The sequence below is a fragment of the Enoplosus armatus genome, chromosome 13, assembly GCF_043641665.1.
Source record: "Enoplosus armatus isolate fEnoArm2 chromosome 13, fEnoArm2.hap1, whole genome shotgun sequence".
Taxonomy (NCBI): domain Eukaryota; kingdom Metazoa; phylum Chordata; class Actinopteri; order Centrarchiformes; family Enoplosidae; genus Enoplosus; species Enoplosus armatus.
In genome coordinates, this window is record NC_092192.1 from 10,720,721 (window position 1) to 10,848,768 (window position 128,048).

A 128,048-nucleotide genomic window follows, 5' to 3' on the forward strand; every position below is an offset into this window, starting at 1 on the left:
TAGTTTTCACTATAGCTTGTTACCATCAGTCAGAGTAGGCGATTTGGATAACACCGCAGTTTTGACATCTAAATTAGAGAAAAATAACTGAATGCAGCCCATATGCTGTATACTATCTAAAGCACTAAAGGGTAGAGAACAATATGATTAAACTTGAACCTCAGCACACACGTTGCTTTAACTGTGTGGTTTTGTGAACTCTTTGTTCAGACAACATGACTACTCTGCCACGTGCCGCCACTTGTCGTCTCACAGACAAATCATCAGTAACTGAGGTTAAACCAACACTTAAACTGTAACAGCAACAAGGAGAACAAAAGATGAGAGAAAGTGCACAGATAGCCGGAGACAGACAGGGCCTCGAGGATAACCATCTCTGTCTAATCATCACCAGCTCTGTTTAAATTCTGGCTGTAGCCCAAACGGGGGAACACTTTCATTAACCCTACAGTCAATCCACCGTGAAAACAAACACATTAGCCTGCCACTCTATGACTCACTGCCCTTTCACATCGGCCTCAAATGTTAGCGCTGCCGAGCTTTTTCCTGTCCACCATGCCTCGCCCTTCCCCGGTTTTTGCTGCCACCACTTTGCTATCTCACATTCAACTTTTAACCCTCAGTGCTGGAAGCTGAATGAGACTTATTGTTTCCACACACGTTTTTGTGCATATTTGTTAGGATAACAAGGCCTCAGTCCCGCTGTTTGCTCATATCTCACACATAGTGAGTGATTTTAAAAGAAATTACTTAAGTTACTGAGTCCTACAGTAATCCTTTCTCCAACACAAAATAATGAGGCAAATAGGCCTACTTGCTCTTTGTGGAAACGTAAATCAACCAGATACGATGCCTCCTTATTAATCAAACCTGAGCAATATCTAAATGTGATCGCAGACAATCACAACTACATAATTGATAAGTATTTTAGGATATGTAAGACCTTCTTCTTTAATCTTGTGTGATTATCCTGATCTACGGTCAGGTTTTTCTGGATGTTCGGCCACATTGAGGGGATTGAGGGGAGTTGCCTACCAGTTAAACCTTCCTTTTAGGCTGCATGCAAATCTCTTTCTCTATACACCGGAATTATCCAACACTAAAGGCATCAATATACTTAAAACAAAGTGCTTGTCAGATCGTTTAACAGCGTCTGAAACCAACTTTTCCGAGAGCAAAAGAGGGAGGGCTGCGTGCAACAATTTAACCGTCTTTATATGGCAGTTGGCAAGGTGTGCAGAGGTGTGACGGTAGTCGAGGTTCGGACTTCTCTCTCAAGCTCTCTTTTTTTATTCTTCACACAACTACTTCCATCACGTGTGAAGTGCAACACCACGAATGCCATTGAGCAGAGACTGATCGAAAGTGTGCGCCCTTATCCTCAGTCGCACGATTAGAGCGTTGAGACTATGTAGAAATGCAAAAGACACAGAGTTCTTGGAGAGAAATCAGGGAGGCAGTGGGATGCAGCCAGGAAGAGGCCTTTCATCCCCGCTTATTGTATTGGCATGAAAACTTCTGCCTTTAGACATGGTCAAAGAACACATCATGCGACCTAGCTTGTTTCAAGCAAACTTAATCCCAACCATGGCCCTAATCTTGACCATGACTATCAATAAAGCATGAGTTTGGTGGGAGTGGTGCATGGTTGGGTAAACGTTTGGGAGACATTTCAAAATCCACTATCCATGTGCCACCTTCAGTTTGCAGGATATTGTGACCTTTTTTTAAACTCTGAAAACAACAAAACATTTTCTCTTAAGCAAATCTTCCCAGTATTTCCACAAAACAATCGGCAAACTTTTCCCAGCTTTAAAACGACCCCATGCACAGGTCCTAAGGGCTGATTTTAATTCAGTGATAGGCTCGGTCAAAGTCATACACAAACACGCTAGCTAAATAGTCTAATCTATTGAAAAGAAAAGTCCTATCTGGAGACTAATAATTTACACAAGAGGATGTAGGCCAACATTATTCTAGCATGTTAATCTGAAAATATAAAACTTGCTGATTAAGAGGTCACTATGTTATCATAGAAAACATACATGTGTAATCACACAGTCTATGTGCTATCAGGCCTCTGTCTTATGTCATGACAGCCGTGCTTTCACATGATTCAGAGCTGATAACTGACCACGTCAGCTCTCTCATATAGCAAAACATTGGCTGCATTTGCAATTAGGTATGTATGTGATTATCTTTGGGTAAATATTGTAATATGGCCATTGATACCATGTGATCTACACTTGCAGGCTCACCCACAGATTTGATAAGAGGTTGACCTTATAGTGGAGCTGTTCCTGGGTATTTATTTATTTATTTTTTACATCACACAAGTGCAATAAAGCTGACTTCCTATTCTATAGTCCCATAACTATATGTTATATGATGATGGCTGTGGTGGAAGCCGGTGTGTGCAGGATCTCTATTCTGTGGATCTTTGTCAGACAACACGTTTAATGGGGAACAGTATGAAAACAGTGGGTACTATGTGAATTGTCTCAGTGTTCTTGTATGAAGGAGACTAAAGTTGGCTAATGCTGTAATTCTGGCAGAGGTATGCCAATGCTGCACTGCCTTAAATGGGAAACAGAGACCTAGACCTGTTCTTTACTACAACATGACTCTGATTAAGACCAGATTGGTGGTTGGTTCTGAGCCACAGCCAATTCCTACTCAGGCACAAGACTGTTAACGTTGTGGTATGAATGCATTTGTGTTAATCTCTCCCTCCTTTCAGCCAGTTATATCTGCTTTAGTGGAGATCCAGATGAGCTCCTATCATTGCCAAATGATTAGATCGGGTATTGGTAATGGTGGGGTTCTTTTACAGATGTCTGGTATAAAGAAATTAATATCAAAGACACAAGAATTCATAGAGGATTGACAATATTCCACCATATGGACGTTGAAGGATGCATTTTTTCCTGCCCTGTTATCTCAAGATCACGAGTTGTTTTCTGATTATAATTAGTTAAGAAAACAAAACTCTAGTTAGAAATATTGTTATGTCACAAAGTAATATTATCATTTCATACTTTTGGTTCAAGGGATGGTAATGTAGGTCGGTACACCACTTTGGTCTAGACTGCAATATCTCAACAACCTTGTTATAACTAGAAAATTTACTTATGATCTCAAGATAACAGGACTGAAAAAATTATTGCAACCATGTCCGCTCTCAACCTCCGTACTACCAATTTATCTTTCTCACATTCTTGCTTATAGATTATTCAACAGCACTAGGACAAATCAATCTTTTTTAAACTCTCACTGACATGTCTTCTGTCTGATGACCAGACTCTCACCTCACTTTTATCATCACCTTTCTCTTTCAAGGTGAGGTGTTTTCAAAGCTCTTCACATCTCATCTGCAGTCCTGGTTACATCAGTTAAAGTTTGTGTCATCAGGTGGTGTGAGGAGAACCATCTGCAGCTCAATGTCAGTATCACTCAGGCTGCAACATGTTGTTGTGTTTATATTGTGTAATATAAGTGTTTATATTATTTTGTCTTTAGGCTTAGCTTGTAGTTTTTTAGGAACATTAAAGTATTGTCTCTTCTCTTCCTTCAGTGCCTTGAGGTTTCCCCTCCATGTTAAGGAAGTGATGTGTCTCTGCTACCATCTCATGGCCAAAAAGAAAATTATATATTCTTAGTAGAACAGCAAAACTTAAAGTGCTCGTCATTTTTATGGAAGAACAATCAGCAATGTAAATGCAAACCATCAAACTATATGATGCAAACTATACAACAATACAGGTAGACCATAATATATATTCAGTATCCCACGACACCAAGGGTCTATTTCAAACTAAATTTAAATAAGTAGAACAGAACAATCAACAATAAACACAGAAAATGGAGTAAGTAAAGTAAATAAGTAAAATACGGAGTGCATGGTTTGTATAGAAAAATATCATCAAAATATATAAACAAAGCTATGATCTCATGGATTGTATTTGAAATTTGAAGTCTATTAACAAATATATCAAATTCCAGTGCAGCTTTAAAGATTTTTTTATTTGTGAAACAAACTTTGCAATAATATGACGAAAAAATACATTTGATTTGCTTGCATTTCTAAGTTAAAGATGAAGTTAATCATCAAATTTATCAAAAAAGGAAGCATTTAATTTAGCCCAAAAAGCGATTACCTCCGCGTACTGATAGCTTCTGTTCCTTTATACTATCCGTAGTTTACGTCATCAAAACAAGCCGACCTGAGCAGCATGGAAGAAATCCCTCACTGAAGAATTTTTGACCTTCTAAAATTAGTCAATTAATTTCGGTGAGTTGGTTGTTTACATCCTACCTTCAGTGTTTGTATGTGTTAATGTCACATAACGGCGGCGTAATTTGAAATTCCTGCTTTTGAATTAACGCGGTTGTGACGTTAAAACTAACGTTAGTTGCAGCAAGGCTAAGTTAACCATGTAGCCCCTATTTGTCTTCACGTCATCCTCCTTTTATAATCTGAATTTGCGTAGATAAAGGTATTGAAACTATCAATGTCAAAGTCTCAGTTTTACATTGATATATGGTTTGTGTTAATCAGCGCAAAGTTTAATTTTTTAAGGTTTTTCTTTGGTAAGCACACACTGGAGCTATGCTAACTGTGCGACTGTTAACTTATCTTGCACTATTTATTCAACGATATTGCAATAAATTAAAGTGTGATAGAGGCCAGTTGATGATGATATCATGACATTTGGTTTACAAAAAGCAACTAAGCCTTCAGCTGATAATCATGTGTCAGATAATGGCTGGGAACAAATGTTAATTTTTCTTGGTCCTCCCCACTACAGGGTTGAATAGAACTTTCCAGGATGTCGGTCAAGCATGCATCAGTCCATGCGAAATGGATCATCGGCAGAGTAATAGGGACCAAGATGTTCAAAACTGCCAAAGTGAGAGTCACAAGGCTGGTGCTGGACCCTTACCTGCTCAAGGTGATCATTTTAACACTGATCAATCATTGCTGATGCATACAGGAACGACAGGTGGCATGGATGTTACATAGCCTACTTTCCAAACAAGAGAATACCAAGAATAATGTTAAACTGGTTAATCATTATTCATGTCTACCTGTTATTTTACTCTGTCTCATGAAAACATACATTGTTGATCATGATCTTGCTGAAATATTGCGAATAGCAAAGAACATTAATTTGAGGAATGATTTTGCATTAATTCACTACCTACCTACTAATTTTCAGATATATTATTGATTGCGATACAATGACTATTAATTAAATGTCTTTTCTTCCCCATAGTACTACAACAAGAGGAAGACCTACTTTGCCCATGATGCTTTGCAACAGTGCACTGTGGGAGATATTGTCCTTCTCAAGGCTCTGCCCGAGGCCAGGTCCAAACATGTGAAGCATGAACTGTCTGAGATAGTGTATAAAGTCGGTCGGGTGGTCGACCCACTGACAGGAAAGAGGGTAGCAGGAACTGAGTTTGTGGAGCCTCTGACTGACCTTCCACTTAGCCTGGAAGAGGACACAACGTTATCGGAAAAACTGCAGGAGCTCAACATCTCTGCCGCCTCCAGTGGAGCCGATTCCCCACCAACACAAACTCCCACTTCATGATTGAAAACTGCAGTATTTATGCAGTAATGTGTGCTTAAATGTCACTCTGCAATTATGTTTCAGGTGTTCATGTAAATATAAATATATTAACTAGTAATCAATATATATCAGGTAATGTGGAAATACATTTTTTTTGCTACCTGCTATGGTAGTTTTGAATTCAAGACACATTTCTGAAGAATTTACAATAAAATGACAATGAGAACGCATGGTGTCATTCCCAACATGTATCTGTTTACTGTCAGACCAAATTTCTTATTATATCATTGTAGTTCGTATAGGGTGCATAGCAAAAACATTTTAATCAAGTCATAGGTCATAGGTGCATTCTTAACCTGACATTGCTATAGTGAATATATTTTCAGTAAGTCTGCTCTAATTTACTAACACTGTAAACACAGGGTGTTCTTTTTCATACATTTGATCGGTCATATGGTTCATCCATTCATTGAAATGTGCGTGTGTGTCTGATAATGCACCAACAGGGCACTGAATGAAAATGTTACAGTATTTGGGTCAATCTTTTTATTTTGAGGCCTGTGTGAGTTATATTTAGAACAAAATAAGTTATATTTAGAAGTCGAAAGAAAATTCACAAAGTTAACAACGGAGCTATGTTATAGTCAGATGCTATTGTTTAAAGGCTAAAAACCCTCGAGGAATTAATCAAAACAACGAGTGATGTCAACTCTGTTGATCAAGAGCAGGTGGAAAATCAAAGTTATGGTTGTGCTCAATTAACTGCTACAACTTCAACCACTCCGTGTACATTATCACCAGGTCCCCTACATATATAATAAACCACACAACGTTAACTGATCCCGGTACATAAAGTAAACATGGGGTTACGTTATTGTAGGTAACGTCAGCCCCACCGGGAACAGCCCGGACTGAGGCTGCAGCCGTGTCAAACAACCTCCAACTGTCAACAGCTTTCAGGGGAAAGATGGCGACACGAGTCCTTCAAAGAGTGGGCAAAGGCCTCAAACAGACGCAAAATGGGCTTCAGGCAAACGGACATGTCACGGTTGTCGTAAGGTTGGAGTTTCGCTAATTTAATTTGCCAATGCAGATGTAGAAACTGTACTTAAGATTTGTTTAGCCTCAGCAGAGTTGACGCCAATGACAAAGTCCAGTAATGCTAGGTGGCTAAGCTAACGCTAACGTAGGCACGTTGGCTACGTTTAGATCTGTAACGTAATTAGCTAGCTTTAGCCCTCTAGCTATAAACTTGCTAACTTTCTGCTAATGCTAAGTAGTACTCCCGAATTACAAAGTTGTGATGCAACTTGTGTCAGTTACTTATCCTTTTCTACTTCATAATTTTGTGTGTAGATTTGCAGTTGCCATGTGCAGAAATAATACAAAATCACAAGTGAGTTTCTCTCAGTTCCAAACAGAATTCAACTTCAAGGTCAAAATGCAAGGAAGCACAGCAGTACTTGTTTTGATTAGTGGATGACAGTTTCTTGCTGCGGCAGGTGTGTCCTAAACCAAGCTGTCATGTGAAATGCTGCGATGTAAATAAAGTTTAATTAAAATGTGATAGCTTTGAATGCACTGTGTAAAGTAATAGTTGTGTGTGCCTCGGCTGGCAAACTGTCAAAGCACTGCTTCATGATAAACAACAGTAACTATTGCATGGAGTGCTTGTTGGCAACTTGGCACTTTTAAATTAAGTTTAATATCAGAAAACGAAATACTACCCATGTGGGAAGGCTGCTTAGGAGTCCATATAGACTAATCCTCTGGTTATGTGCAGTATGTACAGCTTATAGGCTTCTCTGCTGCTGGCCTCTGAGCTGGAGTTCTTTGCAATGAATGAGTTGGATAGTCTAAAACGATTTGTACAAAGATCTTAGTTTGCTGCAGCCAACAATGACTAGTATATAAGTGCATTTACACTGACCTCAGTCTTATTAAGAGGCACAAGGCATTAGTTTATTGCACATTTCATCACAACTAATTTACAGTAAAGGCATACCAGTAATATGTAGAGAAGTATAGTCTGGCTGATATTGATAAGGACATTAGAGAGGTTTAAAAATCCTCAACAATATATAGGCAATGTAGGGTTTTCAACATGAACATATAGCATAAACAAACCTCTATGGCAAGGATCCTTTAAAATTGCTTAACATATGCACTGAGCAGGACATTTTTCAACTGAATAAACCTGTGATCTGTGCCCTATGGTGGACAAACAATGTAATGGGGACACTGTCTAAATTAGCTCAAACAGATCTTTGTAATTTCTATACTGAAATGTATTTCTTGTTTTACATTTGTCAACATATATATTGATAAGTGCAATAAGCCAACATTATAAATAAATTACAAAAACATGCCACATTAACAAAAGAAGAAAGAATACAAGAAAAAAGACCCCAGACACAAACACACTCATAGTAACTAATCAGAATCAGAATCAGAAACTGTTTACTGTTTAATGCCAAGTAACATACATTACAAGGAATGTGCTGTGGTCTGATGGTGCTACATTGTTTTTAACATATAACATATAATCTGACAGACAACAAGCATGTAAAAATATAAAGGTAAAAGAATAAGATAAGATAAATAGCAAACAGTGCAGTGACCAAATTAAAGTGTCCAGATAAAGTGTCCAGTAGGGGGTGTGTGCGTTAATGTAACGCAGGGGGGACAGGGGCGGTGTACGTTAATATAACGTATAACTTGTGTTTGTGTTGTGGGGGGGGGGGATCAGTGCCGTGTTCGTCAGGTTAATCATAACCCTGAGAAAGTAAAACATGTTCTAAGTTTGCTTTTGTTTCTGAACACAGTTGTGACTGATCTCAGGTCATTAGGCAGTTTGTTCCAGAGAATAACTGAAAGCCCTCTCACCAGAGCAGGTAGAGTTAGAAAACCACCTGATGTCCTGAGATGTTTGTCTGGACTACAGTCAGTGAGCAGACCAGAAATGTACTGAGGAACCAAACCATTCAGTGCTTTTGAGACTTACAGAATTACAGTAGAGTACAGGCAGCATGATTGTACGCTGAACTTGTTGTTCAGGTTTTGTTAGTCTTTTATTTCTTCATTGTGCTGAAGAACAAGTGCCGGTTGAATCCAGCGTTTGTGTTTTTTTTCACCACAGGAGCCTCTCAGGTTTCCGTGAGGACAACTGGTTCAAGTCTCTGTTTGTTAGAAAGGTCGACCCCCGAAAAGACGCTCACTCTCATCTGCTCGCCAAGAAGGAAGACAACAATCTGTACAAAATACAGTGTATGTGTTGTTTGTGACTTCCTGTAACGGAAGACTCTAACTAGACTCTTATCCTGACTGGGTGTTTTTCTTTGTATTAAGATGGATTTATGTTATATATGATAAATGTTTTTCTCCTAGAATAATCTTGTGTTAGATGGTGTTGTATCCACTCAGGTTTTGTTGTTTTCTTGCAGTTCACAATGTCAAGCCTGAGTGCCTTGATGCTTACAATGAACTTTGGTAAGAAGTCCCTGTTCCTTAAGTAACTTCATTCAACAAGCTGGTTTTGTGAAATGTCCTTTTACATATTCCTGTGTGTGTATCTTTAGTGAGAACGTCTTGCCTTCCATTCACGCTAACCCTGAATACCCCTGTGAGCTCGTGGGCACCTGGAACACATGGTACGGAGAGCAGGATCAAGCAGGTAAGAACAAGCTCCGTGTCTGGAGGTCACCGTACACATGTGCAAGTGATGAACCTGCTTGTAAACGGCATTTGACTGATTGGTTGATAGCCCATTCAGTCAGGTAGTCTAAATAAAACAGAGGGAAAACATTAATTAAAAACAGAGACAAGATAGTAGTTCTCAAAGGATCAGTCGTGTGATCAATCAACAGATAATGAATTGACAAAAATAATCTATCAGTCATTTAAGTAATTTAACACCGAATGAGGATTTGTTGCTTCTTTCTATTTTATGTCATTGTAAATTGAATATTTCTGGGTTTTGAAGTGATGGTTGGAACAAACAAACAAACTGTGATAAACATTATTCACTATTTTTATACAGTAAAACATGAATCAATTTGTTGAAAAAATGTATCCGCAGATTAATTGATAATGAAAAAGCCCTGCAAGATAGACTCCTGGTTGAGGTGGACTATATAAGACAATCACTTGAATCAAGGCAAATATTATAACATGTAGGTAATTAGCTTTTATTTTAAATAAAGTTTTAAAGTTGGACTGCGTTGAAACAGAAAATAAGTCTGCTTGAAAATGTACCTCATTGTCTCCGTAGACCTGCAAAGATACTCCTCTTTTCAGTTTGCTGCTGCTGATGGTGTAGAGGATTTTCTCTTCTCCATGTTTGACTCTAAGGATGTAAAGACAGACATTTCCTAAGAATATTGCAGTTTCCTCCTCCTCTCCAGTTAATTATAGCCCTGACTTTATTACACGTTTCCTGGCTGCTGTCCATTTTGTCCTTGTGGTGACGTTTGTCATTCCTCATTTATCTGCCTCTAATGTTACAGCACGGTAATACTGGCAAGCTCAACGATATCCACTACTATGCTCTGAGAGATTTTGTCTCATACTGTAGGAAACATGGTGATGTGAATATATTAGAGCAGCCAGAGTTATTTTTATCGCAGCATTTTTCAGTCATGATCTCACATTTTACCAGATGTAATTGTGGCAATAAGAAGATGAAGATTCGTACACTGGATCTCATCATGCCAGCTCAGATCACAGGTGGTCTAGAGAGATGAATAATTAAACTACAGCTGTTAATGTAAAAGAACATCTTGCCAAAAGAACAACAGGCACACCGAGATCTATTCGAGAGCTGCATTATTTTTGGCTCTTCTGCTCCTTCTATTCTAGTTCACCTGTGGAGATATCGGGGAGGATACCCGGCTCTCACGGAAGTCATGAACAAACTCAGGCAAAATAAGGTAACGGGTGCTCGGATTAGTTCAGTTTACTGGCAGTTGGTGACCCATAGGCCACCGTTTCTGGCAGTGCACCCCTCGAATTTGATCCACAGACCAATTCTCCACCCATGTGTTTCACCATCTTTATCTGTGATTTTCCAGCTGTTTGGTGTGATTGCAATTTCGGTGCAATTATCTTTAAAGCTTAATTACTGAAATGCAAATGTATATTATAAATAAGGTAAGTACAGTTAATATACCCTATCCAGCCTCATCCATATTGTATGTTTGTGTTTAATCTTCAGAGGTTGGGGATTTGTTTTGTTAGTTTGTCTGAAGTTTCACCAAAAAAATAACATTGTTCAGAATGAAAATAAGTACAAAATTTGCAAACCTTCCAAAACAGACGACAGATTATGTACCACGCAACCACGAGTGCTCGCTATCTCTGTTCAACATTGCCACAGTTGTTGTTATACCTGGTCATGAGAAGAGGTTAATTCTTGTTCCAGGATTATAATATGTTAATGTGCTCAAATTAGTTTTGATATTTATACAGACGTATTTAGGAAACAGATTTACTGAGTGATGTGTTACTGTCATTTGTCGTTGCTGTAGGAGTTTACGGACTACAGGAAAGAGAGGGGGAAGATGCTGCTGTCTCGTCGGAACCAGCTGCTGCTGGAGTTCAGTTTCTGGAACGAACCTGTCCCTCGTCCAGGACCCAACATCTATGAGCTCCGATCGTACCAACTCAGGGTAACTGTAGTAGTAGATTTAGCAGCTTCCTGCCATTATGTATAAATATGTTTCTGTACTGAACAGTCAGACAACATGTTTTCCACATCTCTGCCCTCTTCACGTTCTTATTTCAGCCAGGGACGATGATCGAGTGGGGAAATTATTGGTAAGGCAGAATATACTAATCTTTCATTTTGATACTCAGAGAAACTCATAAGCACTCTCTCTAATGTTTGGTAATTGTAGAGCTACCGTTATTATGTACCATTTAAAATTTCCTCACTACTATTTTATTGGTTTTACAGATTGTAGCAGATGAATATGAGTCAACGGTACTTTTTTGGCTACATAAACTTTGCATGACTCTGAAGCATGACAAGATATATCACACATACACCTAAATCTCAAGCATAATTGACCTATTAACCCTGTATTTAATATATGTATGATTAAATTGATAATGGCTGAGAAATTTGCCTGTTAATGTACCAAAACCAAACATGCCAGGTGACTTAAAACAGTTCTGGTTGTAACATCAAAATTTGATGTTTTGATTTGAAATAAATTATTGGGATGTCGGTGAATGTCAGTTTCATTTAAACCTACAAATTTGTGCTGTTGCTTTAATCGGCACAACCCTTCAGTAACAAGCTGTTGGTTTTTTTCCATGTAACTTAACTCTTTGGTGCTCTGCAGGGCTCGAGCTATTGAGATTCGCCAGCAGAACCAGGAGGCGGTGGGAGGCTTTTTCTCACAGATTGGAAGTCTGTACACGGTCCACCACTTATGGGGTGAGCAGCGTTTTCAAGTTTAATGAACTGTGCAGGGACATTTACAAATTCATCACTGTATTACAAATAATTACACAAATGTGTTTAGAATATACTTAGCAGTTTACTAGGTGCATCTTCATGGTCTCCTTGATTTTTTTGATGTTACTATTTAGGAGCTATATTACATGCTTTTTAGGTCAAGGAATTGATGTATATAACTTAATGCAAAGGTTTCAGAACTTTTCTAAGAGTGGAGACTTACGGTATTAAATGAGGATTTGAGTAAAAACTGCATGTAACCAACTAAACGATACATTTATTTCATTTTTTTTCTTTCAGCTTACAAAGACCTTCAGTCCAGAGAAAACACCAGAAATGCAGCCTGGCAGCGTGATGGCTGGGATGAGGTTGTCTATTACACAGGTAAGTCTGCTGTCTTATCTCTCCTCTCTTTACCTTTCTGATAGCGCTGGACAATATTATCAAATATCAACTTTGAGTGGAATCGTGTCATGATGATATGATCGCAACATGTTATCAGTTCTGTTGTCCACGTTAATGATTCCAAGCAAAATGTAATTAAAAACTAACAAAATATGTTATTGAGGTTTTTATGTACACACACAGTTACTGTGCAGCAAGTCATGTATGTATATGTAGAAGCATCTACAGTGATGGTGGTGTTTGCTCACAGAAGTGCACATGTGGGGTACATATTAAAACTCAGGGACCCAACAAGGCCTTTCCAACAATTTGTTAGTGGCAATGAATGAAGGATGGATGAAGGAAGGTTTTTTTTGTTTGTTTTTTTGTTTTTTTTTTACATGAAAAGGCAATATTGTAAAGACAATATTACAAATCAGAACTTTAGTGGTACACAAAGGATTTAGTGAAGAATAGTTAATCAGGTAATTATTCTCACTGACATTACTAAAACGTTGGCATTTAGGCAGTCTTCAGGTCTCACTAAACATAGGATTCTTATATGAATCCAATACAAGAAAATCATGAAATATTAAATGCCAAATTAAATTTAAAAATTTTAATAACAAATTAGGTTTAGGTAATTATTAGATTAGATTAGGTAAGATTGTAAGGGTGAAAACTCACATAGGTTGTTGATTTGTCCAGGTTACTACAGTGCACGTAATCGCATTGTCTGATTGTCTGCATAACCTGATTCCTCCCAGTGTGTGTGTGTGTGTGTGTAAACATACTGTATGACACAGAAATCAGCTGCTAAGACTGTTGTTTCTTCCCCGTCCCACAGTCCCTCTTATTCAGCACATGGAATCTAGAATAATGATTCCCATGAAGACTTCGCCCATGAAGTAACCACACCGGGGGAACCTCTCACAGCCACTGCAACTACCACACTGATTTGTAGAGAGTGTAACCGACCGTCAGAGTGTGCACTGCCAGGGATATCTGCATCAACATGTTGTGTCAGTTTTTGTTTTCTTTTTGCTATTTGTTTCTTTACTCCCCTTTTCTGTGTGGGCCTAGAATGTCTTATTTCAGATGATGAGGTTAAAATCATTATCACTAAAACTGTATCTGTTACAGCAGTTACTGTGTTACTGATCCATTGATGCGCCGTGTGCAGACAAACTATGATTTGACGCGCTCCTCCTCTTCACTGTCTCTGTCATTTAAAGGGTCGGATTTTAAATGGCTTGTCTTACTTTTTTCTGGATGATATAAAAATACTTTCATCAGTGTTTGAGTGTTGAGATACCAGGGAGAGATGTGAATCAAACATTTAGCAGTTCTAGTGCTGGTCACGGGCTGAAAATCTCTTATGGTCTTTTATAAAAATGTGTTTGAAAAAAAAAAGATGGCATGACTTGTAAGCCCTGTTGCACTAGCATTGATAACAAAAAAAAAACTGCCTCCAGTATCTCACAAGAAAAACACAGCAGAGCTCACAGTTCACTATCAGTATGAATTGGAGAAGCTTCTCTAAATGTTACAGATGGTGGTCAGTTTTACAAAGAGGAGCATGCTGTTTACAAATCAGTGTTTTAGTAGACGATGAGTAGACAATGAAGCTGATTGTCAGAGACAGTGGCCTGTATTGCAGGTCCACAGTCAGACTCCAGCTTTACGTTCAGTAAAAGTGCACCAGGTATCCACCCCTCCAAAAAGCGTGACTTCATGTTTACATGGCTTTGAACCAGCCAACTGATTATGGTGTGTACCAGTAATGTGCTTCAAAATCAGTTGGATGGATGAAAAGATGCATAACAAAACTGTTATGGAGACAAAAATTGAAGTTCACAAACACACCGCGGTGTCAGACTGGTCAGAACAGGATGGTATATTTTGATTTTTAACATTCTGTCTCATTCCCGCTGGATACATGAATATAGCGCCCAGGTCTTGGAGTGAAATTGTGCCGAATCCCCCTGAATGAGTCATTTTCACTGTTTGCGTCTCCTCTGTTAAACTGACCACATCTCCAGATCCTTTTCTATCTTTAACATCATGACACTTCTGGCTCTTTCAGCTGTGGGGAGGGGGAACAAGACGATTCAAATGATTGGAAGTTATTTTTGATTTCAGCACAACTAATCAGTAGCTACAAACTGCTGTATACGACTGGTTTGGCCTGTCCCTGTATCAAGCAATTAATACCAACAGGGTGATTGTGTGCGCTAACTGAGATTTTTTGAGTTTTTTTTAATGGTCAGATTGTAGATATGCATAGTGTGTTTATTGACCAAGCCAGAGATGTGGTCAAGCCTGTATCTGTAAATGAGGTGGGATATTCTTATGTTGGTTAAGTGGGCAGGAGAGAAGTAATATCTCAATGTGATAAATGTGAATTGCAGTGCTTTAATAAGATTAGTTGTACATATTGAATTAAACTTCTGATGAAAATGGGAACAACATGTCTTGAATTCCTTTTATCATGTTTTGTTTGAAATGATCTGTTGCTCTTCTGCTTCTGTTTGCTGAACACAAATGTGAGTTTAAACCCAGACATTTATGAAGTTGCAGCATTTCCTTGTATCAGAATGAATAGGGAGAAATATCATACACACTAAATGTACCAAGAAGCAAAAATCTTCGAGTGCAGACACTCTTTATAGTCTAATAAAAGCTTTCTTGACTTAAAATAGCAGGAAGTTTATAGCAAACCCATGTCTGTACCTCCGAACTGCTCTATTTCCAGACACTCAACGGTGACGTAACTTGCTCAATCAGCGCGTCGGCTAGGGTGTGACTTGTGCTGCCTTCAGAGTATGTCGGAAATGTCATCAACCCCCTTAAGCGCACATGAACATCTCTGACAAGGTGGTGATAACTGCAGTAAGTATGTTTTCCAGTTGGCTATAATTGAGGATGGCAATTTACCTCCCCTGGACCTCCCCAGTCTCGGAAAACGATATATGTATAACCATGTGTGTATAGGTTTATCCCTGTGTTTGTGACTCTTAATAACAATATGCTAATGTAGTAGAGATAGCGCAGCTGTTGGATTAGTGATTATAGTATGGATTTATTTGCTAAACATAAACTGAGGTGTTCCCCTTGTGTTAGTGTATTTCATGACAAAAGTGCAGAATCTATTGTAACCTAAAATATCAAAAATAAATAAACTACTTGGAGAAATTTAACTGTGCTGAAGTTTCTCTGACGTTTACATTGCATGGGTATAAACATTACAAATAAAACAAATTATAGCCTCACTGTTTTACCCTGAGCTTTTACTAATGTTGCTTTGACTTCTCTTTTGGGGGAGCTGAGTCTCACCCATTATTCCAACACCAGGTGAAATCACTTGTAACCGTATCACTCACGATTCATTTGATGTAAATTAGGAGTTTCAAGCTTTCGAAAGAAGGAATTTCCGAGGCTAAACTGGTTACGTAAAGGCAGCACGAGAACACGTGTTGGAGCCTTCTGGAAACCGACTCTCCTTTCGAGAGCGTTCGAGCCCTTGCAGTGCGGACTCTCTACCAGCGGTACTTTTTACTTTTACTTTGCTGGTTGTGCTGCTTCGCCATGGCTGCCGTGAAAGCCCTGAACCCAAAAGCAGAGGTGGCCAGGGCTCAGGCCGCCCTGGCGGTTAACATCAGTGCCGCCCGGGGGCTTCAGGATGTGCTGAAAAGTAACCTGGGACCGAAGGGGACCATGAAAATGTGAGTGCCGCTGGAGCCCTTTGTGCAGCACGCGTGCTAAGCTAACTTTGCTAAGTAGCTAACGTTAGCTGCAATTCACCGGTACACTGTGCGCAGGGAGCATTATAGCCACCCTTCTGCCGTCTGATTCTTCATTTATTTGAAAGTTGGAAAAGATCCCCTGTGTACTTCTTGTCATCCTCCGCCACAAAACACTAAATCACAATGTAGGCCTCCACTTGCTAAACGGTTAACGGATTCTCCCGGCGCACGTTGCCCTGCCCAGTCATCGTCACGAGCCGTTTTGACAACCACCAAGCTAACGTTAGCAGCTCACGCTAACGCTAAAGCCGTCAGAATCAACCTCAGCTAGGACTCAAGAGTTAAGAAGTTTCTGTTAACGTAGATGTATCCTTAACTAGTGGCACTAATGAGCGAATCAATGACTTGGTTACTGGTAACCAAGTTAACGGTAGTTATTGTTCTGCGCCAGGAGGATTATTTCAAGAAGATTAAGCAGAAAGCAGTTACTGTAAAATTTCTGTCAGACAATGAGCAGACTCTGGACATGTCCACTATGTACAAGGCATGGCTGACTGAAAACCTTTCTTGACTAACTGTTTACCAACAGTATATTCGCCGGCAGTAGGGTGTAACGTTAGTGAACCAGCTTTTGCTTTGCTCACTTAACATTAACCCTCCGCTGCCTGTTTGGGTCCGCAGGCTGGTGTCTGGTGCAGGAGACATAAAGCTGACCAAAGATGGAAACGTCTTGTTACACGAGATGGTAAGGAAGTGCTGAGCTGTGAAATGGCACTTTTTCTGTCCAACTGTCTTGTCCTCATTGCACTGCCTTCTTCATTGTTAAAGAGTGACCACACCCCTAATATATGTAGATGCCATATAAACCCGTGTGGATATGTTTAGCACATTCCCAAATCAAAATATTCAATAACAAACTGTTACATGTTTGATTAATAAGGCTGGGAATCAAATCTCAATACTTTCATGTTTTTGTCTGATATGTGTATTGAAAACTGTCCAGTACTGACAGCTGGCATTGAATACCTGGATGCAAATGTAAATGGCTGCTGAATTTAATTTTGTTTACTTAATAAGACACTGAAATCACGATTTGGCTGATATTGGATTATGTGTATAAATGTTTGTTGTTGTTTGCTGCCTGTCATCAGAGAACATTTATTATTTGTGGAATTTGGTTTCTTCTCTATAAATTATGAGTTTTTGTAGAACAACATGTTTATATTTCTCAAAGTAAGGTATCAAAAGCATAATTTTGCTAACTAATAGGTCACAAAACGACTAATTTATATCAGGATATATTGGTGAAAGTAAAGCATTAAATCTTACACTCTCAGTCTTAAAGTGCCTTGCATAATGATCATGCTTACTTTTGCTATTTTTTTTATGTTACACTGTTTTCAAAATCTTCTGTGCTTGTTCCTTCTCAGCAAATTCAGCACCCGACAGCGTCACTCATTGCGAAGGTTGCCACGGCACAGGATGACATCACGGGAGACGGAACCACCTCCAACGTCCTCATCATCGGTGAACTGCTGAAGCAGGCTGACCTCTACGTGTCGGAGGTAAAAGAGGAAGGCCTGTCTGAATGTACAGCAGCACTGTTCATGAGATGTCATTTATTAACGTAATTGATCCGTTTGATTTACTTCTGCAGGGTCTTCATCCAAGAATCATTGCAGAGGGCTTTGAGGCGGCAAAAGAGAAAGCCTTGGCTGCTCTGGAGGAGGTGAAGGTGACGAGGGAAATGGACAGAGAGACCCTCATCAACGTAGCACGCACCTCCCTCAGGACCAAGGTCCACACAGAGCTGGCAGACCTGCTCACTGAGGTGAGACATGAGGGAATAGAGCTCAGGGTCAGCAGTTGACCTACGGCACCAAATAATGATCTGTTGTTACTCTTAGTTCATCCATCTTGGCTGCAAAATGTCAGTTAATGTCAGATGTCCCTCATAAGCTACCACAGTCCAAAGTGATGTATTTTCTTAGTCAGTCAGATATCCCAAGACAAGCAGCTCCTTGCCTTTTGTGAAGATGTTAGCAGTATATCTCGTACTCAGTAAATGGTCAAAGTGATACATCTTCAACACTGTAATTGATATTTCTATGAATGGACTAATGACTTTTAGCACTATATATCTGGGCATGGATATTATCTGACAGTTGGTGCTTGTTGCAGATAGTTAAGTTTTCCGATCTTAAACGGTCCTATGGCAGTGAACCCACTATTTCCTGTAATTTTTTCAGTGGTTTATGTGACATGTCTGTCTGCAGGCTGTAGTAGATGCTGTGCTGGCCATCACTAAACCCAATGAGCCTATCGACCTGTACATGGTGGAAATCATGGAGATGAAGCACAAGACCGACTGCGACACACAGTGAGTCTGAATACAAAAACTGAAGACTTGGAACAGTCTTTGCCCTACTGATAGTGGTGCAGGGGTGTATAGGGGTCCCAGACATCTAAGAGTTGCTGCTTCTTTTTTTTTTCTTTCTCAGACTGATCAGAGGTTTGGTGTTGGACCATGGTGCCCGACACCCAGACATGAAGAAGAGGGTGGAGGACGCCTACGTGCTGACCTGCAACGTCTCTTTGGAGTATGAAAAGACTGAGGTCAACTCTGGCTTCTTCTACAAGAGTGCAGAGGAGAGGGAGAAGCTTGTGGCTGCAGAGAGGAAGTTCATTGAGGATCGCGTGCAGAAGATCATCGCCCTGAAGAACAAAGTCTGTCCCAACGGGGAGAAGGGTTTCGTCGTCATTAACCAGAAGGTATGCATAAAAACAATTCATGCAGTATTTGTATCTTAATTGCTGGGCACTTACACTGTAGTTCTTTGTCTCCTTACCCATGTACAGAGTCACATTTCATGTGCATTAAAAAACAACCAATATAGTGAAAAATAACACATTGTGCAGAGTGATGAAAGCATGCCTTTCACGAACCCGTCGTGTAAAGGCTTAAGTGAAAAGAAAGGCCTAATCAATCCTGTTAAGTGCACAGTGAACACCCAAGGATGCTAACGTAGCTCCCCCTGGTCTCTTTTATCTGTGCAACAGTAAATCTGATCTGTACCTCTGCATTAGGAGAGTCCATTCCTCCCCTACGTGTATTCAACGGATCAGAATAAACTTCACTGAAGCTGACATAAATACACAGTGGATTATGTCTTGAATTGATGATAAATGGAAGTTTCATGTTTTCTGTATTGTGTAGGGTATTGACCCGTTCTCCCTGGATGCTCTTGCTAAGGAAGGCATTGTAGCCCTGCGCAGGGCAAAGAGGAGGAATATGGAGAGGTAAGAAAGTAACATATTTTACAAATATATGCATCAGGGGTTTGAGGTGTATAATCTAAGATGTTAAATATATAAAAAAAACGTAAGAAACATCACACAGAACCAGAAATTATAGGTCCATAAGGTAGCAATAGGTCTGCTGGTGTACTGGTTCTTCTTCATATTGATGGTAACAATTTCTTAATAAGTCATTATCAGGATTGCCGTTGCTTTTAGAAAGCACCATGAATGCATCACAGCGCTTGCTTAGCCACAAGGTAGTGCCCTTCTGAATGTTGTATGGACAAACCCACATGTCAGAGGTCTTTGAATCCACTCAACCAGTTCTCTTTATTCTACTTATCCCGATTCTGATTGTATTGTAAAACTGTCAGCTGAAATTGTGGTCAGTTTGTCTTTTCTTTCTTTTGTAAAATGCAGTTGGTCTCATTTGCACAGCGAACACCCAGGGATGCTAACGTGGCTCTCCCTGTTCTCTCATGTCTGTGCTACAGTGACTCTGGTCTTTACCTCTGCATTAGGAGAGTTTTAGTCTCTCCTACATGTATTCAGTTGATCAGAACAAACTGATTTATTAATTTACTTTCAAATGCATCATTCGGGGTATGGCATATTATACCAGTATTATGTCAGTCCCTTTTACTATATTCTGTGATGTGACATCTCTACCCTTCTGGGCCCATTTAGCACTTTTTTTTTAAATTGTGAAAATCAAAGTGTAAACAAACAAGCATTGAGAAAACTCACTGTAGATGTGGCAGAGATGCAGTACCTTCATGAGACCTCACTTCCAGGACAGTGACAGCTGCTGTAGTTTGGGAGACTGTGCATTCCCAGCTGTATGATGTTTTTCCATCATAAATTGCAAATAACTAATTTATACATACGCTGTTGTTCCCTCGGCAGGCTCTCCCTCGCTTGCGGTGGCATTGCCATGAATTCAGTTGATGACCTCACACCTGAGTGCTTGGGAAGTGCTGGGTTGGTTTATGAACACACACTGGTGAGTATTTATCTGGATTTTTGCATTTATTTATGTTTCAAGAAATCAAGGCAAAGTTGTTAATAATCCCTGATCCTATTTGCAGGGAGAGGAGAAGTACACATTCATCGAGAAGTGTGGGAACCCTCGCTCAGTCACCCTGCTGGTGAAGGGACCCAACAAACACACCCTCACACAGATCAAAGATGCTGTAAGGGATGGTTTGCGGGCAGTCAAGAACGCCATTGAAGATGGTAAGACACTAAGGAACCAAAAATGTTACTGTTTGTGTCATTTGACGTGTTTCATTAGTTTTATGGGGAAATTATTTATTGCAGCAAACTTAACAAAAGTGATTCAGTTTTGTTTTGCCACCAGGGTGCAGTTTTTTGGGCTTTTTCTTTGCAACGTTGATAATTTAAATCAAATTCAGGGTTGAAATGGTCCCCCCCAGTTGATCCTCTTACTGCATGAATACATTTTATGATTTATCAATTCGATGCAATTTAGAATTTGTGAAGTTCCAGAAACTGTCCTTTTGGGCACATTAGCTCCACTCATTATTTACATCACTCTTTATTCTACTTATCCTGATTCTGTTTGTATCGTAAAACTAGCAGCTGAAATTGTGGTCAGTTTGTCTTTTCTTTCTTTTGTAAAACGCAGTTGGTCTCATGTGCACAGCGAACACCCAGGGATGCTAACGTGGCTCTCCCTGTTCTCTCATGTCTGTGCTACAGTGACTCTGGTCTTTACCTCTGCATTAGGAGAGTTTTAGTCTCTCCTACATGTATTCAGCTGATCAGAACAAACTCCCCAAAGTTGATTTTTAAACTGGTGATTCATTTAGTTTAAAACACATTGTTCTTCCCATATTGAGGCAATTACACTATTCATTGAGCATCTTCTTTTCCTCTTTGTGTCTTCAGGTAGTGTCGTGTCTGGAGCAGGTGCATTTGAGGTGGCTGTGGCAGATGCTCTGGTAAAACACAAGCCCAATGTGAAAGGCAGAGCCCAGCTGGGAGTCCAGGCATTTGCAGATGCTCTCCTCGTCATCCCTAAGGTGAGGGATTTATACTTTCAGCATTTCTTTACCCCATGTGTTTATAGAATATCTCTGGTACTCTTATTCAAGTTTATCATTAGAAAAACTGTAAAACTGATTTGTTATCTGTTAGCATTCACACTGTATCAACATCCGTTGATTTTTAATTATCTTTCTTTGTAGGTTTTGGCCCAGAACTCTGGCTATGACCCACAGGAGACCCTGCTGAAGCTGCAGACGGAGTACAAAGAGTCTGGTCAGCTAGTTGGAGTGGACCTCAGCACAGGTCAGAACCACAGTCCACCGTTAATTGAAGCTTATGTTACGCAATATATCAGAACATTTGCAGAGCGAAAATGTTTGTAGTAAAGGATTCACCTCCGTCTTAGTATCACAAAGGATACTATATGAGGCTAACGCTTCCATTAATTGTTCCTCTCCAAGACAGCTCACTTGGATTTTGTTCCTCATGATTATGGTTGTCTCTCCTCTTTTTGCTGTTTTGAGTCATAGTTTAATCCTTTTTCCGCCCCAAATACTTGGTTGGGTTATAATGCACTTTTATCACAAGCTTGTTTTTTACTTAAATCTTTTTGTTGTTTTTTAGGGGAGCCCATGGTGGCAGGAGAAGCAGGTGTTTGGGATAATTACAGCGTCAAGAAACAACTTCTCCATTCATGGTGAGATTACACATTTCTAAACTGTACAAGACCAGTTTTGTATTTGAAATGATCCTGATGCATTGTCTCATATAAATCTTTTTATCCCTTTACAGCACGGTGATCGCCAGCAACATCTTATTGGTGGATGAGATCATGCGAGCTGGAATGTCTTCTCTCAAAGGTTAAAGGTCAAGTGAAGAAGATGCAGCTGTTATCATGCTCACAGGGATAGTTGTTTTACCTTTATGGTTCAGTCAACGTGTTCCCGCTCTTGGAACTCTGAAGCACCCCAGTCTGATGGACACTGCTGTAAACACCACGGCATCCATCACAGCGTCTGTCAGAAACCATTGTCTTGCTAGTCCTGGGTTTTTTTTCATGGATTTGTCAATGCCTCCCTCTGATTGGTTTATTTATGAGATTTTGTTAAAAGCACTGACCTCTGCCACTCAGTTTTGTTTCTACCCATTAAAAGTTTTCATGGCTCTTGAAAGATTTGTTTGTGTTTTGTCTTCACAAATATTCTTTTTCTGCTTTAAATGTAACTTAAATACATTTACAGTAGTAAAAGTACCAATTCAATTTTTTTGGTTCTTGAACTTTCCTCTGCTACTTCTACGCGATAGTTAAAGTTGGTTTTATCTCCACCAGATACAACATTGAAATGCTTCTCATACATGAATGTATCGATGATAAAAATCCAATTTTACATATATTGACATTTTCTCTAATACTTACCTACTTGAGTACAGATTTGGAATATTTCCTCTACATCTGGGCACAACATTAAATGTTTTTTATAGACAGACTCATTAAGAATATTCTTAAAACTCGTGTTTAACTTGGGTTTTATGTTTCCAAAATGTATAATGTATAAACCCCATAAGGCAGAGTGAATTAAGAAAAAGGTTTTTATGCTTGGATAGGCAGTTCATCTTCCTCAGGCTTACATATATAACGAAAATCCATTTACAAATATTTACCAGTCGTTTTAGTGGCAGATTATCTAATATCTCACACAGATGTTACAAACCTTTTTGTTTTTTGTTTAAGTCAAGTAAAATGATGCCTTCATATTTTTCTGACATTCTGACATAGTAACTACATACAGAATACAAAAATACGTAAAAAGAAATTAACACGTGTTTAAACGAAGCGGAACCTTTCATTTTACACAGAACCTGTTTATCGTTGAACCCATTTCCGTTACGACGGTGAAATGTGTCCGACAGAGAAACGACAAAAATGCGACCATTGAATCGAAGTTTGAGTAGTTCCGCTGTTTGTTAACTCTTAAACTTGTATTTGTGTGTATACATTATATCAAATTAATGTTAGCTAAAACTAGCTTGTCAAAAATGAACGTAAAAACAGTGTCGTGGATATCTGCTTTGTTTTTACTGGCAGTGGCAGGTAAGAACTCACACCTTTTAATTTCTGAACATACCACAACATAAATAATATTAACATTGAAACAACATAAGACAAGTGCGCGTGTGTGACACAGCAGCAGACGAGATGCTGAATATACCAGGAGGAAAGATGTTAATGGGAACCAGTGCAGCTGATGGGAGAGATGGGGAGTCCCCCACCAAGGAGGTTGAACTGCAGCCATTTAAAATGGACAAGTACCCTGTCACAAATGCCGACTTCAGGTAATAAAACTTGAAACCTGATATTAGGGTGTTTGGTAATTAGTTAAAAGGAATATAATAAAACCTCTGACTTGACCTTCGTTCTCCACAGAGACTTTGTGAGAGCGCAGAAGTACAAAACTGAAGCTGAGACATTTGGTTGGAGTTTTGTGTTTCAAGACTTTGTGTCAGAAGAGCTGAAGAGCAAAGTCACACGGAGAATTGAGGTACTGGGATTTTGATTTTTGATTTATCTGACATCAATTGACTATTAATGAATCATTTATCAAAGAAAAAGCCAAATAAATATTCCCTTTTTGCAGCTTCTCAAATGTGAAGATTTGCTGTTGTTCAGTGTTTACATTATTGTTATTGAAGTTCTTTGGGTTTTGAGCTGTTGGTCGAACAAAAAAAAACATAATAATGATAGTAATAATGATTTCGTCATGGGCGTTTTCATTCTTTTTAAACATTTTGACACAAAATAGGCTGTTTGCTACACACACTGTAAGGACACTGTTGCAATACACTTGGTGGACTTTAGGGGTAGCAGTTAACATTTGTGAATACTTTTGACTAATTTTCTCATCTTTCCCATACAGTCTGCTCCTTGGTGGTTGCCTGTAGAACGGGTGTTTTGGAGACAGGTGAGGTCACAAGTTTTACCTTGAATGCCTATCTTTTCCATTGGTCTCCTAGTATGCCCTCATTGCCTGCCTTTCACTGCTTTGACCCTCTACTGTTCAGCCTGCAGGACCTGGTTCAGGCATTCGCGAGCGCCTTGGCTTCCCGGTGGTTCAGGTGAGCTGGAATGATGCTCAGGCCTTCTGTCAGTGGAAGGGCAATAGACTCCCCACTGAGGAGGAGTGGGAGTGGGCTGCACGCGGGGGGCTGCAAGGTACACAGTTTATTCACTGCAAAGCATACAATATATTCTGTATCTGCCACCATTATGACAGAGTTTTGTACCTTTTTGACAGTTTTTGACATCCATTATAATTAGTTACAACGGTGTTTTAATTTACATTGATGCTTCATGAGTCAAAGAAGAAAGAGGGGAAACTAGTTTTCATGACCACCTTGCTCAATAATTAGTATATCATTTTATTGTTTGCTGTCCTCTTATGTCTTTCCTGCCTCTTGTGTTCCAGGTCGGGCTTATCCGTGGGGAAACAAGTTCCAGGCCAACAGAACCAACCTGTGGCAGGTCAGCCTCCTATAATAATGCATATTGTAGTAGCATTAGCACAGTTTGTTGTCCTTATAGGATGCTTTGACTAGGACTTGTGGGTTTTTTTAAACTACCACTGGTGTGATGGTACTCGTCATAGTTTTCAAGACATACCTATCTAAAGGCAAATTATATGTTAGCTGAGATACATCTAGAAGAAAGTTGCAGTAAAAATAATTGTTTTATATGATTTTACTCTTAAGATCAGTGATATTTTGTGTATACAGTGCATCCGGAAAGTATTCACAGCGCTTCACTTTTTCCACATTTTGTTATGTTGCAGCCTTATACCAAAATGGATTAAATTCATTTTTTTCCTCAAAATTCTACACACAACACCCCATAATGACAACGTGAAAAAAGTTTGAGATTTTTGCAAATTTATTAAAAATAAAAAACCTGAGAAATCACATGTACATAAGTATTCACAGCCTTTGCTCAATACTTTGTTGATGCACCTTTGGCAGCAATTACAGCCTCAAGTCTTTTTGAATATGATGCCACAAGCTTGGCACACCTATCTTTGGGCAGTTTCACCCATTCCTCTTTGCAGCACCTCTCAAGCTCCATCAGGTTGGATGGGAAGCGTCGGTGCACAGCCATTTTCAGATCTCTCCAGAGATGTTCAATCGGATTCAAGTCTGGGCTCTGGCTGGGCCACTCAAGGACATTCACAGAGTTGTCCTGAAGCCACTCCTTTGATATCTTGGCTGTGTGCTTAGGGTCGTTGTCCTGCTGAAAGATAAACCGTCGCCCCAGTCTGAGGTCAAGAGCGCTCTGGAGCAGGTTTTCATCCAGGATGTCTCTGTACTTTGCTGCATTCATCTTTCCCTCTATCCTGACTAGTCTCCCAGTTCCTGCCGCTGAAAAACATCCCCACAGCATGATGCTGCCACCACCGTGCTTCACTGTAGGGATGGTATTGGCCTGGTGATGAGCGGTGCCTGGTTTCCTCCAAACGTGACGCCTGGCATTCACACCAAAGAGTTCAATCTTTGTCTCATCAGACCAGAGAATTTTGTTTCTCATGGTCTGAGAGTCCTTCAGGTGCCTTTTGGCAAACTCCAGGCGGGCTGCTATGTGCCTTTTACTAAGGAGTGGCTTCCGTCTGGCCACTCTACCATACAGGCCTGATTGGTGGATTGCTGCAGAGATGGTTGTCCTTCTGGAAGGTTCTCCTCTCTCCACAGAGGAACTCTGGAGCTCTGACAGAGTGACCATCGGGTTCTTGGTCACCTCCCTGACTAAGGCCCTTCTCCCCCGATTACTCAGTTTAGATGGCCGGCCAGCTCTAGGAAGAGCCCTGGTGGTTCCGAACTTCTTCCACTTACGGATGATGGAGGCCACTGTGCTCATTGGGACCTTCAAAGCAGCAGAAATTTTTCTGTAACCTTCCCCAGATTTGTGCCTCGAGACAATCCTGTCTCGGAGGTCTACAGACAATTCCTTTGACTTCATGCTTGGTTTGTGCTCTGACATGCACTGTCAACTGTGGGACCTTATATAGACAGGTGTGTGCCTTTCCAAATCATGTCCAATCAACTGAATTTACCACAGGTGGACTCCAATTAAGCTGCAGAAACATCTCAAGGATGATCAGTGGAAACAGGATGCACCTGAGCTCAATTTTGAGCTTCATGGCAAAGGCTGTGAATACTTATGTACATGTGATTTCTTAGTTTTTTATTTTTAATAAATTTGCAAAAATTTCAAAAAAACTTTTTTCACATTGTCATTATGTGGTGTTGTGTGTAGAATTTTGAGGAAAAAAATGAATTTAATCCATTTTGGAATAAGGGTGTAACATAACAAAATGTGGAAAAAGTGAAGCGCCGTGAATACTTTCCGGATGCACTGTATATACGATATATTGTCAGTGAAATCTGAAAACACTTGCTTTGTAATCACTAATTTGTGTTTTTTTCTGTATGTTTTAGGGATCATTTCCAGATAGAGACACTGCAGAGGATGGATACCATGGCATCTCTCCTGTCACTGCCTTTCCTCCTCAGAACAGTTATGGTAACTGTCCCTTAGTTAAAGTAAAAAAAAACATTAATGAGATTATATGAGATTAGAAGTGCTACATGGTAACATAGATGTCTTCAGTTGAAAGCAATTGACAGAAAATAGTGTGTGAAGTGTGTAAAGGTAGATTCTTGCTGTGTGCTTCTTCATATTGTAAGCACGGTGTTGATTCTTCCTGCAGGACTGTATGACATGATGGGAAACACATGGGAATGGACATCCACACCCTTTCCAGCAGCACAACCAACGTATGTGCTGCGTGGTGCCTCCTGGATTGACACAGTGGATGGTTCAGCCAATCATAGGGCACGAATCACAACCAGGTGAGTTGTATTTTCAGACTCGGAGCCCACGAAGCAACTGCGCTACAGTCCTGATTCTGACTCTGTGTCCCGCAGGATGGGCAACACTCCTGACTCTGCCTCTGATAACCTGGGATTCAGGTGTGCTGCCAGCGCTGGACAGAAACAAGAGAAGAAAAAGGACAAAACAGAACTGTAGCAACAAACAGGAAGTCAACAATATTAAGTGAAGGACAATAATGTTCATTTGAACCAACAGTGATTCAGGTGTTATTAATGGATCTGATTGACTTTCAGTTGGACAAAGAACAAGAAAAAAGCAAGGGACCAGTTGAATATTAATGACTAACAATGAATATTAATGAAGATTAGAAAACAAACTGTATTTCTCCTGTGGAGAACTTAGATTTTTTTAAATGAATTTGATAAAGGATAAAAACAACCATACTAATATCTAACATTCAAGAAATAAATCATATTCCCCCAAAAATTAAAGTTCCTTCTCACTGTTTTTCCGCAACGTGGTAATTCACACTGCGAAACAATAAAAGTCTCATGCCAATCATTTCACAGGCATGACTGAGGAGAGTTGTTGGAATGTGTCATTGTCTAATTTCTCTGAATGGAAGAAGTAGGACACTCTGTCAGCATTGGTAGCCTTCCTTCGACGCACTGGGATCTGTCTTTTGTTGGGTGTTTTTATGTGACCAGAGAGTAAATTGGTCTGTTGGTTTAGTCCACATCCTCGTCTAATCCTGTCTTTTTGTTTACTTCCTCATCACGAGTGGCCGGCTGAGTGGTGGCTTGGACTGATGCTGTTAAACACACCGGATAAGAAGTTTTATCAAAACTCTAGTTTTAGTATCAAGTAACTGTATACAGCCAAGCCTTGTTTCTGTTTCTGGCCACACAATCCAGAGATATTATGCAAGTGGAGTGAAATGTGTTTTTAGTGACTAGGCAAAATCAGCTGGCAATTTTGTTCTTGTCACATACAGAATGTGGACAGTGTTGCAATTTACAAATTGGCATATTGGAAATTTAACATGTAGTTTTTAAAACTACTTTAAATTTGTTTTTTTTCTTCTGTTATCTATACATCTGATCATCCCCACATTTTCACGGAGCACCTCCTCAGTACATATCTAAAGCCTATACAGGGTTTCCCCTGAAATGCAGCCTCTTATATTGGTCGAATGATGTGAAACTGTTGTATAATACATTCATTGTTATAGAGATTTACATGTGTCATCTGGATGCTTGCAGACTCTTCAGTCCTGGGAACTATAAACCCCAGGATTTGTTATCAAACCCACACTGGGGAAACTGCTAGCCCTCTGAAATAAGAAAATAAACAGGAAACCATTATTGTAAATCATAATAATTGTCATTGGCTGATAATTGTGGTGTAGTTTTATTGTTGTTGAACCTTCAAATTAACTCTCACCTGCCTGAAAATAATAACTTCAAGCTTCTTCTTGTGCTCCCTGAAACTCAAACACATCGGCAAGTCATCAGTGGGATGTGCTGATGCGTCACTGACTCATCTCTGCACATGTGTGTGGGACGTTTGTCACCAAAAATTACCCTCTTAACTCAACTGCAAGGAAAGACTACAACTGGTGTTTTCCCCGAAGCAGAAAGTCCAAAAATAAATCAATAAACAGGTGAATGTCTGTGGTTTTGACTCGGTATGAGTTTTTTTGTCACGTAAGGAAAAAAGACTTTAATAGACTTTTAATGTATCTCCAAATTTGGTGATTTTGAATTTGAATGTTTCTGATAAACTGAAGGATTAAGTGTTCTTTTATGGGTTGAGGAAATTCTCATATTTAGATTAGCTGGAAAATGCATCGTTACACAGCTGAAAATGGGGCTGTTTGAACTTGTATTACTCCCGCTGACTGTCAATTATTTTGTCTGTTTTCTCAGGTCACCATCTCCAGCCCTCTGGCTGTGATTATTTGAGTTGCTTGGTTAAAGAGCAGTTTAAATCGGGTATCATGCGTCAAAACCTGAATAATCGGATTGTATGAAAGGATCAAAAGCCCTCCTCCCTTTGTTCCCCTGCAGCTGTGGTATGTTTGCACGTCATGTGTTTGTGTAGTGACTGAAAAGGAGGAAGAACACCCTGACGGGCCACATGAAGCCACAGCCTCCAGTGACATCACATCATGTCATGTTGTGTCCCAGTGAAGATGCACGCAGTTCAGGAAAAACCAGTCTGGAGACATTCTGTTAGTCATACTCCCTCCTCCTTGTTTTTCTGTTCTCCTCTTGCTCTTTCAAGTTTAATACAGAGCCTGACAGTATCTTCAGATGGTTTGATCGATCCTGCTTCTGGTTGTGACTTCTACCGAGCTGATCATGTACTACACTAACTCTTTCTCAGACCTCAACGAGAGGCTAAGACCTCGAGTCACCACCAGTGAACAGCTCTACTCCTCTCTGAACAGGCTGGAGGACAGGCAGTCGGGCTCGCTCAGGAGCCAATATTCATCTTACCGACCGACGGTTCTGCCAACAGAGCCACAACCAAAAGTCTCAATGACCACAACAGAACCAGAAGATCCGGAGGAAGACAATGCAGATTTGGTGTCTGATGACCTACAAGAAGGAACCTGTGCTGATCTGCTGCCCTTAAACAACTCGTGCCTCATTGCTGAATTGAATTTAAAAGATATGGGTGAAGAGGAGCTGCTTGACGAGGACGGCAGCGCCTCACCGTCTGAGGAGAAAGACGTTCCAGGTGAGCTGACCTCAGAGGGGACAGGCGATTCAGCTGAAGAAGGTGGTTGCCCCTCACAGAGGACCTACACAGATGGCACTTTACCAGACCTGATCAGGAGTGGCAGGCCGCTCAGCAGACGCCGGACACTGGGACATGTCACAGACACGGTAAGATAACAGTCTGCATGTTTAAAATGAGAGAGGTTGTTTATATGGTGAAAAAACATAAATGTTTCTTACAGTGCATGCATTTGAGTCTACCCTTCTATAAAGAGGCTTGTCAAACAAGAAAACCTGTTATACAAGGAAGAGAAAGCCTCAACCGTCACTGAGGAGTATACCAAACATTTACAAAAACCACAAAATGAAAGATGCAAAGCTGTTTCCAGAACACCAAGCTATCATGTCCCTCTACATAGTGAAGCAGGATGATGATTTGATTTGTGGTCATGTGCCTCATACTTTATGTTAATACCTTTCATTGCTCTGTTATCTTGGTGTGTCTTTGAGTGTGCTTCTATGAAGGAGTTCGTTTGTGTATATTTGCAGTGTCCGTAAGCGCTAAATAACTTCTCAGCCAGTATGACTGGATTTCTTGTCGACAGTTTCACCCAGGAATCTAGATTAGCAGTTTCTGTTTACATTGTGTAAAAATGTCATGAGGTTGTGTGCGGGCGTACAACTATCTACGCAGCAAAAAGTGGTTGTTAAAATGTACTCATATGATATTTATTGTTTGCAGCTTAAAGAAGTGCGCAGAGAAGTAGAGCTGTCTCGGAGACGAAGCATCAAGCTCAAGGCCCAGGTGGACAAGCTGCAGGAGAGCAGAGAAGGACCGGGATGGAGTCAGCACAGAGAGAGGGTAAAGGTTACACAAAAGTACCGGGGCGTGGTGTACATCTGCAGAACTCTGCAGGATTATCATCATTTCTTTCTGTTAATTTCCATCCCAGGTCACAGAGGAGGTCCTGTCCGTTCTGCGGCTGCTGCACCCGCTGACAGAGCCAGAGTCCGGCCAGCCTGAACCCTCTCAAGGGGTAAACCGCCTGGACGCTGCCCTGGTCCAGCTGCAGAATGTGGCCCGCAAACTGGCGATCAGCCAGACCAAACAGGTAAAGTCAACACCCACATACACTCAAATAAAGCTCCTCACACACATCACATCCCTGCTATCTCAGTTTGTGTTGATTTTAGTGGGAATGTCTCCCAAAAGAATGTTTGCTTTGCACATACTAGTGTAAATAAAGGACAAGCAACAAAGGTGGCTAATTATTTACACAATGAAGTTTTAATCTAAAACACGACTATATTAACTTGATATAAGAAGTAGGATCTGCCTTATTTAAAGATGCTTTCACCTGCAAGTTTTTAAAGACTCAATCTATATTTGGCAATGTGTGGTTGAATAGTAGACGCCTTAAAATAAGCCCTGAGGTCTGTACAGACATACTAATGCTCACGTGAGAGGCACCAGTGCCCTCCTGATGAAGCACCTTCCTCATTGTTTCCCTGAAAAGACCATCAATTCCTCTACCCAGGTGTTAGAGCTCAGCTATGTGGCCTGACAAGTTTATAAGTGACGGTATCAGTGATCTGAGTCTTTCTTGTATTTACTGCATGTTAGAGAAAGTCACAAGGTGTGTGACTGACGGAGGGATTAGATCAGACAGTTAAGAGTCCTGTGACGTCAGTGAGGTTAAAGGCAGAGAATAAAAAGAGTTGTGACAAATAACAACCTGCCTCCCCTGCTTGTTCATTCAAAAGGTCAAATCTGGAAAAGGAGCAGAGGACAGAACTATTCTGCAGCAAGCGCTGCGGGACAGAGATGAGGCCATAGAGAAGTGAGTACAGACACATGATGTGCACAGTCACATTCACCTCCTCTAAATAACAAATGAGTCAAGATTTAAGGGGGAAAAAAGGAAGTTGAAAGACGTGAATCTGTTTTGAGTAATGTGTCATTCTTTCTGTTCCGCTGTGCAGGAAGAAGGCGATGGAGGCCGAGCTGCTGCGGAGTAAAACAGAGATGATGATGTTGAACAACCAGCTGCTAGAGGCCGTACAGAAACGCCTGGAGCTGGCGGTGGAGCTCGAGGCCTGGAAGGTAAAACTGAGACGAGTTGAATGTTTAACAGAGACAAAACAATAAAGGGAAAAGGGAAAGGTGTAATCGCTGAACAAATAAATAACTTAAGTATAAATTAAAATATGGAGTCACATTGAAACTAAGAGACGGTGGGAACATCTAAACACATGCGACTGAAAAGTATGACGCAGAGAGTACACACCCACACACAAAAATAAACACACATAATTAGTGTTATGTACACACGTGTACTTGATGTTCAGCCATAAAACAAGCACAAAACAAACAACAATTAAAATTTGCATACTTCAGCACATGTATTGTATTGTGTACATGTATTGTATGCGGCCATTACTGCCAGCTGGTATCCTGCCACAGTGTTTTGGCTTCAGGCCCGTGTGTTCATCTGGTGAGCGTCTGGCTCCCTGCAGCGCTAAACTGAAATTACTCTGCACTTTGTGTTTGCAAATTTACTGGTGAGAGCAGCAGCGTCTGCTTCATTTGTACCCTCAAAATCCACACTGATTTCACCTAAACTACTGTAAAAAGAGAAGTGTTATGTGTCCCAGTCTGCAGTGACGGTCTAAATTCCAGCCGCACAGACAATTCAGATGTTAAGATATTGCACATTTGCAGAAGGTTTGGGCTATTTGGAGCTAAAATACCAAGATGTTAGTCACACTGTTTAAAATTTATATTGGTCAAACTCTTTTCTGGATATGAAAGTTAGATTCCAGCATGTTTACCCTACCCTATGTTTTACCTTAAACCCATCACTTTTTTAAAATTCATCCTGCAAGAGAAGGCTGAAATTTAAATTTGGGGTGAGTAAAAATTAAATGACCCTCCCCTGCTCTACCAAAAAAGTCTTCCCTCCCTTCAGCAAAAAGAAAAAAGAAATGACCCTCCCCCTTTTCTGACCACCCTTCCCCTCCTTATAATTTTTGTACAGTCCCTTATTCACCAGAGGCACTCAGTGTACAATGCTCTGACAGCAGCCACGTGAAAAATAAATGTAACATGGATCACACTCTCGCTGTTTGTAGATTTGAAGTTGCTGATGTTTTGTCAGTATTTCTGACGACCTGTTTTTCTTGACTCAGGAGGACGTTCAGCTCATCCTCCACCAGCAGCTGCAGATTCAGCAGCAGGCGGAGCAGGCCCAGAAGAAGCCCTCCCGCCTGGGCATCCTGAGGAGAAACAACAGACCGCCCATCCAGCGGCCGTCCAACATCCCTTTGCCTACACCCGTCCCTCCTACAACCAACTCAAACCAAATCTTCATAACCAAATCTTCGGGTTCTGCTGCTCCGACTCCCAGCACGCCTCCTACTCAACGCAACTGGAGGGACAAGCTGAGGAGGGGCAAGAAAGACCAGGACGCAGCTGGGCAGGAGTCGGAGTTGGGCGGGGGTCACAGCGGTTTCCATGTCGTGTCACTCGATTGAAAGTGATTGATGACTTTGCACTTTGAGTACATTCAAACTCTCTTAACGATTTAAAGTCCCTCTCCACTCAAACATGTGTTTTGCTTATTGTCACTTGGTTGTTTGACCTTCACACTTTTGTGCAGAATGATGCAACTTACATACTACATATTATTATATACAGCTCCAGTGCACACACTCAGAGGCTCTTCTTTGAATCAGGAGACATCTTGTGTCCAGCAGTTACATTTTTGTCATGAACAACATTTACATATTCATAGATTCTGCATTTTCCAATGAGAGAAGAATTGAAAGATTTTTCAACGAGGTAATTTAACTTTTTTAGTAGAAAAAACCCAGATTTTTCTAAGCACAGTATTTTATGTCTTAAAATGTCTGAAGGGGATCTTGAATGTATTCTTGGGAAAACATGACTATATATATATATATATATATATATAAGATTGTATGAAATATAACTGATTTTGAATGAGTCATGTACATTTTTAATACTATAACACTTAAATGTGTTGTTGACATGTTGTAAATAAATGAAATTATTATGCAAAAGCTCCTTCAAATCTCTTGCTGAGTCAGAGTGCAGTTTATTTTGAGAGACGCTGTCATAACGCCACTTTAGATCCTTCATAGTTTGCACTTTGGCTTGTTGCATTTTTAAGATTCAAAAGAAAAAACAGAATAAACTTTGTCGCAGGTTTTTGCCATTTTATTGTATAATATTAGTTTGTACATTTTCCATGATATATAATCCACTCCTATATGCATCTTGCACACATTTAAAATTTATATATGGCATTATCTATATATATATATATATTTGCCACCATTGTGGCAACATGTTCAACAAACTGAGACGAATATAGCACAGCAAATGTACATCTGATGACAAGAGAAAAGGCATGCTCATAGTGAAACAATATACAATCCTGAACAGATGATTAGTCTTCAAACAGCTTTTCAATGTGACTGAATAAATTCACTTTTCTATATTGTTGACACCGAGTTCCCCTTTGACAAATTCTTGTCCCACTGCGACACTACAGAAGCTGAAGCAGGGCCTGCATTCAAATGGCATCGATACCAAACCCCCCGACAATCTTTTCATATTGTGCAACAAGACAAATCTGTCCTGTGGTGGAGGAGGAGGACGGGGGCTTCTCCACGAACTGGAGCTTTATCAAAAGAATAAAATAAAGAGAGTTTCACTCAACTTAATTCTGGTAATTTAAAGCCTTTAAGACTTCTGTATTCACATCAAACAAACATAAAACACTGATTGTAGTAAACATCGAGTGCCATGAAGGGATACACCCTCGTCTGTTCAGCTTCCTTGTGAGAAAATTCACACAGAACTGGCAACCCAGCTGCCAATCTAAAGTCTGACAGTTATTATAGTAGAATAAAAGTTTTTTTGTTAATCAAGTTTTACAGAAATGGAAAAGGAGCTCTCGACAAAAGAGGCACATACAAATTTACAACACCCTGCTTATTCATACAGATGGCAGTTTCACTACTGTGGACTGTACTGTTCAAACCCATGGAAACAGAAATGATATTAACACTATTACAATTAGAACAACATACACTGTTGCAGCATATATCTGTGAGATACCCATATAGCCTTGCGCCTTAGTTGTAAAGATAAGTGAGATACAGATAATAAAACCGGTAAAACATGTTTCATCAAAACACTAATTGGACTGACCAAATACAAAGACACAACAACATTACCACGGCTTACTGCCAGACAGACAGAAGAATAATATAAGAGTACAATAACTAGCATATCCAGTTGTAACCTGAGATATTCAGGAAACTGATTGTGGCAATACTGCATTTGAGTGTTTCAGCATGGTTTTCATAGAGGATTATGTTGGCATAAAAATATAACCAGCGCTCTCGATGACCTTGAGTTGTGACAAAGTAACCGTCCTGTAAATCTTCATCTCTGACATACAGAGGAGAGGACGTGAGAAATAAAGTTCTGGACCAAAATATTGAATATATATATATATATATATATCACTATTATCAACATTAAAATAAGTTTCTACAACAAACCGTCTATACACATGAAGTCTGTATTACAGCCTCTTTGCAGAGCTCCAACCTCCTGACACACGATACCAAACTCCCTTGCACAAAGAAACTTTTTGCTTTGCACATTCTTCACGTCTCTCCAGGAAGAGCTTCTCAGATACACATTATTTGTTTCATTCCAGTGCTGTCAAAACTTTCATATTCAACTGTCTTACTGCTGGTCCACTGTACTTAAACAAACTAAAATCACCTTTCTATTATACTGGCATAAATGTTTCAACATAAAGAAAGCACTGTGCAAATGAGAGTTTCTTTGGATTAGTATATCACTTCCAAAACAGCCCCGTTATGTTAAACTGGAGATATTTTCATGGCTATTTTCTACCTACAAGTCTAAGAATCAATGAAAACACATCTAGAAACGAGCCAATCTAATAACACTACCTGTCTGGCAGAGAGAGTAAACAAAAGAAAACACTACACTACGTTTGTTTGAAGGTAAGAACTGACTGCTGTAAAAGGGTGAGTTTGGTCCAGTGTTGGCAACTATTAACATCACTAACGACTCCCCTCGCTCTTGCTGAAGCTGCTGAATTCTAACCTTCATTTTCAGTGAGGGGACGCTCAGAGATGCTGAGCATAAAAAAGTTCTGAGGCGTAGGCAGGAGGCAGCTAGGACTGAAGGAAGGAGCTGATGGAGCTGATGAAATCTAAGGGTTTGTCTGCGTGGATCCAGTGGCTCGCGTCTGGGATGTACTGGATGTCAGCGTTAGGGAACAGCCTCTGAATTTCTGGGTAATCCTCGGAGCTGGTCAGGAGTGAAGACACAGAGAAGGAGGAATCAGAATATCAGGTAAAACGCGGTGGTGCAAGGGCAAAAGAGACGGAAGGAAGAACAGGAAACACAGAAAAGTAGTTACTGTATAAATGTTAATGAAGAGTGACAAAGCATTTCAGTGAGTATTCTTTAAATAAAAATAAACAGCCTGTGTCTGTGGTGTTTTATACCTGATATAAGCAGAACTGGCTCCACCCAGAAACAGTGTAGGTCCCTCATAGACAGTGTTAAAGCTGGGGAAGCTCATGATGTCCTCAAGGTGCGCCGAGATGGCATCCAAGTTGACCCTCCAGGCATAGTGGCCGTTCTGCTCCACCAAGTTAGTCAGCAGGAACTGACGCACCGAGCGCTCCTGAGGGAGGGAGGGACAGTTTATGACTAAAGCTATAATCAATATGTTTATATTAACAATGGATCACATGACAACTTGTATCTGAAGGGGGTTGCTTTAAGAGAATTATCACCCGACTTTGCACTGTGTCTCACAACTTTACTGTTTTGGTTCATGCTCAACTCTCTCATAGCTCCATTTTTTCAGCACAAAAACCTCTAAAATCCCACTGCACACTACCTGGTCAGCACCAAACAGCAGACAGACACAGTTAACGACTAGCTGGTGGACACAGTGGAGCATAAAGAGCCAGACATTTCCACCAGAAGTTGATAAGAGACCAAAAACAGAGTTGAAAAAGAGAGTGAATATTGGACTTAAATTCATCAGGTGGCCCGAAAACAAAACTCCAAATAAATGATAATATTATTCTGTATTCTGGATGTGGTTGGTTGCTAACAAATTTGCCATATCAACTTTATTAAATGATAATTAATATGTGTTGTGTTGTGTTCACAACTTGTTTCTGCTGAACAGCTGACATACACCTATTTGAAACACTGAAATCAAAAAGGAATCCTGACCTTGACCAAAGCGCGGAGCTGATCCTCAGCCATCCGCCTGGCGGTGGACCGTGGGATGTCACTAGAGATCTTCACCTCCTGCATGGCCTGGATGTAATAGCGGAAGTTGGTACGTGTGGTGGTCTGGGCTGGACTGATGTCCACTACCACCAACCTCTCCACTAAACCAGACTACAAACAGAGACAGATATATTGACGTTAACAGGAAGGAAAACGAGAGAAACAAAAAGATGTCATTGGGGGAAAGCCAATGACAAAATGGAAACAGAGCAGCTGGCGTGGCATGAACACCAGAGGAGGATGATTCAGCTCAGAGAGGAGTGGAGTGTACAGTGAGAAAGTTCAGGTGACATCCAGTGAGGGGACTGTAGCGTCACGATAAACTCTGCTAACCTGCGTCAGGGCGGTCGTCATGGCCGTTTTCCCTCCCATGCTGTGGCCGATGAGGATGCACTTTTCGATGCGCAGTTGGGCGAGGAGGTGTTTCAAATCATCGGTCATCGCTTCATAGGTCAGCACCGAGCTGTGAGGGCTGTTGCCATGGTTACGGGCATCTACAGTCAGCACCTAACTGGACAAAGGACAGTTAGGACACTTGGAATGGGGGGAAAGAGCCAGCAGAGCGGAAACAAAAAAACTTTTATGTCAGCTGTTTCTTTCTTTTTTTTTTTTTTTTGGCTCCAGCTCAGGAGAGTGACAGCACAGACAATGGCTGTATTGTGCACATGAGGTGATGAGTTCCTTCAAGCAAGCCAAAGAGCAGATTATCTACCAGTATTTATTACAACAGTACAGACTGCTGAGGAGTTGTATCAAATGACAGCAGCACACTGGTTGATTGTACATTCCCACGTCTGCTCTTATAAGAGGGCTAGTGGCAGGCTGCTGAGAACTCAAACACAATAAAGATGAATTGTTTTTGATGTAACAACAGACAGGTGTGTGATGTCTTCATCTCTGCATTACCTTTCGACCTGTGCGCTGCACCAAGGACTTCGCTATTGAGTGGAAGTTAGATTTGCTGCCAAAAAGGCCATGGAGAAACACCAGGGGAGTGCTCTCTCCCTTCCCGTCGAAGACATCATAGGTCAAGTTGACTGGGCTGGGGAGGGGGGGAAAACATCCATGTTAATTAGTAAGAATCTCCCCGGGTACGTCTGTGGTGAGAATTATTATTATATTAGACAGGAACAGTGATAAATCTAATCTCTGCAAACTGATGAAACTTTCAGGGAATGGAAATGACGATTCAATTGCTTCAACTTGCAGAGCATCTTGCTTTCCTAATTTGACCTCAGTCCCCTTCAAACAGGACATCAGGGGATATTATTCAAAGAGAACAAGGCACTGGCAGCATTATTCAATGATTTGTGACTTATTTCATTGGAACTGTTTTGCTTCCACCAACTGGTACAACATTAGGTAACCATACAGGTACAGACACCTTGTTTTTAGTTTAAGTAGTATTAGTGTTTAGTATTAGTTTAAGTAATATTCATATAAAAACACAACATACCACTTGCCATTTATTGATATATGAGTGTAAATTGCAAAAGAAAAGGAGAAATATTTAAGCTGCAGAAGTTAATGTAACAGTATACAGAGAGAGGACATACATGTCAGAAAGGTTCAGTTCTATTAGGGTTGTAACGAACAATTATTGTCATTATTGATTAATCTGCTCATTATTGTTTTGAATATATTTGTTTATTTATTCAGCCTGTAAAATGTGACAGAATAAGGTAGAAATGCACATCATAAAGTCTTGAAATTACTTATTTGTTCGAACAGGAGTCCAAAACCCAGAGATAATGAATTTACAATGATATAAAACAGAGAAAAACACAACATCTTCACATCTGAGAAGCAAGAACCAGCAAATATTTGGCATATTTGCTTGATAAGTGATTTTAATTGTTAGTCATCTAATGGTTTCAGCACTGAACTCTATGGTCATCTTTAAGTGCCCTATGGTTTGTGGTGTGTTGTATTACACTACAGGTGCATCTAATATTCTCTTATCTCTACATAAATTGTACACTGTTCACAGATTCAGAGTTAGCGTTAGTTGCTAATATGTTGAGTTTGCATTAGCTTGTGCAGATACCTACCTCCGTATTTAGCTAGCTACATCATATACACTCAGTTGCCTGTTTACTAGGTACAACTAGCTAAACATGAGAGATGTTTCCAATATTGTGTCTACCCTCGTTTAACGCAATATTATGGCCATTAAGTTGAAACAATTCCTCTCTAAACCAGTTTAAACAAAAAACTGAACATTCATGATAGTAGGATTTATCACAGCGGTGTTGTATTAGACAGTATTCATTTTAGCTGGCTAGGCTTACCTAGTAAACTGGTAATTTAGCGTACATATAGCATAGCGTTAGCATACTATATACCAAATATACACGACAGCAATTGTCGTTCTATTTAACGTTAGCTATATAACAGAATAAAATACAGCCAGACAGAGAGTCTGGCTATATCTAAACTCCTGTTTGTAACTGTGATCGTAGGTCGACTGCAGGTTAACCCTCATGCTAACCAGACGTTTGAATGTCATTTATGTAAACTGTGTGAAGTTAACGGTCCATGCAGATACAAAGACACGAAACAGTGACAAATTCTAACGGTTGAGTTACTGGCTGCTTTAAAAGGAGGAACATTGGGCTGTCATGTCCACCCAGCAGCACCGCACCACGCTAACTCAGGCAGACAGAGGACATCAGTTAGCCGGGGAGCTAGCAGGGATACCTGGATGAGCTGGCTGTCCGGATGGGAGCCACCCCGCACACATCTTGCTGTCCGAATAAACGACACGACGGCCGGCCGCTCAGCAGTCCTCTCTGGATCAGGCGACACAAAGCACTCATGGCAGCATATGCTCCGTTACCGGACCGTCGACAAACAGCATGTGCGTTTAAAAACGGCCACAATGACAGTAGAGATTCTGTGAGTGTGCATGCACAGCAGCCCCGGAGGTCGAGATTGAAGGGAGCTTCAGGCAGTCAACAGCTGATGCTGCGTCATGACGTTGGACGCACAAGGCGTGTTATTCTCTTCCCTGAATTTGGTCGTTCAGGCTCCGTAAAAAAATAGGATAACTATTTCGACTGTGACAATTATAACCAAGAACATCAACATAAACATATTTATTTCTACTGTGCTTTACTGTGAATATTAAGTTTTGACCCTAAATAGCTGGCTTCAATCTAAGGAAATTTCACCCACTTAATTAAATGTTTGTCAAAGCTTTATTATAAGGTAGATTTCGTTAGGTGTCTGTATATTAAATTCAGCCCCAGTTAACAGGACGAACAAAAAGCTGAATTTACATGTAAAGTCTGTTGTAGGTTAAAAAGCCAACATTTCTTCTCTTCTTTGCTTGATTAACTTATGTTGCGCGAAAACTACCCTGGACTTGTGTTTACTTTTCTTGATTTCAAATGACCACGTGGATTGAAATCTTTTCTTCGCCTTAATGTCCAACATGATTGTAGTGACTGACACAAAGTGTATGCACTTAGCAGTAGCAACCGCAAGTAAAAATATACACATTGTTTTCTTAAACCATTAGGTGGCGCCACAGTGTCACAATGTGGGCTACACCTTCTCTCTCACCCCCCCCAACAAAATGATTTCCTTACTACACCACACTGAAATGCTCCCCGTGAGAACAGCTTACAGTAAATGATCAGGTCATACATTGTCTTGCACGGACATTTGTAGAAGACACACAAGTCTGTAGGGATCAAACCTGTGACTGTTTTGACACTTAGATGTTGCCCTCACCAGGCGACTGTCACCTCAGAAAAAGCTAAAACATCATGTGTTATGTTTTAACGACTGCTGCATTCTATATTGTTTTCCACGGTACAACAGGATATTTTACTAACTAATGTGTATTGTATCCTATAACTTTTCTGTATTTATTCTGTTACAGAGCTTCAATGCTTTTGTCGAGTTGTTGTGTAATGTTCTTTGACAAGTAGAGATGCAGATCAATATCAAGTAAAATGATGATATTTGCTTTTAGTACATTTTATTAGCAGGAATTTTCACTGGTTTATTCCTCTTTGTCTGGTCTCAACACCTCATTATTACAGTTTGCAAGTTCAGTGGTATGAATTTTAATGATTTGTTAGTTATCAGCTCTGAAACCTTACAGATCTACTCACCTGTGTATACTTATTTAACTCAATATTTATAACATCTTGATTCTTACAGGCACAATAGTCCCAAAGGAGCTCAGTAAGGTATTAGAGGGCAAGGAAATTTATTTACAGATGCTCTTCATCCCGCACTGTACACATCAGTGTGGAAACTATATGTCTGTTTGTTGTCCTGTCCCGCTTTCTCACCATCACTCTGGTTTAGTTTGTGATCAGTGCATAAAATAAAAACAAACCATCAGTCTCAAGGCTTGGACAACTTGGCCTCCCTTGCTGTGTCTCCAAACATTCATTGCTATGGGAGACGTATCTGCTGGGATAATGCATGCTGTGAGCTGTCACCATAGTGATGGCATGAGAGAGAGGCCCGGGGGAGCACAGACCCAACTGAGAGAAGAAAAGGGAATTGGCAGATTGGCAGACAGTATAAACCACGTATAAAAAACTGCCAGCATGATGCTAATTGACTTTTTTCAACAATATTATTCAATTGTCATACTGCCTTTATTTCAAAGGATTCAAATACTTTCAAGTAACATTGTATCGGCAGCAAGTTGGAAAATTGCACCACAATAGCAGATTTAGTGTTTATTCACACAATTAGAAATATCCCAGTAAAATACAATCAATATATCCCTATATATTTAAAAAGAATGCAGGGGAGGATGGAGGCCAATTGGTTTATACAACATCCTCCCCAATACGAAATAAACAATAATCTGAGATTCAATGGTTATTCTCCGACATGACTTGAAAATGAACAGATTTAGCTGACTTCGCATCTTTGAGTATTGTGGCTTTGCTTCTTTACTGTGTAATGAAGCCGAGCGTCCAGACAGTTAGCACCAGCTCTTCTTCATGCTACACAGAGCACAGCAAATTAAGTCTTTGTCTTTGTTCCTTTGCCTGCTCTTACAAAGTGCCTGCACATGCACACATGCAAGTTAGTGATGTTTTTTTTTTAAACTATAATAGAAACATCTCATTCTATGGAGAAAGTTATTCATTTTAAATGAATGAATCACGTTTTTGCTCTTCCTACATGCTATATTACGTATTTTGAATTGAGATGTCAACTTAAAACTTTAACCATTATTCTCATAGAGAGCGATTAAATACGAAATTGAAGAAATAACAAAAGGAACAGTAGAAGGATCATATGATCTGGGATAATTTAAAGTTCCAAATCACTAACATGTCAGTGATAAATGTCCCAGTGCATCATTATTTAGTAACAACAGTGGAGCTTAGCTCACACAACCTTTATGACCAGTTTCAACTGAAGAAACTCTGTGAAGATAAGTCACTAAACTGTCACACAAACCAAAATGTTATTTGCCTACAGTGAAATATTGGCTGCTGTCACACATGAAAATTAGCATGTCAGGTTTGTTATTCTACGACATGCCATTTGTATTCAGTACCCAGACAAGTCAAAGCAGTCATCCTGCAAACATTCAGAAACTTTTAGACCAAAGTGAAGTCGAAAAAGTTGCTTAAATAAATGTACATCAACATGCATGGTATCCTCTCATGGTACCAGTCACATTAATCAGATGTCTGTTGATTTAAATTACAAGAGACCTTACTTCTGCTTAACTGACACTTCTGCTTTCACTGTTGCACTGTGGCAGTTTCAGTGTCTGGGTCACCTTTATAAACCTCTGCCCACCTTATACATTTTATTTAGAGGGATTTTGGAAATATTGAAAAAGGCTCCTGATAATAATTAATGGTGGGAAATGTTTACATATTTATAATAAAAGCCAGACTTCACTTGATATAACACATATAGATAGATCTCCACATATAATCACTCACAACATGAGTTTTGGCCTTACTGTTTTAAAAGATTGCAAACATTTCAAGTCAAAGGCACCTTTTCTTTGTATATTGTGCTTTTTTGTTGTCGGTATTTTGTCTTTGAAAAGTAAAAAAAATGATATACATAAATAAAGGTCTTTCCTGGAAAGCTCTTTCACAGACAGGATTTGTTGTCAGTATCCTGATATAAAAACAGTCTGTATTTATTGTTTATCCGCCAAAAAGATACCAAAATATTTCTGTCCAATTAGTCGCTATTTTAGTCTTTCACAAGAGCTCCAATTTATCTGTATTTACAGATATAAATAGTTTGGGGACTCATTAAGTCATAAAACGCAGCTCAAAGCTCCCTGATAAAAGCTGCAGAATTATCATGCGCTGGGAGAGGAAAGGAATGTCCTCCTTTCAGGGAAAACAGTGTCAGAATTCAGAAAACAGAAATCAGTGCACAACAACCACATTCTGACAGTTCATACATACATAGACTTCAGCCCTTGCTGTCAACATCTAGGACCACAGTGCTGAAGTCTTGTTTATCTGAAGTCTCGTTTATCTATACCAAGCTCATGTTCATGCCTTTGACTCTGGTGCTGGGAGACATCTGATATTTTTTGAGTAACAGGGAGGCAGGAAAATTACTGAAGGTTTGACTAGACCCCAACATGCTCCAGAGTGACCAGACCTGAATCCTCATGTTAAAGTAGAAGATTTACTGCAAAGTTACATTACAAACACACACACAAAATAGAGAGTATAGAAAGTATTTTCATCATGAAAGCAACATTATATGTAATAGATAAAACAATGAATCCTGCTGTGTATTTGTAGATTTGGGCTTCAGCTGAGGATTAAAGAATAAAGTTTGTATTGTGTTTTTGCATCTTATTCATTTATTCATTTCATATGTTGCACCTTGTGTGGCAGTACTGCCTAATCCCCTCTTCCAAGTTCTTTAAGCTTCATAATGAATAATAATAACGTCTAAAATACAGCATATTTATTGACACACGCCTGCTGAAGTGTTTGCAACTGATAGTTTATCTGCTTTACACAACTTTACAGTCCATCAGTCAGTGAGGTTAAACAATCAATGATAACCTGAGCTAATACTTTCCTGACTCTCTATCAGGTACCTGTTGGACTTTGCTGTCGGGTCATCATCTTGTTTGTGAGAAATCTGCTACCTGTCAACTTCACGTGTTCTTGCTGAAAACAGAAGTTGACATTCAACTGTGCTGTCGTTGACATTTGTGGAGTCTAAGAGAACAATAACCGTTATTCAAGTTTTGACCTTGTCTTTGTTTTAGTTACTTTAGTTCTCACTTTGTTCATTTCATAGTAATCACCATCAGCTGCACAGTGATTTCCTTCACATTGAGATACTCAATGCATCGACAGAAATGACTCATTACTTGTTTTATTTCTTCTTTCTTTATATTGTATTGAATTATTTTACTTTGAATGTATGCTGCAGCTGACCACTAGTAGCGCTGTGGAGTGGTGTTTTTACAAGTGGGTCCTCGAATTGATTGTATCATGCACGCCCACAAGCATACGTGATACTTAAAATTAGCTAACTTTTTTGTGAACAATGAAGCATCTGTTAGCACTGATTTGCGGCCATACAATAAACGCTGCAACTAATGACTATTTCCATTATTTCTGATTATTCTTTTCTTTTGTTTAATCTAAAGTCACAGTCTGTCTCTCTGTCCCTCCTCTCCAGTCACACTCCCTAATCCTCAAGCCCCTGGATTGACATTTTTCATTCATCTACCAGATGCCCTCTGACTTTCCCCATCACCTGACTGCCCCACCCGTCTACACACCTGTTCCCACTTACCTCATCTGCTCTGCAGTTCCCTGGCCTTCCCCACCCACCTCCTCACCTGCATCTCATCCCCCTCAACATCCTCTCAGTTCATATACCGGCATAGTTCCATTCATTCCTTGCCAGACCATCAAAGAAATCATCCTGATGCCTCCACTGTCTGCATTTGGGTCCTTGTTGCCACTCTCCCTCACCTGCGTAACAATCTATACATTATTGTGAAATATGCAAATCCTAGTTTCCCAAAGCTCAAGGCGACATCTTCAAATTACTTGTTTTTTCCGACTAGTAGCCCATAACCCAAATGTATTCAATGTATGCATTGTGTGCATGGTTGTCACACTTCAGCATAATTGTTGACATTTTGTTGTTGAATTGGTCAAATTCCACTCACTGACCCACCTGTATCATTGTCCTTTGAGATTACAGGGGTATGTCAAGGTGTGTGTGTGTGTGTGTGTGTGTGTGTGTGTGTGTGTGTGTGTGTGTGTGTGACTGATTGGTAAAACCTGGTGGCAGATAAAGTACCTTTGGTTCTGTTTTGTACAGATAAGACTGTAAAATGTTGTGACTCAGTGGTAAAAAACCCCTCATATGACTCTCAGACATTTCCTGACTGTGCATATTGATCAGTCAGCTCAATCTCATCTGTTTTCTTAGTACATGTTGTACATTACCCCACGAGACACAACAACATTTTTTTCTGTTCTGATTGTTGGTCATTTACAATATTTGTTTATCATTTCCATCTGGAACTTACAAATGTGACATTTATATTACACTGGCACATCAGGAGTTCAACAAGCTGCTCTGTTTTATCTCTTTTATTTTTTTATTGTAATTGTCATCATGTTGACAGCTGCTGCTCATCACATCCTGTTCAGCAGCCTGTTAACATACACTTCATAAATCAAGAGTTTCGTACTTGTCAAATATTCAGCGTTTTGTCAGAACTGTTGGGACGATTGTTGGAAAAGTTCACAGCTCAAGTGTCAACATAGTGTCTTGTAAATGTGGTTTAAAAGACCAATAAGTATTCAGGACAAACTGTTATTTGTGTGAGATAAACACAAAGTCAGTGATAGGAATAGAGATAGAACTCTTTACATATTACCAAGGGTAAAAACTGAAGTGGGCTGACTGGCCTTTATTTACAGGACAAATTTCAGTGGAACTGAATACAGAAATGTGTTTGCAACATGACTACTGGTAACATGCATTTCTCAAAACTGAGTTCCCTTTTTCAAACCTCTTCACACAGTCAACACAATGGTAGACAACATCTTTCAAAAAACATGAACTGTTCTCTCACTCAAACTCAACCACCTGAAAAATATAAATGTACAAACTTCTTATTGGCCGAGAAAGGCCGTGATTGCAATTTTTTAAAACTTTTTTTTAATTTAATTATCGTTATCTCTCGATCATGGGAAAGGGGGAAAGGTGGCAAGTGAGGCGGAATTCAGAACATTTTGTGATTGTATGGGACGACCAGTCACAGAGTGGTTCACAGCCCATCCCGGCATGGTGTCACTTTTCCTTCCACCTTACTCTGCATCCCTCAACCCCACACAGGAAATACTGATTGACTGTGAGTTCTTACAGTTGTGACATGTTGCTGGAGCTGCAGTGAGGACTTTATGTCTGTACCTGTTCTCTCTTTCTTTTCCTTTCTCCATAATAAATTCAACAGGCTGCAGTTTTTTTAGCTCTGGTTAAACCGATAGATGAATTGAACTCAGCTGAACCGCTGGCTAAACAAAGAAACCCAACTCCCAACGCCCAACCCAACTTTCAGCTTTTCAAACTATTTGATTTGGATTCATCCTTGTTTGTTTTGGTAGCAAGTGCTTTGTGATGTCCCATTGTTTTTTTTAGCGCACTGAAAAGGGTTAAACAGTCTTTCTTGACCACAGAGGAAGAAAAAAAACCCCCACATTGTTCTTAACAAGACTTTTATTAAAATCTTCAAAATTCAAGCACTACTATAAAACATTCAGTGAAGCATTTTATTTTATAAATCAGCCTTTTTAACAGTATTTGAGCAACACCAAAGTTGAACACAAAATCTTTGATATAATATATTATTTGAAAGAGATGGAGATTAATTTCTACACACAAAACACATCCTGCTGATCTGGAAACAAACATCCTACAACAGCTGCAGTCATGTTCCCTCAGGGTGTCACACACACACACACACACACACACACACACACACACACACACTATATGTCCCCTGTATGTTTGACATACAGGGGACTGTACAGGCTGTTGCTCATGATGGATATAAAATATACAAAAATGTTTGAAACTAAGACACAAAACAACACACGGTGGAATATTTGGTGTAAAAATACATTACAAATACATTTATGTTACAGAAATATAAAATAAACTCACACATTTGGGCACATAAAAAATCAGACTTTGTGTGTCAACTGAAACAGTCTATTCTATGTCCTCAAACAGTGAAACTGTGAGGAAGAAGATAAAGTTGTTACCTGGAGCCATATCATGGATCCATCTTTAGTTTCAGTCTCAGCAGAAACTCTCCTAAGCAAATATCAAATGCAAAACACACACACACACACACACAATGAACAATCACACAACCAAATCCATGTAAAATGAGAGCTGGCTCTTCCTCGTCATTGTCAGTGAAATGACATGAAGCATTTTAACTGAAGGTTTCAGTGAAACATGACACCATCCAGCCAACAACTAATGATAGAGCACACACAAACAAGTTGCAGGTGTTTTCTGATTCACATAATGCCACAGAAGTTTTAGTGTAAATACAACATGTACTCAGAGGGACACAGTTTAACATGTAAGAATAAAATGATGTTTTACTGGAAAACAGGAAAAATGAGAGCCTCTTTAACAAAGAACACCTGCTGAATTAAAGCAGAGCAAAGACATCACGTAAAAGAACATGTCAGCAGAAAGATTAATATTTGTACACTCATCTTCATCTCGGAGTCTTTTCGTGGGGTTCACCCTGTGGTTTCAGATAGCAAAAAATAATACACATACTCGCACACACAAAAACACTAATTTTCATTATATCCTCAATGTGTCAGACATTTTGGGCTGTTCAAACATAGTCTTTCCTGTCGTACCCTCCACCTGCACTGGTGCTGCGCGGGGCGGTGTAGGCCATACGGGGCGGCTTGTACTGCTTCTCTTTTGGCGGGCAGCTGCTGCACAGCATCGCCCCACCAATCAGGAGCAGGGCGGCCGCTCCCCAGCCGATGTAGAGCGATGCCCCCATCTCCCTCCTCTGCGCATTGGTCAGGAGAGGGTTGTAGAAATCCCGAACGACGACGCTGGCGGTCCAGGAGACGGGGATGAGGACCAAAAGGCCGGCGAGGACGAAGAAGATTCCAGCAATGATCATCACTTTGGCCTTGGACGGCTCGTCTTCGATGCAGTTGGTGCACTTGGCGCCGACGATCGAGATCAAGACCCCCAGCACCCCAAGTATGATGGAGATGATGGTCATCGCTCTGGAGGCCTGCAGCTCCTGAGGCAAGGCCAGCAACGAGTCGTAGACCTTGCACTGCATCTGGCCCGTGCTCTGGGTTACACAGTTCATCCACAAACCCTCCCAGATGGTCTGGGCCGTGATGATGTTGGCTCCGATGAAGGCCGTCACCTTCCACATCGGCAGGGCACATGTCACTATTGCAATGATAAATCCAAGGACTCCAAGGGCAATGCCCACTATCTCCATGCCCATTGACATGCTGGCTCTTTGTCTGATGACAGAACAAAACTTAAATAGTGGATTTTCCAACAAACAAAACCCTTCAGATTGCAGTAAAGAGTCTCTCCTCCTCTGTTGTTCAATGTGAGCACCTGTAAGAGGGTGTGATGTAGCTATGAGAGGCTGCCACGGAAACAAGAGATCCCTTATACCTCAGGGGAGCAAGGAGGAGTCCCCTGGTGATGATGTCAGCAGGAGGCCGTCCTCACAAAATAAAACAAAAACCCAGCACCTGTGCACATATAGAGGAGGAGGGGAGCTGGAGGCAGGGCAGGTGAGGAGGGAAGATGTGTGTGTGTGTGTGGTTGGTGGGGGTTGGTCGCTGGTAAAATGGCTGCCTCTTAGCTTCCAAGAAAAATCAACACTTCACCTGTTTTCTCCCAGGACTTGTGAGTGAATCCAAGCTGTGGTGTAAAGGAAAGTAAACGAGGTCGTTAAATGAGCTCCGAGCAGATAAATTCACTGATCCTCTTAGTGGAGAAGGAAGGAGAACAATAATCAGTCACAAAACAAACATAAATGCTGACTTGCACACATGCAGTTTTTAACCACAGTGGAGAACAGAGAGGTAGATTCTGCCTCTGGCTACTGAGTAAGCCTGTTGTGAGTAAGCATAGAAACCTAAACACACACACACACACACACACACGCACACAAACACAGTGGTGCAAACACACACTCAGACTATAAGTAGACTATCCTTCTGATATTATTGATCTTTCGTTACTTCCTGGTTCCAGTCCAGTGGGGGTTTCTTAAACAGTCAGGATTCGGTGTCAGGAAAACAATCCCAAAGCTCGTCTGGAAACCGGAATAACTGCACCCAGAGCAAATATGAGCAGAGAAAAAACATAATAGGCCGGTTCTCAGACACCTTTAGCATACAGACAGCGGGATCTTCTCAGTATCGGTTAAACTTTTGACCAAATAATATCTGTGGACACACATGTGGTTGAGTGTACTGTGTAAAAAGATCAGTGGACAAAAAAAAGAAGAAAAAAAAAGATTTGTCCTGCTGCCCGCAGCCAGGATATTAGAATCTTTACATTCAGAAAACTAGGATTTGTCTTTTTTGTTCTAGAAAAATAAAATATCACAAGTGAAGTTAGACTTTCAGGAGAGTCATACTTAACTATATTAAGTTAAGAAAATAGATGACTGATAATGATCAGTCGGGAATTAAAATGTTTGGCTAATGCTTTATATTACATTAAAAATGTATGTCTGTACTAATTGCAGGGTAAAAAGCTCCATCTAAACTGTAATAAATATTAATTCATTATGAAATTATTATCGGCAACTTTATTGTGCAAATATGTTCGATTGTATGCTTGTTGACAACTCCCCGTTCTCCAAATGATTAGTACCAATTTATATAGTCCTTTCCAGGAAATGTCTTGGAATTACTACAAAATACACCTAATTGCCATTGTCAAGAAGACGGCACAACACGCCAATTATGGCGTATGGACTAATATACATATATATATATAAACAACACATATAAACAAACCCGAGGGCTGAACAATGGGGGAGGTTTGCTTGTTGTTCCATCGTGAGCATCTTTATCAGTCAGTTTCTTGTGTTTATGTAACAACATCAGTTCATGCATTACTATTGAGATAACAGCCATGACCTGTAGGCTACCTGTATCAGTACACCTGTGTTAACCAGTTGCTCGTGTTACCAAAACAAGCGCAGAAGCATTGACAGAATCGGAGCTGATGTTCTTGTCAATTAATAAAAATAGTTTTCCCATATTAAACCATGTGAGTTATTATTATAGTGGAGTAATGCATGTTAAAACTAAGACACACCTATATGTGTTTATATGATGGTGTCACCAGTGGTGGAAAGTAACTAAGTGCATTTACTCAAGTGCTGCACAATAAATTATGATGATGTATTATTATAGGTTAAGACAGGATTTTATTGATCCCGGAGGAAAATTCACAAGCTACCTAGTAGTAAGTATTAAAAATCAGCCCCACTTTTGCCAGCTGCAACATTAACGCATCAATAATTATAATCCAGTAATATGAAATACAATATTCTGAAATGGACCAAGCTGCATAATTATAACTTTTACTTTTAGTACTTTAATGCTAATAATCTTGTATTTTTACTTTACTGCAGCACTTTACCACACTGTGGTATTTTTACTTTTACTTAAAGTAAGTAGTAAAGTAAGTAAAGGTACCTCTCCCACCACTGGGTGTTACCATTTGGTGGGGGTAACTTATATTCACAGAAGAGGAAAATTTTTTTTTTGCTCCTTGCGTCTTTTTTATTCAGTGTTGTTCAGAGGGGCAGAAAGAGGTCATGTGTAGTAACGTTGATGAATTAACAGGCTGCTCTACTGTACGTGAGCACACCTGCCGAAACACAGAGGGATAATTTGACTATTCAAACCAGGAAAAAGTTGGTATCTGTGGTGCACTGAGTCAGAAACCAAACAGAAGGGACTTCCCATCACATCAGATTTCTCCCACATACAACTCTGACGTATGTGGGGAAAGTGTCAGCAACTTGTTTGTTGTAAAAGTACATCAAAGATTAAAAAACCCAAGAAGGTAATAACAAGTACATACAAGAAATTCTTCAGTTTTTGAATATTGTGCTCATGTTACTTATTTTTCATCCTCTTATTTTATGTTAATTTGTGTTAATTTGAATTTCCACTTTTATTTCTACAGTATATGGAATCAAATCACTATTTATCATATGAGCCTTTTCCCTCATGCCAAGTATTTAAACATTTACTGATCATCTTAATGGTTGTCAACTCAAACCAGGATAAATTAGACCCACATAATGTTCCACAGTGAAGATCTTTATTACTTTGTCATTTAAGTTATCATAATCATTTCAGTAGATCTAAAAACAAAACATTTGCATTCATAAACATTTGAATAAAACGATTTTTGGCAAACACATACACTATTAAAACAACAAGAGACATGTTATATAAAAGCATCATCCTCTGTAGAGAATGTCTAAACATAGCCACATAATGCGCTTTGAAATGTGATAGAGATGACAAATGCTCATTCTACACAACCTCCGTCATTCTTTTTAAAGTCCACTCCGCCATGTTGACCTTGCTTTGGAGCCGAAAGTCGGCTGTACAATATTTCTCATCTGTGACTCAGCCTATGCCTGTATTTTGTAATAATCCCACAAGAAAAAAAGCCATTAAAACTTATTACAGTCACAACAGTGTTTCTATTTGCTGTACAGTAGTTGACAGTATGATACCTGATATGTACACAATGATCAGCACAATGAACGTTCACAACATAAATGTTACAAGCACAAATAATAAATATATATGGGATAAAGTCTCCTTGCTGAACTGACCACTCAAACTTCTCTTACCATATTTGGTCACATCTTCTTAAATTTGATCTTATCCCCCGCTTGCTTGAGACCAATGGTAATTGTAAACAGTACCATAAAACATTTGTATAGAGCTTCCAAATATATTATCAAAAACTTAATATTTACACACATTTATAGTCCTAAATATCTGCTAAAACTACCTGGTTTGGCTCTTTTATCGTTTTCTAGTGAACAATTGGTTCCAGTTAAACCAATGTAATTATTATTCAGCTACACATTTCCCGATGTACAAATAAGCAGGATACACATGAAAATAGTCTTCTTCCTGATTGATCCTCGGTCCTGTCCTCTTCCCTCACACGTAGTCCCTCCTGTTGTAGGAGCTTTGAGCGGTTGACCTCGGTGCGGCGGAGTATGCTATGCGACTCTGAGGGTGCACGCTGTACCTCGTTGGTTTCTCTTCCTGTGGAGGGCAACTGCAGCAGAGGATGGAACCCCCAATCAGCAGCAGGGCTGCGGCGGCCCAGCCAAGATACAACGCTGCCCCAATCTCCATCTTCTGACCAGAGGGGATGAGTGGACTGTAAAACTCAACTACGATGGTGTGTGCTGACCAGGAAACGGGCACCAGCTGGGCCAGAGCTGCTGTGATGAACGCCCCTCCGGAAGCGGCCATGACCCTGGCTTTAACCCCGTCATCCTCGATGCAGTTGGTACACTTCGCTCCCACCATAGCGATGAGGAGAGCCACCACCCCCACGATGATAGCGACGATGGTGAGCGCCCTGGCGGCCTGCAGGTCCTGAGGTAAGGCCAGCATGGAGTCGTAGACCTTACACTGCATTTGCCCCGTGCTCTGGAACACGCAGCTCATCCACAGGCCCTCCCAGTACACCTGAGCTGTGACAATGTTGGCGCCAATGAAAGCCGAGACCCTCCACATCGGTAATGCGCAGCTGATCACACTCAGCACCCAGCCGAGCACTGACAGGATGACGCCGACCAGTTCAAGTCCAAAAGACACCATCGTTCACCCAGAAGTACCCTCTTTGGATGAAAAGCTTCTTTTTTTGTCCTTCCTCTCACCTTTATTGAATTTTCTCTTTCTCCCGGGTTCCCTTGCTTCCCTTTCCTGATTTATTTTCCAGCAAATGTCTGAAGGCCTTCTTGATATTTGGTCCTCTTAGCCAACTGTCGTTCCCACCAGGTATGCCTCCTCCTCCTCAAGCTGCATCTGCTGCTGAATCTAGAAGAGCCGATTTGTCACAGTGTACTTCCTCCTCAAACTCTTCGTTGCATGTACGTGTCCGCTCACATGCTGTTTTCCTGTGTTCTGCCGCTCGTAAGGAGTTGATGACCCTTATCTGTGAATTGTTTTATTACTAACTGGTCATGCCCTCCTAAGAAATGACATCACTCGCCAAACTAAGCCAATCAGGTGAGTCCTGGGCATTGGCCTCATTTACCACCTGGGTGGTGTGTGTGCCTTTTTCAAATAAAGAGTATTTTTATGGTTTAACCTTTTGCCCATGGTAGCTCTGGGCGTGTTGTCTTTATTGCTGTCAGGAGGTAATGAGTGGCCAAGGCAGAGCTTGTTATGTGGTTGATAGGTGACCACATGAGACTGTAACAGATATACAAACATGTATTCTTGAGATGTGTGTGTGTGTGTAAGTGTGTGCGTGTATCCAGTGTGTGTGTGTATGTGTATGCGTTTGTTTGCATAGAGTGGAACAGTGCTTTAGAAAGATAGAGGAACAGAAAAAGAGAACTTCAGCACAGATTAAATCTTAGCAGGCTTTCTCTATCTGTCCTCCTTGCGTCTTTATGGCCTTGACTAAAACATGTTTCGTTTTTTATTGCAGGAACTTGTTTCATTTCCACTGGGTCACACAGTCTATCTAGGCTAATCATACAGTAATTCTTGTTCATGATAAACTAGAAATGCTGAGAATACATTTTATAGATATGTAACCATGGCTTCTGTGAACCAGCCAGCTTCGAAAAATGGAGCAAACAATCTCTTTGTTTTTATGTTTGGGTGAATTTATGACACAAACTACAGTATACATGAACTTTAAAACTACAACTGTGCGATAAATTCATAAAAGCTAAATTGAAATATGAGTCCCAAGATCAAAACCAATGTGTTATTCGGTCTTTCATTAGTTTCTGACCTCCCTTCCCTGTTTGTGGCACACAGCTCCAAGACCATTGGTACATATTGAAGGTATAAATCTTTAAAAAAAGGATCACAGATATATAGTTTATTTAAAAAAGGTAATCAGTAATTTCCTAAAACAGCTGGGCGTTGTAGTTTCTAACAAACATAAGTCAAACCAGAGTAAAATGTGTATTTGTTGGGAACTATTTTCCGTCATGGATTAATACACGTTTGGTGCGCTAGTATTTACAGCAGCACAACAGTGTATGTGCGGATGACAAAAACAATGGAGGTTACTTGGTAGTTGATCACTTATTAGAGAAATATAGACTATCACCAGACATCCATTTTAAACTTCTTAACATGAGTTTGTCTTTGATCAGCCAGTTTCCACAGGAATAACAAGGTACAAAGGTACAATGCTGTTCAATCCTGCATCACATAAACTAATGGCTCCTCTCAACTTTGGGATGATCCTTGACAATTAGATAGTGGTGACATGGATTCTGGTTTCTAATTTAAACCAGGTCCATGTGCCGTGTGTCTGCATAGATTTGTTCACTACAATGCCACTATCACACTCTGACACCCTTTTATCTTGTATATGTGCACACATTATCACACTTCATTATTAGTCAAACATGTATGCTAAAGAATGGCTAACCCAGTAACCGTGATAAGATAAAGCCTTATAAAAGGCAATTCATTGAGGTTATCTTGGTATTAAGGAAGGAAACAAACAATCTACCAACAATTGAAATCATATCTGACTGTCAGTACTATCAAATTATTTGTTTGCATGCTTAAACAAGAAATATTTGATGCAATCTGCTTGACAGCAGCACTAGAGTGTGTTTTCCAGCAAGCTGGGTTGTGGTAGTGACAAAGACACAGCCCTGATACATTATTGTCTTTTTTAAAGCAAACAATTTTGTATTTACACACAGCAAAAGCAGCATTCATTTGGAGACTTGTTTCTTCCCCACCTGACAAATTTAAGTCCAACATTCACTCTTCTTTTATCTCTTTTTTTGGTTTCCACCAACTCTTGAGGAAAATATCTTGCTATGTAGCTGCTAAATGCTACCAGCTAGTTGCTAACTTTGTCTGTCTTCTGTTTGGTGCTTGGCAGGTCGGGCAGTCGGTTTGTTAAAGCTTTTTTGCTGAAATCAGCTGCTGCCAGCAATTGATGAAGGAGTCAGACTGAACAAAGAAAACCAAAACAATCAGCTAAAAAAGGCTACAAAGCTCAGTATATATGCAGTCACATGACCACTGTCACATCATGTTAGCAAGTGATATGATGCCAACTGAAGATTTAAGATTTGCTATTTCTGTAAGTCAATGTACAACAGCCTGTACAGCTGTGTCGATCTCTTCCATGCTTATTGCGGTTTTCATTGCAATTTTTTTCTGTCGCCATTTTTCTGGCTCTGACTCAGGAAGATGACATCTCCATTCTTAATCCCACCTACAAAGCTCTAATAGGCTAGTTTATGTTTTTCTAACCATGAAAACAGCTGTCAGTGAGACCAACACCACAACAGTCTGAAGTGCTGATTGATTTGTTGTAAAATATACCACTTCACAACATATTTAGAGCCCAGGGAGCCTGGATTTACATGAACGTTAAGCTCATTTTCATGTTACAGAAACAGCTCTTTGCTTATAAATACTGTAACAACTCCTCATACATTTTGTCCAAGGAAGTAGATTTGTGCAGTTAGGTTAGAGTTTCACTGGACGGCTCTATCTCTCATGAGAATTGATAAATGAGTTTCAGTTTGCAGAGGGATTATCCATTTCCCTGTTGTTTCCTTGTGTGCGTTGGTGGATTTGTAAGAATGTGAGCTCTTTCTCCTCTCTAGCTGCAGAGAAAACACACAAATCATCAAATCCAACTGGGTGTGTGGAGACAGTATTTCAGAGAGCAACTGCAGGAATAACAGATTTAACTATTTGGTTAACTGCCAAGGGAAGATAGCATATGTGCATGAGTCTGCATCTACTGCCAACCCACTGATCATAGTGTTGAGCAATCCACCTGTGTTGTGTCCGAGTCATACCCGTTCCCCCCCTCTCTCTTCAAGTTGCAGCGTGCTTTGTTAAAGTATGGAAAATGTATTTTGTGATCTCATGTGTTGTTACCCAATAGCTAAGATGTTTTTTCAGAGGTAGACCTTTTATGGATCTCCGACCCCCAAGAACAGGGGGCAAGGGTTATAAAAGGAAGAGCAGAACAAAGGCCAGGGGCTCGCTTCTCTTCGGTTGCCTTTTTGGTCCCTTGGGGTTCTCGGCTGTTCGTAAGACTTTATTACTTGGTTTTTGCTTAATTGCTTTTGTTCCTTTAAGTTTTATATTTTCTTCTTTTTAAACATTTTGTATTCAATTACTCTTTTGATAAAACTCCAATAAAACTGGGTTGTATTTTGTACATTCCAATCAAAGTCCTGTGTTGCTCCTCTCTGAGATCATCTACGTAGCCACCCTCAGGTAAGAAGACTACTCTCCTTGAGATATGCCGACAGTTAGGGTTAGGCCGTCACTCAACGTAATATCCGCGTTGGGTGGGGGTATCGGTTATAACATCCAAGAACCTCTTCAATAGAAACCTAAATAAAGAGGAAAGACAGTTATAAAAAGTACTGATACTGTTCTACTGGAAGAGCTTTAACAATCTGAAGTAAAGGTACAAAACATATAACATGACATGTCATATAAGACATATAAGGTTGTGTTATTTGTGGTTTCTGTCCATAACCTCACATGTTTTCTTTCAGTGTTTCAAATATAAACAGGATCATCTTCAGGAGAGTGATTTAAATGTGCTTTGGATCTGACCCACTATATATCTTTCTCTCAATCAAAAACATTGATGGGGGACAAAAGTTAACTGTGAGTATGTGGTGTGTTATTTAGTCAGCATAAATGTAAATAATCTAGTTTTTAAAGACTATGTTAAAAGCTTTGAAGGCACTTTATAAACTGATGACATGAAAATAGACAACTGAGCATAGTTTGTTCCTAAATTTGAGTGTAAAGTTGACACTAGCTTTTATGTCACTAAACATTAAACTCACCATTGTGTTCAGTTGCACCATCTAAACTTATTCTAAAACTTAACTAAGTTGGCTGTAATCAAAACATCTGCGCAGTGTGACGTTTCAGCTAGTGCAGTGTAAAATGGGAGAAAAGCCACCAAGATGTAAAATACACATGATGTATAATACAAGGTGTCTGTCCGTTACCTCATTAACAGTTCAACGATCATTTATCAATCGCTTCTGCTGTACTTTGATGTTTTTTGCTAAGGTGAGGATGGCTGTAACACACATAAATATGGTCATGAAACACTTCAAAACATGATTAAGTAACAGTGAATTTCTTGATTTAAGAAATACAGTGATACAGAATTTTACTTGGTCATAAGATTCTGTGTAGTTCATTGCTTTCATACTTGACTGGATCGCTTTTTGAATTTTCTTTTAAATTACATTCATTTTGGAAGTCTGTAAAACAATGAAAAATTATTTTGTTGCCGGAGGGGAAAGATTACACACCGGTCACAGTTCACAGGAGTGAAACTTGTGCATAAGTACCATAGAAACTGAAACACCTCCTCTTTGATCATATTAAAGATAGCAATCTTTTAAACTGTCTTTCAAGATGAGTTAGTGGCAGTATAATGTTATAGAAACTGTTGGCCTGAGAGGACCTCGTAAGCATGTTACACCCATATTTAAATATTCATATTTTTGGTCAAAACCACACTCTTATACCAGTATTTATTTTTGAAATATCTTTTAACCAATCACCAGCCTTTGATTTAAAATTGGCCGCTTCAAAGAAAGACGGGGATTTCCACTGGCAGCCTTTATTAGGTCACTGGTCGGTGGCGATACCGCTCTATAAGCGGACTCTCAGTTACTAAGTAATAAGTCCTTTGAACGAGGATGGGAGCCTTGGATTTAATGGCTGCTTAGAGATTTATGGGCACGTTCAAAACTGAAGTTAAAAGCTCCTTGAGCAGTGGGAGATGCCACACGTTCACAACCACCCAGACATCCCATAACTTATTTTTCTTTGTGCATAGAAAGCTCCAGGGTAGACCAAACAAAACCCAAGTGTGTTTTATTGCTGCATCATGGCAATATAAATGAAATGTAGAAGTTCACACCCAACTGCATGAAACTAAATTGACGGTATTTTTTTTTTTTAAAGGATAGGATTTAGATATCAGTCTGTTTCAGATTATGGCTCAAGTGTTTACTCCACCAAATGTACACACACAGAAACACACACAGTAAAATGACAGAGACGTTTTGAAAGTAGAAGCTGCTGCCTCCCTTTGGGCAGAGCAGTGAATAGCAGACAGAAGAGCCAAACTTCAGAGAGTTCAACAGTTTTCTTTCATGTCAGGGTCACAACATTTAGAAGTTTCAAAATCCAGACCTGTCAAATATGTCGTATATCATAGCACTTGCACTTACAACGACCCCTCTTTGTCGCCCTTCTCCACTTCGCCCACATCAATTTCACATAAACATCCAGCTCTTTTCCTGTGATCTCCTCTGAACAAAAAAACCTTATATGTTCACACTTACAATCAGCCCTCAGTCTGATTCACAGAACACACACACGGACTGAACATAACAGAGCTCAAAGCCTTTATTTCACATGGTCTCTCCATTTTTTATTATTTTGTTCCCAATAAATCCTATTTGTTCTTTTAAGAAATGTAATTTCAGTTGTGTACCACTTCATGGACTCTATCATAATCTAACCCCAGAGAGTGTAACCTTCATGACACCCCTGTAGTGTGTCTGATTTCTTGTGGGAGGGTCGACCTTTGTCACATGCCTCGCACATTGTGTCTCCGTATTAATACGTTTTAATTGCAAGTATGTGACAATGTGTGTGAGGCTTTTCACCATCTGTGTACACACCAGTCGACGAGAGTACTGAGAACTGAAGAAGACCAACTACAATACTGAATACAGCTACACTGAAGCACATTAATCATTCTGCTTTTTACACAGAAAAAAGCACTGGGGACCCTTAAAACAAGACTTGATATTGTGGACATGTAGACACACTGATCAACACTGTGAGTGTTAGAGATGAAAGTTGTTGGTAAATGACACAAAGAGAGTCATCAAGAATGAATAAATATGTTCATATGTAAATATGTTCTGGCTGTTATCAGAAGCAACATGTGGATGTTTTTTCCACAGTTTTTTCCCCCCGGGGATCAATAAAGAGTTTTAGTTCCACGTAGTGCCATCCTCTGGCCTCAGGGCTGTAAGTTCACCACATCACAAAACCTCAACAAACAACCAAAGAAGATTAGTTTGGGTGTGTGTGGATCCAAGATTCAAAAAACTTTATTGTCTGTCATGTAATGATGATTTGTAATAGGTTAGGGGCGCACAAACAACCTAAAAACAGACACCCATGAAAGACACACATAAAATTGCACTAAAACACAAACAATTCCATAAATGAAGAAGAGCAAGTGTGAAAAGCTGCATTAAGAACAAAAGTAGTGACTGTCTATTTGGCCTTGTTTAAAATGGATATTGCAGTGGGAATGAAAGCGTTTTTCTTTTTGGCCAGAGGGAGTAGCTGAAAGCAGCAGTGAAGAGGGTGTGAAGGGTCCTTAGTGATCGAACTAAGGAAAGACAGTACACAAAGTGCAAGTGAAATGGGACTACAGATCAGGGGTCTCAAACTATCAGGGGACAGATTCAGCCTGCCAGACAATTTCACATGGATTAATGGTTACATCTGGCCTTCATTTCCTCCTCAGTCTTTTACAGTCATCATTTAATTTTCTAGCAAGGCCAGAGCATAACACATGGCTCTTTATGTCACATTTAACAAGAGGTGCAGCTTGTCAACGTAAACACTATGATCAACAGCACTTTGATTTATTGTGACCGACACCACGATGTGTAATTGTAAAGCTAGAACGGTTGACCTGGAAGACAGACAGTTTCAAGAGAGGTGTGTTTGGGTCTGCGTTTCTTGGTTGAGGTAGCTTGGAGAGCACAGAAGAAGACAATGATTAAAAACTCACAGCCACACTGGTACTGGGGTTTCCAAAATGCTCGTCCTTTATTACTACCATACACATCAACCTTACAAAGCCTGGTTGTACGGCTACTATTTTATCATACATGAACAATGCAGTGGCCACATGTGACCCTAACGTTACACTTGAGTTGAGAGGCAAAAGCAAACAGGAGCTCGTCAATATCCGTCCGTCTGTCGCAGGTGCGCTCAACTAAAACAAGAAATGTGAGGCGCTGTCTGATGACATTGCTGCTCTCGTATCTAGGCAACACAGAATGTCTTAAAGGTGCATTTCACAGTTTCGACTCTTACAGGTGGACAAATGATGATCTATTTCACAGTTTAAAGTGACTGCTTCCTGTCTCGTCTTCAAGGAGAAATCTGCCGTTTTTACTGCCTCAAGCAGACTGAACATGTGGAGCAGGAGCTAGGTCCTCGGTGTGGAGTGTATTTAATTACCTGAACTACTTGAAGTGAAGCAACCCTGTCTCCTAGAAATTATGTTTGCAACAACAAATAAGTTTGAGATAAATGTGAAACATTTTCGATATCTGCAAACTGTTCACTGCCAATGTATTTCTGATTAGTTTTCCACTCGTAAGAACTAAAGCGTGATATCATTTTCATGGTCATGTTTAGATACTCAAGGCTTGTTTAAGGGAAAGATGGTGGTCTTTTGATGGTATATTGAAAACATCAAAAGTAACTTAAAGCATGCGACACGACTTTGTTAACATTTAATTGAAACCACAATCTTTCCCTAACTTCAACCAAAGTGCTTTTGTTGCCTAAACCCATCCACACTTGGGTCTCGTCTTTGACAAAGATAATTAGTAGCATACAGTTGAGTGAAGACATTCTGGATATCTATTTTGACTCCGGCAGCATGTCATCCATAGTTTGTGAAGGTGTAATACAGCAAATTCACGGAGCACAAGACCATATTTGGTCCGTCTGAAGTTTTCGTTGGAGGTATTGTCATGCAAAACAGACTGAGTCATCTCTCACTCAGGACATTACTCCTCCCTTACTGCTTAAGGTGAGACTGAAGCTGGGTAAGTGGAAATGAAAAAAATGAAAAAAAATGCTCATTTTGTGTTAAAATTTTGTGTTTTATCATGCATGTGGTGCTACATGCAAAGCAGTCTCACATGTTTTCTTTTGTTAAATGGATGGTTGGGGGAGGGTAAACAGGTTATGGGTTTGTGGAGTTTGGGGAGTGGACCTAAAGAGCAGGGACTGATGACTGTTTTCCTCCGTGGCCACTCCTCTTTCAGAGAGGAGATCATATGTACCTGCTCTCCTCTCACTCCTCTCCCATTGAGCAAACTCACTTGACAAAGAGAGGACTCGCCTCCATCGCAGAAGGAGATAAACAATCCACAGGCTTACGTCACTGCAAGAGAGGAATTACAGCATTTACTTTCAAGTCACCTTTGACAAGAGGAAGAAGTTTCATTTGAAGAACAAATCCGCTGTCCACGATGGTGTCTGCTGGGTTACAAATCCTGGGCGCTGCTCTGGGGGTCCTGGGCTGGATTGGAGCCATTATTGTGTGTGCCCTTCCCATGTGGAAGGTCACTGCTTTTATTGGCAGCAACATCGTCACCTCACAGACCTCCTGGGAAGGTATTTGGATGAACTGCGTGGTCCAGAGCACAGGCCAGATGCAGTGTAAGGTCTACGACTCCATGCTGGCCCTCAGCTCTGACCTACAGGCTGCCCGGGCCCTGACCATCATCGCCATCGTGGTGGGCATCCTGGCTATCCTGCTCTCCGTAGCCGGGGGGCAATGCACCAACTGTGTGGAGGATCAGTCGTCCAAGGCCAAGGTGGGCATTGCATCTGGAGTCATGTTCATCGTCGCTGGGATCCTCTGCCTCGTCCCTGTCTGCTGGACGGCCCACACCATCATCCGAGACTTCTACAACCCGCTGATGGTCAGCGCCCAGAAGAGAGAGCTGGGTGCTGCGCTCTACATCGGGTGGGGGGCAGCCGCTTTGATGCTGATCGGAGGGGGGATTCTCTGCTGCAACTGCCCCCCTAAGGATGAAAACTCCTACACTGCAAAGTACAAAGCTGCCAGATCTGACGCCTCAGCACCAACGTCTGGGAAAGACTATGTCTGAAACAGATCCAGAAATCAGTAAATAGCTTCCACAAAACAATGTTTACTGGGACAGATGCACTAGTGCAACTGGGTTGTGAGTGCTGATATTTTGGGATGTTACTTGAGCAAAAAGTATTCCTGAGTTTTACTCCTCATGAGTGTTTGAAAGGAATAAATAACTAGAAAGGAACCACGCCCAAAGAGGAAATTCAATTTTATATCACAGTTTCTTGTATGTGTATGGTTGTCAACATGGATATTAGCAATTTGTCTTTTCTTATTAGTATAAATATTCTATAACCTCAGTCTTATTTTGAAAATACTGTATGTGGGTTGTTTTTATGTACCATGTGTATGAGATTCATGATGTGCCAGTTTTACTGTAAATAAATATTTTAATACAAATCTGAGATGACTTGTGCTTGCTTTTTATTTTCACATGCATTCACATAGCAGCTGTATTCAACATTCAGTTAACTTCAAATGAAACAAATGAATGTGTCTCTCAAAGTCTTACACTTAGATTATATTTTCTGTGTTTAATATTAATTCTACTTTTTACACATTTAATGATGTGTATATGTCAATTCACTGCATTACAATCAAAATAAGGATCCTTTAAAAAAAAGAAAGAAAGAAAATACCCTCATAGCATTTGAGAAGCATCTATTGTCTGACTTTCTTGTAAATCAGGTTTAGGTGTGGCAGAAAAAAAACTGGTCTTTGTTGAAACGGTGAGCCTAAAGGCAAATGTGTTTGTACTTTATATGGAATCACAGGACCAACCGTTCATTTGTTAAGAGAGTAAATATCAAAATTCCAGGACATTTTCATATCCCCTTGCTTTGATCTTTTGCTATGATTAAAGTCCCTTAATTGAACTTGCAACCCTAGAGTTAATACAACACTGTATGACTGTATGGTGATCAGTTTGAATTGTCTTGTAAATGAAAAACTGTTCAATGGTTAATTCTCTGCTGTTTGAATGAAAATTGGATTAAGGAACTTTATTTTCATTTGGAAAAATGCCCTTCCTGATCTGTTCTTAGGTGAATATACTGACCCACACTCTGAAGTTCGTGTTTGCTCAAGGCTTGACCTGTGTGAGTGGGTCTGTGTGTGTTTGTGTGTGTGTGAGCACAGATGGGATCTGGAGCCATTGTTTCCAGTCTTCAAGCGTTGCTTGGGGTAACAAAGCTTGTATGTGTGGGGACAATGAACAGAGAGAGAGAACAATTGTTGGTGATATCAGGTCTCAGCTTTCTCCTTTTGTCTGGGAGCCCAGGAACTCCACCCTGAAAGTTTGAACCTCAATGGGAGGCAGTTATCTTCTTGCAGTGGGACCTCAGAGCATCAGAGCACAGCAAACACTTCCTCAAGCAGGTGTGAGAGTGGAGTATATGAGAGCGATTATAACCCCTGTTGTGATTTAATCTTTGAGACGTGAGGATTTCTGTAATTTCTTCTGGTTTCCTGTGTAGAAGTTGAGTCCTGGCTGCAGTGGGGTAACCATGGCTTCTCAAGGACTCCAGATCATGGGTGTGCTTCTGGCCTTCATCGGCTGGCTGGGCACCATCATCACCTGCGCCATGCCCATGTGGAGGGTCACTGCTTTCGTCGGGGCGAACATCGTCACAGCTCAGGTGATTTGGGAGGGCTTGTGGATGACCTGCGTGGTGCAGAGCACGGGCCAGATGCAGTGTAAGGTCTACGATTCCATGCTGGCTCTACCTCAAGACCTGCAGGCCGCCAGGGCCATGGTGGTCATCTCTGTGATTGTTGGGGTGTTCGGCGTCCTCATGGCCGTGGTTGGAGGAAAGTGCACTAACTGCATGGAGGATGAAGTGGCCAAAGCCAAAGCCTGCATCGCAGCTGGAGTGATCTTCATAATAGCCGCCTTGCTGATCATGATCCCAGTGTCGTGGTCAGCTCATGCAGTGATCAGGGACTTTTATAACCCCCTGGTGATCGCGGCTCAGAGGAGGGAGCTTGGGGCTGCACTGTACATTGGCTGGGGATCTGCTGGGCTGCTGCTGCTGGGGGGAGGCCTGCTCTGCAGCAACTGCCCCCCGAAAGATGACAGACCCTACATACCTGCCAAGTTCGCTCCGACAAGAAACGCATCTTCAAACGTTGACTACGTGTGAGTGTTTGGGCTGGAAGTGCAGCATACGATGTCTCTACATTTTCATTAAAGTTTGTTTATGTTCACACCAAAAGGTTGCGCAAAAGGATCTGTTTCTTTAGGGGCTCAAAAATGTTACGTATGTCTGTATATTTGGTCAATTAGGAAAAAATACCTCAAAATTTTAATTACTTTTTAAACTCAATAAACAATTTGGAGCATTAAAGTAACGAAAGACATCACAGTAAAATCTGGTGGTTTGTTTGCTTGTGTTTGAACTTTTTTTTCATTGTGTCCAGATCAAATGTTAACATACACTGCCAATTGTCAGTTTTCACATGGAAATACCTTTTCTTTTTCTAAAATATATACTTCCTGTTCTGTGAATATAAGGGCTGAAAACCTGTAACATTTCTTTGAAACAATGTAATTATTACGAACAAAATACCTAATATCAGGAGTTAATTCATAAAGACTTAGATTTAATGTGGTGATGCAATAAATGTGAATACGGACAGTCTTTATAACATGCTCTAATCATTTTCAATTATTGTATAGACTACTGCCCAGAGAAGTTGTGAAAAACAACCATTTTGGATGAATGCAGCTCATTTTAAGTTTGTTTTTATTCATCTGTATAATGATGTAAAACTCACTGCTGGACTTTTGCTTTTCAAATGTCAGAAATAAAGCTTCTTTGTTCATACTATTCCTGACTTCTTCCTCTCTCATGTTCACTCTGCACTTGCAGACACTGTAATAAAACTGAAACTGAACTTCTCAATAGCCGTGATATTTCAACTCATGATAAGGCATTCAGGAATTCAGGGGAGTAGACTCCTGGGAATTTACTGTATCTGGTTGAGATGTTTGCCATGCTGAAATCGACTGCCCTTGAATTAACATGGTAATTTACAGTTTCTGTCTTGAGTAAAATGGACGTCACTGCCAGAGACAACAGTGCGCTGTGTATGCTTGGATTCATGTTGCTAAGGAACTGTTTTATATCTCCAAAGAATGGATATTTACACTTTGTCCAGTAAGAGCACATCTGCCAAGTCTTGTCAAGTTGATATATCCTGAACCTCTTTAATGGCTTTCTCTTTGTTTACAGACATTTTCAGTTGAAACCAGTCTGACAAGAAAAACAATACGACACTGTGCTTTTTCACTATTGTGTCCATTTTGGCCACTGAGACCAGATCAGGCTAGTGGTGGAGGAAGTATTCAGATCTTACTTAAGATTTACTTAACTAAAAACACCACAATGTAAAAATAGTTAATTACAAGTAAAATCCTACATTAAAAATGTTACTTACATCAGTAAAAGTACTCATTATGCAGAAAACATTGTCAATATTATATATTTTATAATATTGGATTATTCATACGAATGTGTGAATGTCTAACCTAAATGTTTATGTGGAACTAAATGTATATCTTATATACTCAAGTCAAGTCAATTTTACTCAATTAGCCCAATATTACAAAGGGCTTTACAATTTACACAGCATATGACATCCTGTATCCTTAGACCCTAATGACCCAAATAGGTTTTGTGTCTAAAATCTTAATACTGAAAGTAACCAGTAACTATAGCTGTCAAAAGTAAACAGTGCAATATTTCCCACTGAAATGTAGCATAGAATAAGATTTCTTAAGGGAAGAATCTCAAAATTTGACTCAGTAAGTAAATATACTTTATGTTCCACCAGATCAGGCATTAAAAAAACCCATTGTAGACAAAAAAAATACTGTTTATTGTCTGAATGAAAAACAACATGAAAAATAAATCTCACATGATTAATACATGAGCCTTTTTTGAAGTGCTTATGTTGCAAAAAAGAGTCTGAGCCAGACTGAATTAATATTGAAATTATAACACAAAACAATGTAAAAAAGAAATGAATTAAACTGCAATACTAACTCCATCCCTCCACCTTAGAGTCTCTTGTATGTTTCAGAAACAAAAGCCCACAGAGTGTTAGTCAGAAAGAGTTAGTCACAATGCAAATCACAACTTGATAAGCAACAGGTTTGTATGTAAAGTCAGGGGCTTGTCAAAGGGTGCTGCCTCTCATGTAATGCAGCACCTCAGACAAATTCCTTCCCGGGCGTTGTGGATTTAGGCGCCGAGTACTTTGCTCCATTATAGCGGTCTCCTCCTGACGGACACTGACAGCAGAGAAGCGCACCACCGATCAGCAGTAGTCCTGATGCTCCCCAGCCCATGTACAAACACGCACCAAGCTCCCTCCTCTGGGCGTCAGGAACCATGGGGTTGTAGAAGTCCTTTATGATAGTGTTAGCAGGCAGAGACACGGTCACGAGACACAGAGCCCCACTCAGGATGAAGAAAACACCTGCAGAGATGGCCACTCTGGCTTTTGCCACCTTATCCCCAACGCAGGTGGTGCATTTCCCTCCGACCACAGAGAGCAGCAGGCCGAACAGAGAGAACAGGATGGCAATGACCACCATAGCCCGAGCTGCCTGGAGGTCCGGAGGCAGGGCCAGCAGGGAGTCGTAGACCTTGCACTGCATCTGACCCGTGCTCTGCACCACACAGGTCATCCACAGTCCTTCCCAGATGGTCTGAGCCACCACGATGTTGTTCCCAATGAAAGCAGACACCTTCCACAGGGGCAGCATACAGATCAGGATGTTTCCAATCCACCCAAGCACCGCCAGCCCGACGCCCAGAATCTGAAGCCCTAAAGATGCCATTGCTGTTTGCTGGTGCTCCTTCTCTTTCCTGCTGTCTCAGTTGTTCACTGGGCTGCCAACTAAAAGCTCTCCCACTGTGGGGAAGTTTTATATGACCCACAGATGCCCCCCGAGTAGCCCCCTCCTCTGGGTGGGCTTTTGCTTCATTGCTCAGATATAAACATCCATCATGCTGCCTTTGAGTTCAGAGGTGTTTCTCTCATACAAAGAGTCTCTCTGGTGCCCCAGCAGAGCTCTGAGAAAGAAAAGAAACTTAAACAGTGTGGCTCAGTTCAGAGCTTGCTTCAGTAAGTGTCTGAAGTTGTGAAGTTGTGAAAAGTTGAAACATGAAAATCTAACTTTATGTATGGAAACATATACCATACAACATTAACTGTGTTTAAAATATGAAAGGTTGCTATATCAAAGTCTCAAAACTTCAAGTCTTTTGCAAACCATGCATGTCAACCAATATTGGGTTAACGATAGGGGAGGAGGGTATGTCACATTTTTACTCCTATCTCTGTTTTGATACATCTTTTTTGTTCATTTTAATGTGCAGGTTTTTAATATGGATGTTTGGCACATGTACAACAACTCAACAAGAATAAATTCAAGCAAACCCAACAGGTCAGCTGAGGCTCGCTGGCTCATCAGCACAGGTGGAGTCACTCAGCTTGATTGCTACACTGGTAACAGAACATTAAATAAGGTGGTAAGCAGGCAGTCACCAATAAAACCTCATGTTCATAGTCTTTATAGACACTTCAAAATGGAGAACAGGGAAATATTATAATTGTGCAGAATGTTGCACCTAGGCTGTAAAAATGAATGTGAAAATAATCTTTCTATGTTCTTTCTATGTCTTATTTGTTCCCATGGTTAAGATGAAAGCCAGACTTACAAATGACCAAATTCACTCAAAGTAAAATCACCACATGCACTTCAAACAAAAGTCACAGGTGGAAATGTAGAAAAAGAAAAGAAAAGAAAAATAATTATAGATATTTCATATTAATAAATTAAACAAGAATGTGGACATTTGAAGCTGCAATTTCCCCAAAATCCTTCTCAAAATCAAATTCCAACGTCTATTCAACTTCTACCAGTGTGTGCTTGACACTACGAGGCTAACTTAATGACCACAGGTGTTTTCAGTCGGACCACTTTTGAACAACCAATCAGGAGAAACCCCGGCTCACCATGTGGGTATAAAACCCGCAGGTGAGAAAGCTCTGCATTTTGTTGCTGCTGAGTCTTCCCACTGCGTCTGCTTAACGTGAGATAACGATGGCATCTGCAGGTCTTCAGATCTTGGGCATCTTTCTGGCGACGATCGGCTTCCTGGGAGACATCATCATCTGCGCTCTGCCCATGTGGAAGGTGTCGGCTTTCATCGGGAACAACATTGTGACGGCGCAGACCTTCTGGGAGGGCTTGTGGATGAACTGCGTGATGCAGAGCACTGGACAGATGCAGTGCAAGGTCTACGACTCCATGCTGGCTCTGCCCCGTGACTTGCAGGCGGCACGGGCCCTGGTTGTGATCTCCATCCTGGTTGTCTTCATGGGAATCCTGCTTGCCGTCGCAGGAGGGAAATGCACCAACTGCATTGAAGATGATGTGGCCAAGAGCAAGGTAGCTATCACTGCGGGGGTGTTCTTCATCGTCGGTGGTATCCTGTGCCTGATCCCGGTGTCCTGGTCCGCCAACGCGGTGATCAGGAACTTCTACAACCCCATTATGAGCGACGCACAGAGGCGGGAGCTCGGAGCGTCGCTGTTCATCGGTTGGGGGTCAGCGGGACTCCTGCTGATAGGAGGGGCACTTCTCTGCTGTCAGTGTCAGCAGCGTAAGGATAATGGATACTCAGTCAAATATTCAGCCCCACGCTCAGCAGCCAGTGCAGGAGCCTATGTTTAAAATGCCTGACGGGGTTTTTAGGGTCTTTAATGTATGATTTCAAGGTGTTTTACTGATTTTAATAAATTAAATTTTCATATGATTACTGGGTTTTCTTGTTTTGTGGGGGGGGGGGGGGTGCATACTATTTTCAGTAAAGCCAAAGGTTTTAAGATGGCGGTTCAGTCTTGACAAAGCCTTAATTCTTTTAATTTAACCTAGTTGGTATGGGTGCCTCCAACTTTCTTACTAGGGTTGCCGTAAAGTTTACTTCACTTTTTTTTTTTTTTTTTTTTTTAAATGAACTTTACAAATGCACACATCTATCAGTAACGTACAATTTCCCTCCGGGGATCAATAAAGTATTTCTGATAACTACTTTGCAGCTCATTTATGCTTTCAAAACGTTTAAGCAAGTTACTTTAGGCCAGTGACGGTTGTGTGAAACACATGCAGTAGGTCTTTCAGTCATTTAGACCTGTAGGAAAAATGGACATTGCTGGTGTCATATTTTAGTGTTTCAGTGAAGTAGCATGCCCAACACAAGACCCTATCTGAAATTCTGAAATTTCCTGACATGTCTGTCTCCTGTGGAAAAGAACAAAATGTTGCAAAAAACAGCACCTCATCATAAAGCTGACCAAGTTGGCAGCCTGACGTAGAAGAGGTGAGGAAATCTTATTACTGACAAACTATTTGCAAACAAAGCAAAAATATTGTGGCAATTGGGGGGGGGAAATGAAAGTCATATGTGCTGAAATGAAGGGGAAAGAGGAATTGTTACATTCTGACTAAAACCCATTTGCTTCACAAACTGCTTGCTCAACACTTAAAACTTCAGAAATCAGGCACACTAAGCTTTACCAAAATGTTTTTTCCCCCACTTTTTCTATTTCACTTCAGCACTAAAGCAGACTAAAAATGATAATTTTGTTCAGTTAGTCTGGTTCTTTAATGGCAGTGTCCCACCATGGACAACACAAGAAACGGAAGCAATAAAATGGCATTCAGGTATCATTCATTTTACTATTTACACCTGTGTATGTAAAAAAAGGCCTATTGTACTCAAATTGTCTGGCCTGGCACTGTGGCTGCAGACAACACATTCACTGTAGCTGCACAGAATCTTATTTAAAGCTGAGGAAACATTGTCGAATCGTGCAATAAAATCCTGTCAAAATCTCTCATGAAGCAGATTGAACTTTAGAAATGAAAGTTTGACACACGTCTAGCAAATCTCGACCTTCAATCCAAAAAGTAGACAATTTTGATTGATGATTTACCATCTTTTCTGGTTCTATTATTTGTAACAATCTAAAACTTTTAGACTTCTCATAGTATCCCAAACTAAATTTGGATTGGCTCTTTTTGTAGTGTTCTGATTTTTGATTGACTTCTGGTTTTTACCACGTATACAGTAGGTAGTGTTTTGATGAAAATGAACTAATTTCTAGGGTTCAGTCTTGGTTATAATCCAGCTGACTGTGAATGAGTCTGCGCGTTTGCAGGTTTGGTTTTACAACTGACAACTCTGACAACAGTTGTAGCTTTGAAGAACTCCAGGAAATACAGACTTGTGTCAAATCATCAAGAAACAAGTATAATAATGTACTGGTAGGTGGAGTTTGTTACCAATGGACAGAGCCAGGCTAGCTGTTTCACTTTGTTCCAGCCTTTATGCTAAGCTAAGCTAACTGGCCTGTAGTTTTATATTTACCGTATAGACATGAGAGTGGTATCGATCTTCTCATCTAACTCTCTGCAAGAAAGCATTTTTCCCAAAATGTAAATTTCAACAATTCACTCCAGTTTTCATAAAGTTAGGGACAGGCAGAAGATCTGATTCATCTGCAGTATATTTCTCAAACCAGGACACTTCTGGAAATATCTTCTACTCTTCTAGTTTCTTTTCATTGTCAGTGCATGGTTTTAAACTCTGCTACTCTTTCCTCGCATGTGTCAGTGTTTTGTCTCTAAAGTGTTTTTCCCTCAAGCTCTGTACAGGTAGGATGCTTTTTTTAGAAACTGTCAGAAAGTTCATGTGTTCATGTGATAAGTCATATCAGGTTTACAATGATTCTTATATAAAGTTTGACCTGAACTTATATGAAAGCTTGCATTTTCTGGAAATGCTTGAAATGAGTGCTTCAATTTGTGACCAAAGCCTTTTGTTTTGGGTCACAAAGTAGTTTTTCGTGCATGGTCGCCTCTGTTAACATCTTTCTCCTCCTACTTATTCATAGTGAGCAGGAATCAGGACAAGCAGGAAACCTGATCCACAAACTAGCAGAGTCCCCTCCCTGTTGCTCTTACCTCCCGCACCTGCAGCGCAAAACCATGAAACAAAACACAACCAGCAGCTTTTACAGCCGAGTGAATCCTTATGCTAAAAATGATCTTCAGCTCAACTGAAGGTGGATTTTCTTGCTGTCTTTGATTTTGTGGCAAACTTTAACACCTGCCCTGGATTTTTCTTTTTTTTGGCAAAATGCGGACTCAGCTCGTTGGTGTGTGTTTGGCAATCATCGGCTTTCTTGGCACCATCCTTATCTGCGGACTGCCCATGTGGAAGGTGACGGCCTTTGTTGGGGCAAACATCGTCACTGCTCAGGTCTTCTGGGAAGGTTTATGGATGAATTGTGTGATCCAGAGCACGGGGCACTCGCAGTGTAAGGCCTACGACTCCGTTCTGGCTTTACCACAGGAACTGCAGGCTTCCAGGGCTCTGATCTGTGTCTCCATCGCTGTCAGCGTTGTGGCCATCGGGCTCACTGTTGTCGGGGCCCGCTGCACCAACTTCTATCGTGACGATTGGCTGACCAAAGCTAATGTCGGCACGGCTGGAGGTGTGGTGTTCATATTGGCAGGGCTCCTGTGTATTATTCCTGTCAGCTGGTCGGCTCACAGCATCATCACAGGTTTCTACAACCCCTTGGCCACCGAGGGGAGGAGGGGAGAGCTGGGGGCCTCCATATATGTGGGATGGGCGTCTGGAGCCCTGCTCATCATTGGAGGAGGGGTGTTGTGTAGCACCTACAGATGCTGAGAACGAGGAGAAGAGAGAGTGGAAGACATGATGCCATTTATCAAATACGTACTTAGTTGAAAAAGCACAGTAATGAGTTGGACTTTCTTTGTTTCAGTCTTTGATTAAAGCTGCTTTTTCAACCTTAGTTAATTGCACTATGCTGACATTTTAGAACAAATCATTTCGAAATCTGTGTAAAATATTTTAACGTGTAGCATGTTGAAGTGTACAGTAAATTGCATGCCCGGGGCGTGCAGTGTTTGTGAAGTGAAGAATGAAAAAATGAAGTCTTGTTGAGCTAATAGTTGTATAATGTGATGTTACAGGACGTTTAATGTGGAGATCCGAATTCATGTGAAATGTTTTAGTATGTATAACACAAATGATGAATGCTGCAAGACTTATCAGTTTTGACTTTTAAAGAGCTTTGATGTCATGTTTAATCGTAAAGAGTAGGAACCTGAAACAGAAGGCAAAAGGCAAATAAGTCAGCTAAATAGAAAGTTATAATTACTCTTTATCACAGTAAAAGAAGATGAATTGTACTAAAATGTCTCAGTTCACTGGTAGAGGTTTGTTTTCCTTAGTATCAAGTAATTGAGCTACATGTTTGCTAAGTTGTTCAGTTGTTGGTCATGCTCTGCAATGTCAAGTGGAGGAAGCTATGAATGTTTGTATCTTAACAAACCAATAAATTCACCTTGTATATTTGTATTTTTGTCCAGAAGTTCTGTATTCTTTCTTTTACACTTTTATTCTAACATCTGCAAATTTTTAGGCTATGCCAAGTTAAAAGAAGTTGCTTGGATAAAAAAAGAGGATTCCCTCCAGAGATATATGAAGCCCCAAACATCTTACTTTGAGAACCTCAGTGCTCTACATTCACCATTTCAGTGTGTATAAAAGCCTGAAAAACTTGATTTGGCTCTAGCTCAGAGGTGTTTGAATACTCTCTGAATATTTACAGACAGCTCACAAGCTGTCTCTTTCTGAACCACATTTGCATATCTCTGTTGATCTTTGTCATCTGACTCCTTAACATAACAGCAAAACATTACAGCTGAAGAAAGCAACTTACTCTCTATTTCAACAGAGACAAGACAAGAGAAATGCAATGTTTTCCCTCTGAAAAGCTGCTAAGAAATATCAAGATTACAACTTTTTCCAGCTTCACGGTGGATATTTTTGGTGAATTAGTTTGTTGTAGCTCTGTTTTTAGTTTACTGCTGCATAACTGCACATTTTTATAAATGGGGGGGCATGGCAGGCAGATCGGGGGCCTGGCACTGGTTCTCATGGGTGTTTTAGGATTGTGTTTGGCGTGTGGACTGCCAATGTGGCGTGAGACATCTTTTGTGGGAGCAAATGTTGTGACTGCTCAATCGGTAAGTTAATATACATCACAGAGAAATTCATTTCACATACCACATGTTAAATTTGATCATCTAATTTGTTGTATTCATTTGACAACAAAAACACCTCACAGACTTTCTGAAGTTGCATGAAAATGAGGGACTAAGAACCTGCAAAGCACATGATGTAGATTTATGTGTGTCACAGTATAATGCTGGATTACATTGAAATGATAACCCTAACCTTCACTTTGACTTACAAAATGCAACACCAAAAAATAAAATATCAAAGACGAATAAAATGGAATTTGGACTTCTGCATCAACACAGATCATAACTGAGACTCACAAACATCAAAACTTAATCAAATTCCCTCTGTCTCTGTTTCAGGTGTGGGATGGTCTGTGGTTACACTGCATCCTTCAGGCCACAGGTCAGATGCAGTGCAAGAGACACACAACATCCATCACTTTGACCCCTGACATCCAGGCTGGACGTGTGCTCACATTGCTCTCCATCCTCGCCGGCCTCCTGGGCTTCATTGTCACCCTCCTCGGAGGAGGCGTAGCCAACTGTAGTGGAGCTCCACCTGACCCCTTAGAGCCTCCGACCTCTTCTGCCACCAGAAAGAAGGTGCTGAAGTTGTATTCATATTGTACAGACTGGGTGGTTTAGGGCTCTGTGAGGAAACACTAACAATATACTGTATATTGTAGCAAGGAATTTATTTCAGTTTTTAATTTGACTGTCCTCTAAACAATGAAAATGGAAGGCAGGACTCGATTAATCTCCTAGGGATGGGGAAATGTGGGCTATTGATCCTGTATATTAGTTAGTTTGTGGTAACTTGAATAAACACACATTTATCTTGGAGCATGGACTATGTAGGAATGATATCAAATTAAATAATAAAGGTGTGTTTAGATTTTGACACGTCCTTCTGCAAGACAGAGCCTCAAAATTAAGTAAAAATGCAGTGAGCCACATTAAGATTTAAGATTGAATTAAGTTAACAAATCTCTATTAGTTCACAGTTAAGAATAAAAACAATAATCATTTGGTGATGGAAATTTGATACTGAAATCCAAATTAAAGCAGAGACAGAAAGAGAAACTTTTTAGTGTTGTTTCACTTCTTTTGAGAACTCTTTTCTACACACCTTTGAAGCACATTGAGTCTACGCCTGTTATATGAAATGTACAATATAAATAGACTTGACTTTGACCTTTGAAATACCTTTAAATAAGGTATTCCAGTTGCTTCAAGTGGTTTGTTCTTGAGGTGTGGAAGTTAAATTACACACATATTTTCTTTACTTTTGATGGTAAAACGAAGAAGTAGCTGACTCTAGAGGGTCACTGCATGGAAGGTTCAAAGTTCGACGATTAGTTTGCAGTGCCACATACATATGTGTGTATGCCAGAACCTTGCATGATAGCTCGCTGCCATCGGTGTGTGAATGGGTGGAAGAAAATATTTGGATAAAAGCGTTAATTAAAAAATGCAGCCATATATATATCTGTATGTATAAAATCACTTTGTTTATCCTTTTCTAGGTGTGTCTTCTGGGAGGAGCTCTGTGTGTCCTGTCTGGCATCCTGTGCCTGGTTTCAGTCAGCTGGTCAGCAGGAACAACTATCTCAGTCTACAATGACCCCTTGGTGACTGCGGCCCTGAAGAGAGAAGTGGGCTCCTCTATCTACATAGGCTGGGCCTCCTCCGTGCTGCTCCTGCTCGGCGGTGCTCTGATCTGCTTCATTTGTGGGGAGAAGGAGAGACCTCCACCTTCCTACTACTCCTACATGCCGTACAGCACCAACACGCAGCTCAGTTCATCCCGCATGGCCACTCTGAGGTCTGATGATGTGAGATCAAACAGTTCGAGGATGTTTGACCGTCCTGCGGCAAGTAGGATGGTAGAGCACGTAGCCCAAGTGCATGATCACAACTCCCTGAATAAAGCTCAGAGTGGGGTTGGGCTGTATAATCAGGAGACACAAGCAGGATCGGAGCAGGGGATGTTCGGCCGTAATCCGTCAAACAGATCAGGGACACCAGACAAGGGGAGGGGCTTATTCATGGGAATGAAGCCAAATCTGGTGCGTGATGTTCCCAGCAGAGCCACAGCAGTGCAGAGTGAATATTATTACAATATGCCCTAAATTTGGGTGGGTGGATCTGCATGGATCATTGTTCTGTGAATGACTGAACACAGGAACTGTGGTGACTGATTTTGTCTGTTTACATGTTAATTAATGCTCACTTTCTCAATGCTTTCTTTGGACAAGTCAATAAAGTTTAATATCATTGGTATCATTACTCTTGATATCTGAGCTTACGAGCCTGCCAGTGGACCAGTCACTACAAACTCATGCTGTGCAGCCAAACATTGTTCAAACCCACAAAACTTTATTTCTAATTCTAGTGGTGCTCCCAAAGTGTTCAAATATGTTAGATGCACAAGTCTAGAATATTTCCATGGAAAGGTGCAGACACAAAAGCACATTATAAACACTATGAACTTCAATGAAGAACCACAACAAAATGATCCACAACATATAATATACTCACACTGTGAAATTATTATCATTGAAATTATTTTAACAACTTTAAAGCTACTTAAATCTGTATTTTAAGTGTTAATTTCAGGAGTTGCTCTGTTTTTCAACACACATTTTATCAAGTAGAGTCAATAGGTTTCCCATGTCCTTTTATATTTATCAATATGAGGAACATGCACACATTTTGAAGATACATTTTTTTTTTCTTTGGCAGAATATTATCTATTCCTTATATATTGTTGATGTTGTGATAAATGCAGATTTAGGACAGTATGTGTAGCATGTTTTTTCTGAGTTATGCATACAAATCAAGGCAAATGTAATATACAAATATTTGCTGTTGTGATAGAGCCATTTTTTATTTTAGGAATCAAAGAAAATCACAACCATGTAAGAAAGAAGAAATAGCCATCATGATCATAATAACTGTTTTATTTCAGATTCACAGCACTGTCTTTAAATGCAGGACTGAGGAAAAGATTACATCCTCACTTCATATTCTTGTTCATGTAGAAAAACTCTATTTTAATACAATGACTCATCTGAATCGACTACAGCTTTCCTCAAGTGCCACAACATTAGTAAAGTACTAATGTTTCAGATTTGTGTACAAGGACAGTTACCTGTTGAGCGAATATCTGCTGCAACACAGTGAACGCTGACCACATCACACAGGTGGTGTTGTGTGGAGCTGACCTCCCTCTGCTGGGTGAAGGGCAAGAGGGATTTTCCCTGCATGGATGTTGTCATGTGTGCATTCAAACACCTACATGCGCTGCTCGTATCGATTGGCAGCGTGATGACTCTGGAAGTGATGTGTTCTGTCTGGGGACCATTTCAAAGCTATTAATCTTTGCCAGAACAGAAGAGTGCATTTACATTCACTGTGAATGACTGTCACATGTTTCAGTGATACTGTAAGAATTTTGATTTCTTAAGAGGAACTTCTTTTTGATTAAATTTTGTATTCAAAAGTTACTTTAATAATTGACTTTCATGTTAATAAATCACAACTGGATGGTCTCATGGGTTTCCTTTTGAAATGAATCACAATGTAGTTGAAACTGACACTGAAATTGAGGTTGCTACAGTGCGTGGACATTTTTGAGTGTTGATCACTTGGTAAGTCCCTCTTTGCATAATTTGTACCCTCCAAGCAAATGCTGCACTGTCGTCATTATTGGCGAATGATTTCAAATTTCTTTTTAAATGAGTGTTGATGACAAACATAGTTTTTCTGTGTGCTGTATTTCTGTGATTGTGTCCTTATAGGGGCCTCTGTGTGCATCTCTGAAACTCTGCTGTCTTTTCTACTGGTGTTGAGAAGCATCTGGTCAAGTGAGATTTCTTCACAAACCAGGTTCAGCTTAGCGGTAACGCCGGGAAACTCCTCCTCTGGCTTCTCCTTTGACAACGAAACCTGCAACTTAGGAAACATGCTGTCAACTTCTCCTCTAAGTGGGCAATAAAAAACACTTCCCGCTCTTTTGTCTCTGTCACTAGTAAATTACTGCAGCTCTCAGCAACACACCGTCTTACCTCTTTGAAGAGATCGACAGAGCCTCAGCATGGTGTCCGCTGGAAAACAGATTCTGGGTTTGGCCCTGGCCATCATCGGCTTTCTGGGGAGCATCATCATCTGTGCTCTCCCCACCTGGAAAGTCACAGCCTTCATTGGTGCCAACATCGTCACCGCTCAGGTGATCTGGGAGGGTTTGTGGATGAACTGTGTGACCCAGAGTACAGGCCAGATGCAGTGCAAAGTCTATGACTCTCTCCTGGCCTTACCTCAAGACCTGCAGGCTGCCAGAGCACTCGTCGTCATGGCCATCATCACTGGCGTCTTTGGAATCCTTCTTGGCGTGGTCGGGGGCAAATGCACCAACTTTGTGGAGGACGAAAGGCAAAAGAGCAAAGTGGCCATTGCGTCTGGAGTCATCTTCATCATCGCAGGCCTCCTGGTGCTAATCCCCGTCTGCTGGACCGCCAACACCACCATCCGTGATTTCTACAACCCTATCATGACCAACGCTCAGAGGAGGGAGCTGGGGGCCTCGCTCTACATCGGCTGGGGCTGCGCGGGGCTGCTGTTGCTGGGTGGGGGCCTCCTCTGTAGCTCTTGTCCCCCCAGAGATGAGAACAACTATGATGTGAAGTACGCCAAGGCTCGCTCTATGGAGAGCAGCAAGGCCTACGTTTAGATCTTCAGCAGGAAGAAGAACTGGGACAGTCTGTTGGGAAGAGATAAGACAAAGAGTTAATGAAAGTTTCAACTTCTGTTTGTCCCACGAAGATGCAGAATGAGAACGATTATGTCCATAACGTGGTTAAAGTATACAGGAGCTTTTGCAGTATGAGTGTGTAACTTAAGCATATGTTTTAGTCTTAGAAATAGATAGAAATATCCATAGAATCATATATGTTGTGAAATGTGCAGGTTTTTTTTGTTTTCTACATGTGAACATATGTAATGTTTTTGTATTTTACCCCATTACAGACACTTTTACACACGTTTTCCTTATGTGTTTTATATATGTTAGTCACACATCCTCACACACTCTATGACGTGTTAAAAACTGCAATACATGAAACTCTGTGAAATCTGCCTGTGTAGTTATTGTTTGTGTCTAAGCCTGATATTTTGGCTACTCTTTGTCAATCAAACTAGTTGAATATTGATGATGTGATTGATTCATATAAGCTGTTAAAATAACATTTTCTTCTGCTTTTGTTTGATTGATGTTTTCACTGTATTATTGCATTCCATTAAAATGTAGGTCGTTTGTAAGACAAATATTTGTGTGTATGTTTCTCGCGAGTTTTTTTTCCATCTCGTCACTGCGTTTTTTGTTTTTTTCAAAGGGAAGAACAGTTACAGTGATGACAAGTGCCAGAAAACTCGCTGAGCAGTGGATCTGGTTCTTCAAGCGTTCATGAAAAAATCCTTTCGAACAGGTTGAGTGACAATGTGCCCTTCCTGCCAAAGAAACACTGCTAAATAAACAAAGAGACTGAGCCATAACTGTGTTTGTGTGTATTGTTTCAGTTTGAATGTGTGTATGAAGTATTCCCTCTTTTTATCCTATAAGACTGATCAGATTTGTAAACTTTTGCATTAGAAGAAGAAATAAATAATGACAATAAATGACAAAATTAATAAAACATAAAAAACACTGCCACACTCAACTGACTGTGTGTTTGCAGGTTGTTGTTCCACTGATAACAATGATGACTGATTTAATGATTAAATAAAGTAAAATTAATTATGTCCTCTAAAGCACAGTAAAGAGAGTAAAGCGCATACAATTATGTGAAAATGAAAATTCAGTTTGTCATAATGTTCTGGGGGAAAAAGGAATACACACACAAAGTATCCCTCTGAACTTTACAAGGACAGCAAGATTAAAGATTATTTTGAGCCTGATTAAAAGGTTAGGGAGTGTGTGTGTGTGTGTGTGTGTGTGTGTACTGCTTGTGTGTGGGGAGGGGTTTTTGCATGTTTCAAACAGGTTTTTCTGCGCAGTAGCCGTTGCAAGAATGAAACTGGTTTTCTCCCAGGAGATTTTGTTTCACATCATTCTCCTTTGTTTCACGAATACATTCTGCATGCACGCATTACTCACATTCACAAATACATTGCCAGAGGATGTGTACACACATACACACTGACACATGCATTAATGCATTAACTCAATCAAATCAAAGATGATTCAGAAAGATGGTGTGTGACAGAATAAAGACAACGATGTAGCGCCTCATGAGTGTGCATCTTATAAACAAGTTTAAGGCCTATCATCCTGCCTGCTTTACCCAAAGCTTAATGTTTCCAAAATAATCTTGTCAGACAAAGTTAATGAGGGAGGGAATAGATGATGTCATGGTTTCACAGCTACCTCTCTCTCTCTCCCTCTCTGTTTTTCTGTCAAACCTCCTCCCCTTTCTTTTTCCTATAGTAGGTGTGGTGCATCTCCACCTGACCAGTAGCACACAGGCAGCCGCTCAGGTGACAGAAAAGAAAGAGCACTCTCAGGTAGAGACATAAAGAGAGAGCAGACAGAGAGAGAGAGAGAGAGAGAGAGAGAGAGAGAGAGAGAGAGAGAGGGGGGAGGAGAGGACAGCAGTTAGGGACACAAAGGAGGAGGGGGAGACAGAGGGAGAGTAGGCTGTAAACAAATGAACTGAGGCTGAGACACACCTGGAGTCAAGTAAAAGCTACAGGAGGCTGGACGGACAACTGAAAGATTCAGTGGGATAGATACTTCACAAACAACTGAAGAAACGCACAAAAATAGAGGCTAATAAAAACGGCAACATCACACGTTGAGAAAGACTGACACAGAAAAGCTCACAGAAAGATACAAAAGAAGAGAAGAGAGACCAGAGACTTCAGGAGTGAAAGCAAAAGAAGCTCCACAGCACTTCAGAGATCTTCCCTCCACCTCGGCATCATGGCCTCCATGGGGATGCAGATGCTGGCCAGCGCCCTGTGCCTCCTGGGTTGGGCAGGCGTCATCATCAGCTGCATACTACCCATGTGGCGGGTCACGGCCTTCGTGGGCAGCACCATCGTCACCTCCCAGACCATCTGGGAGGGCATTTGGATGACCTGTGTGGTCCAGAGCACAGGGCAGATCCAATGTAAACCTTATGAGTCTCTCCTTGCTCTCACCGCTGACCTGCAGGCCGCCAGGGCTCTCACCGTCCTCGCCATCACTACAGGCGCCGTGGGCCTCATTCTTGCCTTCATTGGAGGGAAGTGCACTCGCTTTTTGGATGAAGAAGGAGGCGGGGTTAAGGGCAAGGTGGCTGTAGCAGCAGGGGCAGTGTTGATTGCCACAGGGCTGCTGTGTTTGATTCCCACATCGTGGGCGGCCGGAGCCGTGGTGAGGAAGTTCTACAGCGCCTCCATAGATGCTCAACGGAGGGAGATCGGAGCCTGTCTCTACATCGGCTGGGGAGCATCCATCCTGCTCATTCTGGGAGGTGGTTTGTTCATCAGCTCAGCATGCCCCCTCAAAGCCCACGACGCAGATAAGAGCCCCTCTGTTCGCTACCTGGTGGTCCGCTCCACCAACGGGTCCAACCAGCCAGGTTCTCATCGCAGCAGAGCACCACCAGCAAAGTCTCAGCCGTTTCCCAGGTCTCAAAGCTACGAGGGAGCCTCAACAAAGCCTCAGCTGTACACAAGGCCTCCCTGGGAGGACGGGCCTGCGCAGGGCTCAGGGCAGGAGTCAGAAAGCTTGTGGGCACCATCAACAAAGTCTCAGATGAAAAGGCCGGAGTCGACAAAATCCGAACACAGCGATGTGCCATCTACAAAGTCTCAGCTGAAACGAGCAGAAATGGAGGATAATTTATCAGTCAAGAGTGAAAATGATGCATCCTCAAATCCAACGAGAACATACCTATAACATGGGCACACACACACACACACACATATACATACTTAAGTTACACACACACAACACAGACGTTTTACAAACAAAAGAGTTATTTTGAAGTATTAGTTTACTTAGTTTGTGATTGTTTACTGATGAAAAGTAGTTCATGAAGTCTGCACTGTATTTAATTATAGTTATCTTTGTACTCCACTCCACCATGTTGTTTTGATCAAGAACAGAAGGAAAACAGTCTGGACTATGTTCACCAATATGAAGGAGATCAGCAGTTATTTTATTTGAGCTAAAACTGAACTTGTACAGAAACCAACCAAGTACAGAAACAAACTAAATCCAGGTACAAGTGAAGTATGCTATTGTTGTCTTCTTTTTCAAAAAATTAACTCCTTTAATTGAACATCGTTGGCATCCATTTTGACTTGTTAATGTGACAGTGGCATCGACTTTTGTTTCTCACTGTTTAAATGCACTGAATGAGGATGAATCTGTGCGCATTACGAAATTTACCTCAGACTCTTCAGCTTGTTTGTTTCTGCTGGACATACAGCAACCTGAATGCAACATGAGTGATGCAGCAGCTACACATTTTAGCCTATTTTCCATCATTACTTTGAATTGATAGCATTACAATTTTGTGTTCATTTGGTGATTTGATGGCCATGAAAACATTTTACACTTTATTGTGTTGCTGCAAAACTGAACAGAGGTTTCTGTAAAGATTTTGATTTATCTTTTTGTCACAACTGTGAAATGCCAATATTATGTTTATTTTATTTGGACAGATATTATTGACAGATATTTGTATGTTTACTTTTCAATAAATTTCTGTAATTTGCATCAAGCAAGTCATAGCCTTTTTTCACTTATCTAAATGTATTAAACATGTCAGACATGAGCTGAAAAGAGCACTTCTTTACAGCATCCCCCTGGACTTTCAGTCCTCTTCCTGGCCATTAAAATCCACAGGACAAACTGGTTTGACAGAGAGTGTGGTTACAGCGCAGGTGTGCAGTGTTAGAGGAGGGAGGCACAATGTGTTTGCAGAGGATTCAAACTTAGTTTCAGTGAATCATGTTTATGGAACATGTGTTTTGGGTTTTGGCTGTGCTTATTCAAATGTACAGTAGCATCATTGTCTAGTCATAATATAATGCTGTCCAAAATGCAAAATACAAGTTTTACTTTAGAGAAGACTTTGTGTTATGGATAGATACATGACTTTAAACCTGTACAGTTGTATTTACAAAACTGTAAGTACATGAATACATAAATAAGGAAGAAACTACAAAAATAGTTGATTAGTTGTTGAAATGAGTAGGTGATACAAGAATAAAACAACAATGAAGTAAGCCAAAACAATGAAAAAATAGATTAGACACATATGAAAACTAGAAAAAACATTCACTCTAATTGCAACACGATGATGTGAAACGTGTTTTCAGTAAAACACGGCAGGTGATATCACTGGATGGATGCCTCATCCAGAGTGGCCTCTAAAGAAACTATCCACAACATCAGAAGGTGCACTTCACTTACTCTTAACATTCAGTTATCCCCTTTTGTTGCCCCTCAAGTGGCTTTAAAGATGTTTAGATATTCTTATTCCACAACCTTATGTTTTGTGTATTAAGTGAAATATGCAGATGAAGGATTCCATATTTTTTATGGGTGCACCATTCCATCAAATGGAAATATTCTTGATGTCTTGTGTATCATTTTATACACCTTTTCCCTTTGATTCTCCCTGCATGTGTTTGTTATTGTTGGTAGATTTAAAATAAAGTTCTGAGGATTTTAACAATGTTTGGCTGTAGAGTAAGACTGACCCGCTGTTAGGTTACATAATTACAGGGTTGATGTTCATGCTCATGTCATAGTTTTGTGCAACACTGCCATCTCGTGGTCAGTGGTGCACATAAACACATCAGACCCTGTGAGATCAAAATATCTGTCGATCTATCTAGTTTTTGTTCTTCGTACAGCATTGTACATACAAAACCATCCTTTTTCATCTGTGAAATGATGTAACCACTTCTCTCACAGTTTTTAACGGCCTGTGTCTTGATGCCATTACTTCATCCATCATAAGTCCAGAGAATTCATATATGAAACATTTGTTATTTACCATTAACAACTATCTTGTGTTTTAACATACATGTGATTAAGTTATTAACAGAGACTTAAGTATTAAGTAATCAACTTAATCATAGCAAAAATACCAACAGTAAATTATGCTTTTATACATCACATATGCATTTTGCCTTTGAACTTCACAGATGGGAGCACACATTTGTATGAGGGAGAATTTATTTGGTAAGATCTCCTTGCATATTTTGTGGTCTTTATTTGCAGGACTGATGTACAGCATGTCATGTCACATCTCTGTGTTGCATTGTGCTACACTTTCTTGTAGAGGTACACAAAACCAGATACGAAGCTGTCCCCGTCCGCCGACACAGCTCTTGCCCAGTTTTCCACCTCAGTGACAGCTACACAACTCCAGAGCCCCTCCTCCTCCTCCATCTGCTTCAGCTCACGCTCCAGGGAAGCTTTGTATTCCAGATTATCAGAGCCATGTCTGGATGTCATACAAACGTAGCCACCTAGACGTGACTGTGTAAATGTGTTGCTGAGTAAAGGCTGTGTCAAAATGGATAGATAACATAGAATAAAATACAACTAACCTAGTTTGACACATCATTATAAAACATTCCCCATGATTTTTCATGCAATATGGATTAAAATCTCCACTTTACCTGGTTTGCAGGCGCTGCACAGCTCTCTGACGACACTTACAGCAACGTGATCCACAGTCAGTGCTCCACACATCACAACCACGTCAAATGATCCTGCAGGAGGAAGAGGAGGTGAAGAGTAATTGAAAACAATATGTTAACAATACAAACAAATCTTTTCAAATTAACCTCTGCTGTCCTTTTGTTAAAGCTGCATCAGATTTTTTTTCTTTTTGTCATTAGTGATTTTGTTGTCATTGTTTTGGGGATGTGAGGGGCTCCACAACAAGTTGACAAACCCACAGCCCCAACATATTATTGCCTTATAAATTCAATATAGTTAATATGCTAGCAAACAATTACCCATCAAAAGTCCAGTATTCACTCTGCTTTGTCTGTTTTGGCTTCCTAAAAGACATTTGACATTTAACTTTGTCTGACAGGCAGGTAGAGGGGAGGAATCATACATTTGGTTCATCAAAGCTTGTTTGCTGGAAACAGTCGCCTGCTGCTGCTGATCATGTGAGAACTAAGACCAAACAGTAAGTTTGTGGGTCCATGGCTCAAACAATGAGCTTAAAGAAGTTTAAAAGCTCCAATGGAGCTGGAGAAATGGAGAATTGCGTGGTAATTCTTGGTTGGTTCACTGTGGGTGGCTCCATTTACATCAAACATAGTCATTTTATTCATTTATGTTAATATATGTGGTAAAAGTTGTACTGTAGGTTTTTGACATTATTACACTACCTTTTTGGACAGGTAGAAGCTGTTCTACCAAAATGCATTGCTTGAGGTCTTCGTACAGCTCTTTCTTTTGGGCCTCCTCCAACATACCGGTGCATCCATCAATGCCCACAAAATGTCCAAAACCATCCTTTTTCATCTGTAAAACAGACACGGTTGGTTAGATACATGTCATTGAGGTCAAATTGATAAAGCATGGATACTGAAAACTGATTTAAGAAAAACTAATTCTGCATTGGAAAATCAATAAAAGAGAGAACAAAATGACCCAATAGAATGATATTTTTTCCTACATATGCTATTTATTACACGTTGTTTTCTGTCTGATCTGCTGCTGGGATTTTACCTGCTTTGCCACCAGTCCTGTATCGCAGGCCACATCCAGCACGACAGCTGCTTCACGATCACCAGTGAAATGGGAGGAGATGGTGTTTGCTACATGACTTGGTGCGTCGTAGCCCAGAACAGCCACATCCTATTCAAGGTAGGAATAATAGAGTACGGTGGTTCTTAATACAGACAATCTCAACCACCCCCAACAAAGGAAATGGTCACATTTAATTAACTGTTCATTTAAAAGCCTCCTCCAACTTTAGGGGCCGAACCTTTTAGTAGTATATAAACCTATTTTCTAGAAGAGAGGGTTGTTTGGAGCCAAGTGAGATCTTCTCTGTCCTTATTTGGACTTACATATGTAAATGTATTAGTTTAGATAGTTTAACTCTTAAAATAGTAACACCTACATCAGAGTGCTGTTGGTTGATTTCAGCTCAGCATTTAACACAATCACCCCCATGAAACTGGTTGGCAAGCTCAGCACTCTGGGCTTCCTCACAAACAGACCCCAGACAGTTCGGATTGGCGGTCACACCTCCTCCACTCTAGGGCTGAACACTGGTTCCCCCCATTTTCATTTGTATAGAATAAAGAACCTGACTGACTGTTATCTATAGAGAGACCAGGCCTACCTGCTGATGCCTGTGGTGCAGAATACCTATCGCAGGAGTACAAGACCAGTCTTGCTTCTTTATGTCCCAGCCACATCACTTGTATTAAGTGATATCAGATCAGAATCAAATTTTGTTGTATCACAAACCCCTACTCTGCTCTGAAGTTAGAGCTCTGTGTATGTGTGTGTGTGTGCATGTGTGTGGATGAATGAAAGGCAGTAAGGCAAGACTGTGTGCACGAGCATAAATTACAGTAATATTGTCATGTTTTCTGAAAAAACTCATACAACAATAATTTAATGTTCGTCTTCAACCAAACAAATATTGATATATTGCATCCCTAATGTTAGTTTCTTAAGCAGAGTAAAAAGAGACTTACTGTACTTACTGTACATGGTCAGAGGCTCAAAAAAGCTCAACTTTCAACTCTAAGTTAAAGTTCTGCTCTAAGTACAGACATCAAAGTCCCCAGTTGCACGTGTCCGTACAGTCGATCATCCAGCCTGATGTGGAAGACGGATACTTTTGGTTTTGGTTGTTTTAAGATATGGATAATTTATATAATCATACGTTCTCTGCCAATCAGACATATCCCATATCATGTCATGATCTGTCACCTCCCACCATCACAATAGCTATGACTCAGTCAATGGGGAGTAGAAAAGAGACAGTACTTAAATGTGAGTACTTACCTGTGTGCCTGAGGCAAGTCAAGTCAATTTTATTTATAAGGCCCAATATCACAATTTTCCACAGGGGGCTTTACAATCTGTACAGCATACAACACCCTCAATCCATGCAATCACATCTCTCTTAACACATTTCCTATATCACATTTAATGATCTGTCATCCACCACTATCACATTATCCTAGCTGTGAAAGCCAATAGCCATTACTGAGTCACTATGACAAATCAATCTATTAAATCAACAGTACAGTATGTATATCAACGACTGTACATATACACAACAACTTCAACACGTGGCAAGTAGATGTTGTCTTTTATTTATCAGCCCACATCCCAGCTTGGGTTGATATATCAATAAAACCTCTCTCAGGCTTCATAGCATAGCTTGATCCAGATTTGAATCTAAACAGTTATAGCATGTGAACATCAGTGCAGTTCATGGAATTGCCTCATGTAAAGTTTCTATATGAAGACCTACACTCAATGATAACCAATACAAACTTCAATGAATCTTTGATTTATTTGAATGTTGTTTTCGTGTGATGACACAAGAGGGAAGTCAGATTCATTCATTCATTATTTGATACATGCAGTAATTTACAGACATTTGTCTTGGAGGCAGAGGAGCTGAGATATATTAGCATTTTCTAAAGAATCACAGAGAAGCAAATAACAACAGTGTATGTGACAAATCAATCACACAGCAGCCTAAACAACATCCTTACAGTGGGAAGAGAAGGGAGCCACTGAAGGTGCTGTGGTTATTTACACTGTCAAAAAGAGACTGGCCTGGAGGGAGAACCAGGTGAATTTCATCTCCTGCTATCAGCTCCAAGACAACAGAGTTAGTGAAGGACTCAAAATCCGCTTCTTCCTTAAACTCCACATTAAACATAATCATTTGGTTGTTCTTGTACACATACACACCCATATAACCTGCGCGGTGACCACACATAGTGAACTGGAGAGAGTAGACCCCTTTGACTGGTGCTGTGAAGAAACCTACAGAGTAAGAGTAGAAAATGAAAAACAGTAACAATTGATTTATGTAGATTTACATGACCACATGTCATGTGACCTGCAGTATATTACCTGTAGCTGGATTGTAAGCATTGCCAATGTTGGTGAAGACCTTGCTGTATTTCAGGATCATGTCTGTGTTGTATGGTCCAACAAGTCCAGCATTAGTCAGAGCTGTGTAAAAGGCCACCTTTGGTTTCTCTGTTCACACAAAAAAGTACATTTATGTCATTAAAACTTAACCTGGACTGAATAACTAATGTGTGTGTGTTAGTGTGTGTGTTGTGGATAAGAAGATACAATCATCACCTGCGTTTGCTCTCTCCAGCTGGTCAATCCTGGACTTGCTAACGAGAAGTTCACTCTCACTGCTACTCAGTCTAGTCTGCAAGTCTGGAGTTAATGCAACGACAGTGAATTAAAGAGCTAATATGCACAACAAATTTTATACGGTATCATGACCCTCATCTTCTGTGTTCAGTGTACTTTTGTTGTGTCGTAAAACACATTAAGAGTCACTGTTGTAATAGATAATATTTTCAACACTTTTTTTTAACTAAATAAACAAAATAAATTTATATATAATGATATGATGTAACCTTTAATACAGGTTAAAGTAATAGCATAGAAAATAACAAATCATGAAACATCACGTTTGTCAGTTAAATACCTGCATCCTCTTTTTCTAGGTCACTTGTTTTGCTCTCGGTGGCAGTCAGTCTAGTTTCCAAAGAGTTCAGTTCTGTGGCTTGGACTGAAGAACAGAAGAAGTTTGATTTTTGTTTGTGAATGGTTAAATACATTTCTGAAACAGTTTTAAAAAAAACAATGAGCTCTGTTGTATTTTTCATTATTCTGGAGCTCACAATAAGTGCACCACCTGCACTTCATCACCTGCGTTTGCTCTCTCCAGCTGGTCAATCCTGGACTTGCTAACAAGAAGTTCGCTCTCACTGCTACTCAGTCTGGTCTGCAAGTCTGGACTTAATGCAACGACAGTGAATTAAAGAGCAGAGCAGTCATCAAAACATCAAACTAATAACATGCACAACACATTTTATACAGTATCATGACCCTCATCTTCTGTGTTCAGTGTACTTTTGTTGTGTCGTAAAACACATTAAGCGTCACTGTTGTAATAGATAATATTTTCAACACTTTTTTTTAACTTTTTAAATAAACAAAATAAATTTACGTATAATGATATGATGTAACCTTTAACACAGGTTAAAGTAATAGCATAGAAAATAACAAATCATGAAACGTCACGTTTGTCAGTGAAATACCTGCATCCTCTTTTTCTAGGTCACTTGTTTTGCTCTCGGTGGCAGTCAGTCTAGTTTCCAAAGAGTTCAGTTCTGTGGCTTGGACTGAAGAACAGAAGAAGTTTGATTTTTGTTTGTGAATGGTTAAATACATTTCTGAAACAGTTTTAAAAAAAACAATGAGCTCTGCTGTATTTTTCATTATTCTGGAGCTCACAATAAGTGCACCACCTGCACTTCATCACCTGCGTTTGCTCTCTCCAGCTGGTCAATCCTGGACTTGCTAACGAGAAGTTCACTCTCACTTCTACTCAGTCTGGTCTGCAAGTCTGGAGTTAATGCAACGACAGTGAATTAAAGAGCAGAGCAGCCATCACAGCCAACTGTTGACATGCACAACAAATTTTATACAGTATCAAACTCTTGAAGGACAACATCATCAACACTCAAAAGGAAAAGTAACCAGTCTTTACCAGAATTATCTAGCTGCAGCAGCTCCACGTGCACCTTGGTGACCATCAGCTCAGCTTTCAGTTCATTCACCTGGCTCTCACTGTCCTTCACTCTGGCCTCCATGTTCCTCAGCTCCACCTTGAGCTCCACCACCATGTTTCTCAGTGCCCTCACCTCTGCCCAGATGTCAGGATTGGTTTGCTTTGCAGTCTGCTTGATCGATTCCTCAACTGCATCTCTCTGAGCTGTCTTCTGAAACTCGCTGACCTCACCGAGGCCTCCCCCCTCCCCCTGAGCCACTGATGCACACAGACCGAGCAGCAACAACAGCAAACCAAGAACAACCCTCATTGTCCAGTTACACGTCTTCACAAAGGTACAGCGGTAGAGTTGATCTGTCTTATATAGTCTCCAGACTTCAGCTGGATGAACGAATGGGAACCACAACAGGTGTTTTTTGTTTGACAGTTTGATTCAAGGACTCAGATGATTCAATATGAGAAAATACAAGCTGCTACAGGCTGACAGAACACTTTTACTATGATACCCTCTCATGCAGTCACAGCTGTGCATACATCGTGTTTATTAATACACACAGACAGACAAACACTCATAGAAACACACTTATCCTGATACTGAGGCCTTTTAGTGTGACTGAGGGTTATCTGATTAAATTCAGAGGACCTTTTTTCTTCACTCTGTCTCACTAATTATTTCATTCTCTGATATAATATACATTCATATAAAAACTGTCCTCTGTTAGAAAATTGTGATAGTCTTTTACATCTTATTTTGTATGTTACAATCTATTTATAATTTTGTCATCAATTCCTCAATTGAGCCAATAAACAAGCTGCAGAGATGAGCTATGACCTGTGACCTTTTGTAGGCATGGTAGAAGAATGTCTAATTATTATTAACGCCCCTCTGTGCATTGTGTCTGTGTCTATTTTATTTCCACTGGTAAGCTTTGTGAAGTCTAGTCTCCATAGTCAGCCATTCAAATCATACAAACCTACACTACTATTTTGTATTAGCCATGTAATAATTGATCAAGGTTTTACTATTTTTTAGGTTTCACTTCAGGCACAAAGAGCCATGGTGGGAAATAAATGTTTCAATAAATAATGACAATATTATCTTCTTCCTGCATAGTTCTCGATCCGTTGGGAGAGAGAATGATGAGGGACACGATAGATGCCATTCAATATAACCCCTCTCACCCACTCTATGATGAACTGATGGACATATTTATGTGATCTCCAGTTATCTGAATCTTTTTACTGAGTTACAAAGTGCATGATTCATATTCACACTCATTAACTAGCCTGTTTGTTTGATTATTGCAGCTATTAATTCACTAAACACACACAGTAAACAGTTACACCTTCATTTATTACACAGTTCTCACATGTATGCAACCATTTTCCATTAGGAAGGCTTTACTCCATATCCACACAATACTGTACATCTGTAGAAATCTGAAGTGGATTCTGAGGAGGATAACAAGGACATTTTTATTTTTAAGACACCAATTGTACTGCAACAGGCCTATGAATGTAACATTGACATTTTTAAAAATGAAAATGAAACATTTCGTCATGAACATTTCAAGTCTTACATTTAAATCTGCAAATGCTGCATCATATCTTCAACTTCGGGTCTGTAAGAGACTGAAAATGTAAAAAAAAATCCTGCACTTTCATTTTGAAGTGTAACGTGAGTTATTTGAACATTTTGTATCTTGTCGAATAATGTTGTTTTGTATCTTTGCTGGTGGGATGTCACATCTACATTGTCATGCAATGTGCTGTAGTTTCTTATAGAGGTACACTGCACCAGATATATAGCCGTCCTCCTGCTCTGACACCGCTCTCTCCCAGTCTTCCACCTCAGCGACCTCTACACAAGTCCAGAGCCCCTCTTCCTCCATCTGCTTCAGCTCACGCTCCAGGGCGGCTTTGTATTCCACATTGTCACGGTTACTTCTGGTTGTCATGCAAACGTAGCCACCTAGTGTAGAACAGGCAGCAGTGCAGTGGTGCTGTTGAGTGATTAAAACTCACCTACAGTGATGACATACTGACTGAGATCAGGACTGCAGTTGAGACAGCATCAAACCAAAAAACATATTCTCACCTGGTTTGGTGGACTTGCACAACTCTCTGACCCATTTAACAGAGACCTGACCAAAACTCAGTGCTCCAACGATCACAACAACATCAAACAAACCTGCAGTAAGGGAAGAAGGGCGAGGGGAGAAGTGATAATCACAAGTAATGCCTACAATGACTGCTAGTACTGTTAATAACACCAAAGATCAATAATATTTCAAAGCCATAATATCTAGAGAGTAAGCAAAATAAGTTTATAAAGTCAATCACAGACGAACATACAGGATTGACGATAAAACAACCAAAACTTTCAAAAGTGATTTAATTTAACTAAAATGTAAACATGTAATGAATTGGCAACAGCAGCAGGCAGTGACAGTAAACAGATACTAAAATAATCTTAATAAAGACAAATGATGGCAATCAATCTGAACACAAATACAGAATAAACCACCCCGCCTGAGGATCATCTCCTGAATCACAGTGATGAATGACCCATGTGAAATAATGAACCATTAAATTACCCCACTGGACAGATAGCGGCTCCTCTCCCAGCATGGACTGCTTCAGGTCCTGGTACAACCCGCTCTCTCTGGCCAACTCCAACATTGTCTTGCTTCCATCAATACCCACAAAATGTCCAAATCCATGTCTCTTCATCTGTACAACAGAGACACGTTTGGTTGTTGATAAGTCATACTGGTCAAATCAATTGAATGTGGAAACCAAAAGCTGATAGTGATCTATGCCATTCTAAATCACAGGACCAAGAAAGGAAGGTTTTGATCCAAACAAGTAAAAAAAAAAAATGGACGCACAGAATCATAAGAAATGCCTCATCTCCTAAACTGAAACAGACCAGACATCAACAGAGAAGTCATATTTTATAGAAAATATTTTATTATTTTAGAATATTTATATCTTTGTCACTCACACAGAAAAACATTTTCAAAAAAATACATATTACTGCATTACTGCAAGACTGTAAGTATGCAGTTACTCCTTTTTATTTGGTTTTCCTTCAGCTAGAATCTCATCAATGTGGGAGTTTGTCCTCTATCTTGTGAGTTTACCTGTTTGGCCACCAGTCCTGTGCCGCAGGCCACATCCAACACGACAGCTGCTTCACGATCGCCATGGAAATGGGAGGAGATGCTGTTCGCTGCCAGACTTGGCGCGCGGTAGTCCAGAACAGCCACATCCTATTCAAATGTGTTTCAAGAAAGAACAGTGGCTTGTACAGGTATCTGAACATGTTTATTAATTATGTATAAAAACAACTGATCATATCAGATATATACTGTAGAATTGCTGAGAGCACTGTAAAACTACATTTGGCTAGATATAAATTCATTTTATAAAATACACAAATACAGAGCCACACAATGTTACATATTCTTGAACTGCATTAGTATTGTTTTTCGCATGGTTCACTTAAATTATAAGAAAGGCACTTTAACCGAGTGTGCAGAAATTAACTGGACAAAATATAAAAACAAACAGATACGGCCAATATTTGGCTGATATCGTCTTATTGTACTTCAGTTGTGTCACCTGTTCATAGTTCTTTGCCCAGGAGTTGTAGAAATTGACCTTTTCTTCTGATGTGGTGCTGTCATGAGCTGCTAAGATAACCGCCTTGACATTTTCAAATGTGTTACCGACTGCTGACATAATATACAAACCTGTTCAAGAAAGAAAGAACCAAGAGACAATATAGTCAAGTGATAATAATAACAGATATCAGAACATTCATTTTAGATCATAAATTTAAACTGAAAAGTACAGCTCATTATGCTTATATCTGAATTGGTGGTCCGAATACACTATTCACCTTCTCACAAGGTGATCACTCAGTGCAGCCAAGCCAAACTGAAAATCTGAGATCAACAGGTCATTTTTTTAAAAACTGTTTTAGTTCAATTGTTATTAACCATTATATTAATGTAATATGGAAAACATGGGAACGATTTGAAACATTGTGCGACTACTACACTAGAAGCCACCGTTTAGTTCAGTTTTCTTTGCTTAATGCTACTACTAGTAAATAACTAACTTATTTGAAACATTGAATTGCACTGTTTGGGAGCCTGGGCATGTCTGACATCTTCTATGGTTATAAAAGACACACATGGGAGTTACTTACAGCGGCCTCGCTGGTTGTCTTTTTTTCTAGCAGTTTCTTCTTCACAAGTTGACAATCGGATATAAAGTTGATTCACCTGGCTGTTTAAAAAAAGTGCAGTGGTTTAACATTAAGACTCACTGTCCACACAGTGTTGTTATTAAGAGCAAAATGGACCATGAAGCAATGGTAGTAACTTAACGTGGTTTCGCGATGCACTATTCCCTCAGTAAAGACTGTCAGGGAAACGAATGTCCACGTCACATTTGTGCTTTTTTGCCAAACAAGAACAGCTTTTATCCTTCTTATCTACTTGTATGTTTTGTTGTTTTCGTGTACTTTTTATAGCCTGTAGCCAGACTGATAATTCTGCCCCGGAGGTCGACTCAGAGTCCTTACTGCTGCATTCATGGCCATCATACTCTCTGTCATAAAACGCAATAAATCCAATATTTCTGACAACCCTTGAAGGAGGCATTCATCCTTCTAAATCTTTGCACATGCGCAGTAGCATTATCCCAAGCTGCTATTCATGTTCCCACCTGTAGAGTGTCTAGGAGTCAAAACAAAAAATCTTCTGGAAAGTCCTCCTGATATTTAACTGCAAGCTAACTAGCTAAAGCACGTAGCCACCGATAACGTTAGCAAAGTTGTTTCCAAGTGATATTTGAAACAACTTTAATAGTTACAAAGTCATTTCGTTCGACACATTTCAACATGGAGATCTCTCAAAAGTTCCGCTCGTTCGACAACTTGTTTTGGTCCGTTTTCGTGGCATAGCTGGAAAGCTAACGCTGTCTAGTAATATCAGTTAGCTTAGCATTGGTCTCCCCAACAAAAAAGCCCAGCCTCTTCTGAGCCCTGTTGGACGGCAGAAGTTTGTAACCTTACTCGCTGGTAATGGGCCTCATCCACATTTCATCTGCATGTTGTATTTAAGAAAGAAGTAACTAGTATTTTTCTGGAAAACCGCTTGAAACATGTAATTCTTATCGCCTGATAGCTAATTCCCAAATCCAATAACCCTTAACTGCCAGCACGGTGGCTTGACTCTTGTCAAAAGTTAAAATTGTAAAATACAATATTATGTGCCATTTTGGTTACTAGGTGCATCCATCTTATCACTTATAAAACGCCATGTTTTGACCTGAAAGCAGTTCTACTCTTGAAATACTTAAGTTGTGTTCTTTTTCACAGATTTCTTTGACAGCAACACCCTCAAAATGTCCATCCTAGGATTAAAGAAGAAACAGCCAAAGACTTTCAAAGTCAAAGTTATCACAATGGATGCTGAAATGGAGTTCAGCTGTGAGGTATGGATTTATTTGGGCAACCTTTGGGCTTGAAAGGATGCTTTATTTATCTCTGTATGGATGAGTGTATCATTTCCATGTCCAGGTCAACGTATAACCACATATCGTATGTATGCATTTGTATGTATAACCATTTATTGGCTCACATGAAATTAGCTCTCATATTCATGGACAAGCACACGAACGAATGGCCTGAAACATCCTTGCACATTAAATAATATTTGTTTTGCATAAGTGATGGTGTGCAGACTTTTCAGATGCCTTATGTATCAGTTGTATCAAGTTGAGCATATTTATATACATATCCATTCATTGTTGCCATATAAGACACATACCAACTGAAAGATGTCACATAACTTTCTTGGAAAAGCATCAGTCAGGGTTTCCCCCAGGAAATTGTTTAGCAGATGTTGTAAGCTACCCAGATCCTGACGCATCTTGTCTCGTGATCAATTTAGGAAGTAGATGATTGTCTAAACCCCCATTAAATATAAGGCATTTAGCCATGAATTTTTATGTTTTATCTCATAAAAGTGTATTAAGTTTTTATGATGATAGTGAAGTTGGTAACCGTGTCAGTAAATCAGTCACATCAAAATTTTAACATAAAGTTTAAAGTGATATATTTTTACAAAGAAAGCATGTTATTAATTCATATTTGGGTTTCTTTAACTAGTTACTGGAAATGGGTACAGAAGCTGCAATCACATTTTGCTTTCAGCATCTTAACTCACTGGACTCTTTATCTCTCACTGTTTGTCTCAGGTGAAGTGGAAAGGTAAAGACCTATTTGACTTGGTGTGTCGCACTGTGGGTTTGAGGGAGACATGGTTCTTTGGACTCAGGTACACAGTAAAGGACACCTACGCCTGGCTGAAACCAGAGAAAAGGGTGAGTGAAGGTCAAACTAGCTAATGAGGATTCAAAAACAACACATCTACGCCATGTGGTTTAAATATTTTGCACAATGCAGATGATTTGAAAGGTGGGCTAATGATCATTTTTCATAATGAAGTAATAATTTGTTTTGAATTTTTCAGTTAAACAATTAATTGTTTAGTCTGTAAAATGTCAGAACAGAGCCAATAAACGAGAGTCCAGGGTGACATCTTCAAATTATTTGTTTTATCAGACAAACTGAAAGATATTCACTTTACAATGATATGAAATCCTCACATCTGAGAGGTTGGGACGAGCCAATGTTTGTCACGTTTGCTTGATACATTTATTCAGTAATTAATTGATTATTTAGATAGTTGATTAATTATAAGTCAACCAATTAAGTAATTAATTGCATAATTGTTTAGTGTTTTGCTAGTAATATATTACACAGACACTGATCATGTCATGACATTCCGGCTTTAGAGAGAGTCTGGTCTAACAAACACATTATTGTGCACTGACTTCTGCTGTTTATTTGTTCACCAAGGTCTTGGACCAGGAGGTTCCCAAGGACTCTCCCATAACATTTCATTTCCTGGCTAAATTCTTCCCAGAAAAAGTAGAAGAAGAGCTGGTCCAAGAAATAACTCAGCACCTCTTCTTCTTACAGGTATTCTAGCCGATAACATTTCTTTTGGACACACATTTGGAGATTTTGGTTTTATTTTTACATGTAGGTAGAATTTCTCTCCATGTGTTAGAAAACTGTATGAAAACTGACTTTTACTTGGTTCAATACTTGTTGTTACATGTCTTCAAACTCTTGTATAGGTGAAAAAACAGATATTAGATGAAGAGATATTCTGTTCTCCTGAAGCGTCAGTTCTGTTGGCATCATATGCTGTCCAAGCCAAGGTAAGAAAGCTATGCAAGAATAATGGTCCCTTACTGTCTATTTTCTATTTCTTATTTTTATATTTTGTACATACCTTTAGTTCTAAATTATGCTATTTTCCTACTCTGGAATGGGAGCACCGGTGCTGTACAATTTCCCCCCGGGGATCAATAAAGTATTTCTGATTCTGATTCTGATTCTGATTCTGATGTCCCAGCTGTATCTCAAAACACCTGAAATTAACAGTTAATTATTTAAGCAAATACACTTCAAAATGAAGTGTTTTGATCAGCTTTATCAAAGAAGCTCTCTGTGTATGGACACAACAGCACAGATTCACCAGACCAAAAATACATTTCTCCGTTTTGGGCCCATTTTTGTCCTCAAAAGAGCAACTTATTTATAGAGCAGATCTACATGGTGGTATTTTATTATCTGTTAGACTTATACATGTATATGCTTTTAGTTTTGCTAACGTGCCACATTTCTTTCTTTTCTCATTTTCCACTTTCTCACCCTCAATCTCAATCACAGTATGGGGACTATGACCCAAACTTTCACAAGCCGGGCTTCCTGGCACAAGATGAGCTTTTGCCAAAAAGAGTAAGTATCCATGACTATGTCAACATTTGACTATCCATGAACGCTGGTTATAACAGTTTGTTCACTTGTAGCAATTGTATGTTTGGTGTACTTTACTTTTTCAGCAGTTAGCCAATGTTTGTGGGTTTGTGTGTGTATATAATGTTTTTTCTGTGCCTGTATCTCAGGTTTTGATGCAGTACCAAATGACAGCTGACATGTGGGAGGAGAAGATCACAGCTTGGTACGCTGAGCACAGAGGCATCGCCAGGTAGGACTGACCCAGGAGGGCTTCTGAAATCCAGCATGTGGAGAGAAATGAACACCTTTTACAAAAGGTGTAGTCTGTAGATGAAGTGTAATAAATGTATTACTGTTTGATATGCCTTCTCTTCCTTATTTTTACGCCCTCCATACAGGGATGAGGCTGAGATGGAATACCTGAAAATCGCTCAGGACCTTGAGATGTACGGTGTCAGCTACTTTGCCATTACCGTGAGTGTAAATCGCTGTGCATTGATGTTCTGTCAATTAAGGTACATTTTGCATGGTGTTTAAAAGAAAATGCAACCTTAAGAAATACTACATTTCTGTTTTACACATCACATTGACAGCAAAATAAGAGGGACACAGACCTGTTACTGGGAGTGGACGCTCAGGGTCTTCACATCTACAGCCCAAACAGCAAACTCAACCCTAACAAGTCCTTTCCTTGGAGCGGCATCCGCAACATCTCTTACAGCGAAAAGGAGGTAAATACAAGCAGTGGAACTGTCTTTTGCTTCAGTCAGGATATTCTGCATTTTGGAAGAAGTGGAAAAATGGGTGCAACATTTTGTGTGACTTTTTTAGTTGTTTCCCGGGTGGATATATCACATCCATTTTGTTTTGGTAAGAAAATATGCTTGAATATATTCTTTTAAGGTGATAAGTGGTACTTTTGCTGTTGTAAAGGCATCAGAGTCTGTCGAGACAATGCTAGTGTCAATAGTACAGAAGAACTGAACTTTGTAACTTCCCCACGTTGCAGTTCACAATCAAACCCCTGGACAAGAAGAAAGATGTTTTCAAGTTCTACTCATCTCAACTTCGTGTCAACAAGCTGGTTGGTTTACCTCTTTGTCCACGTAAATGTTCAACAATAACGAAGTTATATTAGAGTTATATGAAGTACGATATTGCTGGTTTGTATCGCCTGTGTTTCTAGATCCTGCAGTTGTGCATTGGAAACCATGATCTATTCATGAGGAGGAGGAAGGTGGACTCGATAGAAGTGCAACAGATGAAGGCTCAAGCTAAAGAGGAGAAGGCCCGTAAGAAGGTCAGCGCTCTCTCTGCTCCACTGCAATGGGAGTAACAGATTAGACAGGATGTACACTATGCGTACATATGGAAACTACAGTAGTTTGATTGTTGTCTAAACATTAATTGGGTTTCTTGTCCTCTCTCTAGATGGAGCGTCAAATCCTGGCACGAGAAAAACAGATGAGGGAGGAAGCAGAGCGAGCAAAAGAAGAAATGGAACGAAGACTTTTCCAGCTGCAGGACGAGGCACGACTGGCCAACGAGGCACTGGTGAGAGCTTCATCCATGACATGAGATAATTGTTTAATTATCCAGACTTTTGGGTGAGCCCATGTTATAGATCATGCTAAACCCCAAACTCTTCCACAATTTATCTTCATAAAAATGTTTTTTTAAGTGTTACAATGCATTTTCTCTAGCTGCGATCTGAGGAGACAGCAGACCTGCTGGCTGAGAAGGCCCAGATTGCTGAGGAGGAGGCCAAGCTGTTGGCCCACAAGGCTGCAGAATCTGAGCAGGACAGGCAGAGGTTAGAGGTCACCGCCATGAAAACCAAGGAGGAGAAACGGCTGATGGAGCAGAAGATGAGGGAGGCAGAGCAGCTGGCTGTCAAACTGGTGGAGCAGTCCGAGAGGAGGTCTGGAATCATCTTGGCTAGTGTCGCATTTGTTTTAGTTAATTATTACTTCACATACAGCTTTTTTTTATATGCATTACATTTATCTTATTTTTCATGTAAAATGGTGACATTTAGTTTCTCTTGATTTCTCCTGATTTCCCCACAAATCAAGTGACGGCATCTAACAACTTCACAATGAATGAATGAAATGCTATTGATGAAAGTGTTGTTGACAGGGGTCAACTGTGATCAGCCAAGTCCAGGGGAACATGCAGTAGTACGTTAAAAGAGTACTTCAACAATTTAGCATTGTACTCCTGTAACATTGTCAGACTCACGATGGACAGTTTAAAAAAGATAGAAATCTATGCAGCTGAACCAGAGATATCTTTATTTATTCCACACATTCGTCTTCCTTGTTAAAACCTGGCACCTACATCACCCACAATCCAACTTGCCTGCCAACAGTTTCAGTTATGTTCGTAGCGGCTAATGCCTAGCCTCGAGACACTAGCCTCAAGCAGAGATGAGGAGCGGGCTGCAGAGGTCTGGTAACCTCACGTCTTTCTAACTCCATATTTTCAAACTTTTAGTCTTCAGCCCCAGCTGATGGACACACAAGTGACATCACTTGAGGCAGACTTCTCGCAGCTCCATGTGGAGCCACAAAAGACTGCAACCTTTTCACATATGCTGTAGTACCCCACAAGACCTGTAAACAGACTTTGATATGTAAAATCAGTGGAGTTCCCCTTAAAATGCTTACTACTGGAGGTAGTTTCCTCTTGAACCGAGGGGGACCACCCCTCAAAAAATGTCTGACAGCATGTTCCTCCTCTGATTTATAGCTCTACAAATAGTAGTTGGATACTCTGTTTCAGCTCCAATTCACTATCTTCTAAGTTCAGTAAAAAAGCCATCAATATTTACCATTAAGTTATATCTGTGAAAAACACATACAGTATTCTGCTTATAATAGTCCCAAGTATTTACTGTATATTAATAACACTATTACTGCATTTCTATCCGCCTTGAACTAACCTAACCTCTGCTTCCAGGTTGAAGGAGGCAGATCACCTGAAACAGGACCTGACCGAGGCAAAGGATGCTGAGCGGAGAGCGAAACAGAAGCTGCTGGAGATCACCAAAACAACATACCCTGTATGGTGATCATGATGCTGCTGCTTGTGTGCTCTTTGACATTTCTTTTTGTGGATGAATGCAGCTTTTTGTTTAGAAGGTTATTATTGAATATCTCTGAAATATAAATCCAGCTTATTACAGTGCAGTCATTTTAAGACCATTAGATTAAGATTACCTGCCGTGAAGTAGTGACATGACCAAAAAACAGTGACTTGATGATAATGTGCATTAAGTTAAGCTTCATATCCTGTTTAGTTTTTGCCATTGTGTGTCAACAGATACTAATGTAGTCGTGTGACATGCACTTTTCCTTCATGAGTGCAACTACTTACTTGACGCCCGTGTGCCTGTCTTCCAGCTCATAGCAGCCTACTCTGCTCCCCCTGCTCCCCCTGCTCCTCCTGAAGCAGCCGACTTTGCCTACGAATCGACGTCTACGCGACTCGACTTCAAGGACTCTGACATGAAAAGGCTGTCTATGGAGATCGAGAGAGAGAGGTGAGTTTAAATCCCCTGCAACAATACTTTAGAAAGACAGTTTGTCTCTGCTTGTTTATGACATCTTGTCATGGTTGATGCAGGCTGGAGTACATGGAGAAGAGTAAACACCTGCAGGACCAGCTGAAGGAGCTGAAGACCGAGATCGAGTCTCTGAAGCTGGAGGAGCAGCAGCAGCAGGCTGGCCTCTACAACCTCCGCAGTGAAGCGAGGGGATACGTCCAGGAGCCTGTCTACATACCTCACAGCAATGTACGTATGATCACTTCACTAGTTTTACTGATGATTGGTTACCTGTCAGAATGCCTAATATAGTGAATAAACCACATATATACTATTAAGTGTTTCCTTCTGATTTCTCTGCCATTTTATAATAATGGGCTCCCATGTAGACCACAGCCAACTGACTGCATGGCAACACTGGACTTCCTATTTCCATTACTCAAAGCATAATGGTTGAATGTTGATTATCCTATCATAATGATTCTTATATACCTGGAGCTCAAACATTCTCTGCTATACTTTGAAGGCAGAATGATTTGCCTGTTGTGGTTTGTGAAAACCACATTTAAAGTTGGCCCCTCCTCCCCGGCTCATAACTTCCTCTTGGATGTGACCTTATGTGCGATCTGGCACCTGGTCGCTACGTTTTTATAGAGTCCTTCCCTCACACCCTGCGCGCTGTTATTGGCTGAGGGTTACACAACCACTGCCCAAATGTTGACGCCCAGAAACGTCCCGAACACAGCAAAAAAAATACAGGCAGAGGGCAGGGTCTCTGCAGATACAGACACTGCCTCACACTTCTAGTGGGTCATAACTGATGATTGAATTATTTTTGTATGAGTCTATACATTGTTTTTTAGGTAAATCCTACTCATTGTGCCTTTTTAATATACAGATATTTGCTTTGTGTTAAACATTTGAACACATAACATAAAGGCTCCAAACAAATGTAATAACAAATGTCTTAGGACATGTATAGAACCACTCGCATGCTAAATTATGGCATTTCAGAGAAGCCTACCTCATAGTGGAAATCACAATATATATAGCATGCTTGGTCCTCCTGTGTAGTGACTATTCCACAGGCCTATGAATAAAGAAAAAAGTGAGCCAACACGGGCAACAGTTTAAAGGGTTCCTGTTTTAAATATTCTGTTGTGTGGTGAAAAACATTTTAGTAGTGATATTTAAATGAATGTGTACATACTTCTTGTCTTTGAGTTCTCTCAAACTCATACTCTTGTTTTTCAGCGAAACTCTGCGTATATGTCTCAGATGGCCTACTTTGAAGAAGTGTGATCCTAGTCCTGCAAGATGGGGAAGGAGGGCACCAGCTGTTGTGACTCTGTGCTTTTTCAAAACGTTTGGTTAATTTTTTACCTTTACCTGGCTGAAACTAACAGACAGACACGTACATATAAAATGACTGTGTGCTTTGGAAAGACGTCATCATCAACAACAAACAGCCACTCGTTTGGCTGCCCGCACAGGCTGTCATGCTACACTGCAGCACCTTCCACATGTCTTTTTTTTTTATATATAATGAACACATTAACCTGTGCCACGTATCTAACACTGATCCAGGATATGGTGCTGAAGATGGATGTATGGACGAGTTTTGATTTGCTGATGTTTTTTTATGGTTTTGAGGGATACTTAGCTGTAAGATGGTCAAATATAGAAGCATGCCTTATACACATTAATGCCTTAACAACGTTTTGGGACAGGGATTAAGTTCAAATTTGTCACAAACTAGCTACATTTTGGCAAAGAAAAAAAAATCATTAAGATTTTGTAAATATGGAAGCTTTTGGTCATTTTCTTTCAAACCAGCAAAGTGTTTCTCAAACTTTTGAAAGTAGTACTTCAAAGTAACTCAAATGCCCGAATTTGCGAGCTATTATTGCTCTGTACGCTAAAAATACACAAAAGATAACTCATGATCAATGATACGTAATGAGAGAATTGACATTGTGATCTTGCTCTTTAAAGTAATTTATAAAAGTAGTAATTGAAACTCAGAATAGTCTACGTACAGACGTGTGCAGCAACAGTGTCTAGATATGACAAAATGTAAAATGCTGTGTTTGATCTTTCATTTGTATTTGCTTGCTGTTTGTGTTACTTGGTTCATGAGCTGCCTCTACTGTTTCTAGTGCCTCATCATGGTAGTTAATAGAAATGTAGTGTACAGTTACAAGCTCGAGCTCTGCCATTTCAAGTTTCCATATTTTGTACTCTAGACTGTTGATGTGCCTTGAACTTTATTTTTTACTGTTATGATTTGCATTACTAAGGTTTTATTCTGTATCACTGTGCTCATATGTTTTAGGATTAGGGTTACTTTAAGTTTGGGGTTGATATCACACCCTGACTGACTCACAGAATAGCAGATTGATGGCTTTCATGTTTTCTGTGTTTGTCCTCAGCTCATGTACTTCTCAGGGTTAGTGTTGGAGACAATCACTGCATGTAGAATCTCATTGTTTTTCCCCGCTGAGATATACAAAATGGTATTCATTAATATTTACCTTTTTTTTTGAACAGGATATTTTCATTTAACTTGCGTAAGTCCAATAGTTGTTAGCATGGTAAAGATTTTTGCAAGCAGTGGGTGCACTGTATTTCACAAATATAGAGGTGGGTAACCTGAGTGAACTTTTATTCGACTACACTCCTCATTACATCCTCAAAAAGGGAGAGGCTGGACGCCAAATGTACGGCCAGAGATTCTGCATGTTTGTTTATTGGCCTATTAGACTGACTTCATTATGGACTGAACAGTGACAAATGATTGGTTCATTATTGCCCTCATGATTGGGTTGTAAATGAGTAAGGCTAACCTTGGTCTTGTGTAAATGGTATGTCAAATGTCTGAGTGGAAATGTTCGTTTTTTTTCATCAACACATTGCTTAAGTGCTTCAGTTTGCATCTTTAACCTTATTTATTTGTGTTATAAATCCTTAAATAACATCACCATACACATTTTCTTGGTTTGTTATTTTTTTACAATGGGATTTTCCTTCTGAATTCAAGTCCAACTAATTTGACATCTGAAACAGTGTTGTACCTTAGGGGATTAGGTTGACTTTGAAGTGACAGAAATTCACTTGCACAACAAAGTTTTGTCAATCATTTGTAACCTCAAGTTATTTTGTGTATATCATTTCATTATCAACAGTGATCATACAACAGTGTCTGTTTTGCCTGATGTTTGAGCAGACAGGAGTTGTCTCAGATAATTATGGAATCATTCTTGCTTCCTAATGAGTCAGTAAAATGCAGTCATCTTAACTACAGAGCAAACACCCCCATCAAGGCCACACAACCCCTTAAATATGTAATTTTAATCATAGAACATTCTTAGAAATTCGTAGTCTGCATTTGAATCAATCAAAATACAGATATTTTTTACAGACAATCCGATGTCTGATTGGCTTATGGTGGCTGTCCTGTCCAGCAACATTTGCTATTTTGACACGGAGTTGTGCTAAATTTAATGCGAGTAAGACTTTTAACCACTGAGGTATGGACATTTACATTGATCATGTCGCTGTAGTGCAGTCAATAGATGAATTGACGCTAAATCTTTCAGGATTACTCGGATATGTTTTGAAAAGTTTTGAAAACTTAGATTTAGTGGTGATAATAAGTTTACACTTCAGTCCATCACAGTGTCACAGGTCTTTGCAAATTCATTTGTTGCTTAAATCACATGACGTTGCTATTTATACCGCTAGATTTTTTTTTTCTGTTTTTTTAGAAGTGAATTATAAAGAAAGATGGCCTCTTCAAATGGGAAGAAAGTGTAGCTTTGTGCACTATATGTGACATGGGCCTACAGAAATACACACACACTCCCTTTGGATACACCAATACAAACTGCAGAGTGTGTATGCATTCAGAAATATTCATATTGAGATACGGAATAAAGAGTATTTTTGTGTTTACTAAATAGTTTGGATTTGTATGCAATGGAATGAAAATGTACCTTGTATGAGATATAAAATCATATAAAAAAAAATCAGGACAGTTTTTATATGAATGTATAATATATCAGAGAATGAGATAAGTAGTGAATGAATGAAGGAAAACGTTTTACTCACTCCCCTGAATTTAATCAGATAACCCTCAGTCAAGTGTGTTTCTGAGTGTTTCACTGTCTGCGTGTGTTAATAAACATGATGTATGCATAGCTGTGACTGCATGAGAGGGTATCATAGTAAAAGTGTTGTGTCAGCCTGTAGCAGCTTGTATTTTCTCACCAGCACAGAGATCATATTGAATCATCTGAGTCCTTGAATCAAACTGTCAAACAAAAAACACTTGTTGTGGTTCCCGTTCGTTCAGCCAGCTGAAGTCTGGAGACTATATAAGACAGATCAACTCTACCGCTGTACCTTTGTGAAGACGTGTAACTGGACAATGAGGGTTGTTCTTGGTTTGCTGTTGTTGCTGCTCGGTCTGTGTGCATCAGTGGCTCAGGGGGAGGGGGGAGGCCTCGGCGAGGTCAGCGAGTTTCAGAAGACACCTCAGAGAGATGCAGTTGAGGAATCAACCGAGCAGACCACAAAGCAAACCAATCTTGACATCTGGGCAGAGGTGAGGGCACTGAGAGACATGGTGGTGGAGCTCAAGGTGCACGTGCAGCTGCTGCAGAGAGAGAATTCTGGTACAGACTGGTTACTTTTCCTGTTGAGTGTTGATGATTAAAGATTAAAGATATCACAGAGGTCATTGTGTTATTTAAAATCAATTTAACCATTTACAAACAAAAATCTAATTTCTGTACTGTATAAAATTTGTTGTGCATGTCAACAGTTGGCTGTGATGGCTGCTCTGCTCTTTAATTCACTGTCGTTGCATTAACTCCAGACTTGCAGACCAGACTGAGTAGCAGTGAGAGTGAACTTCTCGTTAGCAAGTCCAGGATTGACCAGCTGGAGAGAGCAAACGCAGGTGATGAAGTGCAGGTGGTGCACTTATTGTGAGCTCCAGAATAATGAAAAATACAGCAGAGCTCATTGTGTTTTTTAAAACTGTTTCAGAAATGTATTTAACCATTCACAAACAAAAATCGAACTTCTTCTGTTCTTCAGTCCAAGCCACAGAACTGAACTCTTTGGAAACTAGACTGACTGCCACCGAGAGCAAAACAAGTGACCTAGAAAAAGAGGATGCAGGTATTTCACTGACAACCATGATGATTTAATATGTTTCATGGTTTGTTGCTTTCTATGCTATTTTCTATTTGATTTTGACCTGATGATTGCACGACATGAAAGGTTAACAGATCACCAAAGTAATTAACAGTTGCTGATCACTCAAAACAACAAATGTCAACTTCATGGAGGCACCAGAAGAAAAGTCAGGGGATCACCAAAGTCAGTAGGATTCATCCTCTGGAGACCATGAATGTTTCTACAAAATTTCATGACAATTCATCATGTAGTTTGTCAGATATTTCAGTCACACCGACATCCCTAGGTTTTTGTTGCCTAAACCAAACCTTAACCACACAGGTGTCAGATGAGAAATTACTTTGGTGAATTGTTTTTAAATGCTCACATTGGTTGCTTTGGATGGCACCAACAGATGATCTATTTTATTATTTAGGCGTTAGGACTCGTTAAATATGGTTTAATCTTGTCATGGACATTTACAGTAGTTTGTTGTACAATTTTGGTTCAGCAGATAATATGAGGGTCATGATACTGTATAAAATGTGTTGTGCATGTTAATAGTAGGCTGTTTTGATGGCTGCTCTGCTCTTTAATTCACTGTCGTTGCATTAACTCCAGACTTGCAGACCAGACTGAGTAGCAGTGAGAATGAACTTCTCGTTAGCAAGTCCAGGATTGACCAGCTGGAGACAGAAAATGCAGGTGAGGAAGTGTTTCGATGCACTGATGCGTTTATTGTGAGCTCCTGAATAAATCTTGAATCAATACGGTATGGAAAGGATAAATTATTTACATTCAATGAAAAGTACAACAGAGCTCATTGAGTTATTTAAACTGTTCACCTAGAAAACAAGAATGCAGGTATTTCACTGACAAACATGATGGTTTAATATGCATCATGGTTTGTTATTTTCTATGCTATTATTTTAACACATGTTAATGATTGCATATGTACATTGTTGAATGTAAGTTTAGTTTGAGTTTATTTAAAGAGGAAAAATTGCTAAAAATAAGTGTTGAAAATGTTATCATTGGTTAGGGTGAGGGCATTAGTCAATGATAATGATGGAGTAAAATGAAGAGTTCAGTGTAGGAACTTTGATGCGTGTCATGGCTGAACAAAGTTGTTAGTGGGGGCAAAAATGTGTTTTTGCACTCCTATTATAAATAAAATGATTACACAATGACCCTCTATAAAACACAAGATCAGGTAAGAATGTATTCTAGTGTTTGTAATTCCTAAACAAATCTGCAGTTTCAAATTATATATAAACAAGACTAAAAGTCTACTGACAGCTGTGTGAGGCTGTATTTAAGCACAATGGGGCTTTCAGGTAAATGCTAACATCAGTACGCTAACATGCTCATAATGACAATGCTAACATGCTGATGTTAGGCAGGTATAATGTTTACCATGTTCATCATCTTAGTTTGGCACACTGACATTTACTTATTAGCACTAAACACAAAGTGCAGTTGAGGCTGATGGGAATGTCATTAGTTTTGTAGGTATTAGGTCATAAACCAAGTGGAAAACATTTTGACCCAATGATGGTGCTACGTGAAATGGGATCACCAAAGTCAGTAGGATTCATCCTCTGGAGACCATGAATGTTTGTACAAAATTTCATGACAATCCATCCTGTAGTTTTTCAGATATTTCAATCTGGACCAAAGTGGAGGACCAACCGACAGATCGACATCCCTAGAGCCATGAAAAAAAATCAAACTGTCAAACAATAGAAATTGACACATAAAGAAGAGAAGTAACTCTGGCACAACTTTACCTTCTTGCAACAAGTATCAAAGTGCATGGAGAAGAGAAAGCAGCCTTAAATGGTCAAAAACTCCAGCAACACTCATAGTATTAAGAACAACTTTATTGTCAGACTGAACCGTTTTGGCTAATGGCCCTCTGGCCTGTTTCCACAACCTTCCACTAAAATTAACCAAAAGGTTTTTGTTGCCTAAACCAAACCTTAACCACACAGGTAGCAGATGAGAAATTACTTTGGTGAATTGTTTTTAAACGCTCACATTGGTTGCTTTGGACGGCACCGACAGATGATTTATTTTGTTATTTAGGTGTGAGGACTCGTTAGACAGTGAGAGTTAAATATGGTTGAATCTTGTCATGGACATTTACAGTAGTTTGTTTCATTTTTGAATTTTGGTTCAGCAGATAATATGAGGGTCTTGATACCGTATAAAATTTGTTGTGCATATTAGCTCTTTATGTTTTGATGGCTGCTCTGCTCTTTAATTCACTGTCGTTGCATTAACTCCAGACTTGCAGACCAGACTGAGTAGCAGTGAGAGCGAACTTCTCGTTAGCAAGTCCAGGATTGACCAGCTGGAGAGAGCAAACGCAGGTGATGATTGTATCTTCTTATCCACAACACACACACATTACTTATTCAATCCAGGTTAAGTTTTAATGACATAAATGTACTTTTTTGTGTGAACAGAGAAACCAAAGGTGGCCTTTTACACAGCTCTGACTGATGCACTACATGTTGGTCCATACAACACAGACATGATCCTGAAATACAGCAAGATCTTCACCAACATTGGCAATGCTTACAATCCATCTACAGGTAATATACTGCAGGTCACATGAGCTGGAAATATTGAACAATGCACATATGTGGTCATATTAATAAATAATAATAAATTAATTGTTACCTTTCTTTATTTTCTACTCTTACTCTGTAGGTTTCTTCACAGCACCAGTCAAAGGGGTCTACTCTCTCCAGTTCACTGCATCTAGTTACAGAGGAGGTTATATGGGTGTACAGGTGTACAAGAACAACCAAATGATTATGTTTAATGTGGAGTGGAAGGAAGAAGCGGATCATGAGTATTTCACTAACTCTCTTATCTTGGAGTTGATAGCAGGAGATGAAATTCACCTGGTTCTCCCATCAGGCTATTCTCTCTTTGACAATGGAAATAAACACAACACCTTAGGCGGCTTCCTTCTCTTCCCATTGTAAGGATGTTGTTTAGGCTGCTTTGTGACTGATTTGTCACATACACTGTTGGTATTGGCTTCACTGTGATTATTTAGAAAATGCTAATATATCTCAGCTCCTCTGCCTCCAAGACAAATGTCTGTAAATTACTGCATGTATCAAATAATGTGATTCTGAATCTGACTTCCCTCTTGTGTCATCACATGAAACGTTCAAATAAATCAAAGATTCATTGAAGTTTGTGTTTGTTATCATTGAGTGTAGGTCTTCATATATAAACTTTATATGAGACAATACCATGACCTGTATATGAACATGAATAGTGAATAGAACATGACAACCCACCCAGAAAGCACAAAGCATTTCCACAAACCATGGGACAGTTTGACTCAGTGAGAGGATATGGGCTTGAAGAATTATGGATCTGCATGTTAGACATGTCTTGATTTAAGTCTTGAGTAAAAATTGGACATTTATTTCAATTGTCAACTTTTATTCCAATAAATATTGGGTACACATGAACATAAGCAGTGAAAATACTTTATGTAGTTAAATAAAACACTCAAAAAACAGGAGAGCTACACCTCCGTCAAGGCAACACAATCAAAAATTTGTTATTTTACCTGCATTTGGATCTGCATCAAAATAAACATGGTGGAAGATCATTTTGTTATTGTTATGTTTATGTCAAACAAACCACAGCCACATGAATTTCTAATCGAGAGTTGGTCTATATCATGTTTTATTGTTTAATGTTTTTACACTGATAACCAGAAAATAAATGTAATGTCAAAGTGAAGTCTAATCTATAAAAAATGTATCAAGAGTAAACAAAATACCTTTGTATTGTCCCAACTGAGTAAAAGTATTTTAGTTACCACCAGAGGGCTCAAGAGAACAGATATTAACTTTCTCTGGACTTCAGTGATTTAACAAATAATGAATAAGATATGAAATCATAATATAAGATGTAAAAGACTATCACAGTGTTTTAACAGAGGACAGTTTTTATATGAATGTATATTATATCAGAGAATGAAATAAGTAGTGAGACAGAGTGAAGAAAAAAGGTCCTCTGAATTTAATCAGATAACCCTCAGTCACACTAAAAGGCCTCAGTATCAGGATAAGTGTGTTTCTATGAGTGTTTGTCTGTCTGTGTGTATTAATAAACACGATGTATGCACAGCTGTGACTGCATGAGAGGGTATCATAGTAAAAGTGTTCTGTCAGCCTGTAGCAGCTTGTATTTTCTCATATTGAATCATCTGAGTCCTTGAATCAAACTGTCAAACAAAAAACACCTGTTGTGGTTCCCATTCATTCATCCAGCTGAAGTCTGGAGACTATATAAGACAGATCAACTCTACCGCTGTACCTTTGTGAAGACGTGTAACTGGACAATGAGGGTTGTTCTTGGTTTGCTGTTGTTGCTGCTCGGTCTGTGTGCATCAGTGACTCAGGGGGAGGGGGGAGGCCTCGGCGGGGTCAGCGAGTTTCAGAAGACAGCTCAGAGAGATGCAGTTGAGGAATCGACCGAGTAGACCTCAAAGCAAACTACCCCTGACATCTGGGCAGAGGTGAGGGCACTGAGAGACATGGTGGTGGAGCTCAAGGTGGAGCTGAGGAACATGGAGGCCAGAGTGAAGGACAGTGAGAGCCAGGTGAATGAACTGAAAGCTGAGCTGATGGTCACCAAGGTGCACGTGGAGCTGCTGCAGAGAGATAATTCTGGTACAGACTGGTTACTTTTCCTGTTGAGTGTTGATGATGTTGTCCTTCAAGAGTTTGATTGAAGTGTGTCAGTACTGATGCACTTATTGTGAGCTCGAGAATAAACCGTTAAAAACAATATGGTATGGATTGGATAATTTGACTACATTTAATGAAAAATACAACAGAGCTCATTGTGTTTTTTAAAACTGTTTCAGAAATTTATTTAACCATTCACAAACAAAAATCAAACTTCTTCTGTTCTTCGGTCCAAGCCACAGAACTGAACTCTTTGGAAACTAGACTGACTGCCACCGAGAGCAAAACAAGTGACCTAGAAAAAGAGGATGCAGGTATTTAACTGACAAACGTGATGTTTCATGATTTGTTATTTTCTATGCTATTACTTTAACCTGTGTTAAAGGTTGCATAATATCATTATATGTAATTTTATTTTGTTTATTTAAAAAGTTAAAAAAATGCTAAAAAAGTGTTGAAAATATTATCTATTACAACAGTGACTCTTAATGTGTTTTACGACACAACAAAAGTACACTGAACACAGAAGATGAGGGTCATGATACTGTATAAAATGTGTTGTGCATGTTATTAGTTTGATGTTTTGATGGCTGCTCTGCTCTTTAATTCACTGTCGTTGCATTAACTCCAGACTTGCAGACCAGACTGAGTAGCAGTGAGAGCGAACTTCTTGTTAGCAAGTCCAGGATTGACCAGCTGGAGAGAGCAAACGCAGGTGATGATTGTATCTTCTTATCCACAACACACACACTAACACACTTTTTCGGTCCTGGTTAAGTTTGATGACATAAATGTACTTTTTTTGTGTGAACAGAGAAACCAAAGGTGGTCTTTTACACAGCTCTGACTGATGCAGGACGTGTTGGACCATACAACACAGACATCACACTGAAATACAGCAAGGTCTTCACCAGCATTGGCAATGCTTACAATCCAGCTACAGGTAATATACTGCAGGTCACATGACGTGTGGTCATGTAAATCTACATAAATCAATTGTTACTGTTTTTCGTTTTCTACTCTTACTCTGTGGGTTTCTTCACAGCACCAGTCAAAGGGGTCTACTATCTCCAGTTCACTGCGTCTGGTCACCACACAAACATAATGGGTGTATATGTGTATAAGAACAACCAGAGGATTATGTTTAATGGGGAGTGGAAGGACAACGCAGGTTATTTCACTAACTCTGTTGTCTTTGAGCTGATAGCTGGAGATGAAATTCACCTGGTTCTCCCATCAGGATTTTCTGTCTATGACAGTGGAGATAACCACAGCACCTTCAGTGGCTTCCTTCTCTTCCAACTCTAAGGATGCTGTTTAGGCTGCTGGGTGATTGATTTGTCACCACCCCTGTTGTTATTTGCTTCACTGATTCTGACTTCCCTCTTGTGTCATGACATGAAAACAACATCAAGTCAAGTCAAATCTGAGAGACAGAGACCTCAGGACAGCTAGCTATATGGAGGTTGGCTGCTAGACAAGTTCTACAAACATACAAACATTTTTTTCTCATCCCGGACAAACTCTGAAATGAGTGAAGTTCAATACAACACGCAACAGGCACACTGCTTTTTTTTAAGGGGTCACGAGTCAAGACATTTGTGAACCACTAGTTTAATCTTAAACAATACATTGTATTTTCTACTATTATAGTAGTGGAGTCAAAAGTACAATATTTGCCTCTGAGCTGGAGTAGAAGAATGAAGTTGCATAAAGTAGAAATACTCAAGTACCTCAAACTTGATCTCAAGTACAGTACTTGAGTAAATGTACAAAGTTACTTCCCATCACGGATCACAACAATATTTGTGGTGTGTTTGTGCCTGTCACAGCCTGTTATTGGTACTTCCCTTTGTTGATTTTCCCAGTGTGTCTTCTTTTCGCCTGCCAGTGATAAAATTGACTTCTCTTCTTATCCTTTCTTCTCTGCTTATTAAATTCTCCAGGGAGGTCTTTAACTGAACTGCACTTTACACCTAATGAAAATGTACTTATTGTGGTAATTAGCATGTAACTCAACATGCCTCGGTTCTTGTGGCACATTTAAGTCACGTCATCATTCTCACAACACTCCTTCACACAGGTGCAACACAGTTTGATTACCCTCCTGTGGTTCTTTCTGTGTGGAGTTGGTAAATTGTTGATGTGGGAATGTTGCATTCTCACACTACAGAGAAATGCAAATGTCAAATTAAGAGAAAAAAAGAGAGAAATACAGTAGACAGTGATAACAATAAAATATATTGAAAACATAATACATGTACATACATTTTTAATGTTTAATATGATCTTATTGTTTCATTGTGGTTTTATCATGTTTTAAAGGACCAGTGTGTAGGATTTAGTCGGATTGTTAGGGACCCAGCAGTGAGGAACTGAGGAAACAGGAGTTGAAAACCTGGGTTTTTATTTACCCCAGAAAATGCAAAAACAACTGTAATCAATATAACAACAACTAAACATGGTGTTAACTGAATGAACTGACCTGCCACAATGACACACAAGGGAACATATATAGTGGCTCAGCCAAACCAAATAAAACACAAGGGGTAAACGAGATCTTCTTCTTCTTCTCAAACAAAAAACAAAAAGGCTATATCTTACTATCCAATTCTCTTTAAGATAAATAAAGAGAGCCCTGCAATATTGCCTAATTTTCTCACCCAATCCATATAATCCCCTCCAAATTCCATCCCCGTCCTAGCGGGTAAACACCAACTATAACTATACAAAACCCAAACCCCCCCCATGACAAGGCAGCACATGGTTTGGTCCGATGAGCTGGCTCCAGGATTTCAGAGTCCTCAGCTTTTGGCCACGCCTTTTGCTGGACCAGGAAGGAACCTCCCCCAACAACCAGGTAGCTCAAAGACAAAGAAACAAATTATTAATATAACGAATTACAAATCAAACAAATCGTGATGTTAATTGATTGAAAATGTTGTTGACTGCAAATGAAATTACCTGTGTAGGTAAAACTGATAAGGTGAGAGAGTGTGAATTGGGATCTTATTACCATGTATTGGTAGAAAAGGAATATAATATTCAAAAGTAAGAATTGTTGTGTTTTCGTTAGCGTAGAATGAGCCCTTTATATCTACAGAGGGAGCGGGCCCTCTTCCATGGAGCCTGTCATGTTTCTACAGTATGGACAAACCACATACTGGCTCTATAGGGCCATTTGCATTTTTTCGCGAGTTTGGTGGCCACCGTAGGTTCTCCTACGCGCTTGGAAGGGGAGGGTGAGCAGGGGGTTTATCAGTTGGTTGCAATCTGCAACCTCACCGCTAGATGCTACTAAATCCTTCACACTGTACTACACACAATATGATCTGAACTGAGATGAACTAAGTGCACACATTTCTAATATGGACCACACATGTTAGATTAGATTCACAATGAACAGAATTTTTTATTTTTTTTATTGACAGAATGAACAATAAAGCAGTGTGGTGCTGATAGTGTGAATAGATGTAACTATGATATGTAAGAAATAATACAATATTAGAATAGAAACGTTTGTGTGAATGAACCCCTCAGCCTTGGCTGTGTTGGGGACATGGACTGTCCAATAAAATAAAAATGGGTCAAATGAAATTGCTGTTCGTAAACACTTGACCTAAATGAGACTTTTCCTGGGTCCTTGTTTTAGTGCTCCCCCACTTTTGTTTGTTTTTAATGTGCAGAGAAAAAAAAGCTGAAAAAGGTGGACTGAATGCTCCACAGTAATAAAAAAAGAAACTTTCCCTATTACAGAATCACTTTAGGGGCCTTTTGCTGTATAAACTGTCTCAATGGCAATGATGGATCCGCTCGGATGAGATTATAATTACACACAAAAAAGGATTTTCTAAGAACTAAAGAAGAGTGAGGGAGATAAGTGGATGAGGGAGAGGGTTTCCCTCACAGGGACTCATCACAGCGTGATGTCCAGCAGCCACAGGAATATCAGATTTGGGAGAATGAGTATCACTCAGAGAGTTCATTTTCCCTGGAGATGGGTTCACTACCTCTTTAACTATGGAAACCCTGAGACTGTTTCTCCCATCTGTTTTAGCTGCGATCCGTCCCATGGCATTTGGCACACAGATTAGAGTAATAGGAGAGAAGGGGCAGCGGCACATTTAGAGACCGTGAATTGCATTCTAGGCAGCGCTGACTGGAGAGGAAGGGTTACAAAGACATAAAGGAGTGAAATCACGTCCTACACAGAGAAAAAGAGAGAATAGGCCTTTGAAGGGGTTTTGCTGTGAAGGCATTTAAAGGAGTGAAATAATTGGTTGCTGGAGGCCTCGTCTCAGCAAAAGCAAGAATGCAAACCCCGTTCTTTCCATGAGTGTGAGGCATGTGGAGGAGGTAAAGTCGGGTGACAGGGGTTGTCATCCAGTAAAATCACAACCAAGAGGTTTTAATATCTTTTCTTTCACACTACACCATTCAATATAAACAGAATTAGGGCATTTTGTCTGTAGAATCGTATCTTGGGAAGAAGCCAAGTTATACACAGGTACCAGGGGATCTACACACTGTATTGCTTCTTCAGAGATATTGATCCTTTCATGGCTACTCTGCTCCACTGCAGATGAAAGCGAGCTGCCTCCCTGCCTGGTATCACCCTGGTGAACTTGGCAAGGAATGAATGAAAGCCTGAGAAAGAAATGGAGGCAGAACAGTTGAATGTAATCCCTGCTCTTACTCCTGCTCTCACCGCAATTGGGCTATGGTTTATAGAACAATAGGACAAGGACTGGGCAGGCTTATCCTCATTCATCCTTATTCAGTTTATGGTAATTGACTGGAGCTGAGTTAAGGTTATTTGACCAATATGTCATTCAAACGTGTCACAGTTAATCTACTAGGATTTACAGTTTGTGTATAATTTGTGATTAGTACAGGCTTCGACCAAAGGCCCAGTTTCACTTGTCATCTCTGTTTCCTGTCCCCTCTCTCTCCCTCACCAAAAGTCCACATATCACAAATGAAGAAGGCTGAGCACAATTCTCCAAAATTATGACATTTGTACAGTTTGTACTTCCGGTAATGCACTATTTTTGGACAGCACTTGGAATTACAATCAAAAGCCATATTTAGGATTAGGTTTAGCTCAGGACAGGGCCACCATCAGGGATTTTGGGCCCCATGAAAAGATATCACATTGGGCCCCACCACCCTGGCCATATGACTTTAAGTCACGGGGAGATGGGGCTGCTGAGCCTGAAGCTGCCTCGGTCGGGCCTGGCACCAGGCAGGGGCGGGGACAACTGATTTAGTAGGGTAGGGTAGGCTCTCTGGATATTTACTTTTTACCAAAAACAAGAAAAGAAACCATTAGTTTTATTAGTACATTGTAAATAGAATATTTTATCAATGATGATAGGTTAATAATTTAATATTGAATAAAATTACTGGATGTTGTAATCATTTTTTAGGGCCCCTGTCAGTCACAGGCCCTTAGAATCGTCCTATCGTCCAGATACATACATGGATATGACATTAGGGAATAACAATCTGGGAACTTAATATAATGATAATTTATACTGTTGGTATACTGTAACTATTCTAATATTATAAGATACAGTGTGACAATTAATGACAACAATCTGGCAAACAGACGGTCTTCTGTGGAGCTGATGTTGAGGGACGCTATGGAGATGTTTTGTATAGCGGTTGCCAGTGGTTTTGACATTACTCAGTTTTGTATGCAAGTTGAAAGTGCTTGAAGTTTGAAAGTTATGAAATGACCCATAACTAGTGATGGAGTACAGTAAGTAGAAAAACATTTTTATGATGAGGTGTCTACCGTAAATACAGCTGTGTTGAAAACCAAGAGTGTCCAAGGCAGAGTAACTGCCATGAACAGTAAAGGACACAAACACTGCAGTCACTGAAAAACTTTATTGAGAGTCTTTGCACAATTTCAAAAAATATGATACAGTGAGCTATGTGGAGAAGAATGCGCTGTAGGTTGTGGGCTGTAATCTAAAGCGTCACCCTATTTCTTGACGAACAACAGTTTATCCGTCCGCCCACGTCTTCTGTGCAGTGTCTCTGGCTAGAGTGCTGGTTGCCTGGCAACCTCACAGTGACAACAAGGCTCCAGGAAGTGACTGTGCCCGGCTGCTGTTCTCCAAGAAATAGTAGCTTCCTCTAAAGTCACAAATAGTCCTTTTTACATTTTTGTTTGTGTACAGATTAAACAAGTCAAATATAACCTGTTATTGATAGAGCTTTAGAGGTGCTGGTCAGTGTATTTTTGAGAAGTGTCTAGATGGTAGACAAGATTTGTACAAACACAGAAACCAAGTCAATGTTGACTTATTATTTTAACTCAAACCACAATCTTTTCCTAAACCTAACCAAGTAGTTTTGTTGCCTAAACCTAACCAAACTGGGTGCAAGAGTTTACCACCTAGACCCGACCGTATTTTTGAACTTTGGACAGAGCCAGGCTCGATGTTTCCCCCTGCTTTCATGTGAATGGCTTTGATTTTTCTGTCCACCTACTCCCTGCCAATGCTGTGACTGATTTTGGTCTGAGGTTCACAGATTGCTGGTGGTGTTGGTTTCTGGTGTTCATTCAATCTCTTGTCCAGGGTCTAGCCTAGCCACATACGGGAGTCCCATTGGTGGTCCCTGATGAGTTTGCAGTGTCCTAAGTGTGGTCTGGTCTTATTTTCAAGGTCAAGAAGGAACTTTCTCACGTGACCTTTAATGTTTATTATGGAGTTTAAAAAGCTCAATCCATGATTGGTCAACACGTGTAGAAACATAAGGAGAAATGGGCGTCTTTATTTTAACCTTTACTGTATGTGGCCTGCATTGCAAATACGGCACATATTGGTGTGCATTCACCATGCATCATGTAGTGACAGTTGAGGCAGACAGTGCTTGGAACGCCAAGTTTAGTTATGAACATAGACATTAAATGTGCTCACAAAATACAAACTAGCTTCAAACTACAGCATACAGAGGCAACAGCAGCTCTGCATGCACACACAAACATGCATGGCAAAGGAATATCAATATGCTTGAGCAAGGGCAAAGTCAGACATGTGGAGGGGGGCAACCTGTTTGGGAGGAAGGTAGAACCATAAAAAATCACTAACTGATTTATGTTTAACATGTGATTTAAACAGACTGTGTAAATTGTATAGACATGCGAGTGATCAGCTTGTATTAGAGATCTGTGCACAGTGTGCGGAGGACACAGACCGACAAAAACCCTCTGAGACACGAGTGCAGCTGTTGTGTTCGCTGCTGCTGGTTGACATGAACACCAACATGAAGCATGAGGAGTTCAGTGAGCATCCACTGTGTTTTGGAGTGGGTTGAACACTGAATATTGAGAGGAGAAATTAGCTTTCTTTTAGCTTTTAGAGACATTTTATGACTGGTCATTGTAAATGTTGGGCAACACAAATTTCCATATTTTTATATGTCAGGGGACGTGACCCTCCCCCCATACTACTCTGCGGCAATTACTTGCTTGTGTCTGAGAGTGTTTGCATATGCTCATACTGTATGTGCACATGTGTGTGTGTGCCATTTGTCTGTACCAGGCAAGGTCAATGCTTCACATCAGTCATCTAGGCCGCTGGGATATCTCTAATCTGTCAAAAGCTGGCAACAGTTGACTGCACAGAACAAATGATAGATGCAGACTAACTGTTTTATATCTACAGGGCTTGTTTCAGTGCGATTTATATGTGTGTGACTGTGCGTGTGTGTGTGTTATATCCATTTGCTTCTTTGTCAAGACAAACCTATATATGGGTATTTCTTGTGTTATACTGTAACCACTATGTAGCCTCATAGGGGACTAAGCAGGCAGCAATATGAGAACTTCATCTTTCATTGTTTATCCTCTCCATTTGACTCGATGCAGGGAGAATAACAGGGGAAAGAGATGCTTTCATTTTGGTTCAAATGAGCCATTATAGAGGCTTTTTGGTGCAACTCACAGAGAGTGTGGCTTCTTTAGCTGATGAACTTTGTCAATGAGATGCAAATCCATGCAGCTCTGAGGAGAGAAAAAGCCAACAGAGCTGGGCAACTGCATGCACACACACACGCACACACACACACACACACACACACACACACACACACACACACACACACACACACATTAAAGCCTAACTTTCTTCTTCAAATGCATCAAACATGCATGCATTTGCTGAGACACTGCATAGTAAAAACATCTTTCTTCTTGATCAGTCACCGTCGGTGTCAGCTGCAGCACACGGAGCCGTCTGGGCAATCCTGTGCACAAATTGAATCAAGCCAATCATCCTCACAAAATCCAATCATTCTGCAATACAGGTATTCCATGAGGGGCTTTATTCAATTACAGAAGAATTGTATTCCAAAACATGATATATCCATTTCAACTCCAAAATATATCATAACCAAAAGTTTTTGGTTGACTCAGTGGGAGTCAAGTAAATGGGATTTGGTTTGTAAATGTTATTTTTCACTATCAACAGAAAATGTGACATGATGAGGAGAATCCAGGTGTAAATTACTTGAACATTATGAATTAGTTCCATTGTGTCTTCAACGGATGAATACCTGAGATTGGATGCATAATTATTATCAAATGAACTGTGACATCACTGAGTGTAAAAGCGTTTTACCTTTCTCTGCTGCTTTTGATGTGCGACTAATTCCGAGCTCAGACTACACTATATTTTTTGTGATGGTCAGTGTGTCAGATTAGGCTATCATAGAGACATAAATCCTTGCCCCGACTTGTCTGAGAGACATCACAGACTACACGTTGGACTCAATCATAGGTGTTCAGTAAGGTGCCAGGGACCGACTTTACTGTTCCACCTGATAGCACCAACATCAAATGTTTACCTATGTAATCATGGTTATATGAACCTGGAAGCATTTATCTCTCTCTGCGGTGAAGATGGGTTCTGTCATCCCCGTCCCTGAGGCATATAATATGCAGAGGGTGACAGTCAGTTGGTTACACGCTCACTGAAATTAAATCCAACATCACTCCTCTTTAGCGTTTGGTGTTTGCAATTGTGCTCTGAGGAGTGATCTGTGCACCTTTGGGTCAAAGTCATGGAACAGAAGTTGTCGTTGAAGTTGTCTCACTCACAAAAAAATTCTGACATGCTAGTGTGCTTGTGCTTGGTTGTCTTCCATTGTAGCCAAGTTTCCATCCAAATGTGAAAGAAATCTTTGAGGAATTTTCAGATAATCTGCAAAAGAAAATGCGAATTGATGCGTGTGAATATTAGGAGTCGCATCAAGATTCTCCAGTCCGGTGCCATTAAACCATTGGACCATCTGCTCCCAGTATTAGTCTCCTGTCCCTTTCGAGAAACACCTTTCTTATGCGTCATAATTTGACATCAAAGCTACCCTCACGCTACAGTAACATATTTACAACAAGTCATCCTTCAAGCTTGGCATAGGAGTAGTCTTGGTCACACAAGACAAGCCTTATGGTCACCGTCACTGCTCAGTGATTGGAGTTAGAGGTCATCCTGTGTTTGCTTTGCTCTGCAGATCTGGTGAAGGTGATGGCTGTGTCAAATTAGATATTGATCTTAAATGTGTGCATGTGAGTTTATTTGTGAGTACGCTTGTTTTTCCGGTCTCCCTATACTTGATTTATCTAAAAGCTTTGTAGCATCTGTGAACTGCAGGTCGTTCTTTGATATCAAGTTCCTCAGGGCATGTTAGCATTAGCCAGGGGCTGGTTGAATATTTGATGCCTTCTGTGTGTGTCATGCATTCAACAAATATTAGTGGATCAATTCGCATTTGTGTGAACAGACCCTGAGTGTGAAGGTTGAATCCTCCTTTTATCTGTTATGCAGCTCACAAACATGAGGTGACACTGTTGATTTGAGGATGGATCAATAGGACAGGATACTGTCAAACCAGGAGATAATGAGGCATGTCTGACACTCGCAGCATCGTGTTTTTACTGATGCCATTCTGAATGCATTTGGTTTGGTGTGCACAAGGGTGAGTTCAGAGAAACTTTCTTTGATTTGACAGTTTCAGGCTTCAATTCCTTTTCAATAAAGGTTTTTTCCTCTCGATCACTTTTGTAAATTTCATTGAAGATGTGAATGTCTTTTTCCTATTAACATCCTGTCATTTGTTTTTATTATCAGTGGGCTGATTCTGATTCTGATTTATTATCACTTTTTACATTCTATTTTACTCCCTTACAATTTTAGCATGGACTTTTACTACTTTCTGTTATCCCAGGTGCAATGGTCTGGAATATTTTGTTTATGACCTTTCAGACATGACTATCAAGCTTCCTTACTTCTTTACTGAGCTTTCCACACTGTAATATGCTTAGATTCAAGTGCTGAAAAAGATTTTCATGGTCTGTAACATAACAGATTGTGATTGATGCATTTTATCCTCTTAGAATGGAGTTTCATGTTAAAGCGGTTATAATCAATATTTTTATAATAACAATATATGACAATGTGAAAATAATGTGACAATGTGAACCTAGAGAGTTTCAGTTTATTGTTTAGCTGTCCGACCTGCAACTTTACTGTTTTGGTTCACTCTCACTGCTCTCATAGCGTTTTTGGCCGCAGCAGGCAGCTGTTTTCAGAGAAAAAGCACTAAGCGCTGTATTCTACCTGCTAAAGAGCCAGATGTTTCCCTCAGGAGTTGATACAGACCAAGAACTGAGCTAGAGACTTACATTCATCAGGTGGCCCGAAACTTCATAAGGTGATTATATGTCAATGTTGTGTTTGCAGTGTGTTCCAAAAATCACAATTAAATGACTTTAATTACAAAGTCTGTAGGAACCTGTTGTCTTGTCAAACTGTCATTACATATATTAACTTCCACATACTCTAAGACAATTACATTAAGGAGTCATCTGGAGGAACCAATCTGAGGCACTCCATTAGCTCCAACTCTGCCACCAGAGAGTCAAACTTTCAGTTGTTTCGTTTAAAAACATGATTTGGCCTGAACAAAGACAATTTGAAGGAGATGACTCAGCAGAGGAAACTGCACACAGCAGAATGATAGATGTCTGCACAGAACAACAAGCTGGCAGCCCTGGCCTCTGTTGTTGTCAGAGGCTGACGTGTGTAAAGGATTTTTCCATGTTTTTTTGAAACCGTAAAATGTTTGTGTGCATTTGTGCTTTTAGAGGATACCATCTGAAACATCTAAAACCTGTTTTTATTTTTGATATGAAAGCTTGAGAAGAAAAGTTCTAAAAGTGCTTATCTGCATGTCACACTTTTCAAAAACATATGCAAATAAAAGCAAAATGTAGAGTGTAAAATAAATTCCAGGTCGCAGCTTTTATCTTTAAGAGATTTCAATGGATTCAACTGAGAGTGAGAGCAAGAAAGGGTGTGTGTGTGTGTGTGTGTGTGTGTGTGTGTGTGTGTGTGTGTTTTGGCTCAACCTCCTAAATCCTCAGGCTGTTCATCTTATCTGAGATTTGGCAGCGTCTCCCTGTTTGTGTACATATATTTAGATATTATAATGTGTGTGTATGTGTGTTAATATGTGCTCGAAGTCTAAGTATGCTAATTCCGTCTCTTATTCTTTCCTTCTCTCTCTCATTCTTTCTATCCCTCTCTCTCTCTCTCTCTCTCTCTCACACACACACACACACACACACACACACACACACACACACACACACACACACACACACACACACCCCTCATACACTAGCAGTCTCTCCTGCTCCTCTGTTATGGCCTACTTCCTCCTGATCATGTGACCAACTGGCAGCGATGGTGATTAAGTGGGAGAACCGCAGGTCCAACAAGGCTGGAGGGCACTACAGGTCCCAGGATGCTGAGGGGCACTTCTCTGTTTTCCTGCCCCCTTGAGAGTCCTCATGTCAGTAATTAGCGAACGCCGCCTCTGGTGTGTGTGTGTGTGTATGTGTGTGTGTGAGGATACTGTGTTTTTTGTTTGCACGTGTAGGATCGAATATTTTGAGAGGAGCTGTTTGGTCTAAACCTGCAGTTGTTGCTTATTTGTATGTTAAATATTTTAAGTCTGATAACAAGATCTCGGCATAGTCGTGTTAGATTACAGATGTACCTCTGTCCTTTCCTTGTATGGCATTTTGCAGACGCTCCCGTCCAATTTAAAAAGAGAGTTCAGTGTCTTGCTGAAGTGCACTTTGGCAGGACTCATGCCTTCTAAGGAAATTAGGTGCTCTGTGCAGGAATTGAAACGTTGACCTTGGAATCACAGAATGATCTCTGTTGGTCTTCAGCCTCCTCAGTGCAACACTCCCTCTTCAAAATCTCTTTCACATCATCATTCAGTTACACACATCTGAAGCAGGACTGTAACTAATAGCTCTTTTCCACTACAGGAACTTTATGACCTTCAACCTGGAGCTTCCTGCAATCTGAACTTTCAAGAACCCATAAGGCTTTGGTTCTAGGTTCTGTTTCATATCTCCACTGTGTTTTACAAACTACATTGTTCTGGATATACTTCATTGAAAAGGTGACACCGCTTCAGATACCAGGACAAACGTTTGGTACGCGAGTGCAGGCCAGGTGTTCGACCGACTAAGATGGAAAAAGTGGTGCTAATATTGATTTCCTTTTACATTTACACATAGTGACTTTCAAACGTCAGTATCATTAGATTAATAGAGGGGCTCCACCTGCAGTACAGTAGGAGGTGTGCAGAGTGGAGAGTGAAGGAGACTGGCTCGAGACCAGCTCCCATCCTGCTCACCAGCTCTCCAAAGCCCAGTGCGTCCCCAGAGACAGGTCCACCGTCTGCGTTCTCTCTGCACTGTACCATCAAACCATCTCGCTGCTTAATTCTCTGACAGCAAGGTGCAGGTGAAGAATCTGTTGGAGAACAGACAGCAGGATGCAGTTCAATCATGTCTGAGATTTATTTTTCTTCAGGAGAAAATTGAATATATCGACATGTTGGACAAAATGTTAAACTAGTAATGTTCTCCACAACACTGTCACACAATCTATACTTTTCACAGACAAACACATAACAAGGCAGAAAAAAAAAAGAGTTGGATATTCGGAATCAGTAGATCGCCTGTATATTGAAACACAATTCCTTGTAGTGCAGATCTAAACAGTTTCTATATTAATGTCTCCGCACAAGAGTTGTTACATTCCATGGAGGTCTGGAAAATTGGAACTCTGTGGTTTTAAGAAAACAGTTGTTGCCTTCATACAAACCAGTCAAATTATAATAAGATGTACTATGGCACCAGTGCTCACCGTTTCACTAGTGCATTAACAGTTCGCTATCGTTAACTAGTGACCGAAACTTTGGCAAAAGTGAGATTTAAATGAGGCTTTGTTTCAAAAGATAATGAGCAGGATTTTAATTCTCTGAGAGTAGTAACACTGAATAGCACACAGAATAAGCAAAAACCAGCCAGTGCTGCTTTTAACTCTCGTGTGAATTATGAGAGCTTCTTCAGATATCCGGTTTTGAAGCCAAAGGTATGGCTTATTGCAAATCCCCAGGGAAAGTGAGAGTATGTCTCCCCATCTACAACAGCTGCTGATAAAATGCCTTTGACCTCAGTTTTGCCTGTAAAACTTCCCAGTACAGAAGCTGCCTGCATTAACATAAGGATCTGGATAAATGTGAATCTGAGCTGTGAATCACTAGAAAGGAGGAAGCATGCTCATTTGTCTCCTTTCTGGCTAAATAGAGTTGACTATAAAAAATCGTTTTTGCTCACAAGCGTACTGCATTTACAGGAACAAGAGAGGTAAAGCGAGGGATGTTCAGCTACTCTTATTTTGTTACTCTGCAGTTAGCTGTCATGTTAACGGGGAGGACCTCTCCATATTAAGTATGCCCTTGATCCCTCCGCCCTGCTACTGATGTGGTCCTGAATCACATTATACATACACTCACTTACACACATGTGCATGGCACAGACCCGCACAAACAACAACAACACGCACACTCATTTACTCTGCCTTGTTTTCCAAAGTCCAGACACCTCATTCACTCAAACTCAATCGTATCCACACTCTTATCATTTCCCAATTCTTGCCCCATTATCTCGCAGGCTCACGCGCTCCCTTTCATGACGAAGCTAATAAGCAGACAAAGACAGAGGAAATGAAAAAAAATTGTTTAGATACAACCCTCATTATTTCCATCCACAGCACCAGCGACATCGTAATTGCAGAAAAACCTCGCTGTCTCTTCCTCACATGCTCCATTTAAGTCTGAACCCCGGAAAAGAACAAGTGATTGATGTCTCTCTCTCTCTTTCCCCTCATCATTTCATTCATCCAAGCAGTCTTTCATGTTCTTCGTAGGTCTGCCCCACATGAAAAGAGCGAGTGAATATTACAGAAAAAGAGGTAACCTTCAGCAAGAGGGGTGGCGCTCCATGTAAAACCTACTGAGTGACACAAACTAGCCTTTAATTGTTCACTAGAAATCTTTCTCCCCACATGTCTTTGATCCTCTTGGTGCAGAATCAATACTTTGTGAACGGACACACATGAATACACGTCCACACACTCACAGTCACAAACAAGGCCACACACACACACACACACACACACACACACACACACACACTGATATTCGCAGGAAATCGATTGGGACATTCAATCTTCTCATACCAGTGTTTCTAGCTGCTGCAAAGAGGTTCTCAGTGTTCTATTTGACTTTCAGGAAGATTGAATATAAATATGTACTCTTTGAGTTGCAGGTAATCCTTTATTCAGGCCAATAACAGATGAGCGTCAGCTGTGGTGTGTGTCGCTGGGTTTGATGTGAGTGCGCTCAGTACATTAATGATATGACACAGAGATGATGTCTTTTCCATCCTCCTCTTCAGCTTGTTGTTTTTCCTGGTGTATACTCTCCCGGAATGTCTGAGGGTTTTTTTTATAGAGCAGCTACACATGAGATGGACGGACATGCTGGCCTCTGATTGGCTGTCCCACATCAAGGTGAGCTTGTCCCTGAACGCCTACCCCACCCTGTTCATGTGTCAGTCTCTGTCGCCGCCTGCAGCAGCAGGATGCCGAGGATGTGGTGGTCACGTGAGCTCGCTCTTCTTTCATGTGCTGATGGGAAGGTTTGACATCTGGCTTCCAGCATTATATTCATGTGCTATTTTCTTGAAAAATAAAATAAAAAAATGAATAATAAAGATCACGTAGATCTCCAGTAGAGATATAGTTGAACTAAAATTATAGCTTAAAGGTGTATTTTTATATTTTCCAGTGTCGCTGATGGACACAAAACGGTTGAACTGACTGAGCAAAGTGTTCAGATTTGTTCTTTCATGTGTATTTGATTGCATGTAAAAGGAGAGCTGGTGTGATTGTGTGCATCTGTGCATGTTTCCAGCAGAGGGGATGGTATATGTTGGTTTACTCCTCACAAGCTGTTGACAGATGGTGACGTGCAGGAGGTGGCCAGGTTCAATGTCAATCCAGATAATGCACAAAAATATTTTAGAAAGAAATGTTTTTTTTTTTTTACAAGTGTACTTGATTTTGTATCAAAATCAGACTTCCTGGTCACGTTATTGTAGCTGAGATCAGGCCTTGGTGATTGAGGCGTGTCTTGTTTGGTCGGTTAGAGGCCAATAAAAGTGGTGTTATGAAGGCATTATTGACAGATAGAGTGGCGAGTTTATTGTGGGGCATTAGACTGGCCACAGATGGAGACCTTTGGCCACTGTTCCGGTTCAAACAAGGGCAAATATCATCATTCTGCCTTGATTTTTGTCCCTGGCTTGGCCCCATTTTTCCCATCTGAATGTGTGCAAGTGTGTTTGCATGTATGTGTGAGCTCACACCTGCTTGATGCTTTACTCATTAGTATTAATGAATCACACACTAACTACATCCCGTTCATTATCTCTGTCTCTTTCAATTCAGTTCAGTTCAAAGACACATTGTTAGTCAGCAAACATGAAACAAAATACAGAGACAAGAAACGCTCAATATACTGTATATCTTATAACAAGTACTGACTGCACAAAGCGGTATCTTAGAGGTTAGACCAAAGCAGGAAAATATGTGTGTGGTGTCTGACTTTTTGAGAGTATTTAAGCCTCAAGTTGCATCTACCACCGCTCTCATCACTCATGTTTTTTAGCCACAACAGGCAGCTGTTTTCAGCAGAAAAGCTCTAAAAGCCCACTGTACACTATCTTTCCTGCACCAAACAACAAACAGACAAAGTAAGAGACTAGCTGTTGAACGTTAAGCAGCTAAAGAGCCACGTGTTTCCCTCACAAGATGGTAGAGACCAAAACAGCTAAAGGAAAGTGAATGTTGTACTTATATCTGTCAGACACGTGACTCCAAATAAAATTAAAACTAATGTTGCTCGGCTGGATGTGTAAATAGGCAGCTGTTTGCTAACACGTTCGCCATAACAACCATGTCAAAGTGTTTACAGCTTATTCTGCTGCCCTCAAGTTGGAAAAAAAAATCTTTTAATGCTACTTTAAGATTTTATGAATAGACAGACACAAATTAGAAGAAGATTAACTATTGATTAACTACTTTTACAACTTGTTAAATGAGAGAAATCCTCATTGACGTCAGTGTGACTAGAATTTTTCACTACCGCATTGTCTTCCAGTCCAGTGGTTTCCACTTGGTCTTCATTTTCCTGTCTTGGTGGCTCATCTCCCGTGCAGCATATTTAATTTTTCTCCCTCTTTACCTTCTACTGGGCTATCTTTGGCTTTCTTTGTATTCATGCTCTGTACAGCTGTACTCTCTGGGCCAGCGGAAAACCCCCAAACCATCAATCCTGCATCCTGGCGGCGCCAACACTGTGGCAATGAAATGTGAACCTATGTTGTGACAAAGCTGACCTCCTTTTCCGTGTCTCTGGGGATTGTGCCAGCAGGAGGTGAGAAGCGAGGATGGGGGAGGAATCGAGGGAGACATGGATGATGGGGAAAAGGCAACTGTCAACGATGAACTGAGAAAATTGGGTTGGTGAAGAGAGAGGTAAAGAAGTTTAAATTAAAACTAAGGCAGAATCA

General features: G+C 40.1%; 18 protein-coding genes, 3 non-coding genes and 1 pseudogene across 23 annotated transcripts; 16 read left to right on the forward strand and 6 right to left on the reverse strand.

Moving 5' to 3' along the window:
• Positions 1-4,211: 4,211 nt before the first annotated feature.
• mrps17 (mitochondrial ribosomal protein S17) lies at positions 4,212-5,797 on the forward strand. Its single transcript, XM_070917914.1, has 3 exons — positions 4,212-4,291; positions 4,809-4,952; positions 5,277-5,797. The coding sequence occupies exons 2-3, from the start codon at positions 4,830-4,832 to the stop codon at positions 5,598-5,600; spliced, it is 447 nt and encodes a 148-aa protein (XP_070774015.1). The 5' UTR covers positions 4,212-4,291; positions 4,809-4,829; the 3' UTR covers positions 5,601-5,797.
• Positions 5,798-6,546: 749 nt separating this feature from the next.
• LOC139294992 (protein NipSnap homolog 2-like) lies at positions 6,547-14,892 on the forward strand. Its single transcript, XM_070917033.1, has 10 exons — positions 6,547-6,638; positions 8,719-8,846; positions 9,023-9,068; positions 9,158-9,252; positions 10,437-10,507; positions 11,105-11,245; positions 11,362-11,393; positions 11,924-12,018; positions 12,340-12,423; positions 13,271-14,892. Exons 1-10 carry the CDS (start codon positions 6,547-6,549, stop codon positions 13,333-13,335), a joined length of 849 nt encoding a protein of 282 aa, XP_070773134.1. The 3' UTR covers positions 13,336-14,892.
• A 1,048-nt stretch (positions 14,893-15,940) lies between these two features.
• Positions 15,941-22,651, forward strand: cct6a (chaperonin containing TCP1, subunit 6A (zeta 1)). 2 transcript variants are annotated; one of them, XM_070917058.1, is made up of 13 exons: positions 15,941-16,148; positions 16,851-16,914; positions 17,600-17,734; positions 17,827-18,000; positions 18,446-18,549; positions 18,671-18,941; positions 19,387-19,469; positions 20,376-20,472; positions 20,558-20,705; positions 21,381-21,514; positions 21,680-21,782; positions 22,104-22,176; positions 22,272-22,651. In XM_070917058.1, the coding sequence occupies exons 1-13, from the start codon at positions 16,012-16,014 to the stop codon at positions 22,342-22,344; spliced, it is 1,596 nt and encodes a 531-aa protein (XP_070773159.1). In that variant the 5' UTR covers positions 15,941-16,011; the 3' UTR covers positions 22,345-22,651. The 2 variants fall into 2 exon arrangements, with proteins under 2 accessions (XP_070773159.1, XP_070773160.1); XM_070917059.1 differs by lacking the exon at positions 17,600-17,734.
• LOC139295860 (small nucleolar RNA SNORA22) lies at positions 19,166-19,302 on the forward strand. The gene has a single exon (XR_011598437.1). It is a non-coding gene; the product is annotated as a small nucleolar RNA SNORA22 (small nucleolar RNA).
• Positions 19,900-20,036, forward strand: LOC139295858 (small nucleolar RNA SNORA22). The gene has a single exon (XR_011598435.1). It is a non-coding gene; the product is annotated as a small nucleolar RNA SNORA22 (small nucleolar RNA).
• Positions 21,128-21,264, forward strand: LOC139295859 (small nucleolar RNA SNORA22). Its single transcript, XR_011598436.1, has one exon. It is a non-coding gene; the product is annotated as a small nucleolar RNA SNORA22 (small nucleolar RNA).
• Positions 22,652-23,485: 834 nt separating the features above from the next.
• On the forward strand, positions 23,486-27,737 carry sumf2 (sulfatase modifying factor 2). Of its 2 annotated transcripts, none has more exons than XM_070917793.1 (9): positions 23,486-23,571; positions 23,669-23,813; positions 23,905-24,019; positions 24,395-24,439; positions 24,540-24,690; positions 24,944-24,999; positions 26,961-27,045; positions 27,233-27,374; positions 27,450-27,737. In XM_070917793.1, exons 1-9 carry the CDS (start codon positions 23,490-23,492, stop codon positions 27,550-27,552), a joined length of 924 nt encoding a protein of 307 aa, XP_070773894.1. In that variant the 5' UTR covers positions 23,486-23,489; the 3' UTR covers positions 27,553-27,737. The 2 variants fall into 2 exon arrangements, with proteins under 2 accessions (XP_070773894.1, XP_070773893.1); XM_070917792.1 differs by having other exon boundaries at positions 23,488-23,571; positions 23,666-23,813.
• A 1,859-nt stretch (positions 27,738-29,596) lies between these two features.
• Positions 29,597-34,321, forward strand: bicdl2l (bicaudal-D-related protein 2-like). The gene is made up of 6 exons (XM_070917956.1): positions 29,597-30,251; positions 30,826-30,945; positions 31,037-31,195; positions 31,848-31,924; positions 32,067-32,187; positions 33,273-34,321. Exons 1-6 carry the CDS (start codon positions 29,721-29,723, stop codon positions 33,615-33,617), a joined length of 1,353 nt encoding a protein of 450 aa, XP_070774057.1. The 5' UTR covers positions 29,597-29,720; the 3' UTR covers positions 33,618-34,321.
• A 1,986-nt stretch (positions 34,322-36,307) lies between these two features.
• On the reverse strand, positions 36,308-40,304 carry abhd11 (abhydrolase domain containing 11). Its single transcript, XM_070918016.1, has 6 exons — positions 40,171-40,304; positions 38,377-38,512; positions 37,804-37,977; positions 37,411-37,581; positions 36,666-36,847; positions 36,308-36,465 (listed from the first exon to the last, which is right to left on the reverse strand). Exons 1-6 carry the CDS (start codon positions 40,287-40,289, stop codon positions 36,330-36,332), a joined length of 918 nt encoding a protein of 305 aa, XP_070774117.1. The 5' UTR covers positions 40,290-40,304; the 3' UTR covers positions 36,308-36,329.
• Positions 40,305-47,231: 6,927 nt separating this feature from the next.
• On the reverse strand, positions 47,232-53,384 carry LOC139294822 (claudin-4-like). The gene is made up of 2 exons (XM_070916757.1): positions 52,897-53,384; positions 47,232-48,995 (listed from the first exon to the last, which is right to left on the reverse strand). Exons 1-2 carry the CDS (start codon positions 53,382-53,384, stop codon positions 48,344-48,346), a joined length of 1,140 nt encoding a protein of 379 aa, XP_070772858.1. The 3' UTR covers positions 47,232-48,343.
• An 8,556-nt stretch (positions 53,385-61,940) lies between these two features.
• LOC139294823 (claudin-4-like) lies at positions 61,941-64,853 on the forward strand. Its single transcript, XM_070916758.1, has 2 exons — positions 61,941-62,556; positions 64,208-64,853. Exons 1-2 carry the CDS (start codon positions 62,081-62,083, stop codon positions 64,851-64,853), a joined length of 1,122 nt encoding a protein of 373 aa, XP_070772859.1. The 5' UTR covers positions 61,941-62,080.
• A 2,072-nt stretch (positions 64,854-66,925) lies between these two features.
• Positions 66,926-67,558, reverse strand: LOC139294828 (claudin-4-like). The gene has a single exon (XM_070916762.1). The coding sequence runs from the start codon at positions 67,556-67,558 to the stop codon at positions 66,926-66,928; it is 633 nt and encodes a 210-aa protein (XP_070772863.1).
• Positions 67,559-68,827: 1,269 nt separating this feature from the next.
• Positions 68,828-73,179, forward strand: LOC139294824 (claudin-like protein ZF-A89). The gene is made up of 2 exons (XM_070916759.1): positions 68,828-69,305; positions 71,911-73,179. Exons 1-2 carry the CDS (start codon positions 68,828-68,830, stop codon positions 72,483-72,485), a joined length of 1,053 nt encoding a protein of 350 aa, XP_070772860.1. The 3' UTR covers positions 72,486-73,179.
• A 538-nt stretch (positions 73,180-73,717) lies between these two features.
• On the forward strand, positions 73,718-75,981 carry LOC139295446 (claudin-4-like). Its single transcript, XM_070917640.1, has 4 exons — positions 73,718-73,852; positions 74,210-74,463; positions 75,189-75,195; positions 75,376-75,981. Exons 1-4 carry the CDS (start codon positions 73,718-73,720, stop codon positions 75,979-75,981), a joined length of 1,002 nt encoding a protein of 333 aa, XP_070773741.1.
• Positions 75,982-77,947: 1,966 nt separating this feature from the next.
• LOC139294827 (claudin-4-like) lies at positions 77,948-79,402 on the forward strand. The gene has a single exon (XM_070916761.1). The coding sequence runs from the start codon at positions 77,949-77,951 to the stop codon at positions 78,579-78,581; it is 633 nt and encodes a 210-aa protein (XP_070772862.1). The 5' UTR covers position 77,948; the 3' UTR covers positions 78,582-79,402.
• A 1,136-nt stretch (positions 79,403-80,538) lies between these two features.
• LOC139294825 (claudin-4-like) lies at positions 80,539-82,552 on the forward strand. Its single transcript, XM_070916760.1, has one exon. It carries the CDS (start codon positions 80,829-80,831, stop codon positions 81,789-81,791), a length of 963 nt encoding a protein of 320 aa, XP_070772861.1. The 5' UTR covers positions 80,539-80,828; the 3' UTR covers positions 81,792-82,552.
• A 1,624-nt stretch (positions 82,553-84,176) lies between these two features.
• Positions 84,177-86,054, reverse strand: LOC139295447 (methyltransferase-like protein 27). Its single transcript, XM_070917641.1, has 5 exons — positions 86,049-86,054; positions 85,605-85,733; positions 85,262-85,397; positions 84,536-84,628; positions 84,177-84,382 (listed from the first exon to the last, which is right to left on the reverse strand). The coding sequence occupies exons 1-5, from the start codon at positions 86,052-86,054 to the stop codon at positions 84,177-84,179; spliced, it is 570 nt and encodes a 189-aa protein (XP_070773742.1).
• Positions 86,055-87,618: 1,564 nt separating this feature from the next.
• Positions 87,619-89,986, reverse strand: LOC139294778 (uncharacterized). Its single transcript, XM_070916698.1, has 5 exons — positions 89,656-89,986; positions 89,204-89,287; positions 88,812-88,895; positions 87,990-88,118; positions 87,619-87,899 (listed from the first exon to the last, which is right to left on the reverse strand). Exons 1-5 carry the CDS (start codon positions 89,984-89,986, stop codon positions 87,619-87,621), a joined length of 909 nt encoding a protein of 302 aa, XP_070772799.1.
• A 1,025-nt stretch (positions 89,987-91,011) lies between these two features.
• LOC139295599 (methyltransferase-like protein 27) lies at positions 91,012-94,030 on the reverse strand. The gene is made up of 6 exons (XM_070917813.1): positions 93,896-94,030; positions 93,304-93,434; positions 92,823-92,951; positions 92,274-92,409; positions 91,775-91,867; positions 91,012-91,648 (listed from the first exon to the last, which is right to left on the reverse strand). Exons 2-6 carry the CDS (start codon positions 93,421-93,423, stop codon positions 91,434-91,436), a joined length of 693 nt encoding a protein of 230 aa, XP_070773914.1. The 5' UTR covers positions 93,424-93,434; positions 93,896-94,030; the 3' UTR covers positions 91,012-91,433.
• A 602-nt stretch (positions 94,031-94,632) lies between these two features.
• Positions 94,633-105,318, forward strand: nf2b (NF2, moesin-ezrin-radixin like (MERLIN) tumor suppressor b). The gene is made up of 17 exons (XM_070916750.1): positions 94,633-94,771; positions 95,072-95,187; positions 95,953-96,078; positions 96,617-96,739; positions 96,901-96,984; positions 97,499-97,567; positions 97,735-97,817; positions 97,966-98,041; positions 98,161-98,298; positions 98,577-98,651; positions 98,754-98,867; positions 98,999-99,121; positions 99,271-99,488; positions 100,529-100,631; positions 100,972-101,111; positions 101,195-101,363; positions 102,369-105,318. The coding sequence occupies exons 2-17, from the start codon at positions 95,098-95,100 to the stop codon at positions 102,414-102,416; spliced, it is 1,779 nt and encodes a 592-aa protein (XP_070772851.1). The 5' UTR covers positions 94,633-94,771; positions 95,072-95,097; the 3' UTR covers positions 102,417-105,318.
• Positions 105,319-105,543: 225 nt separating this feature from the next.
• LOC139295448 (uncharacterized) lies at positions 105,544-109,297 on the forward strand. The gene is made up of 6 exons (XM_070917642.1): positions 105,544-105,790; positions 105,994-106,077; positions 106,218-106,301; positions 106,920-107,003; positions 108,770-108,898; positions 109,017-109,297. The coding sequence occupies exons 1-6, from the start codon at positions 105,544-105,546 to the stop codon at positions 109,295-109,297; spliced, it is 909 nt and encodes a 302-aa protein (XP_070773743.1).
• A 1,382-nt stretch (positions 109,298-110,679) lies between these two features.
• LOC139295848 (uncharacterized) lies at positions 110,680-112,336 on the forward strand (annotated as a pseudogene).
• The last annotated feature ends 15,712 nt before the right edge of the window (positions 112,337-128,048 follow it).

What these genes read in the sequence shown, in the direction of transcription:
- LOC139295447 (XM_070917641.1), bottom strand. An exon ending in CAGGACTGGTGGCAAAGCAG is followed by an intron (nt 85,398 to 85,604) that starts GTAAAATCCCAG and finishes TCTGTTTTACAG; the next exon opens with ATGAAAAAGGATGGTTTTGG. An exon ending in GTGCAGCGCCTGCAAACCAG is followed by an intron (nt 84,383 to 84,535) that starts GTAAAGTGGAGA and finishes AGTCACGTCTAG; the next exon opens with GTGGCTACGTTTGTATGACA.
- sumf2 (XM_070917792.1), top strand. Translation starts at nt 23,490, where the DNA reads ATGTTAGCTAAAACTAGCTTGTCAAAAATGAACGTAAAAACAGTGTCG. An exon ending in AAGTCACACGGAGAATTGAG is followed by an intron (nt 24,020 to 24,394) that starts GTACTGGGATTT and finishes TTTCCCATACAG; the next exon opens with TCTGCTCCTTGGTGGTTGCC. An exon ending in ACAGAACCAACCTGTGGCAG is followed by an intron (nt 25,000 to 26,960) that starts GTCAGCCTCCTA and finishes TGTATGTTTTAG; the next exon opens with GGATCATTTCCAGATAGAGA.
- mrps17 (XM_070917914.1), top strand. Translation starts at nt 4,830, where the DNA reads ATGTCGGTCAAGCATGCATCAGTCCATGCGAAATGGATCATCGGCAGA. An exon ending in TGGACCCTTACCTGCTCAAG is followed by an intron (nt 4,953 to 5,276) that starts GTGATCATTTTA and finishes TCTTCCCCATAG; the next exon opens with TACTACAACAAGAGGAAGAC.
- LOC139294827 (XM_070916761.1), top strand. Translation starts at nt 77,949, where the DNA reads ATGGTGTCCGCTGGAAAACAGATTCTGGGTTTGGCCCTGGCCATCATC.
- LOC139294823 (XM_070916758.1), top strand. Translation starts at nt 62,081, where the DNA reads ATGGTGTCTGCTGGGTTACAAATCCTGGGCGCTGCTCTGGGGGTCCTG. An exon ending in GTCAGCGCCCAGAAGAGAGA is followed by an intron (nt 62,557 to 64,207) that starts GCTGGGTGCTGC and finishes TCCTGGCTGCAG; the next exon opens with TGGGGTAACCATGGCTTCTC.
- LOC139295599 (XM_070917813.1), bottom strand. Translation starts at nt 93,423, where the DNA reads ATGTCAGCAGTCGGTAACACATTTGAAAATGTCAAGGCGGTTATCTTA. An exon ending in CAGGACTGGTGGCCAAACAG is followed by an intron (nt 92,410 to 92,822) that starts GTAAACTCACAA and finishes TCTGTTGTACAG; the next exon opens with ATGAAGAGACATGGATTTGG. An exon ending in GTGCAAGTCCACCAAACCAG is followed by an intron (nt 91,649 to 91,774) that starts GTGAGAATATGT and finishes GTTCTACACTAG; the next exon opens with GTGGCTACGTTTGCATGACA.
- LOC139295448 (XM_070917642.1), top strand. Translation starts at nt 105,544, where the DNA reads ATGAGGGTTGTTCTTGGTTTGCTGTTGTTGCTGCTCGGTCTGTGTGCA. An exon ending in GCTGGAGAGAGCAAACGCAG is followed by an intron (nt 106,078 to 106,217) that starts GTGATGAAGTGC and finishes TCTGTTCTTCAG; the next exon opens with TCCAAGCCACAGAACTGAAC. An exon ending in GCTGGAGACAGAAAATGCAG is followed by an intron (nt 107,004 to 108,769) that starts GTGAGGAAGTGT and finishes TTGTGTGAACAG; the next exon opens with AGAAACCAAAGGTGGCCTTT.
- cct6a (XM_070917058.1), top strand. Translation starts at nt 16,012, where the DNA reads ATGGCTGCCGTGAAAGCCCTGAACCCAAAAGCAGAGGTGGCCAGGGCT. An exon ending in ACGTCTTGTTACACGAGATG is followed by an intron (nt 16,915 to 17,599) that starts GTAAGGAAGTGC and finishes GTTCCTTCTCAG; the next exon opens with CAAATTCAGCACCCGACAGC. An exon ending in CTGACCTCTACGTGTCGGAG is followed by an intron (nt 17,735 to 17,826) that starts GTAAAAGAGGAA and finishes TTACTTCTGCAG; the next exon opens with GGTCTTCATCCAAGAATCAT.
- LOC139294822 (XM_070916757.1), bottom strand. Translation starts at nt 53,384, where the DNA reads ATGGTGTCTTTTGGACTTGAACTGGTCGGCGTCATCCTGTCAGTGCTC. An exon ending in AAGATGGAGATTGGGGCAGC is followed by an intron (nt 48,996 to 52,896) that starts GTTGTATCTTGG and finishes ACAAAGAGCCAG; the next exon opens with CATGTCAATGGGCATGGAGA.
- abhd11 (XM_070918016.1), bottom strand. Translation starts at nt 40,289, where the DNA reads ATGAGTGCTTTGTGTCGCCTGATCCAGAGAGGACTGCTGAGCGGCCGG. An exon ending in CGGACAGCCAGCTCATCCAG is followed by an intron (nt 38,513 to 40,170) that starts GTATCCCTGCTA and finishes CCCCCTCCCCAG; the next exon opens with CCCAGTCAACTTGACCTATG. An exon ending in GCCAGTTCTGCTTATATCAG is followed by an intron (nt 36,466 to 36,665) that starts GTATAAAACACC and finishes ACTCCTGACCAG; the next exon opens with CTCCGAGGATTACCCAGAAA.
- nf2b (XM_070916750.1), top strand. Translation starts at nt 95,098, where the DNA reads ATGTCCATCCTAGGATTAAAGAAGAAACAGCCAAAGACTTTCAAAGTC. An exon ending in AACTTCGTGTCAACAAGCTG is followed by an intron (nt 98,652 to 98,753) that starts GTTGGTTTACCT and finishes CTGTGTTTCTAG; the next exon opens with ATCCTGCAGTTGTGCATTGG. An exon ending in GTGGAGCAGTCCGAGAGGAG is followed by an intron (nt 99,489 to 100,528) that starts GTCTGGAATCAT and finishes CTCTGCTTCCAG; the next exon opens with GTTGAAGGAGGCAGATCACC.
- bicdl2l (XM_070917956.1), top strand. Translation starts at nt 29,721, where the DNA reads ATGTACTACACTAACTCTTTCTCAGACCTCAACGAGAGGCTAAGACCT. An exon ending in GGAGTCAGCACAGAGAGAGG is followed by an intron (nt 30,946 to 31,036) that starts GTAAAGGTTACA and finishes TTTCCATCCCAG; the next exon opens with GTCACAGAGGAGGTCCTGTC. An exon ending in TGGAGCTCGAGGCCTGGAAG is followed by an intron (nt 32,188 to 33,272) that starts GTAAAACTGAGA and finishes TTCTTGACTCAG; the next exon opens with GAGGACGTTCAGCTCATCCT.
- LOC139294992 (XM_070917033.1), top strand. Translation starts at nt 6,547, where the DNA reads ATGGCGACACGAGTCCTTCAAAGAGTGGGCAAAGGCCTCAAACAGACG. An exon ending in CATGTCACGGTTGTCGTAAG is followed by an intron (nt 6,639 to 8,718) that starts GTTGGAGTTTCG and finishes TTTTCACCACAG; the next exon opens with GAGCCTCTCAGGTTTCCGTG. An exon ending in TGAGGTTGTCTATTACACAG is followed by an intron (nt 12,424 to 13,270) that starts GTAAGTCTGCTG and finishes CCCGTCCCACAG; the next exon opens with TCCCTCTTATTCAGCACATG.
- LOC139294824 (XM_070916759.1), top strand. Translation starts at nt 68,828, where the DNA reads ATGGCATCTGCAGGTCTTCAGATCTTGGGCATCTTTCTGGCGACGATC. An exon ending in CGACGCACAGAGGCGGGAGC is followed by an intron (nt 69,306 to 71,910) that starts TCGGAGCGTCGC and finishes TGCCCTGGATTT; the next exon opens with TTCTTTTTTTTGGCAAAATG.
- LOC139294828 (XM_070916762.1), bottom strand. Translation starts at nt 67,558, where the DNA reads ATGGCATCTTTAGGGCTTCAGATTCTGGGCGTCGGGCTGGCGGTGCTT.
- LOC139295446 (XM_070917640.1), top strand. Translation starts at nt 73,718, where the DNA reads ATGGGGGGGCATGGCAGGCAGATCGGGGGCCTGGCACTGGTTCTCATG. An exon ending in ATGTTGTGACTGCTCAATCG is followed by an intron (nt 73,853 to 74,209) that starts GTAAGTTAATAT and finishes TCTCTGTTTCAG; the next exon opens with GTGTGGGATGGTCTGTGGTT.
- LOC139294825 (XM_070916760.1), top strand. Translation starts at nt 80,829, where the DNA reads ATGGCCTCCATGGGGATGCAGATGCTGGCCAGCGCCCTGTGCCTCCTG.
- LOC139294778 (XM_070916698.1), bottom strand. Translation starts at nt 89,986, where the DNA reads ATGAGGGTTGTTCTTGGTTTGCTGTTGTTGCTGCTCGGTCTGTGTGCA. An exon ending in CCTAGAAAAAGAGGATGCAG is followed by an intron (nt 88,896 to 89,203) that starts GTATTTCACTGA and finishes CATTAAGTCCAG; the next exon opens with ACTTGCAGACCAGACTGAGT. An exon ending in TGCTTACAATCCAGCTACAG is followed by an intron (nt 87,900 to 87,989) that starts GTAATATACTGC and finishes CTTACTCTGTAG; the next exon opens with GTTTCTTCACAGCACCAGTC.